The sequence below is a fragment of the Taudactylus pleione genome, unplaced genomic scaffold, assembly GCF_031769625.1.
Source record: "Taudactylus pleione unplaced genomic scaffold, aTauple2 ptg000041l, whole genome shotgun sequence".
NCBI classification, from domain to species: domain Eukaryota; kingdom Metazoa; phylum Chordata; class Amphibia; order Anura; family Myobatrachidae; genus Taudactylus; species Taudactylus pleione.
Genome location: NW_028284443.1, coordinates 8641712 through 8785890, shown reverse-complemented (window position 1 = coordinate 8785890; position 144179 = coordinate 8641712). Strand labels below are relative to the sequence as shown.

Below are 144179 nucleotides of genomic sequence, written 5' to 3'. Positions count from 1 at the left end.
CTGGAGGATTTTCGATGAACCTGGGCGTACTGTATCAGCATCATCAAACATCATGACACTGAGACAAGGGGTCCGTCCTGTCAGTCAATATGCCGTGCAATTTCAAATTTTAGCATCAGAGCTCAAATGGAATGAGGAAGTCCTCACCTCGGCCTTCTGGCATGGGTTGTCAGACCGACTAAAGGATGATCTAGTCACTCGAGAGCTTCCTACTAATCTGAACATGATTTCGTTGTGTATCAAAGTTGACCTACGCTTCAGGGAACGTCAGGCTGAAAAAAACAGAACTGACCGGCAAAGGTCATTTACCCCCTCCATTTCTACCCGTCCCATTCCTTCTCCTACTGAAGAGGAGCCTATGCAGGTGAATCATACACACCTCTCCAAAGAAGAATGTCAGAGAAGAATGCAAAAGAACCTCTGTCTGTACTGCGGAGAGTCCGGTCACCTGCTGATCTCCTGCCCCCGTAAACCGGGAAATGCCAAATCCTAACTGACCCTGGAGACATCAAGTTAGGAGTTATGAACCCGTCTCCAAAAATTAAAGATTTCACGATTACCCTAGCCTTGGATCTTAAACCCAAACCTGTTTTTGCTACTGCTCTACTCGACTCGGGAGCAGCCGGAAATTTCATAACGTCTAGTTTCATAGATAAATTTCAGATTCCTTGTTTGTCTCTCAACCATGCCATCTCTCTGACCTCTATAGACGGACGCCCTCTAACTAACGGGATAGTCACCAAAGAGACTCAACCAGTATTGGTCCGAATTGGGGCACTTCATTCTGAGTCCTTAAAATTCCTGGTGATATCAGAGGCCTCTCAAGAAATTGTTCTTGGTCTACCCTGGTTACGTCAACATAATCCCAGGATTGATTGGAGTTCTATGCAGATTCTGTCATGGGGTATGGACTGTCAGAAATCCTGTCTTCCAAAAATTCGACCTGTGAGAAAGACAGTTCCATTAGTTTCTTCTGCCATTCCCAAGGAATATCAGATGTTCGCCGACGTTTTCTCTGAACAACAAGCAAATATCTTACCCCCTCCTAGGGAATGGGACTGTCCAATTGAATTGATACCTGATAAGATACCACCTCGTGGTGGTACCTATCCGCTGTCCTTGCCTGAGACTCAAGCCATGACCGAGTACATCCGGGACAACCTGGCAAAGGGGTTCATTCACCCCTCTACTTCACCTGCCGGAGCTGGGTTTTTCTTCGTTGGCAAGAAGGACGGTGGTCTAAGACCATGTATCGATTATCGAGGCCTTAATGACATTACTGTAAAGAATCGATACCCTCTTCCCCTGATTACTGAGTTGTTTGATAGGGTCAAGGGTTCTGTAATTTTTTCTAAATTAGATCTAAGAGGGGCTTACAACCTCATTTGTATCCGAGCCGGCGATGAATGGAAGACCGCTTTTAATACCAGAGATGGACATTTCGAGTATTTAGTAATGCCTTTTGGATTGTGTAACGCCCCTGCTGTCTTTCAAAGTTTCGTTAATGAGATTTTCCGGGATCTGTTATATGTTTCGGTTGTTGTTTATCTGGATGACATACTGATTTTTTCACCCTCTGTGGCTAAACATCAAGAACATGTTAAAGAAGTTCTGACCCGTTTGAGAGAAAACCACCTTTACTGCAAGCTGGAGAAGTGCGTCTTTGGAGTGCCCAGTGTACCTTTTCTCGGCTATGTAATATCTGGCTCCAGTTTAGAAATGGACCCCAAGAAGGTACAAGCAATTCTGGATTGGATCCGACCTCAGACACTGAAGGCCATCCAGAGATTGTTGGGCTTCGCCAATTATTATAGACGCTTCAATAAGGGATTTTCTACACTGCTGGCTCCCATTACAGCCTTGACCCGCAAAGGTGCTAATCCTGCCCAATGGCCACCTGAGGCAGAGTCTGCCTTTCATCTTCTAAAACAGGCCTTTATCTCAGCACCAGTTCTTCGACAACCAGATCTGGACAGGCTTTTTTTGTTGGAAGTAGACGCATCATCTGAAGCTGTGGGAGCAGTCTTGTCTCAACGTTATGAGGACAATCGAGTCCATCCGTGTGGGTTCTTTTCTAAAAAATTCTCACCTGCCGAAAGGAACTACACCATAGGTGAGCAAGAACTACTAGCTGTAAAGTTGGCGTTGAAGGAATGGAGATATTTGCTAGAAGGCGCCAAGTTTCCATTTACTGTATTTACGGACCATAGAAATCTCCTGTTTCTCAAAAACCTCCAATGTGTGAGTCCTCGTTTGGCCCGCTGGGCAATATTCTTTGCCAGGTTTCAGTTCACCCTGACCTTCCGGTCTGGAGCATTTAATCAGAAGCTGATGCCCTATTGAGATCTCTCCTCTGTGATGATCAATCTGAAAATCAAAGCAATACCCCTGTCTTGGAATCAAGAGTTTTCGCCGCATTACAACTTCAGCCTCCTATGGGAAATTCATTTGTGGCCCCGGAATTAAGGAAGCAGCTTCTCACTTGGGCACATTCCTCTCGCTTCGCAGGGCACTCAGGCACTCGGAAGACCTTGGAGTTCCTGAAAAGACACTATTGGTGGCCTTCTATGAAGGTAGATATAATGGAGTTTATCTCTTCCTGCTCCTCCTGTGCCCAGCATAAATCATCACGACAAGCTCCAGCTGGGGAATTGCTTCCATTACCTACTCCATCACGTCCATGGACGCATCTCTCCATGGATTTCGTCACAGACCTGCCAGTCTCTCAAGGTTTCAACACTATCTGGGTTGTAATAGACCGATTTTCTAAGATAGTCCACTATATACCGTTAAAGAAGTTACCTTCTGCCCCTGACCTGGCACAGTTGTTTGTCCAACACATATTTTGTCTACATGGCCTTCCTGCTGAAATTGTCTCTGACCGTGGTGTGCAGTTTACTGCAAAATTCTGGAGGGTTTTGTGTTCTGTTCTTCAAGTGAAGTTAAACTTTTCCACGGCCTACCATCCGCAAAGCAACGGCTCCACAGAGAGAGTTAATCAAGATCTAGAGACTTTCTTAAGAATTTTTATGTCATCTTCCCAGGACAATTGGGCTGCCTTGCTGCCGTGGGCTGAGTTTGCACATAATGCTTCCTACCACTCGTCAACTAACCAAACGCCATTTCAGGTTTTATATGGCCTTCATCTTCGTGTTCCCGAATTCCTAAGCCTGCCTGTTTTCGATGTTCCGGCCGTGGAGGACAGGGTGCGGAATTTTGCTGCCATCTGGACTCAAGTACGGTCTGATTTGTTGAAGGCATCCTCTCGCTATAAGACGCAGGCCGATAAGAAGCGTAGAATAGTTCCACGCATGCAAGTTGGAAGCCAGGTCTGGTTATTCACCCGGAATCTTCGTCTGAGGGTTCCTTCTATGAAATTTGCACCACGCTTCATTGGTCCCTTCTCCATAACAGAAGTCATTAATCCAGTGGCCTATCGTCTACAGTTACCCCATACCTAAAAATCCCTAATTCCTTCCATATTTCCTTATTGAAGCCCCTGGTCCTGAATAAATTCCATAGTGCTCTACCTGCTTCTCCTCGAGTCCAGACGGAGAGAGGAGTTGAGTTTGAGGTCACCCAGATCTTGGACTCTCGTCTACGCAGAGGTCATCTACAGTATTTGCTGGACTGGAAAGGTTACGGTCCAGAGGAACGTTGCTGGACCGATGCTCGTGATGTCCACGCTCCCACGCTCATCAGGAGATTCCATTCTGCCCATCCGGAGAAGCCTGGTGAGTGTCCTGAGGCCACCCCAAAAGGGTACTGTCACGGCCAGGGTATTTCAGCATGGCGCTAGGCGAGTATTACCTGTGAGGTCATTGTGGCGCGGGCTGTCTGGTGGCGGAGCTGGTGTCTGGCGGGGGGCTTTGGCTGCGCGCATTGTTGTGCAGGCCTGTTGTCACTCTGCGCTGGTGAGGCCTGGCGGCGTCTCCATTCCGTTTGGCATGGGCGCCGCCATCTTGCCTTCTGGCCATGTGATGCGGCTGGCCAATCCTGGTGAGTCACATGTTCCCTCCGGCCAGTAACAGCACGGCATGGGGTATTTAGGAAGGGTCAGTGCCTTCCTTCTTTGCCAGTGCAATGTGTATCTCAGCCTAGCTGAGAGGGAGTTCTCTGTGCTTTCCTGTTCCTGTGAATTCGCTGTCTGCCAGTCTGCCTGTCAGCTCCTAGCTCCCACTGGACTACCCCGCTTCCTCCATCACCCTTGCCCATACCTGAGTGCCTGAGCCTGCTGACATCCTGCGCTTCAGTTCACTACCTGTATACCTGGCTTGTTTATTTTCAGTTCACTACCTGCATACCTGGTTTGATTATTTTCAGTTTCACTACCTGCACACCTGGACAGCTCTAATTGTTTCTACTTGGACATTAACCCTTTTACTCCCACCACAGAACTCTTGTGCACATTTATATATTCCTGGACTTTTATTTACTGCCATTATATGTCTACTCAAGCACTTATTAAAAATCCTAGTTTTATTTTCAAATCTGCTTCTGTGATCGCTCCTGCTACCACCCCGGGTCCACAAACAACCCAGATCATCACACAGACTCTGCAATCCGCAATGGGGGAGTAAATAGAGAAGTGGGATAACTAGCAGCAGGTTGGGCAGCAGCAGAGAGGAGCAGGGTTCCTGCAGGCTGGACAGGCAGCAGTAGAGGCAGATGGAGAAGGTCCCTGATGAAGGACAGCAGCAGCATCATCTGCATAGAAGTCCGTGGGTGATTTGGCCGCAGCAATGTTGTCGTTGGTGCCGGGACCCTCTAGCAGCCAGTACTCCTTCAGCCAGCTGAGCTCTCTGTACACAGGAGGTGGGAGGTGGACAGTGCATGGAGCAGAAGAGAGCTGCAGGAGGACAACAGTGACCTGGCCAAGGGTTCCCAGCAGAAGCAAAAGAGGCAACTGCTGCCCCAAGTTTTATCTACCCTAACCCCCTCCCCACCCCCAGCATTGCCCCCAGTATTGCCTGCCCCTAACCCCCTCCTTGCCCCCCCAGTACTGCCCTATCTGCTATCTACCCTAACCCCACACTACCCCCAGTACTGCCTGCCCCTGACCTCTTTCTTGGCCCCCGTACTGCCCCAGCTGCTATCTTCACTTGCCCCCTCCCTACCCCCAGTACTTCCCCAGCTCCTATCCTGACCCCCGCCTACCCCCAGCACTGCCCCTAACACCTTCCTTGCCCCCCAGTACTGCTCCAGCTGTTATCTAGCCATGCCCTCTCCCTACCCCGTACTGCCCCAGATGCTCTCTACACTTGTCCCCTCCCTACCTTCAGTGCTGCCCCAGCTCCTATCCTGACCCCCTCTACCCCCAGCACTGCCCCTAACACCTTCCTTGCCCCCCAGTACTGCTCCAGCTGTTATCTAGCCATGCCCTCTCCCTACCCCGTACTGCCCCAGATGCTATCTACACTTGTCCCCTCCCTACCTTCAGTGCTGCCCCAGCTCCTATCCTGACCCCCTCTACCCCCAGCACTGCCCCTAACACCCTTCTTACCCCCCAGTACTGCCCTAGCTGCTATATACCCTTACCCCCTACCTACCCCCAGTACTTGCTGCTCTTAACCCACAGTACTGTGCCAGCTGTGATCTACCCTTGTCTCCCCTCCCTACCCCCAGTTCTGCCTGCCCCTAACCCCGCCTTGCCCTCCCTGTACTACGCCAGCTGCTATCTACCCTTACCCCCTCTCTACCCCCAGCACTGCCTGCCCCTTGCCCCCCAGCTCTGTCACAACTGCTCTGTCCTCACGCCCCACAATATGTGATGGGACCCAGAAACAGTGGATTAGGACCTCAAATTTCTAAAGTGAGGGGTCCCTGGGACCCACAATTTTTTTTTCGCTCAGTGCGATCACTGATATATGGTGCTCCTTCCAATTACTTGCCTGATGACATTTCTGAAACATATGGCATAGGGCCTGACTGCAGTGCCATATATCATAGACCACAAAAGTTGACTATGATAAAACTTGTTGCTAAATGATCCCAAAATTTTACATTGTTTATTACATGCCCGCATTGTTACTGGACTATAAGGTTTTATATTGAAATTTGAAATATGATCATATTTATATATTTATACTGTGCATATTGTTCATTATATCGTATAAACATATGTCATCCAGTACTAAGGGGTCTATTTACTAAGCAGTGTTAGGAGACAGAGTGAAAAGTGATAAGGTGCCAGCCAAACAGCTCCTAACTGCCATCTCACAGGCTGTGTTTGAAAAGTGACAGTTGGGAGCTGATTGGCTGGAACCTTATCACTTTTCACTCTGTCGCCTAACACTGCTTAGTAAATAGACCCCTTAGTCACTTTCACTATACTATCTAATATACTGGGGATAACTGGATATACACAGAAGATACCCATAGCAAACAATCATTTTCTAACTGTCATTTATCTAGTACAGCCTATAAAATGACAGTTAAGCTGGGTACACACATAACAATGTTAACAAGGTACCCAGCAATGCAATGCCTGATGGGCCGACACATCGGGCAGCTGGTACACATTACACGATCCGGCACCCCACCACCCAACAGAGGCGTAACTAGGGTCTTTGGCACCCAGGGCAAGATGAAAAATGGCTCCCCCAACTGTGTGTGTGCGCCAAAGCCATGTGCACCAAAAATGGGCACTGAAAAATGAGGGGATGTCAACATTTCCATTCCAGTTTGAATCCCAGTTATGACTGTATTTTAAATTAAGGAGAATGTGAAGTAGCTTGAAATAGTTAGAATTCACAGGTTCAATGTAGTAGCAAAAGGCTCCATTGGTAAGGTGACTGCCTGCAAAGTATGAGGTGCTAAGTTCGAAACCTAGGAACGGCTGTATTTTAAATTAAGGAGAATGTGAAGTATCTTCATATAGTTAAAAAACACAATCTTCCTTGTAATAGCAGATGGCTCCATTGGTAAGCTGTCTGACTACAAAGCATGGAGTAACAGGTTTGAATCCCAACTATGTATTTTGAAATGTAAATATGACTGAAGGGGAGGAGATGTAATCAGATACAGAGAGGAGATGCCTGGACTCACAGAGCAGGAAGCTACATCGCAGAGGGATGTTTCTTCTATAACGGCAACTTCCAGATACGCTACCCTGGCCGGGGGCACATGTCCCTAGTTAAGCTACTGCCACCCAATATGTTGTGCACTGACTCCAGTCACCAGTCTGGTGTCGTTCATCACATTGACAGACTGATGAGCATGTACTGCAGATCTGTCGATGCGATGAACGACCCTGCAGGCGCATGCAAGGGCTGAGTGGGTGGGAATACACCGATGTAGACGATTTGTTGGCCCGATCCCCCGGAAGCTTTAGAAGCTGATTGGTTGCTTTGGACAACTTCTCCACTGTATGTCTCTCTAAGGCTTGATACATCCATCAAATATAATGAAAGTGACTAATATTGGATAAAAATATATGTGTGTATACAGTATACAGATATATAAATTATTTAAATGAATTAAGTACAAATGAAAAGAAATTTAGAAAAAATAAATAAACAATAATGCATCCACATGTTTTCCATTTCCCCCATAGTCTGATGATGCTCTTTGGTCTCCGACTGATGTTGATGATATAATGATTATTGCAACCAATATATGCAGACAAGTGCTCTTTTTGCAAGTGTAATTACATTAAGACTATAGGCTAATGCTGGGTACACACTAAACGATATGTACCTAGCACGATCTTGTTCGCAACGGGACCCGGCAGGGGCCCTGGCATCAGTAAGTTCCTACACACTTGCAGATGTAGGGAGCGATAGCGGGGGCCATGCTTGGCCCCCGCTGACAAAATCGCCCACCGGACCTGCATGCAGGTCTGACAGGCGGTGTTGCTAACGACGCGGGGGAGTGCGCATCATCAGAGACATAGCCGGTACACATTGGTCAATGTGGACGATATGTCGTCCGATCTGCGGGATCGGATGACATATCGTCTAGTGTGTATCCTGCTTAATAGGATATAAATTGCACAAAAGAGATCTACTATATGTAAGATTTCGAGACATGCATAGTTCAAATTCACAGCCTATTTATATTCGGAAACGGCAACAAAAATTGGAAATACACTGATTACCTCTTTTCCTGACAGAGACTGTACATGTTTCTGTACACATGCTATATTTATCCTGAGCTGCAGCAATATGGAGGAGGGGTTGATGATAGATAGCGCTGAGGATTTAACACAATGAAAGTTGTTTACTATTGCTTTTGCACCAAGGACATGTGTCTAATTCTTTCAGGAGATCGTGGGTGGTGAGCGTGTTCATCATAGTACTAAAGAAATATTGCAGAAGAATATGCTTCTCCCTGATAATGCCATTACTATACCATGTTATTTATTGTTTCCTTCCTATTTGAGCGAGCAATTACAGTAACTGCTTCCAATAAATGGTCCAAACAGTGCCTCCAATTTTGGCAGAAAGAGTCATATGCTTGTAATGGATCTAACGCAGCGTATCAGGATGCATCTGACAGTCTGTATGCCAATGCTTCTTACATTTTTTTTTTTAATACAATTTCTTTAGTCATTTTAATGGTGGGGCACATACTTTCAAAAGCACATATCAAGGATGCATGTAACATTGCAAAAGTCTGGTACGTTAAAAAAAGAATTATTCTTTCCATCAACATAATATTGCCCCACTACAAAATCCCGACACCCGGCATACCAAACAAAGGTAAGCTGGGTGACTCAGAGGTTTAGCCATGGTGGGGGGGTTAGGGACCCTGGGGGATGACGACTTGGAGCTAGGCACCCCCCCCCCCGGGACGGTTAGGTTTGGGAAAGGGGGAGTTAGGGTTAGGCACCACTAAGGGGGATTAGGGTTAGGCACCCCCTCCTGGGAGGGCTAGGTTTAGGGTGCGGGGAGGGAGGGTTAGGATTAGGCCCTCTGAGGGGAGGTTAGGGTTAGGCACCACTAAGGGAGGGTTAGGGTAGGGAGAGAAGAGGGTTAGGGTACTTACCTGCTCCAGCCAGGATTTCGATCCGTCGGGCTGCCGCTGTCCATATTTGATCCGGCAGCTAAACAGCCACCGGCATTACATACCAATTCCCCCTCAAACAATCTATAGCATTATATACAATATTTTAAAGCTTTAAACATTACAAACATTGCAAATATTAAAAAGGGACATAAAAACACAGTGCAAATATATTATAAAATATATTTTTTCAACTTTCAACACCTGATATCATACAAAAGTGCAATCAAAGTATGTAAAAATAGCCACCTTTAAAGAGCCCTGACCCATAGCTGTCCTAGTCAGTCTGCTCTTTCCAAAATAGTACAGCGTAAACCCCAAGGATTCATATTTGTATTTATCATAGAAATGGGCCAGGCTACACTATAAAGCCGGCCATACACGGTGACAGGGGATCCGACGTCCGACATATCGGGAGGTCCACACACACTGTGCGATCAGGCGGCCAACCGCCCGATATGCCGGCTCCCCCCTCCCTCACCCGCATAGCAATGCATGGGATCGCACATCGCATCCCCTGATTGCCTGATCCTGCAGTAAGATCAGGGGATGCGAAGTACGACCCCATGGGAGCGCGCTTTGTACGATATCATAGCCATACACTGTGCGATATAGCAGCCTAATCGTACCAATCCATCGGATCGCCTGCTTTATTGCACCGTGTATGGGGCGCATAAGATTCACAACTCATCAAAGCCAGGCTTCATGCAAATTGATCATTTAGTTAGATAGGGATCGTGGCCCGCCTACATTATGTTAGCATTCCACACTCGACTGCACGCCTTCCCATTACTAAACCCCTCAATCATAGACTGTATATTACTTTCCCCCTTCACTGATGGCATCATATCCCCTGCCCTCTAATTCCCACCCATCCCTTAATACTTACACCAAAGCCATTAGTGACCGCTCTATATATATATATATATATCAGTGCCCCTCTCCCCCCCTTCCTCACTGATTGTCAGAGCCGTCCCCAGGTCTACTAGCACCATGTGCAAGAAATTTTGGGGCACCCCTCTCCTCCACCCAAATCCAGCTATTTTCATAATTAGTACTTTTATTAACCCCAAAAAAATTCCATATTGTCCACCACAGGAAAAAAAAACACACACAGGGCCTGATTCAGCATGGATAGCAATTGCAACCACATGCACCGCACTACACGTGCGCTGCGTTCATTCACGTACATAGGAATCCATTGCAGAGTGCGTGACAGGCCGTAAGCGTTTGGAGGTGGTGACGGGGTAGTGGGCGTACAAATGCAGGCATGCCTTTCCATTTGAATGCTTTTGCATAGATTAGCCACTGCAACGTCATACGCATCTTGAGTACTCACTGCATGCGATGAGACTTGCTATTTCTGAGACAGGTCAGAGCTTCTGTAATTGTGCGTGAGGGGCCGATGTTACCGAGGTGTACGCAGGACTGCGAGGTATTACAGTTGTGAGAAAGCAGTATTGGGTGTGTATGCTGGCTGAGCGGTGGCTGATGTTTCCGATGTGTACGCAGGACTTCGAGGTATTACATATGTGAAAAAGCAGTATTGGGAGTCTCTATGCTGGCTAAGTGGTTACAGACATTAGCATATTTACACAGCAGCACTGCGTGCAATTACAGAGCTGCGATCACAATTCGTACTGAATCAGGCCCATTGTCCGCCATAGGAAAAAAAAACACACACACATTGTCCGCCAAAGGAAAAATTAATTGTCCCCACAGGAAAAAAAAATTAAAATAAACATACATTAATTCATTACCCCACAGGAAAAAAAAACATACATACTTAATGCCCCCACAGAAAAAAAAAACATTAATTCTTTGTCCCCAACCCCTCCCAGAAAACTGAGTGACCTCACCTGCAGGGAAAGTTGCAGGAGGAGCTCCATAGTGACCCATAGGATCAGTGACTGGTCATCCGGTCCCTCACTTGCCTTCAGCTCACCGGCACGCAGCAGCAGCCTCATAATAAGTCACTTGCTGCATCTAAACTGTGTGCGCGGGCTGGACAGGGTGTGGCAGTGTGACCTATGACAACATGCCGCCGCCTATAGATCACGGATAGCCCGCATCTGATCTACACATTAGAGCCCAGGGCTGCCCAAGCCAGGATTTTGTATAATGGGAGACTCAGCCATGATGCCTGCAATGCGGTCGCTGATTCTGGAGGAAATGGAGGCCTGGGAGTAGCAGTCTTCTACCTGATATGTCCCGGCAGCCAGAGCCGGATTTGGACCTCATGGGGCCCTAGGCAAGATGCCAGTTTTGGGGCCCCCCTCCCCCAAGCAAACTATGGCACTATACTTTCATTCCAAATTCATGCTGCTGTACAGGACCCTGGTGCGCCAAGTCCTTAAATACACTTGATTTTTGCTAAGCTTTTCAGAGTTTGGCCCCACTGATTGCCCCCTCTATAGCTCTCACTGCCAGTCCATACCACACTGACTCACTGCCCTCTCACAGCGATCACTCATTCAGCACACTGACATTCACCCCAACTCACTTGTTTCCCCCATAGCACATTGACCCCCCCAATGCACACACTGACCCAGTTACTGCCCACCTCACAGCACCACATACTACCCTCTTCACTGCCCCTCACAGAACCACGTATTGCCCCCTCACAGAACCACATACTACCCCATTCACTTCCTGTCTCACAGCACAGAGCCCCTCTCCCCTCACAGCACAAAAGCCCTGTCACCTCAGAGCACAGAACCCACTCAGCACCCCTCTCCCTTCACAGCACCCCTCTCTACTTACAGCACAGACCCCTTTTACCTCTGAGCACCCCTCTCTACTCACAGCACAGACCGCTCTCCCCTCACAGCACAGACCGCTCTCCCCTCACAGCCCAGATCGCCCCTCTAAGCACAGATCCCCACTCTACCCTTCCAGCACAGACCCCCCCCCTCTGCCCTCACAGAAAAGACCCCCCTTTGCCCTCACAGCACGGACCCCTCCTCTGCCCTCACAGCACAGACCCCACTCCCATCTCCTCACAGCACCTTTCTCCCATCCCCCCACCAAACGTATCTGCCGGGAACACTTTTCTTTGTGCCGCGGACCTGCATGGCTCCTCGAGTGGCTCATCCTCTACCTCCCAGACAGTATAATTGTGATGTGACGTGATGACATCATGTCGTATAACTGAGCAGGGCCAACCCTCCTGAATACACAGGGAGAGGGGGTCCAAGTGAGTTACTCACCGGCGCTCTACACATAATGATAGAGCTGGGCCGGCCCAGGCCTGCAACCTTGCCTCCTCCTCCCCTGTGCTACTGCTATCAGACTCATAGCTGCATTAAGACTTTGGGGGGCCTGGGGCACTTAAGGCAGGGGGGGGCCCTAAAGTATAAAATGAAAATCATAGTGTCATCAATCACTAGAGAGAGAATTACCATATGGTACAATTATTTGGTGAATATTAATATTATATATAGCATATAGGTATCCTGTAGAAAGGAAGAGGTTGCACTCCACAAACTTTTAAAATAGTTTAAAAGTATTGATAGTTTAATAGTATTAATAGTTACCGATATTTCAAGACCTCTATGGGTCTTTTCCTCAGGGTACAGATTTACACTAATTTAAAAGTATGTGGAGTGATGCTTCTTTCTATCTACAGGATACCTATATGCTTCTACTAAAGTAGGAGGGCACCCCGGCATACTGTTTCTTTTCCAGAGTGCCAAACTTCACACATTGGCCGGGATGTACTAAATGGGAAAATGCGGTAATACCCCATAAACAGGGGTATTACCACATTTTCTTTATGTACTAAGCACCTTGTCCCAGAGGGTAACGCCACCATATGCTCTTCGGCACTAACACGGTGTAGTGGCTAAAGTTGCTCAGGTGGCCTCCTCTCAGACAGTATATGTATATGCATACTGTATATATAGTGGTGGTCAAAATTGCGGACACTTTTTGAACTTTGAATGTTTTTCAACTTCGAATGCTTATAAAAACTGTTACACTTCACGCAGTGCAATGATTCATATATCAAATGAAAGGAAATTTAATGCTGAATTCAACACAATAAACAGAGGTCAAATATTTGCATTACAAGGGAAGTTATGCAGTGAAATCAACACTTAGGGTGAAAATCCCTGTGTACTTATGATGTTACTGTCCTATCAGTATTTCATTGGGTATCCTTTATTTTTCAAGACAGCAGTGCCGCACCATATATTTATATATATATATATATATATATATATATATTTTATATATATATATATATATATATATATATATATATATATAGATGGACTGGCACTCCAAATAACTAAATATGGCTTCAGCCGGTGCCTTCACAGTAAGACAATGACAGCAGACAAAAGGTGCGGCACTCGTGGCTTTAAAAATGACAAACAGCGGTGTTCGTATATCCACGTTTCAGTTTCATTCAGGAAACTTTTTTCAAGACAATACAAAATACAAAAGAACATACCTTTTATACACCACGAGTGAAGCCATTCCCCCGGAGCTGGGACTGCACACCCCCAAGGCGGCGCTGAAGGATGACGTCATCACTCTACCCGCGTGAGGTCCTTCTTGTACTGAACCACCTGCATTTTCAGTTTTTCCATCCAGTTAAATGTTCGTGCATCACTTGCCAGTATATGATTGCTGGGGATTCTTTTGCCCATCCACATACTGGAAAAAAGATCCCCATCAAATACCTTTTAAGTTGCAATTCAAGCTTTGTGGGGTATCAAATTATCTGTCCCTGCGGACTTGCCTATATAGGCAAGACCGAAAGAAAATTTAAAGAACGCATGGCGGCACATCGCTCTTCTATCCGCCAGGCTATAGAATCAGGGACTAGTGAACAACCGGTAGCACGGCACTTTGCTTTGTTTAAACATCCATTAGCCAGCACACGCTACCGCATGATTGATCATATCCCACTCTCTTTGCGAGGAGGTAACAGAGGATTAAAAACTGTTACAATGTGAGGCTCGCTGGATTTCTAGATTAAATGTGATTCATCCAAAAGGTCTTAATGAAAGCATTTCATATAGTAGCTTCATTTAAAAAATTTAAGTAAGATCTATAGGGGGTTCCTTTCCCGGGTTCATTAATATTCTGACATATGGTTCTAAGCTTTGGGTGTATATACAAAAATATATCTGTAAAGAGATCGATTATGTTGTATTAGTGCAGGCAGTAAAACTTTTGCCTACACTTTCATTCCTTAATAGGGTTGTGATGTAATATATACAGCTTAACACTTTAGTATGCATTTGTTACAGCATTATTGTTTTAATTCTAGGAGTTGTTGTTGGTTGCTATGGTGATGGTATTCACTGGATTAAACGTCCTTGTTCACGCGGGTAGCATGATGACGTCATCCTTCAGCGCCGCTGGGCGGGTGTGCAGTCCCAGCTCCGGGGGAATGGCTTCACTCGTGGTGTATAAAAGGTATGTTCTTTTGTATTTTGTATTGTCTTGAAAAAAGTTTCCTGAATGAAACTGAAACGTTGATATACGAACACCGCTGTTTGTCATTTTTAAAGCCACGAGTGCCGCACCTTTTGTCTGCTATATATATATATATATATATATATATATATATATATATATATATATTTATATATACATGTTGCCTTGACAAAAGGATCGGAGTGTCCTGAAACGTTGGCTAGATGGATTCATAGTATTGTTTTGCTAAAGACTCAATGTCGCCGTTATTTTCACCTGTGTGTATATTAATATATATATATATATAGACATATATACATATATATATATATATATATATATATATACATATATATATATATATATATACATACGCACATTATATATATATATATATATATACACACACAGTATGTATATATATATATATATGCACAAGTATGTGTGTGTGTGTGTGTGTGTGTGCATATATATATATATATATATATATATATATATACACACACATATATAAAATACATACAAAGAGTACGTACATATATATACACACACATATGTATATATATATATATATATATATACATATATATTATATGCATACACATGTACGTACATATATATATACATATATATTATATGCATACATATGTACATATATATATATATATATATGTGTGTGGGTGTGTATATATATATATATATATATATGTCCAAATCAGCGACACTCGTGACGACTTGATAAATGACACAAACCCTGTTGTATTGTCAATGTTTCAGGGTCTTTAATGGCCCTTTCGTCAGGATATTAAGAATACATACAAAACGTCCTACCTTAAATGTGCAAACCCACGAGTGAGCAGACGCCGGGAGCCCGTCGCAGACGCGGCTAACCTCTGACGTCATCCACAACATGTGACCACCCATCACCATAGTGATAGTACAAACATACAAACGGAAGCCTGGAAGGTACAAACGAGTATAGTAAATACAATATTACAGCTAACAGTATATAATGATTATCTCTCTGATGCCCATTAATGCTGCATATTTAGCCAAATAGACAAATCTACACAATTCCTAAACATTGGAAAGCTAATTCATAAATATAGAGTAATACAAAAAAAATTTTTCAATAGTTATGTATAACATTCAAAATTGGATTGAAAGTAATAAGATATTTAACAAGTCACAAGTTAATTTGTTATCAGACAAAAAACCTACTATTACTTGTTATAAGTCACAGATAGCATTGTAAACCCAGCTGTTCATTCAAGCCTTTTGGGGATAAAGGCCCTCATTCAGAGCCGTAAGCTCTGAGCAGAGCGCACGTCTGAATGAGGGCCGGCCTCCATGAAAATGGAGCGTCCTCCTGGACGCTCGTATAGCTGTGGGTGACCACCCACAGGCTATACGAGCGTGCAGTTTGATGTCCGCGATGGTCTTGACCATCGCGACCATCGAAACTGCGAGCCGGAGCCTGCGGTTGAGATTTTCAACCGCAAGCTCCGGAGTGATTTTGGCTCTATCAGAGCCAAAATCACTCCCACTGACATCACTAGTGATGTCAGTGGGCCGGCTTCTGACGGGAGGCGTTCCCATGGGAACGCCCCCCGTCAGGGAGGCACGCCTACCAAAGGGGGCGTGCTGTCAATCAACATCGACAGCACGCCCCCTTTGATCAGACACAACGAGCGAAGGACTTTCCTTTGCTCGACGCGTCTGGCGCATGCGCACGACGGAGCTCCCTCCGTCGTGCGCATGCTCAGTCCAGAACATAGACCCACTTGCGAGCGGACAGCCGCTCGTGAGTGGGTCTGAATCAGGCCCAAAGTGTCAAGTCTAAATATCCATTTAGACTCCAGTTTTAACAATTGTTTAGATCGATCTCCCCCTCTTGACATACGCGGCACATGGTCAATAATTCTATATCTTATAGATGCCAAATTGTGTTTGGCATCCAAAAAATGCTTGGCCACCGGTTGTTCACTGTGACCCCTCTCCAGGGCTAATCGGATGGCACTCCTGTGCAGTGCCATCCGCTCCTTAAACATTCTGTCGGTCTTGCCGACATAGTTTTTACTTCAAGGACGTGTAATGATATAGATGACGTATTTAGTTGTACATGTTAGAAAATGCCTAATGGAATATACTTTGCCTGTTAGAGGATGATTAAAGGTTGTACCACTGTTCATGTACCTGCATGTAATGCAACTGGCACACTTAAAGCAGCCCTGTTTTTTTATACCCAAAAAGTTGCCTGAAACACTTTGTATTACAGCTGTGACATCTGTTTTCACCAGCATATCCTTTAAGTTTTTACCTCTACTGTAACACGGCATGATTCTCTTATTGTTTAAGCTCGTGAGATTTTTATCACTCGCAATGATGGGCCAGAATCATGTAGTCTGTTTTTTGATGTTTATACTCTCAGGGTTAAAATGATTAACCCAAGTGATCCTGTCCTCATGTTTTATATTTATTCTCATATTGGGTTTAAGAAGCTGCTCGCGTGTCAACCTTAAAGCCTTTTCTTTCTGCTTCATAAGATCATTTAATTTATATCCCCTTTGTACAAACTTCCACAACATCACATCAAGTTGGGCTTCTACTTCATCCCTATTATTACTGATGATCCTACAAGCTCGTAGGAACTGGGAGTAGGGAAGCCCCTGTTTAAGACCATAAGGATGGAAACTTTTAAAATGCAAGTAATTATTTCTATCCGTTTGTTTAGTAAATAAACTGGTCTTAATTGTAGTGCCAAATCTCTGAATAGTGACATCTAGGTAATTAATTGAGTGTGTATGATACTCATAAGTGAACTTGATTGGATGATCACAATTATTATGTTCACTTATCACACTACAAAATTTTTCAAGTGGACCATTCCAAAAAATCAAGAGGTCTTCTATATAATGTAGGTATAGAAATATATGTTGACTGACATCTTGATTATCAAAAAACAAATCCTTCTCTACTGTAAACATGTAGCAATTTGCAAAGGCAGGTGCTACTGATGAACCCATTACACACCCTGCCAATTGGAGGTAATAACTCCCGTCAAAATAAAAATAATTCCGCGTGAGAGTTAATTCCAGTAGATTAATGATCGATTACATTTTTTGTATTACTCTATTTATGAATTAGCTTTCCAATGTTTAGGAATTGTGTAGATTTGTCTATGTGGCTAAATATGCAGCATTAATGGGCATCAGAGAGATAATCATTATATACTGTTAGCTGTAATATTGTATTTACTATACTCGTTTGTACCTTCCAGGCTTCCGTTTGTATGTTTGTACTATCACTATGGTGATGGGTGGTCACATGTTGTGGATGACGTCAGAGGTTAGCCGCGTCTGCGACGGGCTCCCGGCCATCACCCACCTGCTCCTGCTATAGTCTATGAGGGAGGGGGGCCATGGAGGGGAGGGGGTTCTTGTGCTGTGTGAATGTACAATCAATTAATAAGTGTGTGTAAGTGTGTGTCTGTCAGTAAGTGGTGTCATTGTCAATAAGTGGTGTCAGTAAGTTGTGTCATTGTCAGTAAGTGTGTGTCAGTCAGTGGTGTCAGTAAGTGGTGTCATTGTCAGTGTGTGTCATTGTCAGTAAGTGGTGTCATTGTCAGTAAGTGTGTGTCAGTAAGTGGTGTCATTGTCAGTAATTGGTGTCAGTGTCATTGAATGTATGTGTCAGTAAGTTGTGTCAGTAAGTGTATGTGCCAGTAAGGGTTATCAGTCAGGAAGTGGTGTCTGTAACAGTAAGTGGTATCTGTGTGTCACTGCCGAAAGCCCACTCTGCCACTGGTCAGACAATCAGACTTAATTTCTGATTGTCTGACCAGTGACAGAGTAGCAGTGACTCTGACTGGGGCGGGACGGGGAAGAAGAGCCTGAGCAGCCAGTCAGACTTATAGCAGAGCCGAAACTAGAATTTTTGGTGCCCTGTGCCAGAAAGAGCATTGCCCCCCCCCCCCCCCCCCCATTTTTCAAATAGGGACATAACGCACCCAAAAAAGGGAATGGCCTCATGGGGAAGGGCCAGGGAAGACATAGGGGAGGCCAGGAGATGCCGGGGATCAAATAAGAGGAAGCTACAAGTGAGAATGATAAACTATAAATTGACAGGAATTTTTTCCTGTGAATGGGTGGGTAGGGGCCCCAGTGCATTGCTTTGCCCAGGGCCCACACTGCTGTTAAGACAGCCCTCCTCCCGGCGTCTGCTCACTCGTGGGTTTGCACATTTAAGGTAGGACGTTTTGTATGTATTCTAAATATCCTGACGAAAGGGCCATTAAAGACCCTGAAACGTTGACAATACAACGGGGTTTGTGTCATTTATCAAGTCATCACGAGTGCCGCTGATTTGGACATATATTTGTTCCTCACCTGAATAGGCGAGGTAATACAGAGGGCACCGGGCGCAAGATATTTTTCAAGCAGTGGAGGAGTGCCGGCTATTTTCTGTATATGTATGTATATATATATATATATATATATATATATATATATATATTGTCACGGCTCAGGTAATTGGGATTGGTGAACCTGAACTGGGTTGATGAACAGAGACACCTGGACCAGTGGGTAGTTGGAATTTAGATGGTGTAATGTAATTCTTGGTCATACAGCTGAATGAGGACTTTAATATGAGATGTAGAATAATGTCCTCTATGCAGAGATGCGCAACAAAAGATACTGAATAAAACTATAACACAAAAGTCTCTGGAGTACACGAAGTAACGTGTCGACAAGAACTGTAGACTTTGAACTTTAGAATTAGACGAGGAATATTGAAGCTTGAAATAGAGTCCGGGCTGAGGTTTGCTGAATAAGAATTGGATACTCGAATGTGACTCCGGGATGGAGTATGCTGGATTGGGTGAGCACTTTGAATATGACTCCAGGATGGAGTGTGCTGGATTGGATGAGCACTTTGAATAGGACTCCGGGATGGAGTGCGCTGGATTGGGTGAGCACTTTGAATAGGACTCCGGGATGGAGTGTGCTGGATTGGATGAGCACTTTGAATTGGACTCCGGGATGGAGTGTGCTGGATTGGGTGAGCACTTTGAATAGGACTCCGGGATGGAGTGTGCTGGATTGGGTGAGCACTTTGAATAGGACTCCGGGATGGAGTGTGCTGGATTGGGTGAACACTTTGAATAGGACTCCGGGATGGAGTGTGCTGGATTGGGTAAGCACTTTGAATAGGACTCTGGGATGGAGTGTGCTGGATTGGGTGAGCACTTGAATAGGACTCCGGGATGGAATGTGCTGGACTGGAAGCAGGAGAACTCCCGACTGTAGTATACAGGAACTTGAGGCAGGCAAACTGGAAAGGAAACCAGCGGAGCTCAGGAACATAGGTCTTGCTGTAGCAAAGAGCACTATTGTACTGGCAATGAAACAAAGTCAGGGAAGGGCTTTTATACTCCTGGTCAGATGCTGATTGGCTGGAGCAACTGGAGAGTGCTGCTGACTGGATGGATCTGGACCACCTGACTTGATCCAAGATGGCCACGGCCATGATCCGGAGGTCTGACACACTGAAGTGCAGGAAGTGCATGGAAGTGTAGCTGGGACACCTAGGCAACAGCGGGGATGCAGGAAACCACCTTCAGGCATAGGCCCCACTCTGGATTCCACTGACAGGAGCGGCCGGCGACTCAGCAAGGTGCGATGACATAAGCACCAGGGATCTCAGCCGTAAGTCTCTAGCACGGTTTGTGACAGTACCCCCCCTTTTAAAAGTGGACTCCGGACACTTCCTAGGCTTGTGAGGAAACTTGACGTGGAAGGCTTTCAGAAGAGCAGGGGCATGGACGTCAGTAGCGAAAATCCAAGTTCTTTCTTCTAGGCCATAGCCCTTCCAGTCAATGAGGTATCAAAGTCGTCCATAGCGGCAGCGGGAATCCAGAATCTTTTGGTTCTCGAATTCCTGTCCACGCTGAGTGTGGATACTAGGTGTCTTAGGGAGAGCTCTTTGAATTGTATTCAAAACTAAAGGTTTCAGGAGAGACGTGTGGAACGAATTAGGGATTCGTAAGACAGGAGGTAACTTCAACTTAACAGCCACTGGGTTGATAACCTTTTTCACTGAAAATGGACCGATGAATTGAGGAGCGAACTTCATAGATGGGATGCAAAGTCTAAGATTTCGGGTAGACAACCATACTCTGTCCCCAGGTTGGAACTTTGGGGTGGCTCGTCTCTTACGGTCAGCAAACTTTTTGTAGCATATGGAGGCCTTCAACAATGAAGAATGGACCTTGTCCCAGATGGCCGTCAGATGCTGGATGGTATCTTTAACAGCTGGTACATCAATAGACGGAACCAGTGGGAACTCAGGTAGGCGAGGATGTTGACCATACACAGTATAAAAGGGTGTGTGCTCAGTGAAAGAGTGATAGCGATCATTATGAGCAAACTCAGCCCAAGGAAGTAGTTCCAACCAATCATCTTGTGAAGATGAAATGAAGAGACGCAGTAACTGTTCAAGGTCTTGGTTCACCCTCTCTGTCTGCCCATTGGTCTGAGGGTGATAGGCCATAGAGTATTTAAGTTTCACTTGCAGGGCTGAACAAAGGGACCTCCAAAACTTGGCCATGAACTGGACTCCTCTGTTGGAGATAATATCTTGAGGCAGACCGTGCAAATGGAAAATTTCCTTAATGAAGAGCTGTGCAAGCTGAGATGCTGAAGGTAAACCTGTTAGAAGCACGAAATGAGACATCTTAGAGAATCTGTCGACAATTACCCATATGGTATTGTGGCCTTGTGATGGGGGCAAGTCCGTAATAAAGTCCATGGATAAATGGGACCAGGGCTGTCGAGGAACAGTCAATGGATGTAATAGACCAGCAGATGTTCTTCTAGAGATTTTATGTTGAGCACATTTGATGCAGGAAGCAACAAAATCTTTGACATCAGTCTTCAACGTAGGCCACCAATATGAGCGCTGAATGAATTTCACAGTCTTCTCTACACCAGTATGTCCAGAAAATCGGGAAGCATGAGCCCAATGCAACAGCTTTGTACGAAGATCCGGGGCCACAAAGGTCTTCCCCTGAGGAGGATCTGACGGGAGTCTGGTAGAGGCAAAGGATGTGGGCTACAGAATTGGAGGAGGAGGTTCTTGTATATTTTTCTGTTCAGAATCCAAGGAGCGAGATAAGGCATCAGCCTTAGTATTCTGAGGACCAGGACGGTAGGAAAGTTTAAAATCGAATTGTGAGAAAAACAGCGCCCATCTGGCCTGTCTGGAATCAGGCTGTTTGTAGGTAAAGCAGATTTTTATGGTCAGTGAAGTCTGAAATAGGGTACGAGGTTCCTTCAAGCAAATAACGCCATTCCTCTAGCGCCAGCTTAATCGCCAGGAGTTCTTGGTCTCCAATGGGATAATTCCTCTCGGCAGGTAGGAATCTTCAAGAGAAGAAGCAGCAGGGGTGTAACTTGCCATCATCGTTGTGAGAGAACAACTCCCACCCCTTCCATAGAGGCATCTACTTCAAGGATGAAGTGACGGATCACGTCAGGCTGTTTCAAAACTGGTGCAGAGATGAAAGCTTGTTTCAGCTGGTGGAAAGTTGAAATAGTCTCAGGAGACCATACACCGGGGTTAGCACCTTTTCGAGTGAGAACGGTAATAGGAGCAACCAACGAGGAGAACCTCTTGATGAACTTGTGGTAGTAGTTGGCGAATCCTAAGAACCGCAGAATGGATTTCAAGGTGGTAGGCAAAGACCAGTCGAGAACGGCTTGCAACTTCTGTGGATCCATTTGTAGACCAGTTCCGGAGATAATATATCCTAGGAAGGGAATGGTTGAGGTCTCGAAGGTGCATTTCTCAAACAACAGAAAAGCAAGTTTTTCCTTAAGCAAAGCAAAACTTCCTTGACTTGGGATCGATGCGTCTGAAGGTCATGGGAGATTAAAATATCATCCAAGTAAACTACGACTGACTTGTATAAAAGGTCTCGGAAGATCTCATTAACGAAATGTTGGAACACTGCCGGGGCATTGCTAAGGCCGAAGGGCATCACTAGATATTCATAGTGCCCATCCCTGGTATTGAATGCAGTCTTTCATTCATCTCCTTCACGTATACGGATAGGGATCAGATTATACGCACTTATACTTATACTTAAGTCAAGTTTGGTAAACACAGAAGCACCTTTCACTTATCGAACAGTTCTGTAATGAGTGGAAGTGGATAACGATTCTTGATGGTAATGTCATTGAGTCCACGATAGTCGATGCAGGGACGAAGGCCACCGTCTTTTTTACGGAAAATAAACCTTCTCCAGCGGGCGAGCTGGAGGGCCAAATAAACCCTTTCTACAAGTTTTCTGCTATATACTCGGACATAGCTTGGGTCTCTGGCAACGAGAGGGGATAGACTCATCCACGTGGCGGAGTTTTCCCTGGCACCAAGTCAATAGGACAGTCCCATTCACGATGTGGAGGGAGAGTGTCAGCTCCTTGTTTACTGATGACGTCACAGAAGTCCTGATAGGTCTCAGGAAGACCTTCTAGAGATTTCACACAGGAGTTTCGTATAGGAACAATTTGAGGAAGACAGTTCTGAAAACAAAATGGACTCCAGGAGACAATTTGCAAGGACATCCAATCGATACGAGGATTATGTCTTTGAAGCCATGGGAGGCCCAGAATCATTTCATGAGAGGCTTTAGGAATGACAAGGAAGCGCCCCAACTTTGAGCTTCAAAGGTTGGGTGCGATGAGTAATTCTCCCACCGATGATTCGACTATCATCTATAGCAGTTAAAGACACTGGTTGTGGTAGCCACTCGGTGGATATGCGATGTCTGTGAACGAAATCCGAAGTGAGGAAATTCCCGGCAGCTCCTGAGTCAAGCAAAGCGAGAACAGTTAGGTAGACTTGGTTCACTTCCAACAAGGCAATGAGAGTAGGATCAGTTTCCTTGTGTGATTCCATAGATACTCCTAACCTAACCCCTAGGTTAGGAGGGAGCATTTCCTGGATGGGAAGGACAAGAATTGAGGTAGTGGTGCGAAGAAACACAGTGCAGGCAAAGATTTTCTAGGCGTCTCCTTTGACGTTCTTCAACAGAGATTCGGGAACAATTCACTTGCATAGGTTCATCAGGAGGAGTAGAGGGCGAAGCAACTCAAGGAGCAGAACGACTTTTAGGGCGGTCAAACCGACTTCTTTCCATGGCTCGCTCTCTGTGACGCAGGTCGACTTAATTACATAAAGAAATCAAGGCGTCCAATGATAAAGGCAGCTCACGGGAAGCTAGGTCATCCTTTATTCTCTCTGACAACCCGTTCCAAAAGGCTGCAAGTAAGGCTTCCTCTTTCCAGGTCAGCTCTGAGGCTATGGTGCGAAGCTGAATCACATATTGCTGACAGTCCTGCTTCCTTGACGGAGGCGTAACACATCATTTGAGGCTGAGGTCGTTCTACCTGGTTCGTCAAAGATTCTCCGGAAGGTGGTTACGAACTCGGTATAGTTGGAAAGAATTGGGTCAGCTTTCTCCCAGAAAGGAGAGACCCAGTCCAAGGCTTGACCGGTCAGTAGTGATATGACGTATGCTACTCGAGTTCTGGAAGTAGGGAAGCTTGCTGCCTGTAACTCAAAATGAATCTCGCATTGATTTAAAAATCCACGACAGAGCTTTGGATTCCCATTGAATTTATTGGGAAGAGGTAGCTGAAGATGAGGCACTGGAGCAGAGGCCACTGCGGGAGTGGTTACAGAAGTAGGATTACTTGACTGGAGATCCGCTCTAGATATTCCTGAGAGGAGAGCTTGCACATTATCCAGACGAGTAGATATATATCCTGAACATATTGCATCAACTGTACTTGAGCCGACTCCTGTCTACCCGGGCGATTCAGTAGATCCTGGACAGATCCAGGCCCAGGGCTCTGTGTACCAGACGGATCCATGTGACCAATACAAACTGTCACTGCTTGGGTAATTGGGATTGGTGAACCTGAACTGGGTTGATGAACAGAGACACCTGGACCAGTGGGTAGTTGGAATTTAGATGGTTTAACGTAATTCTTGGTCATACAGCTGAATGAGGACTTTAATATGAGATGTAGAATAATGTCCTCTATGCAGAGATGCGCAACAGAAGATACTGAATAAAACTATAACACAACAGTCTCTGGAGTACACGAAGTAACGTGTCGGCAAGAACTGTAGACTTGGAATTGTAGAATTAGACGAGGAATATTGAAGCTTGAACTAGAGGGCCTGATTCAGAGCTGGACGCTATTTGCACTCGCTCGTTCAGAAAAAGGGGCCGGCTATTTCAATTGAGCGCTCGCTCTTTGCAGTCTGTTGATGCCTCTATGTCTGAGCGAGCGAACAAAATATGCGCTCGCTATTTTGTAAAGACGCCCCCTGGCCGCTCGCATCCGACGTCATCTCCGCTATTTATTAGATTAATCGAGTACATCGAAAGGCATCTGAACTGCTCGCAGTGCTTGTGGTTGGATTTTCCTACCACAATCATGCGAACAGTTCAGGCTAAGAAACAACCAAGTGACGTGGTCGATGACGCTGCTTTGTTAATTATGCACACCCTTAAAACGCCCGTTTTGACCGTTTGGCACGCCTGCGTTCGGATCTCCACTCCCCGTTTTCAAGCACCTTCCCCTGTTACCACCCACAAACGCCTCATCCTGCCACTCAAATTAGCAGGCACTCGCTATTTTGCGAGCGCTCGATTTCCGACCGCAATGACTGGTTGGCGCATGCGCATTACGACCCATACGCATGCGCAGATGTGTGAACATCGCTCGGAGCGAACGAGCGGCCGCTTACGAGCGGCTCTGAATCAGGCCCAGAGACCGGGCTAAGGTTTGCTGAATGAGAATTGGACATGATCCGGAGATCTGACACACTGAAGTGCAGGAAGTGCATGGAAGTGTAGCTGGGGCACCTAGGCAACAGCGGGGATGCAGGAAACCACCTTCAGGCATAGGCCCCACTCTGGATTCCACTGACAGGAGTGGCCAGCGACTCAGCAAGGTGCGATGACATAAGCACCAGGGATCTCAGCCGGAGGTCTGTATATATACTGTATATATATATATATATATATATATATATATATGTATTTATATATACACACATACAATGCTATAGGACCCTGTGTCTTTAATTACAGTAATGACATTTTATTTGGTGACAAAAAAATATAAGCTCTTCAATACTGTCTTAATTTTATGATGTTAAGATGCTGACAGACTGTGTGACACACTGGCTCAGCCACATCCATCCTCACCTGCATCGCGGCATGTTCCAGCTTCCACCTTCTTTTCTGTGGCTGTGTACCCAGCGCCCGCCCCACCTTTCAATGTCACGCCCTCTTCTTCCCTGTAGCCTGCGCGCCAACCAGTCACTGGGAGCCGCAGGCTGCTACTCTGCATTTGATTGGTCCACCGCCGGCCCTGCAATTCAGCACTGTTCTGCGGCGCCGGCGGAGACTGTGTGAATGCTACTGGAGTGGCTGCAGATATCGGGATCGGATCCGATCTGTGGCGGTGGGGGGGGCCCGGGATGACTTGCCTCCAATGACCCTTTAATCCAGCCATGATCTGACTGCTTCCTCCCCGGGCCACGGCTGGTGTGCTCAAAACTCAGAGCAGCACTGCAGGTTCTCTCCAGGTAGCGGTAAATCTGGCCCTGCCGGCGGCCGCATACCGCACCTGTTCGACCGCTGCACAAGAACTGCTCTCAAGCTGGCCATGCTGATTGTAGCAGGCAGTGGCACCCACCCCTTAATACGTATTGTTACACTCAGGGCCATTAGTGATGACTTTACTGTAAATATCAGTGTGTGTGTCCCTCACAGTTTATAGCACGCAATGGTCACTAATGGCCCCTGGGTGTAAAAATAAGTATTAAGGGATGGTTACCACTGCCTGCCACCTCCCCCCATATATGAGCAGGCCCCCATCTTCTATGCAATCAGTGCCGCCCAGCCAGGGCTGGATTAGGCTTGCGGAGGCCCCGGTGCAACTAAATTCTGGGAACCCCTACCAATAAAATTTCCACGGCCCCCCTCAGACACTTCTCTGCCCCTTACCTAGGGAGAGAGAGGGAAAAGGGAGGAAGAGAGGGGGGAAAAGGTAAAAGAGAGAGAGGGGGAGAGAGACAAAGAGAGGAGCTAGAAAGAGAGACAGCAGGAGGGAGACTGAGAGGGAAACTGTGAGCACACACACTACCTGCTTGGCTTGCTTGCTTCATCATGTTCCTGACAGGGGCGGGCATGTCACGGCATTAGGCCCCGCCCCCTACCTGTACATCCGCGAATCGCGGCAATATCAGCTCAGTGGGCGGGGCTTAGGTTGTCCAGAAGTCATTCACCTTGTTGCTTATCCTCCGCTGGTCCCGGCTCCTCTCTCCATGCATATGACGTCATACGCGTGTGCGTTATGAGGTCATGTGCACAACAAAGCACAGAGACTAACTTGCACCCCAGAGTCGGCACCAAGCAGGCTGTCAGCGCAGCAGCCGAAGTCTCTCTAGCAGCCAGCGCGACACACCTGTTCACACTTTCGGCCAGAAATGCCCTGCATACAGCCCTGGCCACGGGCCCCCTGTTACCCGCCGGGCCCTAGGCAGGTGCCTATATTGCCTAGCGGGAAATCCACCTCTGATCGCAATGCAAACTCAGCACTACATGAGGACTCCCACTTTACATTGCACACGTCCGTAATACTTAGCAGAATAGCAAAACCATTGGTACAATCGAGTACCATCGCAGCCTCATGCACACTTGCACAATCTCTGACCTTACTCAGGAATTGCTAACAACCACGTACGCTATGAGAGCTCACGCTGCATATGGGATCGCAGTGGATAGTTTATACACGCCCCTGCAGCAGCATGCAAATGCACTGGCATGCCTGCGTTCAGCCAACCCCCCGTCGCCACCCACAAACGGCGCTTCCTCTCAATCACTCTGCGATGGGTCTGCATAGCCGCTACGATCGCAGTTCCCATTGCAATGGCTATTTCACGCAAACTGTGATGCATACACATGCGCAGTGCGCAACAATCGGCCGATTGTGTGCGTATTTGCAACTGAGTTCCTTGCTGAATCAGGCCCTAAGTTGGGGCTACTGTCTCGCGTGTTCAGATGTAATCACAAAATTCACAGTTTCTCTATTTGCACAAATGCCCCTACTTATCTGCCAATGTCAGTACAAGTTTTTTATTGTGACTTCCAAGTTTTATGTTGCCACTGGAAAATCAACTCAAGCATTATTTTGTATTTAAACCTGAAAATAAGCTTGCTGGAGAGAGTGGAACATCACATCAAAGTGCAAAACAGGTCTTACAGTTTAGGACCACCACCTTCATTATTTGAAACTTCTCAATTTTCTCCAAAAATACTTCTCAGAGTAGTTTTTGTCTTACGGCTCATAGACACAAATGTTGAAAACAACATAATTAAAGCATGGACAAAACTTTGTAATTTGCCTGTGCTTCAACCATGCTTTCTCTGCAGCATAGTGTGCGAGAGGGGATCCAAAATTTGTTGTCCTGACCATGAATAACAAAGAAATTTAAGATAAAATGGGATTTATTTTTGACATAGTCTAAAATTAATTACAATACACTACTCCCATTGATGCTCCAACCTCTTGATTTAAGTCAGGAAAAAGTCCAGTATTTGGTCCTCAAACCAGTGCTGTACAGCAGTCATGACATTGTCATCAGATGCAAAAGTCTTTCCACTAATGTGTTTTTTGAGCTTTGGAAAGAGGAAAAATCACTAGGGGCCAGGTCTGGTGAATAGGGGGGGTAGTCAATCAATTAGTAACCCTGCAGTGTCAATTGCAGCCATTGCAACATGACTCTTGTGAGCTGGCGCATTGTCTTGGTGGAACAGGACCCCACATTGCAGTTTCCCTCACCTCTTCACCTTGATTGCCTCGCAAACGTTTAGGATCAGATTCATATGTAGAAGTTACCAGTTATCATGGCTCCATGATCTAAATAATCAACAAATACAATTCCATCTGCTGCCCAAAAAACTAGGACTTGATTATGCCAGCTCACAGCTGAACCCAACATTTCTTTGGTGGAGGTGAGGTTGAGTGTTTTCACTGCATGGTCTGTCTTTACGACTCTGGATCGAAATGGTGATTCCACGTCTCGTCCATTGTCAAGAATGGTTCCAAAAACTTGGTTGGTTTTGCACGATAGGTGGCCAAAAGAACCTTTTCTAAATGTCGAATGGTTAGTCGATAGTCAGCCATGACAAGGTCATGGATTTTGTTGACATTTTCCGGAGTGCTCACTTCCACAGGCCTTCCATTTCTGGCACATTCTTCGCATGACTGTCTTCCACATTTGAATTCATGGCACCACTTTTTCACTGCACTATATTATGGAGCAGACTCCCCTAATGTGTTTTGCAATACAGTGTGAATTTAAGTAGGCGTCATCTTCTTCATTTGCAGATATTTAATGATGGCTCGAATTTCAGTAATCTCCATTTTTCAGTAATCTCCATTTTTCAACGTTTAGGGATATTGGCCCTCATTCAGAGCCGCTCGTTAGCGGCAGTACGCTCGTTCCGAGCGATGTTTGCACATCTGCGCATGCGTACGCTTTTTAGTACGCATGCGCGAACCAGTCAGTGCGGCCGAAAATCCTTTGTACGCTATATAGCGAGTGCCTGCTATTTTGAGTGACAGAATGAGGCGTATGTGGGTGGTAACAGGGGAAGGTGCTTGAAAATGGGGAGTGGAGATCCGAACGCAGGCGTGCTTAAAGGTCAAAGCGGGCGTTTTATGGGTGTGTATATTTAAAACAGCAGCGTCATTGACCACGTCACTGGGTTATTTTATAGCCAGAACTGCACGCAAATTTGTGGTAGCAAACACCAACCACAAGAATAGCGAGCAGTTCATACGCTGGTCGATGTACTCGATTAATCTAATAAATAGCGGACATGACGTAGGATGCGTGCGGCCAGGGGGCGTTTTTAACAAATAAACGAGCGTATGTTTTGCTCGTTCGTTCAGACTTAGAGGTGTGAACAGACTGCAATGTGCGTACGGATCATTTGAATAGCCACCCCTTGTTTTTAAACGAACGACCGCAAATAGCGTCCGGCTCTGAATGAGGGCCATTGTTCCATTTATTATCTGCAAAAATAAAAAAATTGTGCTGTCATTTTCCACAGTGTTTTACTAAGACCTCTAGTACATACATATAGAAAGTCAATATGGGACGACATCTACTCCTCCGTGGCAGTGCTGTGTCATACACCTCCTGCGGTATTTGCATAATAGAAAGGACGGAATTGCAAAACTGCCTGCGTGCAGCTTTGTATATGCGATCCTTGCTGAATCACCCCCTTTATGTACTTTATTACTTTTGTACACTAGTAGGCGTTTTCTAACTTCATTTAATCATTCATTTTTTTATGTGTTTTAACCAACACATGTTGTATTGAAGGAAGCTGCCACTCATTTATATCTATGAGGAGTGTTTCTTATATATGTTTTATACATATGGTTGATTTTCATTATTCACTATTGTGCACTTTACCTTTATACGTGTGTGTATATATACTGTATATTGGGTATACTTTTACTAGAGCGCCTTTTTCTCTCGCACTTTATATATAAATGTTAATCCACTTTGTTAGATGTATGAATATTTATCTCCCTTATTATTATTTACAATTATTTATATAGCGCACACATATTAGAAACATAGAATTTGATGGCAGATAAGAACCACTTGGCCCATCTAGTCTGCCCCTTTTCATGTATCCTTTTGGCAACTTCAACCCTATTTGCTCCATACGTCTCTCTTAAGGATATCGAATCGAACCCACAACCTCAGTGCTGTGAGACAGTAACGCTAACCATTACACCGTCTGTGCTGCCCTCGTGTTTTATATATAAGTATATGTAGGTATATGTACACGTATACACACACACACATATATATATATATAAAATACAATAAATGACAAAGGCGCCTCCTAGGGCAATAGAGTGTAAATGTCACCAATGTGAACTGAATACAACGTATAAGTGATCCCGTACCATATGGATAGAATAATTAAGCTTATCTCAAAGTTTCACATAGGTCCACATATACATATACATATACATAGTGCAAGATGGTTTTTAAAATTGACAACATAATTACGTATATAATTGCCCGTACAATAATGAGAGAAAATAACAGCTTATCTGAAGACGATTTGATGCACCGAACGCATTTCATCCGAATGGAAATATGGAACTCAGGGCCTGATTCAGAGCCGGGCGCTATTTGCGGACGGTCGTTCCAAAAAAGGGGCCGGCTATTTAAATTGAGCGCTCACTCTTTGCGGTTTGTTGACGCCTCTATGTCTGAGCGAGTGAACGAAAAATGCGCTCGCTATTTTGTAAAGACGCCCCTATGCCGTTCGCAACACACGTCATCTCCGGTATTTATTAGATTAATCGGGTACATCGAAAGGCATCTGAACTGCTCGCAGTGCTTGTGGTAGGTTTTTCTTACCGCTATCACTGCGAGCAGTTCAGGCTAAAAGACAACCAAGTGACGTGGTCGATGACGCTCCTTTACTAATTATGCACGCCCATGAAACACCCTTTTTACCGTTTGGCACGCCTGCGTTCGGATCTCCACTCCCCCGTTTTCAAGCACCTTCCCCTGTTACCACCCACAAACCACCCCTCGCTGTTTTGCGAGCGCACGATTTCCAACCGCAATGACTGGTTTGCGCATGCGCATTACGACCCATACGCATGCGCAGTTGTGTGAACATCGCTCAGAGCGAACGAGCGGCTCTGAATTGGGCCTTCATTCCCCTGTTACCACCCACAAATGGTGTCACTAAAAGTAGCGCTCAGTCTGTGTACTACGAGCGCATGACTCCCGATCGCAGTGACTGACTCACGTAGGCGCACTGCAACACATACGCATGCACAGACGGGCGACTATCGGCCATAGATTGCGATCACAGCTTAGCGAGCCGGTCTGAATTGCCCGCTATATCTCATCTCATGGACTTCTTCATGGGCAATTACCGAAATGGTGTGCTCCTGTAGACTCGTGTTCATGAAGGTATAAAATTAGAAGTATAGACAGGGACGGCGCTACCATTAGGCAGTTTTAAGGGCGCCAGCACCTGAGGGGGCGACCTGCTGAGGCTGCCTTGGAGAAGAATGAAGGACAGTGGCGGGCTGGGCCGGGGGGCAGAGTGCCATGTGCCCCCTGGGCCGCAGCATCATGCGGGCCGCGGGCAGTCTGTGTCACTGTGACCCAGACTGCACCGCGTGTAGCGCTGACCGGACGGAGTTCGGTCAGCGCTACACAGCACAAACACACAGCCGCCAGAGCCGGCAGCTGTGTGTTTGCTGTAATTAGCAGCCGCTGAGAGTCTGCTGATGCTCCCACTGCGGGAGCCATCTTCCGGCTCCCGCAGTGGGTAATGGGAGAGACGTCGTCATGACGATGTCTCTCCCATAATGCAAAGCGGCCGGAGGAGCTGGTAGAAGCGTCGGGACCAGGAGCGGGAGTTTCAGGTAAGTGTTTTTTTTTTTTTTTATTAAGTCTCTCTCTACTGGGGGGGGACTACTGGGGGCACTACCAGGGGGGGGATTACTATGGGGGCACTACCAGGGAAGGATTAAAACTGGGGGCACTACCAGGGGGGTGGATTACTACTGGGGGCACTACAAGGGGGGGACTACTACTACTGGGGGCACTACCAGGGGCTGGCTGGCAACTTTTAGCCTGGGGGGCAAATGCATGCAGGCGGCCCTGGCAGAGGAGTAGCGTGTAGCCAGGGTGCCTGAAGAACGTGCGTGCTACGGTGCCGCCCCCACTCAAGTGTTTCAGGGAGGAGGCGGGTCCATATGGGATTAATGTAAGGTAAAAATAAAGATTAGGGGCGGCCCCCTGTCGTAGTGCCCAAATGCAGTGCACCCGTGTGCCACAGGAGAGAACACCCTTATGCAGGCCTCCAGTAGTGCCCCCAGTAGTGATCCCCCCCTATGCAGTGCCCCTTGTGCCCCCAGTAGTAAGCCCTTATATAGTGCCCCCAGTAGTGGTCCCCCCTGTGCAGTGCCCCTTGTGCCCCCAGTAGTAAGCCCCTTATATAGTGCCCCCACCCCCCATGCAGTGCCCCCAATAGTGGTAACCCTTATGCAATGTCCCTTAAATAGTGTCCCCAGTTGTAGTCTCCCCCCTATGCAGTACCCCCAGTATTGCCCTTTATATAGAGCCCCCAGCAGTGGTCCCTCGTGCAGTGCCCCCAGTGGTAGTCCCCTCCCCTATGTAGTGCCCCTAGTAGTAGTCCCCTCCCCCCTATGCAGTGCCCCTAGTAGTAGTCCCCTCCCATTGTAGTGCCCCTTGTAGTAGTCCCCCCCTTGTAGTGCCCCCAGTAGTAGTACCCCTTTGTAGTGCCCCAGTAGTAGCCCCCCCTTGTAGTGCCCCCAGTAGTAGTAGTCCCCCCCTTGTAGTGCCCCCAGTAGTAGTAGTCCCCCCCTTTGTAGTGCCCCCAGTAGTAGTCCCCCCCTTGTAGTGCCCCCAGTAGTAGTAGTCCCCCCCTTTGGACTACTTCTACTGGGGGCACTACAAAGGGGGGGACTACTACTACTGGGGGCACTACAGGGGGGACTACTCCTACTGGGGGCACTACAAGGGGGGACTACTACTACTGGGGGCACTACAAGGGGGGCTACTACTGGGGGCACTACAAGGGGGTACTACTACTACTGGGGGCACTACAAGGGGGGGGACTACTACAAGGGGCACTACAAGGGGAGGGGACTACTACTAGGGGCACTGCATAGGGGGGAGGGGACTACTACTAGGGGCACTACAATGGGAGGGGACTACCACTGGGGGCACTGCATCGAGGGACCACTGCTGGGGGCTCTATATAAAGGGCAATACTGGGGGTACTGCATAGGGGGAGACTACAACTGGGGCCACTATTTAAGGGACATTGCATAAGGGTTACCACTATTGGAGGCACTGCATGGGGGGTGCTGCTACTGGGGGCACTATATAAGGGGCACTGCATAGGGGTACCACTATTGGGGGCACTATATAAGAGGCTTACTACTGGGGGCACAGGGGGGACCACTACTGGGGGCACTATATAAGGGCTTACTACTGGGGGCACAAGGGGCACTGCATAGGGGGGATCACTACTGGGGGCACTACTGGAGGCCTGCATAAGGGTGTTCTCTCCTGTGGCACACGGGGGCACTGCATATGGGCACTACGACAGGGGGCTGCCCCTAATCTTTATTTTTACCTTACATTAATCCCATATGGACCCGCTCCTCCCTGAAACACTTGAGGGGGGGCAGTGCCGTAGCACGCACGTTCTTCGGGCACCCTGGCTGCACGCTACTCCTCTGCCAGGGCCGCCTGCATGCATTTGCCCCCCAGGATAAAAGTTGCCAGCCACCCCCTGATGAAGGATGTCTCTGAAAGAGACATCCTTCCTCTAGACCAGATGTTAGGATTCTGTGGCATAAGGGTGGCACCTGGTGACGACAGAAACAGATCTCTGAGATCCATTCCATTCTTTCATTAGGTACCGCATGCACTCAGGAGTAAATTTACTAAGAATCGAGTCTAATCAAGTTTGTTTGTTTTTTAAACTCGATTTGCCTCACTGAAACTCGGATGATTTTCTCGTTTTTAAACTCGCAAATGAAGTGAGTTTAGCTGAAAGTGAGATGGGCGATGGTGAAGCAGATAGATTTCTCCCCCAAGTAGCAAGTTTAGATGAGATTACTCACCCGAGATTGCAGTGTCTTCTCTCTGCTTAACTTTCTAGAGCAAGCAGCCTGCACATATCAGTGAGATACGTGAAGGCTGCTTGTGTGTTGTACCCGTAAAGAACAGGTTAAATGTAAAAAAGAAAAATGACGTATGGCCCCCCCCCCCCCCCCAAAAGCATAACCAGCCCGGGACTGCTCAGCCAGTCATGGTTCCTATAATTACAGGGTACAAGTAGGGTTCCCTCGTAATTTAGGAACTAGCACCAGTGCTGCTTTTAAATATTGGGGGGGGGAAAATGCATAGGGGTCCCGCTATATTTAAAACCAGCACCAGACCCAAACCGACTGGGGTGTAGGCACACATACCAATACTTCACGAATGCCAGCTGACCGCCCTCCTTGGGAAATCCCACGGCCACCAGCCAATCAGAGGCCGCTTGACATATAGCGGCCGCTCATTGACTGGTTACACGCATTAAAACCAGCACTGGCCCTGCAGGCAGGTGCTGGTTCCTAAATTACGGGGGAACCCTACTCGTTTTGTTCCCGTAATTTTAGGAAACAGGACTGACTGAGCAGTCCGGGGCTGGTTAAGCTTTTGGGGGAGGACCCTACGTAATTTTTTTTAAAACAAAACACTGTAAATTAGGTACATATGCACAAACATACACAAAACACACTGATCTGCGTATGTTTCTGCAAAACTCGCAGCTCAGGACCCGAGATTGTAATCTCGATTCTTGGTAAATTCCCGAGTTGCATCTTTTTCATGAAAAGTACTTCAGAGTTTGGACGATGGTGAGTTGATTCGAGTTTGCAATCTCACCCAAGTTTTTCTGTGAAAAATGCAAACTGTCTCCCAAACTCCCAAGTTTGTCTTTTGTAAATTTACGAGATCATGCCTAAACTCACCCGAGATTGCAATCTCGACCACACTCGAATCTTAGTAAATTTCCCCCTCAGACTCAGTCTGAGACGACGAGTGCGCCCGCCCCTCTGTCTTACAATGGGGACATCTGAGTAGACATCGTGCATAGGTTAAGTTGTTCCCCCTATGTGCTCCACCCAAAGGCTCCTTCGGCCCTTCTCTGGGGACAGCTACTTCCACTGGTAACACTTGCGCCGCACAGTTCCAACCTGTACCCCGAGGCAGTCACTGAGCTACTCCATCCCCGCAGCTTCCCAGGCAGTGTCAGCACCAGCAGGAGAACCGCGAACAGGAGCGATCTATGCCATATGGACTCCGGTAAGTGTGACAGCGCCAGTGACGTCAAGCACTTGCTCCCCGGCAGCTGGAGCCTGGCCTTGTGGGGGTACTGTTGAGGCTGTGCAATCACTTTGGGGTGCTGTTTGTGGGAATTCCTGGTAGAGAGTCCTGCTGTCACTAATAGTGTCCTGCACTGCCCTCCCCTGCTGCCTTATATCCCCTCTCACACATCATGACTCTCTCATCTCCTCCCATGCCTGCATTCTCCAACATCACCCTACCTCTCACCATGGCTTCTAACTTTCCAATGCACTATTATTATTATATATCTATTCCAGGTATAACTGATAATCACATCTGTCATAGTTATCAGCTGCTCATATGTGTGTGTGTGCGGGGGGGGAGGGTAGGGAGTAGGCTGAGGTTTTGTCTAGGGTGCCAACAAAACTTGCACCGGCCCTGAGCATAGAGATGTTCTTGATAACTCTGTGCTCCCTACATTGTGGCAGTTCTACGGAAACAGAGAATGTTTTTATCAGGATGCTAATGCCATGGCGACGCTGGACTGGTATACAGAAAATTCGGTAACCAAGATGGACTGGCAGCTCAGAGTCTTAATCTTAACCCCATTGTGAACCTCTGGGACGAATTGGAGCAACGGGTACATTCTAGGCCTACTCAAACCTCTTCATTGTCACAGTTGCTCATTGTACTTAAGGCGGAATGGCAAAACATACCACCTGCTGTTCCAGGAACTTGTGGACAGTTTGTCAAGAAGGGTATCTGCATTAATCACTGCACGTGGTGAACCTACAAAGTACTGATGTCAATAAAATCTATTTGCTGTCAGTGTCCAATCACTTTTGTCTACATAGTGTATATACTGTACATATGACTTGCCACCGGCACATTCTCCACTGCGCAGGCCAATCCATATCAGCGTATTTGAGCTGGCCACTGATTCTTGTGCTACTTTTCAGTTGGCTTTACAGTTGCCACTTCAGACTGTCACATGTGAGCCTGCTTTTCGGGGTTATTGCATACGGGTGACTTTTCCTTGAATAACAACAAAAACTTGGCAATATATTGCATCAATATGATGGGATGCACTATGAAGCCTTGCACTGGGCACATAAATATCTTTATAAATAGTCCCATAAGTGAGTATACACACATAGAACTCAGTATTTACAATGCATTTTCTATTTATGCATTTAAAATATTTATATAGTGCCCACTTACCACACAGTGGGCTCAGGGCCTGATTCAGACCCGCTCGCGAGCGCTCGCAAGCGGGTCGATGGTGCCCTAGTGCGCATGCGCACGACGGAGGGAGCTCCGTCGTACGCATGCGCGAGACCCGAATAGCGACGGCTTGGGTCTCGCACCAAAGGAGGCGTGCTGTCGATGGTGAGTGATAGCACGCCCCCTTTGGTGGGCGTGCCGGGGGCGTTGCTGCCCAGACAGACCATCTTTTTTGGCCGCTCACATAAGCTGTGGGTGGTCACCCACAGTTTTGCAAGCGGCCAGGAGACCGCTCCAAAAATAGGTAGGACGGCCCTGATTCAGAGCGAGCGCTCTTGTCAGAGCGTCCGGCTCTGAATCAGGCCCTCAATTCAATTCAGGCACTTATGTAGGAGAATGCTGGTTCTCGCGACTAAACACTATGTTTAAGCCGTGCGAGAACAGGCATTCTCCGACATAACAGCGTGCTGAATTGAATAGCTCCGTGAGCTTCTTCCCGGCGCTATTCAAATTGCTTTGAATTGAATTGAGCCCAGTGCTTTACTCCAGTGGCGCTTACTATCAAGCAAGCAAGTACATTTTATCAGAGGCCAATTAACCTAGAGCTCCCACACAATCATAGCGGCGGGACACATACAAACACCACATAGATAGCCAATGCTTAGAGTTGAACCCATGACCACCAGCTCTGTAATGCTTACTACTGTACTACTAAATTAATGCTTCTGAATTTTGCAGGTAATGTCAAAATTGGAGTTTCAGATTTTTGCAGGTTGGGGGACGGGGCTTATTTTTACCCAATGTTGCGTATTTAAATATTGGGAGGTACGGATGATCTTGTGTTGGATGATTTTGTGGGAAAGGCCTGAAAATAACCATGATAGAGAGGGCATTAGACTGTCTTTATTACATGTTTCTAAGTTTGAAGGTTATTACATTTTTTTAAGTCGCTGTAAATTTGCTTTTTCCTGAAGAAGTGCCACAAAAAAATGCAAAATGCGTCTCCTTATAAGCATAGAAAGATGTGCGATCTTTGGCACCTCAGAAGTTGCTTTCCAGCCCTTTATCTCATTTCAAATATTATTTTTTATGTGGGTGCAAAAATAGAAGCACTTATGTGCCTATTCTGTACTTAGCAATGAACATCTTGACCTGACAACTTATGTACCTCTGCGTATGCTGCCATTATGGCCAGCATATATAGGTTTTATGAATAAAACTGGGTGCATTTGTGCAACAGTTGGCGTGGAGTTTCAAACTAATGGGTTGATCCTATTAGTCGCAGATCCCTCCACAACGCGACTGTGACTATATGCTGCACTTACAGTACCTACGGACTTGCTGATTTTTGTTCTCAGCCCCCAAAATTTGCCGACGGCGTTAGCCTATAGTAGCCTAAAGGCTACTTATGGCAGATTCTTTCAGGGAGGGTTCTCCGATCCCTCTCCATAGCACCGTCACTGATGCTGCACAAGTGCAATACACACTCTGGAGCTGAAGCAGGAAGCAGAGTGATAGCATAAGCCGGGAAGGGCTTTTATCGGAGCCCGTCTCCCGCCAAGAGCTTTTTAAAAAAATTTGTCTGAAAATATTAAGTTTCACATTGTGAATTTAGGTGAAAAATATTAATCACATTCGTTTTAAAAATGAAGATTGTGATAAATATGCCACCAAGGCTTGATACATCCCCCCTCGGTAGCTATGACATACATGTGGAAAACATCAGGGGCATAACTAGGTATTTCAAGACCCCACAGCAAAAGTTGGTAAGGGCCCCTATGTACCACCCAATGGTGAAAACACGTGTAACTTTGGCAAGGAAGATGGGCCCCATAGCAGCTGCACCCCTTGTACCTATTATGCCCATGGAAAACATGTAAATGGAGAGTGGTGGAGAGAAAACCTCGCTCCCAGCAAAGAGAGGGTTAAGGAGTCAGGACATGAGCCTGCCGCTGCCTGCTGCAGAGGGAAGGGAAGGGGAGGGAGAGGCAGCAGCACTACTGAGTAGTGTACACGGATCATGTGACTGGGGACAACACAAAGCTCCGGGCTGCACTTCCCGACACAGGACAGCAGCAGCGGGGACAGTCAGCCACTGCTGCTAGAGAGAGACTAGTACTATTACGGTTATTACTGCAGCAGGAAGGAGAAGAGAAAGGACTGGAGGCGCTGAGAGTGTGGGAGGAATTGAGAAGAGAGGGTGTAATTGAGTTCATAGAGAGCAGCCCACACTGAGGAGGGGGCGGCCAGTCCTTTATGGTGAGAGAGGGAGGCAGGAACAGGCTTTATGCATGGTGCAGGAGACGCATCTCTCAGGAGACTAGACTAGCTACTGAGCCAGGTGACACACTACTCATCCCCCCCGAGTCCTGCTGTCCGCGACACCAGCGATGTCTTCACCACTTCCCAAGAAAGGCTTCTATAGGCAGGACATCAGCAAGACCATATGGGAGGTCAAGGAGAGGTACAGGGACCTGGTGGCTGTTGGATCTGGAGCCTATGGCACTGTCTGGTGAGTCTTCTCCTCCTCCTCACTGCACCTGGATGTGCCCCACCTAGAGGAGTGCCCCCACCTGCTGCAGGGCATTATTACACACCTACAGTAAGGCTCACTCTGTGCAGGACCCTGACCTGTGTGTTACCATGCACAATGTGCAGGTGGAGCCGCTGGGACCTACCATGTACTTATTGAGCTTTTATTAAACATGTTTATTTGTTATATATAAATACATGTAGCAGAAGGGCCTGTAACTGATCTGGGGGGACCTTTGCTGCCAACATGATATCGGGCACTGTGTGCTGGCACCATGCTGTGGCCTCATAACAGGAACACGGTAGTTTCAGTTTGTCATGAATTGCTCCCATTTACAGTATGTCATTGTAAGGAAGTATCGTGATTTCTTCTCTTTGAGCTATACGGTATGTATTATAGTTATGTAGCATTTTACATGAATTAATAGGCGAGAGGACTTTGGTCTCATATTACTGCTACATTATTACGTGTTTCAGAATCCAGTCTCATTTAATATGGATGATTATATTCCCCTGTCTGGTTCATTAAATAATATACTAATTTGCAATTACGATTACTTCGATGAATACACTTTTTTTTTTTTTTTTTTTTTTAATTCTGATGCACTTTAACTTAATCTTTATAATTAAATATGTTATACAAGCAGTCTGGCTTTTCTTACGTGTGACAGAATGACCCTGAAAAGCACAGTATTTAATCTGAGTATTCTTGCTCTGTACCATACTTTAATGCAGTGGTTCTGCTGAAGAAAGTAATATGAAAATCATCTCTTATCTGCATGGAAGGCTTATCTATTTTAATTATATTAAAAAAATGCAGAAACGGCAAATGTTTATTTTTATGTAAGGTATTTCATGGGCCTGGTCTGGGTCTATATTGCTGCCAAATTTCAGTTTCTATGATGGCTTATAGGTATCAGATTTCCAGCCTTGGGGCAGTTTAGTCTCAGGACACCTGGCTACCAACAAGCTACAGTGGAGAACTGTAACCAAAATAAATATTTTGATTGAGTAGTGGCGTGTGCTTCCTTATCTTCTATTGAATGTCACGGTGACACAGTGGTTGGCACTGCCACCTTACCATACTATGGCTTGCAGCTTGAATTCCAACAGGACATGCTATTTGGAACTTATTTATTTGCATGGCTCCCCACCCCAATGTCCCAAATATCATAATAGTAGTTTACTTGGCTTTAGACAAATCTGACAATAGTGTTAGTGTGGTAGATAATTAATTTAGGCTGCAAGCCCCACTGGGGCAGGTACTAATGACATGTTAAACATTCTCTGTACAGCTCTGCATAATAAGTTCAGTGTTACATCAATAAATATAAATAATATTAGAACAGCTCTTTTTACGGCTTACAATCATTAGAACATTGCTCATTGACACTGCTATAGTCCTGTGAAAGACCCTTATTAATTCCCAGTCAGTGGGTCAATATGTAGTCTGACATGTTAGCTGTTTATGTTAAAGCAGATTTTTTTTATTTTACGTTTTTTTACCAGTTTAAATGACAAGCTCATTAAAAATATTCAGTGCTTTCCCATTATAATATTTTCTTGGAATGGGATTGAAATACCGGCGGCTCAACAGCTGCCGGTTCAAATCCCGACAGTGACAGTGTGACAGATCGAGATCCCGATGGGTGTTGGTAAGTACCCTAACCTCCTCCCCGCACCCTAACCTTAACCCTTCCGGAGGGGTGCCTAACCCCAACCCCTCCCTCCCTTTCTAGTGCCTAACCCTAACCTTCCCCAGGGGGGGATGCCTAACCCTAAGTCCCTTCGGGGGTTCCTAAACCTAAAACCCCCCCACGATTAACCAAGCTAAGTGTTATACTTACCCGTCAAGAGGACGATCGGGACGGCGGAGGTTGGCCTTCGGGTGTCGGGATTAAGATAGGCGTCAGCATTTCAACGTCTATCTTGAGTCCCTTGTCTGCAGGTCGTGTCGGGATCTAGACCGGCGGCATTGCGTCCACCAGTCTATTAACTACATTCCTATTTTCTTAGCTTTCAGTAATAGTCAGTACTTTCCCATTATAATTAGAGATGAGCGGTTTGGTTCTACTCTTCTTTTCGCCAAATTAGTGCAAGTTCAGATATACCTTATTGACTATCCAAAACACGAGAGCTGGGTAGCCAATAAAATATAGTTTTTCAGATCTGGCCATAACTGACTAGAACCAAACCCCTCATCTCTCAATATAATATTTTCTTAGCACAGTATAGCCAACTGAGACTAAATCATGGCAGTCCCAAGGCAACAAATTTGATGTATGTACAGATGCTTTTTACAGTTCAAATAAATATTTTATTTTTTTGGAAGTAAATGTTTGGATGCTACACTTTTCTCTATAACAAAAATCCATGGATATAAGCATCATGCACTGATTCAGTCCCTATTACATAGATAAAGCTGTGCTACAGAAACAGCATGGCTAATTATCATGTGATGTTTTGAATATTTGGTTTTGCATATTGGGATAATGCATGAAATTGGCTTATACCTGTAGATAATTGTAATTATATATAAAAATAACAAATAGTATTTGTAAGGATAGTGGCACTTGTGTAAATTAACCCTGGTAGTCTGGCGCTTGCGTGCCCTATTTGCCTGTACATAGCAGGCATTGTAATCGCCAACTTCCTGTCAAATTACTGTTCATATACTTGTATGAACGCTGTGAGGAGCATTCATAATCTAGTGTGACCAGAACGTGGCTTTAAACTGTACAGACAAACTGTGTGTGTGTGTGTGTGTGTGTGTGTGTGTGTGTTAACAGCAGGTTCAATGTGTGGGCATTAAAAGTGCCCATGTATCTCTAGTTTATGCTTCGTAGCCCCTGCATTGCTGCTCTTCTATATTTTTAAATCCTCATTGATAATATTTGCTATTTGTAATTTTCTGGAAACTTTAATTTGTAATTTTTCACCACTAAGATGAGCATTTCCACTGAATCCATATTTTTTTTCATTTCATAGCCCACTGGCACTGCCTGTTACAACAATGGTTCCTATGCTCCTTCATTTCGGTGGTAAAGTGCTCACATATATTTGGAACTTGCTATTTTAATATGACTGTAGTGGTGGGCTTGAGCTGGTTTACCAGTGAATTGCAATCTCTGTGATTGCAGTGTCTTAATGGTCCCCTTTGGCCGGATCTGTGAGCTTGATGACATAGCTCTGAATTTACTGCGTGGAGCAACCCCCTCCTCTCTAAACCATGCCCTATTTCCCAGCATTGGCATCCATGGAAAGTACAGACCATATTTGGTAGAATACAGAGAGCTAATGGTTTATGAACGTTTGCATGTTGGGACCACTTGTGAATTAAAGATTGTCCTTGGACAATTGAGAGCTCTGTTCATTGGTCATATAAAATGCCAAGATGCATATTGTGGTGTTGTCATCTTACTTGTAGTATATGGTTTTTGTCCTCCAAGAGTGTGTTGATAGTGGTTGCTGAGTGGTCCTAGATAATAAACTAGGCTGAATTACTTTTTAATGTGTACTTTTTATGAAACTTATCAAAGTTAATCTAATTCTCCTCCTCATGTAAAAATCTATTCCAGACAGATCCATGTTTACCAAAGCTGTCTCGCATTTGTCGTTGGATATAATAATACTTCATTTTCTAGCATGTGACTTTGATGTACAGGTACATACGTCAATGGAATTAGAGACTCATAGATGTGTTACAGTATTGCCCCAAAAGAAAGCAAGTACTGTCTTTTATGGACTGAGTAACACACACTTTTTTTTTTTCAAAATGAAAATACTGGCGATGGGTATAAAGGGTTAATTATTTCTGATGAAAAAGGTTTGATTGAGGATATTCTGTGGGAGACAAGAGAGTGAGCTCTAAAGACAAGGGCCAAAATTTACTAAGCGGCGGGTTTGGTGGCAGTTTAACGCGGAGTTCTATTCTGTTCTAAACCTCGGGGGTTTGGTGGCGGTTTTGCAGCGGTTTCTAAATGACAGCCCTGTTCTGTTTTATTCTAAAATGTGTTTTGACGGCAGTTTTGCAGCGGTTTTGGCCTTACTATATCTGCAGATAGCAAAACCGCAGTCAAAACACATTTTAGAATAGAATAGAATAGAACAGGGCTGTCATTTAGAAACTGCTGCACAAGCGCCACCAAACCCCCGGGGTTTAGAACAGAATGGAACCCGCCACCAAACCGCCGGGGTTTAGAACCTGCCGCTTAGTAAATTTTGCCCAAGAAGTGGAAACCTATATCTCTTTGGCTATGGCTCGACAAGCCTCAAAAGTGCATCTTCTGATTGGAAACTAATATTGAGACTACTGACCATTACTCTCAGTACCTTCATGGTTTTGCTGCTTTGTTGTTCATAAATGAGCTATTTCATATGTTCATTGCAGATGAAAACACATATGGAGAAGTATTTTTATTTTACTTAATGGTAAAGACTAATGATTATATAGTTTAATTTAGAGAATTCATATAATGAGAGGAGAAAGTGCCTGTTGGAGACCAATATTAATATGATCTAGAGAAAGCAGTTATAGGGGGTGCTCTCACCACTTCTCCAACCCTGATGGATGAGGGCTCAGTCCTAGTTAAAGGATATAGCCAATTCCATATTTAGAGGTGTACCAAAAAAGAGAAATAAACAGACAGACATAGGGGTCAATCCTATTAGGTGCGTAATTGGCAAGTTGCTGCTGCAACTTCAGAAACACCAACAATGGCACCACAACTCTCTTCCCTCGCAGTGCCATATCATTCTGGACTTGCAGATTTTTGTATAGGGCTGCAAACTAATATCAGTAGGTCTGAAGGTACCATAAGTGTGGCATATAGCCGTGAGCTAACACCCAGCTAATAGGATCAAGCCCATAGAGTACACACTGGATGAGTGGTTTTGTAAAAGGTGCTATTGCACTCTCTAATTCCTGGAGTGAAAGGGTACTCTTACACCATTACTCAATGGCAAGTGCTTCGGCAACAATGTCTTGGATGATAATGAGAACAAGTATACATGTAAATGTAAAGCTGGCCACATGTGGACTGGATCAGTGTACCTGTGTACCTATCTGTGCAAGCTCCAAAAGATAGGCAAATCAGTTTCGTAGGTGCCCGGCTCGGAGTCGGATCACCTTATTCAGAGGGGGGCTGTTACAGCCCCTGAAGTTTATTTTCAAGCCGCTTTGCTGCACAAGATGAGCTGTACAGCATAGACAGTCAACCAGACGTCTATGCTGTCGCTCCTTCACCCTGTCGGACCAGAACGCCGGTCCTGATCCGGGGATGCTGGTGGGCGTCTGGGATCGCAGCTAGCAGGTGACCCCGGAATATCCCTGACTGTGACCGGATTCAAGGGGTCAGATAAACGTCGGGGTCCCGTGGGGGATTCCCGCCGATTCACAGTCGTCTGCGCCTCAGGCCTGGGGACAGGCTGCACGTGGAGCCAGGTACTGATCCTGCGCTTTCCACTAGACCACCAGGGATAGCGGACTACAGCAGTGTGGATATGCTCCAGCGTCCCTGGGGTTAATAGCATAGCAGGAGAGCGCGCCTTCCCTGTCTCACAGCCGGCGCCTCCCCCGCTGCACAGTGCCTTTCCACAGCGGTTTGGTGAGCTGTGTCAGCGCTCCTCCCCTGTGCCCGCCTCCTCTCAGCTCCTCGGCGGCCATTTCCTACGAAGTGTGCAAATGCTGTTGGAGTTTGATATAGGTGGCATCGCGGTATGGGTCCCCCCGCATACCTCTCCTCCGATAAGGTCAGAGTGTGCAGCGCTGTTTCCTACCAGGATCTGGTCTGTGTAGTTGATTACAGTGCTTGTAGTGCAGGTTATTTAATTATTTCTGCATTGTATGTGACAATCTGCTAGCGCTGTCTGACTGTACTTTCACTTCTGTCAGCCATTTTACTATCCCTGTTCTTCCTCTGCTAAAGCCCTTGCGGTGCGGTGTTGCAGGGTGTTCATTGCCTCCACAGTAAACAAAGTGTTTGTCTGTGTGGAGAGTCACATATACGCTCCGTTTACACTCATCATGTCTGGGAGTGAACGTGAATATCCTCTTTAGCTAAAATGTACCACATGTAATGTACGGTTAGCGGAGGGAGATGTGAACGCTGAGGGTTTGTGCAGGGCATGTTATCTTATATCACGCCCGATTACTGACGCTGCGCCTATGTAGGAACAGCCCTGGGCTTGTTTTGCTAAGTCACTTGCAACCCTTGTGGGCCAGTTGGCGACGCCCCCTGCGTTTCCCCACATGGGGTTATCGCAGCAGACAGTAGTCTCATCACCCATTCAGGGGTTCCCCATACCTTGGAAGTGTCTCTGGACACTGACTCTTCCCCTAAACAGGTGGAGTTAGCGGGCAATCTCAGAGTCTCAGCCACGTACATCAATGTGGCAGCCTTGGATATAGGTCTCCTCTCTTCCAGAATCTCCTCGGCAGCAGTAGCGGCTCACCACTCCCTGTGGTTGCACTCTTGGAAAGTGGACGCAGATTCCAAGAAGGGATTGGAATGCTTGCCCTTTAATGGGCAGGTCCTGTTTGGTCATGACCTGGACAAAATTGTTGCCACACTGGCAGCAGCTAAATCTGCGTGTTTGCCATCAGGGTCTGGTACTTCGTCCTTTCGGCCTTATAGGGCCCAGGGTAAGTCCTTTCCCAGACAATCGGGTAACAGGAAATCTGTGGTCCCGAGGGCTCTCCAAGGACACATTTGAACCACTGGGCTCAGTGGATTTAAAATGGCTTACAGCTAAGACTGTTTCTTCTGGCCATTGCTTCGGCCAGAAGGGTCTCAGAATTGGGGGCTCTCTCATGTCAACCTCCCTTTCTAATTTTTCATAGGGACAGGGCAGTGCTTTGCACTCGCCCTGGTTTCCTACCTAAGATGGTATCTAGTTTCCACATTGAGGAAATCATTGTGCCGGCCTTTAATTCTCCAGACTTCTCGGCTGCTGAGGCCTCCTTTTGATGTGGTGCGTGCTCTAAGGATTTATGTTGACCGTACCAATTCAATTAGGAAGTCAGACTCCTTGTTTGTCCTCTATGGCTTCCGCAAGAATGGTTGGCCTGCCACTAAGCAAACTTTGAGGCTTACATTCAGGAAGGCCTTCCTGTTCCATCCTCTGTTAAAGCTCATTCCACTTTGTCTGTGGGTCCTTCATGGGCAGCTCACTGTGATGCCTCTGCTGTTCATCTTTGCAAGGCAGCCACGTGGTCGTCTGTCCATACCTTTTGTGAGGTATTATGCATTCAATACCTTCGCCTCTCAGGCTGCTTTCTTCCGGCGGTGGAGTCTCCTTTCAGCACAGGAGCGTCCCCCGACCTTAAAGGATACTGCTTTGGGACATCCCCAAGGTATCCTGTGGATACCCTATGAACCCTGAAGTAGAAAATATGAGATATGGTAAGAACTTACTCTTGTTATCTCTCTTTCTACGAAGTCCATAGGGTTCTACAGGACTCCCGCCCTATCGCACCTGTACTGCAGATGGGCTTTGCTCTGGTCACCGTTTTTCTCTCTCTCTCTCTCTCTCCCTCTCCCTCACTGGCCTATGGCTTGTTACGTAACTGATTTGCCTTGGCTCGGGATATAGGAGAGGGACCCCAGTGCATCCTGGGAGGCTGGAAACTTTAACTCTGAGGTGCCCGATGTCTGCCGCCATCTCCTATACCCCAAGGTATCCTGTGGAACCCTATGGATTTCGTAGAAATAGAGATAACAAGGGTAAGTTCTTACCATATCTCATATTTTTGAGCCCCTTGGCTGTGACCAGCATCATTGGAGTTTGTTAGTGAAGTTGGGAAAGGACTGCACATGCAGCCACAAGCCAATATTGTCATTGTGGGTGACTGTGGAACACATTTTACAAATGTAGCTCACAGTGACGTCCGTGGGAACATTGGTCCTCATTCAAAGATGGACACAATTCCCCTCACAACTTCCATACACAGCGACTTGCAAAAATATGCTAATGACTCAGCCAACCTTTTGTGCACTGAGACGCCCACCTCTGGTGTCTGACATCCGCCGTTCATGCACAAAAGCGGGAACATCAGAATTATTGGCCGCACATCGATCTTCTGAGAAAGTGTATGCTGTCTTGGACGGAGCGTCTCTTCTAGTATGCAGTTGCGAACCAATGCAGAGCCTCACTAGAGCACGTCCAGAAAATGGTTTCCGGCAGTTACGTCATATTGACGGAGTTCGCAACATATACGACCACAATAAGTGTACAGGAGTCATACCAGCAGATTGTGGCGATTCTGTCATCTATTGGATGATCCTCTGAGACAGAGCTTGTCTGAGAAGAGGGCATTCAATAAATTATGGCTAAATGTGTGCGCAGTAGTTTTTATGCAATGTAATCAAAACAAAAGCTGTAAGTGATGGTGCTTCATTGTAAATGTGTCCATAATACCCAATAAATATTGTTCACTAATCAAAAATACTGTGATTCTTCAGTGAGTTCTCAATTCCCATTCAGTGTTATTATGCCCTAATTTTGACACACGATCGTGACTTAGAAAGAATAACTTCAGACCTTGATTGAGGACTCGTTGAAGAAATTTGGTATATTTTGATGAACAATATTTATTGGCAAATTTATAGACCTATGTTTATGCTACACTTCCATTTGATTGTGTTGTGTGTGTATATAGGTGCAGGTGGTACCTTTTATGGTTTAGTTTGTGCAGCATCTGTGTAGAGCGCATGGGAAGTTATTTTATAGCAGTACATGTCCAAATGCATGTGTGAGAATTTGGTGTTACTTTTCAAAATAACCCCTGCAAGAGGGGAGAAACATGTCAAGGTGTTCTCTGGACTGCTTTTTCAACTCTTGACCAACTACACTGCTGTATTTCATCTGTGAAACCATTGTTTGGTGATTTGCACTACCTGCATATTAATTACCCACAAGTGTTGCTGAGACACACTGACTGACATTGCTGAGCCTGTTTGTGTGGACCACCATTTCTGCTATCGGTAGCCTCTGCTGGACGGGGGGATTCCCCAAAGAGGCACACTGTCCAGCCTTCACCCCTTGCGGCCTGATCAGGAGTTGCTGAGACACGAACAGCTCACCATCCTGCACGACATCCCTGCTTGTGAGTCATTGGAGCTACGCACAGTCCCGCAGTTAGCCGCTGGAGCGGCGCTGGTGACAGGGACCAGCATCACACCTACTTGTTTCTATTTGTCTGGGAGTCGCAGGAGCAGTTGGTTCCTAGGGAGTCTTTGGAGCTTTGAGTCCACTGGGACAGGTGAGATACTGTACTGGTGGTTTTGGTCTGGAGACCCCCCGCAATTATATTCACCATACCAAGATTTTGTTAGCTCCACGGTCCGTAATTTAGGTAGTCACTATACCCTATATCAGGTTTCAACAGAGTCATTATACCTACTTTACATATTGATATCATTCTGGTTGCCATTAGCAACATATGCTGATTACCATCAAGGCTCTACAAAGAGTTTAAAAAATCTATCTTCCTATGATATATTGGAAACAGTATGTGTTTAGATCATTCATGTAACATTCAATTTCTTTTTTCATTCAATGTGTAATGTTTATATATGTTTTTAGAGTTGAACTGCAGTTCATTTTTTCATATTTTCAGTAAAATAATATATTTATAATTTTCACAGCCTATGTTTTTCTATATAGTGATTAGCGCAGACACCTTATTTGTATATTTTTTAGCTAGTAAAAGGTAGACATAAGCTGCATACACACACGATTTAGTAAATGAACGATTTTAGTAAACTATTTTCTTTCATATTCTCAAGGGAAAAGTGAACGAAAATCGTTCATTTACTAAATGTAATGAACGATTTTTTTTTAACTACAAACGATTTTTGCATATTCCCTTATTGAAAATCGTTGAGTTGGTCAGCCTGACTAAACTACAAACGTGAACGCGCATGAACGATAATCGTTGAAAAAATCGTGTGTGTATGCACCTATAGAGGTAAGACGGCCCTGCTCACAAGCTTACTATCTATAGGGAACTAGGCACTGATACACAAGGATAATGTGCTACCTATTGCATAATGGTCAAGCCAGATTTGCAGAGGTTATTGGTGGGCTGTATGATCCAGTCATACAGGAATGATGGCCAAGGGTCAGGAGGATGTGAAAGTGAAGAAAGACAAAATATGTAAAGTTATATGTGGACTGTATAGGGTAGGATAGCTTATGGAGGTTATGTCCATGGTTCTGAATTTGAAAAGCTTGCCTGAAGAGATGAGTTATCAGGGAAAACTTGAAGGTTTGGAGACTAGAGGAAAGTCTTATTAGCGTGGGAGGGCATTCCACAGAGAATTCCTGTAACAGTGTATGGGAACAGGTGATGCATATGGATGAGAGACACAAATCTTGTGCTAACCGGAGAGGTCAATATTTTGAGATAATCGATGTAATGTGATCTGAAAACAAATTGAATGTGGGAACAAAGGACAGTTCAGAGTCCTGGATGACACCTAGGCCATGGGCTTGTGGGGTAGGGTTGATTGTCGAGTTATCAACAGTGTTTTTAGAGATATCAGTTTGGTAAATACTATTGGCTGGTAGAAATATGAATTCTTTTATGTAAAGCTTGTTTTAGGTGATGGAAATGTCTCTCAGCAAAGTCAAAATTGCCAGCCACCACCTTGAATTGAAGGCTATAAATGGTAATTGCACAGATTAGTGTGTGGATTTTACAAGTTCAGACTTAGGCCCTCATTCAGAGCCGTACGCTCTGAGCAGAGCGCACACTCTGAATGAGGGCCGGGCTCCATTTTCATGGAGCGTCCTCCTGGACGCTCATATAGCTGTGGGTCACCACCCACAGGCTATACGAGCGTGCATTGTGGTGGTCGCGATGGTCGAGACCATCGCGACCATCGAATTTGCGAGCCGGAGCCTGCGGTTGAGGTTTTCAACCGCAAGCTCCGGAGTGATTTTGGCTCTATCAGAGCTAAAATCACTCCCACTGACATCACTAGTGATGTCAGTGGGCCGGCTTCTGACGGGAGGCGTTCCCGTGGGAACGCCCCCGTCAGGGAGGCACGCCCCCGGCACGCCCACCAAAGGGGGCGTGCTGTCAATCAACATTGACAGCACGCCCCCTTTGATCAGACACAACGAGCGAAGGACTTTCCTTCGCTCGTCGCGTCTGGCGCATGCGCACGACGGAGCTCCCTCCGTCGTGCGCATGCTCAGTCCATAACATCGACCCACTTGCGAGCAGACAGCCGCTCGCGAGTGGGTCTGAATCAGGCCCTTAATCACTAAGTTGAGGCAGAGCTCTGCTGTGATGAATTAACTGAAAGGGACTACTGCTTCATGGTTTCCTAACTGTAAGGCAGGGCAAAGCGGTACACATCTAGAGATGCAATTGGTCTGCACCATCTGCAGTGGAGTAAAGACCAATTCATATCCAAAAAATTGTTTTCAATTGTTTATTTTGTCCTATCGATGTCCACTGATAATGTTAAGTCATGTTATGTAAAAAAAACATTATACTACACCTGTTCCAAACCTTTGCCGGATAGAAATAGCTGGGAACTTAGATTCACAAAGATGTATATTACTTCTGAACTTGCAATAGTGTTTTGGTCACTAATTGTTCTTTTGGAATGATCAAAGATCCATTTGTATACTGCCCTTAAAACCAGTCGCCTACACACAATGGAGGCAGCCAATTTGTAGGTTGAATAATTATTAGTGGAAATATAGTCTATCTATTTCCTAGGAGCCCATGACTATTAGTCAGTGAGGCCATTGGTTCATAACCTACTAATCCGCTACGTAATAGGTGCATGGCAATAAAGGGTAAGAGGTAAAATGTTCAGTTTATGATAAAAATTTAGGCTTAGATTATGTCCATAATAAATATGCATTTTGTGTAATATTCTATTTAAGATTACTGTGACTGTGCCTATTCTGTAAAATTAGTATATTTTGTAGGGTTGGGTATGGGAGACTGTCAGCTGGGTGGTCCTCCTCGTCCGTCCGTCCGTCCATCCGCCATCTTGTTTCAGTTTTAAAAGTTCTCATATCCAATAAGATTTCTCCTGCAAATTGTAAAATTGGTGACCGCAAAAAGATGTCAAATATTGGGAAGAAAACATTAAAGTTAAGGCCCCCATACACGGTAAGATTTCATGCACGATCTTGATCGATCACAATGATCAATCGTGCATATCGTGTGTGTTTTGGCATGCTGTACAACGGCGATGCACGTCCCCGCCATCGTACATCGGCATTGTAGATCTTATGGAAAAACCATAAGATCTGCGATCCGTCATGCTGTTAAATAGGTAAACTAAACATCTTGTAAGATGCATCGTTTACCATTCACAGCAGCATGCGATGCATCGGGCTGAATTTGAAAACGTACTGAGGTGTTGTACGTTTTCAAATCGCCCCGTGTATGGCCGGCATAAATGTTTTCTTAACGATACTTGCCATCTCTTTGCTTTAAACTTTATAGTTGGCTTTTCTTGATAATAAACCTTTCAAAATTGCATATAAGACTTTTTAGTTTTTTTATTTCTTGCAGCCCACACAGTCTTAGACCTTGAATATTCGTCCCGGTTGCAATTTTGAGTTTAACATGCCTGCACTAGGGAGTGCAGCCTGTGCTGACCAGCAGTGGCGGGCTGGGCCGGGGGGCAGGGTGCCATGTGCCCCCCGGGCCGCAGCGTCATGCGGGCCGCGGGCCGGTGCAGTCTGTGTCACTGTGACACAGACTGCACCGCGTGTGTAGCGCTGACCGGACGGAGTTCGGCAGCTGTGTGTTTGTTGTAAGCAGCTGCCAATGAGAGTCTGTCAGACTCTCAATAGCTGCTGCTGCTGCGCCCACTGCGGGAGCCACTCCATCTTCCAGCTCCCGCAGTGGGCAATGGGAGAGACGTCATGATGTCATATGACGTCTCTCCCATAATGCAGAGCGGCCCGGACCGGGAGGACAGACGGAGGAGCAGATGGCGGCGGCGGGAGCGGGGATTCAGGTAAGTGAGTTTTTCTACTTCAGGGTCCATAGGGTATCCACAGGATACCTTGGGGTATAGGTGTGACGTCAGTCGCATGGCACCATAGTTAAGCTTTTCAGCCTCCCAGGATGCACTAGGGTCCCCCTCCTATACCCCGCCCCCGAGCCAAGGCACTTCAGTTTAGTTTGGTGCCCGGCCGGAGTCGGGTGCACCTGTCGGAGTGGGGGCTAGAAGAGCCCCTGAAGCTTTCTCCTATGCAGCTGTGGCTGCACATCTGGATGTACAGCATGGACAGTCAGTCCTGACGTCCATGTTGTCTTCCCTATACCCCCGCCGGTACCAGAACGCCGGTACCGATCCGGGGATGCTGGTGAGCGTCTGGGGTCACAGCTGGCGGTGACCCCAGATGTTCCGGACCATGGCCGGATTCAAGGGGGCCAAAGGTAAGCAGCGGGGTCCCGCGGTGGGTCCCCGCTGGTCACATGGTCCTAAGTCCCCAGGCAGGGGGCTCCCTGGGGACTGGCTGCAGCGTGGAGCCAGGCGACCAACCTGCACTTCCACTACCCCCTGGGACAGCGGACCGCAGCAGAGCGGTAGCGCTGCGGCGTCCCAGGGGTTAAATGCATGCCAGGGGAGCGCGCCTTCACTGTCTCACAGCCGGCGCCTCCCCCGCTGCACACAGCCCTCTCTGCACGCTGCCGACTGGTCCTGTGGCAGCGCTCCTCCCCCAGGCCAGCCTCCTCTCTGCTCCTCGGCGGCCATCTTCTTCTGGACGCATGGTGAACGCTGCTGGAAGCGCTGGACGGAAGCATCGTGGTCTGGGTCCCCGCATACCTCTCCTCCGCTGTGGTCAGGTCTGTGTATGCAGCGCTGTGTCCTACCAGGCCCTGTGTCTGCGTAGTTGAGTGATCAGCGCTGTTAGTGCAGGAATTGATTTTCTTTGCATTGTATGTGACTGTGCTAGCGCTGCTGCCTGTAACTTTTCTTCTAAACTGTCAGCTTTATTCTGTCCCTGTTCTTTCTGCTAAGCCCTTGCGGTGCGGTGCTGCAGGGTGGTCTCTCGCCTATTTACTATATAATTGGTGAGAGGGGTCACATACTTGGTGCCATCATGTCTGAAAGTGATTTTCCTCTCCGGCTACAGTGTACTACGTGTAAAGTACCGTTAGCGGAGGGGGAGGGTAGCGCGGAGGGCCTTTGCCGGCAGTGTTTGTCCATGGCGCGGCCGCTTATGTTTACCGCACCGGTACAGGAGCCGCCCTGGGCTTGTTTCGCTCAGGCGCTTACAGCCTTAGTGGGCCAGTTAGCTCCGCAGCCCGCGTTTACACCGATGGGTTTGTCCCAGCAGTCAGTGGTGTCGTCCCCCATGCAGGGTTTCCCACGACAATTGGTGGTACCCCACAGTCTCCCTATTTCCCCGCTCCCGGTTTCTCAGGAGCCAGCGTGGGTTAACTCCCTGACGAGTTCTGTACAGCACTTGTCGGATGTGTTGCAAGGGGAGTCTGTGATGCGGCCGCATAAACGGCCGGTGGCGTCTCTGTCGGCTCCTTATGAGGATGACGAGGGGACGTCTGATGATGGGGAGATTCTGGATCCTTACGATCAGGAACCTCTCCGCAGTAAGGACGCTGATGCTAAGTCCAAGGTATATATTCCTGGACTTATTCGGGTGGTCCGCACAACCTTGGTGATTGAGGACGAAGTTCCCCCAGCGGCTAAATCTAAGTATGCCTTTTTCAAAGATGTGAAGGGCGATGCCACAGTCTTTCCTCTTTCAGGTCAGTTAGTGGACCATTTAGAGGAGGCGTGGAAACAGCCTGGCAAAAGATACCAGCCGCAGAGACGCCTGGCGGTGGCTTATCCGTTCGCGGATAATTATTTTGCAAAGTGGGAATCCCCTCCACAGGTGGATTCTCACGTGACCCGTCTTGTCCGTAGTGCCACATTGCCGATGCCATCCATGTCCTCCCTTAAGGATGCTACGGACCGCAAGGTGGAGATCTGCCTGAAGTCCGCTTATTCCCTTGCGGGGGGGGCAGCACGGCCGGCTATGGTCATTTGCTGGGTTGCCAGAGCGATGGAGCGCTGGGCGGATTCATTAGAGGCTTCTTTTGATTCCGACTGTCCGGCCGAACAGGCGGAGTTGATTGGTAATCTCCGTGATTCGGCCACTTATATCAACGAGGCGGCCCTAGACATTAGTACTCTGGTGTCTAGAATTTCTTCAGCAGCGGTGGCTGCTCGTCGCACCTTGTGGCTGCGATCCTGGAAGGCGGACGCAGATTCCAAAAAGGGTCTGGAGGCGTTGCCGTTTACCGGAGAAGTTCTCTTCGATAAGATTGTGGCCACGCTGGCTGGTTCTGGGCCATCGTCCTTTCGGTCATCTAGGGCCCAGGGCAGGCCCAAACCACAGTCGTTTCCTCGACAGGCTGGCCCTAAGAAATCGGCCAAGCCCCGGAAGCAGGCATGGAGTACCAGACGTCCGGCCCCCAAGCCAGATGACAAGCCTGCGGCGTGACGGTCCGGGCCTCCCTTTGGGGGATCACAGGGTGGGAGGCCGCCTGCTGCAGTTCGCCCAGTGTTGGTCGGCCACTACGACAGACACTTGGGTTCTCGAGGTGGTCTCCCACGGGTACGCCCTCTCCTTCCGGCACAGACCCCCGGCGCGATTCTTCACCACGGGTCTACCATCAGACCGGAACAAGGCTACGGAGCTGCGGAAGGTATTGCACACTATGCTCCAGGCTGGAGTTATAGTGCCTGTTCCATTCTCCCAGAGGGGCCAGGGTTTCTATTCAAATCTTTTTTTGGTACAGAAACCCAATGGGTCGTATCGTCCGATTCTCAACCTCAAAGCACTCAACAAGTCTTTGCGGGTTCCGAATTTTCGGATGGAGACCCTACGGTCCATCATTCTGGCGCTGGAACCTGGGGACTACATGGTGTCATTTGACATACAGGACGTTTACCTGCATGTCCCTATTCTTTTGCGCCATCAACAGTTCCTCAGGTTTGCAATCCGCAGCGACCACTTCCAGTTTCGGGCGTTAACTTTTGGCCTGGCGGCAGCACGACGTGTTTTCACCAAGGTGATGGCGGTCATGGCGGCTTCTCTGCGGCTGCAGGGAGTCTGCATGTTGCCGTACTTGGACGACCTGTTATTGGTGGCAGGATCTCCAGAGCTCCTGTTACGCCACTTGGATCTGACCATTGCACTGCTGCAACGGCAATTCTGGCTAATCAACTGGCAGAAGTCCACTCTAATCCCGTCTCGGAGGATTCTGCATCTTGGAGCCTTCTTGGACTCGGGACAGCAAAGGATCTTCATGACGGAGGACAAGATCTCTGCTTTACAGTCAAGGGTGTGCAGTTGTCTGCATAGCCGCCGGGTGTCCCTACACTCGGCGATGAGGTTACTGGGCTCCATGGTGTCGGTGTTCGACATGGTGGAATTCGCCCAGTTTCACTCCAGACCTCTGCAGCACCTGATCCTGTCCAAGTGGAACGGGCTGCCTCAGTCTCTGAAGTCCCAGACGATTGTGATCACCCCGGAGGTTCGCCTGTCCCTTGCTTGGTGGTTACAGACGACCCACCTCAACAAGGGACGTCCGTTCTGGGTTCCAAATTGGGTCCTGTTGACAACGGACGCCAGTCTTCGGGGCTGGGGAGCAGTTTCGGGTCCACACTTGTTCCAGGGCAGGTGGACGCCGACAGAAGCGGAGCTTCCAATAAATATCTTGGAACTCCGTGCGGTCTTCAATGCTCTCCAGCAGGCACATCGGTTTCTCCAGGGTCACCCGGTGCAGGTCCAGTCAGACAACGCTACCACCGTGGCCTACATAAACAGGCAAGGAGGAACTCGCAGTCGGGCGGCTCTCGTAGAGGTCTCTAGGATCCTGGTTTGGGCGGAGCGCAATCTTCCGGCCATATCAGCGGTCTTCATCCTGGGAGTGCTAAATTGGGAGGCGGACTTTCTAAGTCGCCAGGACGTTCATCCGGGGGAATGGTCTCTGCACCCGGACGTTTTTCAACTGCTGGTGGACAGGTGGGGTCTTCCAGAGATCGACCTCATGGCGTCCCGGCACAACAACAAGTTGCCGGTGTACGGGTCTCGCACAAGAGACGAAGGGGCGTCTCTGGTGGATGCTCTGTCCGTCCGGTGGACGTTCCGGTTCGCATACCTGTTCCCTCCGGTCTCCCTTCTTCCACGGGTAATCCGGAAATTCAAACAGGAAGGAGGGACGCTCCTGTTGATAGCTCCCGCGTGGCCCAGATGGCACTGGTTCTCAGACCTTCAGGGTCTGTCCGTGGACAGTCCTCTGCGGTTGCCTCTACGACCGGACCTTCTGTCTCAGGGTCCTTGTCTTCACCCGGACCTGACTCGGCTGTCTTTGACGGCGTGGCTGTTGAGACGGCCATGCTGAGGTCCCGGGGGTTTTCCAGCTCTGTGGTGCGTACCATGTTGCGAGCTCGGAAACCGTCTTCCGCGAGGATATACCATCGCGTGTGGCATACGTTCTTCCAGTGGTGTCGACCGAGAGGTTATGCACCGCTGGAGTTTCGTCTGTCTCGGATTCTCGCCTTCCTGCAAGCGGGACTAGATCATGGGCTTCGCCTTGCTTCTTTGAAGGTACAGGTTTCGGCCCTATCTGTCTTGTTTCACCGTAGGATTGCTACAATCCCGGATGTGCGCACCTTTATGCAAGGTGTTCTCCGCATTCAGCCACCCTTTGTTCCACCTGTGGCGCCTTGGGATTTGGCTGTGGTCCTGAGGGCTCTCCAAGGACCGCCGTTTGAACCACTGGGCTCAGTGGATCTTAAATGGCTAACAGCTAACACTGTTTTCCTTCTGGCTATTGCTTCGGTCAGACGTGTTTCTGATTTAGGGGCTCTTTCTTGTAAACCCCCTTTCTTGGTTTTTCATGGGAACAGGGCAGTGCTCCGCACTCGGCCCGAGTTTCTTCCCAAAGTTGTTTCCCAGTTTCATGTTAACGAGGAAATCGTTGTTCCGGCCTTTAACTCACCGGGTCTTTCCGTGGGTGAGTCCTCTTTGGATGTTGTGCGGGCCTTAAGGACTTATGTTGACCGCACTTCTTCGTTTAGGAAGTCGGACGCTTTGTTTGTCCTCTATGGCTTCCGTAAAAAGGGTTGGCCTGCTTCAAAGCAAACTTTGGCAGCCTGGATCCGTATGGCTATTTCTGAAGCTTATCTTCATGAAGGCCTACCGGTTCCTCCTTCTCTGAAGGCTCATTCCACTAGGTCTGTGGGTCCTTCGTGGGCAGCTCGACGTGGTGCCTCTGCAGTCCAGATCTGCAAGGCTGCTACGTGGTCCTCTGTCCATACCTTCGTGAGGTATTACAGGTTTGACACCTTCGCCTCTCAGGATGCTTCCTTCGGGCGGCGGATTCTCCTTTCTGCACAGGAGCGTCCCCACCCTTAAAGGATACTGCTTTGGGACATCCCCAAGGTATCCTGTGGATACCCTATGGACCCTGAAGTAGAATATGAGATATGGTAAGAGCTCACCCATGTTATCTCTATTTCTACGAAGTCCATAGGGTTCCACAGGACTCCCGCCCTGTCGCACCTGTGCTGCAGATGGGCTTTGCTCTGGTCACCGGTTTTCCGTCTCCCTCTGGTGAGAATGTGATTCTTGTATGTGTCCACATCTTTTTTTCTCTCTCTTCCTTCTCCTCCTCCGGCCTATGGCTTGATAGCTAACTGAGGTGCCTTGGTTCGGGGGCGGGGTATAGGAGGGGGACCCTAGTGCATCCTGGGAGGCTGAAAAGCTTAACTCTATGGTGCTCGGCGACTGACGTCACACCTATACCCCACGGTATCCTGTGGAACCCTATGGACTTCGTAGAAATAGAGATAACAAGGGTAAGTTCTTACCATATCTCATATTTTTTTATTTTGTTTTTTATATTATGTGTGTCTACTGGGGGGGGGGTCTGGCACTACTGGGGGCACTACAAAGGGGGGGACTACTACTACTGGGGGCATTACAAGGGGGTGGGGGACTACTACTGGGGGCACTACAAAGGGGGGACTACTACTACTGGGGGCATTACAGGGGGGGTGGGGGACTACTACTGGGGGCACTACAAGGGGGGGAACTACTACTACTGGGGGCACTACAAGGGGGAGGGGACTACTACTACTGGGGGCACTACAAGGGGGAGGGGACTACTACTACTGGGGGCACTATAAGGGGACTACTACTACTGGGGGTACGACAAGGGGGGTGGGGGACTACTACTACTGGGGGCACTACAAGGGGGAGGGGACTACTACTGGGGGCACTACAAGGGGGAGGGGACTACTACTGGGGGCACTACAAGGGGGAGGGGACTACTACTACTACTGGGGACTACTACTGGGGGCACTATAAGGGGCCTACTACTACTGGGGGCACTACAAGGGGGGTGGGGGACTACTACTGGGGACACTACAAGGGGGGGGACTACTACTGGGGGCACTACAGGGGAGGGACTACTACTAATGGGGGCACTACAAGGGGGGGACTACTACTACTGGGGGGACTACTACTACTGGGGGCACTGCAAAGGGGGGGGACTACTACTACTGGGGGCACTACAAAGGGGGGGGACTACTACTACTGGGGGCACCACAAGGGGGGGGACTACTACTGGGGGCACTACTGGAGGCCTGCATAAGGGTGTTCTCTCCTGTGGCACTGCATATGGGCACTACGACAGGGGCTGCCCTAATCTTTATTTTTACCTTACATTAATCCCATATGGACCCGCCTCCTCCCTGGAACACTTGAGGGGGGGGGGGGCCGTAGCACGCATATTCTTCGGACACCCTGGCTACACGCTACTCCTCTGCCAGGGCCGCCTGCATGCATTTGCCCCCAAGGCTAAAAGTTGCCAGCCAGCCAGCCCCTGCTGACCAGCACTAGTTATTTATTTATTTTATTTATTAACAGTTTGTTATATAGCGCAGCATACTCCATTGCACTTTACAATTTGAAACAACATTAATAGAACAAGACTGGGTTGTAAGAGACAGACATAAAGGTAAGAGGGCCCTGCTCGCAAGCTTACAATCTATAGGATGCTATAGCATTGGACCGCATGGGACTAGAACAGATTTCCTTTGTATAATATCAGTGTCTGGCATAGCTTTAGTGCTGGTGGCAGCAATTTCAGGGTGGCCCCACGCTTTTTGCCCTCCCGATTTTTGCTGGTGCAAGTCTAGGCTATGAGCACTAGAGCTGGTGTTATTTTCAAAGGCAAGGTCCAATACTGTTTTAGTGTTCATTCTGGCACCCTGCACCTGTCACACCCTTTCCTGTCTTGGCTGGCACTCTGCTCTGGTGCTTCTAGCACACTTTGGTCTGTATCTCTGCGGTTTGTTGCATTAGCTGAGTGTGCAAGAAGCACCAGAGCAGAGAGCGACACTTTCAACTAGTTTTATGGTTTACCTGTCTATACTATGTACACAGACATTGAGTTCTATTTGTTTTGATTGGGGCAGGGGGATTTTGTGTGCTGCCGCCACAGTTATTTCTTTTTAAAACTATGTTGTTGTGTGTTTTGTTCTCTTCCAGTTGTTCTCCCCTTTCATTTGTCTGATCGTAGAATTTTGGACCTATCCTTAAAGAAACATTTTTGAACATTTATTGAATAACGGCTGACCTTTGTTCAGACCTGTGTAAAAATGAATAATTTATATGATCTAAAAAAGAGTGGACTGCTCACCGGCATGCTGCCTGTGCTTTAATGCATTGTCCTGAAGCAATTGGAATGGTTCCTGGTATTTTGCGCTCACAGACATGGTGTTCATTGCTTTTGACAGAGCCACTCCCACAAATCCAGTGATCTCACAACTGTGGTTTCTGTGTAGTAGTGCAGATCTGCCTGGAGTAATAATACACTGTGGCTTGAGGGTGCATTGTGTGCTGGGAGTGACAGTCTGGAGCGAGACTGTAGTGTAGTGTTTCCTAACCTCTGTCCTCAAGGCACACTACCGGTCCAGGTTTTAAGGATGTCCATGCTTGAGCACAGATGGTTAAAACTAATTTGTCACCTGTGCTCAAGTATGGTTATCCTTAAAACCTGGACTGATCGTGTGCCTTGAGGATTGAGGTTGGGACAAAAGTAAGTATGATCTGCTATTTTTAAGTATGGTGTGCAATAAATACCCAACGTTAATTTACACAGTCACATGCCAATTTTTCATATTCATATTTTAAACTGCTCTCAGACGTCACATTACAATACTACTGTCGCCTAACATATAGTCATGACTGAAATTTTGGAGACACATGAGCGGTCTGAAGACTCAGTAATGTACATTACAAATGCAAATTCAATTTAATAGTGATTTTACAATGTTAGAGCACATTTAAATTTGTGGTCGTTAGTAGAAAAGAAAATTGGACTATATGTCTCTATAGATTAGACTAAATATGTTCCATATTTTGCATGTTTAATGTGCCTCTCCCACACATGTGCACATGTGCTAAGTTTGGCAGTATTGGTTCAAGCAGATCTGCCTATCTTGATAGGACTGGCACTCAGTCTACCGAATTATACAGTGTCCAGGTGCCTTCCTCCTATGAGTAGTGTAATCTAAATAATAGGTGGCACTCCCAAGTGTTTGCAAAAAAAATCAGATACATTGAATCATGTTGCATCAATACACCGTAGCCTTTACATGTTACATCAGTACACACTAGTCTTAACGCGTTTCAACACACACCTCGGCTTTTTGAGAAAGCCGCAGTGTTCGGTGAAACACATTAAGGCTACAGAATTGGTCCACTATTCTACATCTGAGCAATAGGAACAGCTGACGGCAAATTCGAACTCACTGGCAGGAGCAGCATTCGCACTGCCCTGTCAGTATCTGCCCCGTTGTAGCTCAGTAACAGGATCTGTCACATCCACAAACACTGTTGCTATTACTATTCTGCAACAGTATTCTGCAAGGTGTATGCTGCATTTTGCTCTGGAAGCACAACAACCTCAAGACTTGTGAGCTAACATAAGAGAGACTCTGCTATATATAAAAAGGGATATACTTTCTTATAGTAACATTTTATCCACAAATATGGGTTGTTCTCTACACCTGATTGAGTACTGACCACTCCTTGGATTGAATTATACAATTGAAATGGAGGTGATACTAAGGTGTGGAGCTACATGATTGGTAGAGTGACAGATGGAAACTATAGAGCAGAGGTATTCAACATGTGACCCTCCAGCTGGTGTGGAACTACACATTCCAGCATACCCTGCCACAGTTTAAGGATGCCCTAACACACAGGTTCCCAAACTCTGTCCATAGGACCCCAAACAGCGCATGTTTTACAGGTCTCCTCACAGAATCGCAAGTGAAATAATAATCTCCATCTTTGGATCTTTCAAAATGTGTCAGTGAGTAATGAATACACCTGTGCACCTTGTGGGTGACCTGGAAAACGGGAATTGTGTGGGGTCCTGAGGACCGAGTTTGAGAACCAATGCCCTAATATCACAGCTGACGCAGGGCATACTGGGATGTGTAGTTCCACAGCAGCTGGAGAACCGGATGTTGAATACCCCTGCTGTAGAGCTTTTAGAGTGTTATCATTAAGAGCTAATTATTAACAAAACAATTTAATTTCCTTAATGGCACCCTTGCCAACCTGACCTCTTTCTGTATGCTATTAACAGTGCCTTCATCTGTTGATATTTCCTGCCAGTCATACCGTATCCAATTGCAAAATGCATGCACAATGATTATTGGTTTAATGGTTTTGCTCTATAGTAACCAGGAAATGTAGTGAGATGTGTAATATACAGAGTACATAGTGGCAGTATCAGAAGAGCCAGTGCAGTAACTGAATGAGCAAAACAGTCTACCAGAATACCAGGCTCTGAGAAAGCTGTTCAGTTAGACACATTACAGTTCCTTCTGGGTTTACAGCTCATATACTATGCAACCATAGCAATAGATACATAGGGCAGTAAGAAGCTTTGCCCTTCCTGCCTAGAAAACCTGTAGACACCTAGGGGTATATTTTACTAAAGTGTGGGTTTTTAGAAGTGGAGATGTTGCCCATAGCAACCAATCAGATTCTAGCTATTATCTTCTAGAGGGTGCTAGATATATGTTAAGTAGAATCTGATGCTATGGGCAACATCACTTCGAAAACCCAGCACCTTAGTAAATATACCCCCTATTGAGTATGCCACAGACAAATATCCTGCTGCCAATGGATCCAATAGAGCATGTTCTTTATGTCCTTTTATTTATGGAACAGGTGAGCTTAATGAAAATGTCAGTAAATTGGATGGTCTATAGCTAACTAGCTTTCCTCCATGTGATTGACTTGGTGGTGCATTTAAGAAGGAAAATGCAGAAACGTAGTTCACAGAATTAGCACAAAGGATTGGTCAAAATACTTTAATCCTACTTTTGAGCTGTAAGTCATATTCATATGGATCTCAGAAGTGGTGATTGAGATATACCAATGCTCAGCATAACACTGGAGGGGTGAATAAATGAATAATCTGCAAATTGATACCAAAGGCATTTAGACCAAAAAGGAATTCTGTCTATCTACATTGTCTGTGACTGTGAGAACAGATACATGGCAAGGTTTGCAGCTCTGGTGGTTGGGATCCGGTCTAAAGATCTAGAGTAAAAAGGTAGACAATGTCTAGATAGACAACAGGGGCCAAATGTAATAGGGTGAGAGTTTAGAAAACTCTCACATTTTTAAACTCAGCCAATGTAATAAAGTCACAGAACATGCAAACTTTCATGTTGTTCAGACTCAAAAACTCTCAATATTTAAACTCTCATCCAGGTGTTTCCTGTTTTGAAAATACAACTCGTTCAATGTATAAAGCTGCATACAGACACAACGATTTTTTGACCGATAATCACTAAACGATATCGTTTAAAAAAATCGTTCACTTTCTGAGTCAAATGATGAACGATTATCGTTCATGCGCGTTCACGTTTGTAGTTTGTAGTTCAGTCAGACTTGTCAACTGAACGATTTTCATTAAGGGAATATGCAAAAATCGTTTGTAGTTCATAAAAATCGTTCATTACACTTTAAAAAAATCTGACAGATAATCTGACAGAAAATCATTCATAAAAATCGTTCATAAAATCGTTGGTAACAAAATCGTTGTGTGTGTATGCAGCTTTAGTGTGAGAGTTTTACTGCTAAACTCTCACATTTTCTAAACTCTCACCCCATTACATTTGGCCCCAGATGTTAGACAGGGTCGACACACTAAAGGTCGACATGTACAAATGGTCGACCGGGTCAAAAGGTCGACATGAAAATGGTTGACACGTGATTTTTTTGTTGTTGTTTTTTTAGGGTTAGGCACTTAATGGAGGGTTAGGGTTAGGCACTAGAAGGGACGGTTAAGGTCAGGCACCTACCCCGACGGTTAGGGTTAGGCACCTGGAGGGAGGGTTAGGGTTAGAAAAAACAAAACGTGTCGACAATTTTCACGTTGACCATTTTCACGTCACCATATGCATGTTGACCATTTGACCCTGTCGACCATTTATACTTGCCGACCTTCTTACATGTCTATATTTAGTGTGTCGACCTTTTGTCCCTGTCGACCTATTGCCTGTCTAACACCTGGTGTCTATCTAGACATTGTTTACCTTTTTACTGTAGATCTTTCAATCCACATCCCTGGTGGTTGTATATTTCCAGGGTCTCTTTTCTGCTGCATGAGGCACACCGGTTGTGTGGGATAGAGATGAGGAACTGTGGGAGGTTTGTATGTACCGAGTTACAAACAAACTTTTTTCTTTTTTTCACTTAAAACTACTGAACAAATTAATCGTGCAAATCCTACAGGGTTTAGTATGATGTGTATAACAGAAACTAGACTACACTGGTGTTTGTCTGTATTTCTGCTTTTTCAGCCTTTCCAGTGGTTACATAATCTGACATGTAATTGCATGTTTATGTATTACAGCTCTTCTATTGACAATAGAACTGGAATAAAAGTAGCCATCAAGAAGCTGTACCGTCCTTTTCAGTCTGATCTCTTTGCAAAACGAGCATATAGGGAGCTGAGGCTTCTGAAGCATATGCAACATGAGAATGTAAGTATCTAATTAGCAGTTCCTGCTGTAGATTCTTATGCTATGTGACATTATACACTGACAACAATAATACAGTGCTCCTGATTTTGTTGCGTATGAGAGTAATTATTTTCAGGGGGGAACTCTTAAAGCTGCTTTTAACCAGCTCACATATAAATAACATTTCCCTTTTGCTCAAATGTCATCCTTGTTAGTACCAGATGGTCACTCATGGGCTGATTATGACAATTGGTCTCTGTGGGGAGTGACTTATACCCCTTTTACACCAGAGCAAAAACCTGGGTTTTTGCTGGGTCTACCCGGGTCGCAGCTCAGTGTAAAAGGGTCCCTGAAAAATAACCTGGGTCAAGTGACCCTGCAATCCAACCCAGGTAGCTACCAGGGTTGGACCCAGGATGGACCCAGGTAATGGTGCAGTGTAAACGGTGCAACCCGGGTTATCTGACCTGGATCATGCCTAAAATGAGCGGATTGGTGGTTGTGGAGCATTCACCTCCCACTTTTTATGACCTCACAGGTTTAGCAGGGCAGACCTGAGTTCAGTGTGAACAGGGCTGATCTGGGAGTAACCCAGATCAAAGGTGCAGTGTAATACCCCTTTTCCACCTAAATTCCGGGTCTGACCCGGAGTTGGAACAAAGTTCCTATCCGGATCAGACCCGGAATTTTGCCGGCTCACACCGCAGTCGGGTCTGCATAGACCCGGCTTTTGCGGAGTGAAAGTGGACGCTTGGAGATGACGTCATCTCCAAGCGCCACTGAAGCCGGACCAATCGGCCGGCTAGCAGTGCACTCCAGGTCTTCGTGACCCGGAGTGCGCTGTTCCCATAGCAGGTTTTCACGGGCTACGCCCGTGTTAAACCCTGCTAGTTACCTGGGTTGGATTGCCGGGTCACTCGACCCGGCGATCCAACCCTCTGCCCTTTTACACCAGGGAGCTGCCCGGGTTAACCCTTCAAAAACCCGGGTTTTAGCTCCGGTGTAAAAGGGGTATAAATGGGTCTGACCTGGGTTGGAACCATGTCCAAAAACCCAGGTCGGACCTGGGTTTTTGGTGGAAAAGAGGTATTAATCACTTTACAATTTGGCTATTCACATGGGTAGTAAACTTATACCACTTTCAGACAGAAAATGGCAAAAAACCCGGCTTTTACCCGACATTTGCATGCCAGGTTTTTTTACCATTTTCTGTCTGATACCCTTTTCACACTGAAAGTGAAATTACCGGGTAATTCACTTTTATCTGGTACTTTGCTAAACAACCCGGGAGACCCGGGAATTCAGTCCCGGGATGACCCTTTCACACAGGGCAAAATCCCGGGTCGTTTAGCAAATTACCGGATGAAAGTGAATTACCCGGTAATTTAATGTTCAGTGTGAAAGGGGTATTAGACTTATCAGGCCGTTTGTTGCCAAGGTCTTTATCACTCAGTGTCCTATTTAACTTCTATCAGATCATAATGCAACCCCTTTCTTGTCCGATTCCATTTTTGTGCATCTGACACAGATTTGTTTGATTTAATTACAATTATTTTGGGGCGTAACACTTGTCTTGGAGCAGGACCCAGTGCAGTACAAGGCAGGGACGTGCAGTCAGGGTAGGCAGAGGAGACAGAGCCTCCCCTGTCATACTCCTGAGATTTGATATAAAAATTATTAGAATAATGCAAAGAAGATATTTATAACTTATAAACATTTTCTTTGTTTATTGTAATCATTTTTATAGTAAACACTCACCAGCTTTGTGGAGCTCCCTGGGACTGCAGGGAGATGATAGATTAGGCAGCAACAGCTCAAGATACCGACATCGGCATCCCGAAGGTAAGTATGCAGGTTAGGTTTAGGCCGGGGATGGGGAGGTTATTTTTAGGGACTTGCCTAGGTGGGTTAGGGTTAGGCACCAACAGGGAGGGTTAGGTTTAGGGTGCGGGAAGAGTGGGTTAGGGTTAGGCACCACTGGGGGAGGGTTAGGCTACTTACTGGCACCTTTTGGGATATTCACCATCGGGATGGTGCTGTCGGCATTCTGACCGCCGGAATCCCTTCCACTGGTAAATCTTACAGATTCCATTGCAGACAGCTGCACACATGTAGCCACTTAGTATCTCCTTGTGAAGTCAGATATTGGTATATTTTTATTCTGCCAAACATTCAGCTACTTAAAGCTAGCTGGGTACACACTGACAGATACATTGGGCGATCAATTAATCGGCCAATGTATCTGCTGCCCGTCGACCAGTGCGTACTCGCGATATGTCTGTGAACGTCGGCGTTCACCAACATCGCATTGGCTGTGCTGCACAGCCGATGGACAGATATATCTGCAGACATATCTATCCATCGGCAAGTTTGTACAGGCGGTCTGCAGACCACTTGTACACGCACAGCAGCAGCCGCGAGGAGGGGGGCGGGACACGCCCCGAAATGGCCACCGGGTTCCCCCCCGGACCCGAGGGCACAAGCAGATGATGGCCGTTCATTGTGTATGAACGACCATCATCTGCAGATATATCTACAGATCACTCAATCTGCAGACACAACACTTAATATTTTTTTTTGTTTTTTTTAACATCAATAATATTTATTGAAAATTTTTTAGGGATACAGAAAAAAAAATCTGATGGGGGAAAAAACAAGAAGGGGGTACATAGCACACAAAAATCAGTATACATAATGTGAGACTATTAAATAACATTGAATTCAATAAATCAATTGAAAAAAACACCTAAGTATGACCTTTTTTGAACAAAAGTCAATTAGAAGTTGGAGATTCATTCAAACAGAGGCCCTGATTCAGAGCCAGTCGCTCTGAATCAGGGCATCTTTTTTTTTTTTTTTTTATTGAGCGCTGTGTTGCCACCCACAGCTAATGCGAGCGGCCAGGATGATGGTCGCGATGGTCAAGACCATCGCGACCATCGGGCTTACGACGAGACCCTTGTGGTAGGGTCTCGTGGCCACAAGCCCCAGAGAGCTTTCGGCTCCAACAGAGCCGAAAGCTCTCCCACTGACATGACTTGTGATGTCAGTGGGGCTGCCCCCAAACGGTAGGCATTCTCATGGGAACGCCTCCGTCTGGGCAGCCAACCCCACGGCCCGCCCACCAAAGGGGGTATGCTGTCACTCAACATCGACAGCACGCACCTTTTGGTGCGAGATCCGGAGCGATAGATTGCTCCTCGCTATCCGGGTCTCGCGCATGCGCACAACGACGAAGCCGGCTCCGTCGTGCGCATGCGCTCTGGGCCACCATCGACCCGCTTGCGACCGGGTCTGAATCAGGCCCAGAATTCCATCTGCTGCATAGTCATTCCAAGCTCTCCACTGCACCAATGGGGAGGAGGTGGAAGTAGAGTAGGGCATAGATTTTGTTCCATCAGAAAATTAAAATTAATTTTGTGAAACACTTTAACGAACGGAGGGGGAAGAGGCTGCTTCCAATATTGAGCTAGCGCAGCACAAGCCACGATACAGATGTGTCCAAGTACATAATGTTGATGTGACGGTATTGAGGCAACACTTTAATAATTTGAATTTGGCAATAAGTATAACCAGTCATGCATGCACATCGAGTAACTTCACTGGATGTCTGTTACAGAGTAATGTATCATATTCACCAAATGAAAGCTTTAATATATATATTTACCCTGGTTGGAAAGTTTAGTTCTTTTGAAATGATTATTTATTCGGTTTAGCAATAATGAAATACCTTGGCTCCTTGTTACACAATTGAAGGACATTTCTTTTCTGTGAAATATGTTTTTAATATTTTTACATCATGTTACCATGGAGACAGTGACACCACATAAGACAGCATAATGATTATATTCTGTAGCATCCACTAACCTTGAAATAGAATACAGTACAAAGAGAATGATCTTTACAGAAACCCTATTCCATCTTCTATATATATTTCTCTGGGAGCAACATGTGTCATGTGTTACCATTGTTTTGAAGTCCTACAGATAAGGTCTATAACAGTACTGTTAGTTTATTTTTTTTAGAAAAGGCAAACCTCCAACGTACTTTACCTCGATACTCCTAAGAGGTTATAGACCATTAGTCACATATGTAGCATGATTTGACAGATTTAAAAGTTCAGAACATAAATATAACCTCCTCTCAAATGGAGAATGTTACTATGAATATTGAACCATGAAGGTAAAATACATTAAGGGGCCTATGTATTAAGCGCGGAACTGTCACCATTATTAAGGTTTCATGTCGCGGAGGATGCTTTCATGAAAATATCACCTCAATGTACAAAGGGGAACTTGCAGGGACAGCGGTTGCGGTATTCGCTGTCCCTCCGAGTTATGTACCCGGCACTGCGAGTTATATCGTTGGCTGCGGGAGAGAGATTGAAAGTTCTCTCTCCTGCTCGTAAACCACCACAGGCTTAAAGAAGTTTACACCATCTAAAGATGGTGTAAACTACCCGTGCTAAAATCCGAAAGCTTAGCTTTTTGGAGTTTAGTACATAGGGCTGAGATCCTACTCCCCATTGATAATAATGGAGACTGTGATCTGCAGTGCTAATTAGCACTCTGCCGGACATTTCTGTAAAATCTCCTGTATTGTGCTATTACTGCAAAGCAGCAATTCATACAATTATGCAGAAACTGCAACAAGCTTCATACTTAGGCCCCTTAGTCTCAACCAGACTTTCACTGCAAATATGTAATGAATAGTAAAGTATAACATTACCCCACCACCACAGAGACCTTAGGGCCGAATTCATTTAGAGGCGAAGAGCGGCAATCGGCGAGACGTTTTCGCCAATTTGCGCTTTTCACCTGTTTTCAAAGTATCTCCGTATTCAATTCCCAGGAGTTTCTGCCTAGGCGAAAACTCCATAGGCAAAAACAGGAGAAGAAGTTTCTCCAGAAAAAGGCAGGTCACACCCCCCTAATGACTAATTAGTAAAAAAAAAAAATGATCTTAATTCACCCCAAAAAAGACATGTCATTTTTGGGGTGAAAATGTAAAAAGTGTTGGAAAATGGGTAAAAAGTAGGGGCCAGGTATTTTGGGGTTTTTAAGATTGCAGGAAGCTGCAGCAGGTATATTTTTGAGATTTTTTAATCTTCACTTTAGAGACACCAAAATATACTAGTACCCATTTACATGTACCCCAAATCTAACTGCTGTACTTTTTTTTTTTCTCAAAAAACATTGCATTATATAATTTTTTCACACTTATGCAAACATGCATAACAACAATTTGACTCATTTTAAGATCACTAAATAATTTTATTAGGGCTATTAATACTCTTCTATATTGATTTCGAGGGTCAGTGAGGCTTTTTTGGGGTACAGACTGATTTTCCCAAAATATGCTGTCCTTTTCGCTAGTTTCGTTATTAAATACATTCGCCTACCTGCGTTTTCGCCTGTTTTGGATTTGAATACGGAGTTAGGTGGGGACACGCATGTCGAAAACATCACGTCCAAACAGGCTAATGAGGCAAAATCATCACGCTTTTCGCCAATCTTGGCTTTTCATGGCTAATTGAATTCTCCCCTTTAAAACCCTTCCAAATTTTTGGTTAAAAACTAGGATTGCAATAAATTGGATTGCTGTAATCTTATTGTCTCTGCCACTGTGCATTAATATGCCCCCTGGACATCCCTTGTTGGCAGTCTCCATGTAAATAAGTTTTTGTTAAATTTTTTTGGTGCTGTCTCCTGGGTGAAAGGAGTATAGAAAGATGCATTGTTGTTTGTACATTTAGTGTGGTAGGTACTATGGAAAAAAAAAAAAAAATAGAAATATATGTAAAGATACGTATGTGTGTATATAGATGTAAAATTGATTTGCTTAATTCTCCCATTAATAACCTTTTGCTAATTCCCTGTACCATCGTGTTTGCAGGTAATCGGCCTTCTGGATGTATTTACACCTGACATGTCACTGGAGAAGTTCAATGACTTGTAAGTTTTCACCTATCTAGTACCAAGTGTTCGATCTGGTTTCTGAAATAATGGTGACTGGATGTACTTCTGTAGTAGTGGTATTTGGATGTGAATGTGTATGCTGTGGTGAAATTCTCCCAGATATAAACATGTGATGATGCAATGTGCTGGACTGTGTTAACGCCTCTCTCCAATGTGTTACTATTGGCTATGAAATTACAACATTTGCAATCCTTTCTGGTTACATACTTAACATATTTTCAGTTAGGCCCTACAGTGATCCTCCTTTGCAGAAGCAAGTTGTGACAGGGTTTAAGATCTACTGAGACACTGGAGACTGGTAAATAGCCCTGTCTTTTCCAACTTATATTGCATTACACACCTTTTTAAAATGACTGTGATTGCTGTGTGTTTTACACTAAGGAGGTGGTAGTTTTGTGGCAAGAATTATCACCTCTTGTTGTTATGTTACGAAAATAAACAATATAAAACCTATATATCATATATCTATACCTACACACTCTATCCACAGAAGCAAGCAGCACACTACAATATGGGTACTAGTAAAAACACTTTTTTTTTTAAAATTTAACCCTAACCTTCCCTCCTGTACCTAACCCTAAACGTTCCCTCCGGCAGCCTAACTCTAACATGTCGTCCATTTGCCCTTTGTCGACCACTTGGTGTCGACCTATTGACTGTCAACCTTTTTTATTGTCAAACTTCTGTCCAAATACCATCAATTAGCCATAATATTAAAACCACTAATAGGTGAAATGAATAACATGATTATTTTGTTGCAGTGGAACCTGTCAAGAGGTGGTAAATACTAGGCTGGGAGCGAAGGCTAGCCCGTCTGGTCCTTTCCCGCAAAAGAGCCACTGTAGCACAAATTGCTGAAGAAGTTAATGCTGATTATGATAGAAAGGTGTGTAGATAAGTGTATAGAGCACACAGGAGATGGGTATAAGAGGTGGTAATAAGTAAACCTATAGTAGTTTGATAGAATTCCTTCTAACTAACTATAGGTCACTTGAATAGATAATGAGTTATATCTGGTCAACGCTTCCCCTAAAAAGTAAGGGGATTGTAATTGTAAGGGTACTATGGTTGGTTGGTTTGTCAGTCAGTGGTGCTCTCCTTAGCCAAACGAGATAAATTTTAATTCAAGAAGAAAAGGAAAAGCACTTGCTGTACTGTGAACAAGCAGAGGCGAAACGCGCGTCGGACAGACCTATTGGCACACGTGACCCACTGCCAGCAGTCCTGATCCAGCGACAATTAACTGCACACTGCACCAGTTCCCTGATCTGAATTCTTTGTCTAGCGGCATGGCTGGAATGGGAGAATAAGCCTCAAAGTATACACAAAACATGACTAAAATAATACAGAGGAAGAACCCTAAGTGTAATGTTAAACTGTTGTAACACTGGGAGTTGAAATGAGGACTCCAGACAGGCAGGTACTTGGTAAAGCAGTGGCTTTTAATGGCAGCAAATACTGCACCTTAGCATATGTCAGCAAAGGCCTGGGCACACACAGGCACATAACAGAAAATAAGAAAACAAACTTAAAAGGTTCCAGCACTACTTGTGCTTAGCAGTCAGCAGTGGCTTGCAGACACAATTGACCATGCTCTCCCAGCATAGCCCTTGGACCCTGGCACTACAACACTGTAGCTACTACCTGGCTGCTCATCAGCATCAGGGCAATGAGCAACAAGTGTGTGAGGGTTTTAAACCCTTCCTGTGCTGCTCAGTGATGAGTTGCAGCTGGGCCTGTGCAACAGTGAAACATGGAGTTCCACACCTCCCTTGCTGCAAACTGGACAGGGTTCATTTCAGGATCCCTTGGAGGGAGCTGAACCCACCAGAATGTGGGCAATTCACGTGAGAGACAACTCGGGGGCGCGACTCGGGATTCTATTGTCCCAGAGTGAGCTAAATCTATGGCAGACACTATTGCCGACTTGGCCAGAAGGGTGGATCGCCAGTCTGAAATTAATGATTCCTTCCAGGGGATCAGGGGGATCCATTAGCATCCTCTGGACTGGAATCTTTATATAACAATGGTTGAATACTGCACTCTGGTTGGAGCGGGGAAGGGGGGGGGGTTTGCAGGAAGGAGGGTGTGGGGTTGATGGTGGCTGAGGGGAGCGGGGAGGTAGTCTGTGCGCAGCTTCCCTAAGAGGTGTCCGGTCTCTAAATGGGTATCTGAAGGTCTGGAAGGGTAGCGCTGCACAGGTATAGGTTGGGGACGGTGGTGACTGGGGGAAAAGTGGACGGGGGTGAGGGTGTACGGGGGGAAGGGGGGGGGGCGAGCGGATCGGAAGACTGGGGAAGCCCGTGAGGTGAGGTGGGGTGGCTGTGTGTGGCAATCTATACTGGTGTGGGGTGGTGTGTGATGCTGGCGTGAATAAATACTGGACAGTGAATACAGGGCGAACAGGTGTTTATTGCAGTGTACAAATAAGAGACACAGTGCTCGAAGTACTTGTGCAAGTCCCTCCTGGGCTCGGAACCATATGATGCTCGTTACAGTCCAAGGTGAAAAGTCCATACCCTGTTGGTGGGGGGGGGGGGGAATTGAATAGTTCCAAGGTGGGGGCAGCCTGGCTGGCTCCGTGGATGCACAGTCCAGGGTGTTCTAGTGCTAGAGCGGCGTCCCGCTTAGACTTTATAACTTACCGGTAACTGTGGTGGGTGGGGCAGGGGTCCAGCTGGAGCCTCGTGTCCTTGTCGCTTAGGTGCGCTGGTGTTGGCCCGGGGGCATTGTGCTGTGGTGCCCGTTCGGTCCTGGCTTCTCAAAGTAGGATCATGAGTGTGGGTATTTTCACTGGTGGTTCATCTCGCTCGTACTGGTGCGCGGCGGCACCTTGCCGGTGGTGTTGGCGGGGTGGTAATGTTGGCAGGGTGGTGGTTACCGTAGCAGTTAACTTTCGATGTCTTGGCGTTGATGTGTGACAGCTGTATGTAGCTTGGTCCTGGTAGGTCTAACGCGTTTCAGCACAGCATGCCTTTGTCAAAGATTTCCAGGCGTGGGTATGTACTGTTTAAATCACTTCCTGATTTGCCGTCATTGGATGGTGGAGGTGTGACTTCCTAATGGCTCGTGCTGTGATTAGCTGAGGTAATCATTAACGTGTGTGTGTGTGTGTGTGTGTTGATGATGATGAGATACTCCGATCAGCTGAGTGGATGGGGTAATCATGATGAAGTAGGTGTGTGTGTTGATGATATCTATTGCTAAATATCTTGGTGAGTGCGGAAATAGAGATGGAGGATCAAATTGGAAATTTGCAGGTATTGCAATCGTAGTGGATAAGAATTCTAGGTTGCAGTGTAGCTGGTGGATTTGTGGATGTGGTTGGGACAGGTTCCTAGATCACGTGAGAGGCTATTGGCAGGTAAGGGTAGAAAGGCTGCAAACCTGTTGTAGGGTCTCTAGGTAAATGTTGTCCGGACACTGATATAGTAACTATAATAATGATCCTGTGTGGGAATGGGTACTGAGGATCAATTGTTCGCACATGAGTGTGTTGGAATTTGGGGGTGGGTGACTGTGGCTACAATGGTCGGGCATGGTGGTGTTGTTGGGGTGATTGGGGTTTTATGTTTGTGTTGATAGTGAGGGGTGGGGGGAATAGGGGGTAATTGGGGATTGTAGGGGTGTAAGTTATATTAGTGTGGGGACCGGTGTTTGTATGTGTTAAATGATGGATAGAAAAGCAGCTTTGCAGTTCCGTCTTTGCTAATATGCAAATGCAGCAAGAGGTGTATGACACCCCTTGCTGTATTTGCGAACCTAACACTGCAACCAAGGTCGCAGCCTAGGATCACTGGCGTCGGGCCGCCGGCCAGCTGAGTAAGCCGCAGCTTACTCAGGCTGGATGGCTTGCGAGACCAGGAAACTGCCCCACTGCCCCTTAAATGCCTCTGCCTGGCAATAAGGAGGAGGCATAGAAGGAGCTGCGAGCAATCACGCAGGACCAGTTCTGCACATTCGCAGAATGGATATGGCGCATGCGCAGATTCCGATAATCTGGAATCTACAATCAGCATTGTGCATACGTCAATGAGCCCCTAAGTCTGTTTTGTCCATTTTTAGATGAGGACATTACCTGGTGGGAAGTGACTCCCTGTGTAGATGCACCTATCGATAGCTACAGATCTTCCTACTATGCAGGCAGTGTCTTTAAAGGATCAGTCTGATAGAAAGAATGAAGCATTACTTAAATCTATTTTTTCTTTAACAGGAGCCTCTTTACTTCCGGCATTGGCAATTACATGGGTAAACAAAGCTCTGGAATCTTGGACTAAGCAATTGGCTTCGGGCATGCAGTCTGATTCTGATGAACTTTTACCCTTGGTATGGTCTACCAAAGGTAAAAGTTCGGCAGAATCAGAATCTGAGACCTCACTATTTATAGATGACACAACTTTGGATGTAGCCTCATTGTTGCCAAAGATTTCAGCTCTGGCAGTATCGACCAGACGCTAGCTTTGTCCGATCTTGGCAGGCGGACCCGGAATCCAAGCACACCCTGGAAGCTGTCCCGTTTGAGGGTGATACACTGTTTGCCACTACTTACTAAATTATCTTTCAGGCAACTGGGAGGAAAAGCCCGTATTTGCCAGTTTTACCTTGAAGATCTAAGGGCCTGATTCAGGCACATGACCCTTTCTGCGCATGATCAGAATGGGTGTGCGATCCCGCTCACAGACTCAGTGATTGACAGTCTGCTGCTGTTCGTGGGCGGGGAGGGAGCAGCGATGCCCTCTGTTTCCTGAAACAGAGTCATGTTGCCGGGGGGGGAAGGAAAAGAGGCCAGGATCTCCGTCGCCTGATGGAGATATCCTGGCCTCTTCCTCTGCAGGACCCCATGGGTCACCTTAGCTGGCTGATGTTACGCAGACTATCCGATGCTGCGTTCAACAACGCAGCTCGGATGATAATGCACAGTAGGTGTGATGCCTTCTGCTGCATTACCATATCAGCAAGGACACAATTTCAAAGCTGCCTGCGTGCACTACACACTACAGTATATGCCTGCGTGCAACTTTGCAATTGCGATCCTTGCTGAATCAAGCCCTAAGTCTCCTCGGGTCTGTCCTTTTCGCATGGGACTTTTATTTCTCTTGCTACCTGTTAAAGACTCATAATATCCGGACTATTGTGCTGATCTTATCCATATTTCAGCTGGATCCTGGGTAGGAGAGTTCTTGATTCCCATCCTTGGTAATTGGAGAAAGAGTTGATTACATGCCTGTATTTATTGTTTCTATTGTGAGTGCTTTGATTTTATATTAAATATTTACCCTTGTCAAAAGGTCTCTGCACTAGCACTTTTTATATGTATCGACCCAAACTTCTTTCCATATGACATGGGAAGTGGGAGATACGATTTTATATTTTTCAGATTGATTATCCAATTGTTGGGATTCAAGTAAGGATCACCTGGAACTGTGGTATTCTATTTTATGGAACAGCAAATCTAGAAAAAGCCAGACAGGACTATACATCATTAACAGGGTGATTACTTTCCAATAAACAATTTACTTGGACATGTTTATGGTGAACAGCGCTTTTGGTGGCATTATAATTATTTTATATGCTGTCCTTTTCGCATGGCAGGGAGTGGTGAATGTACTACATTAGAGGGATTTTTTTCTCTTTTCCCTGAGCTTCCTTTCGAGGCAGGGGAATCGCTGTCACTCGACGTCCTGACAGAAAGCCTGGTGATAGGCAGGCTAACCTGTTGTTCTGACATCAAGTGGATATTACTGTTGTCGCACACTAACAATTAACCACTAACCTGGTGTGGTTCACATCAGATGGGCTTTAACTGATATGGTCGCATCTGATGCGACCAGTCAAAAACGCCCACTAGTTGGCTACTGAAAGATAATCTGTCAGCAGCCGGCTGTAACGGAGAGACCTGCTAGTTCCCCTGCTCCCGTGGGTCCACCTCCAAGATGTTCCAATCACTGCCGGCCATATTGATCAGGACCCGGCGGCACACCCCTCCCAGCACGGCTGCAAGGGCAGCCGTGACTTCCATAGATGCAGCAGCCATGGCTCCTGGTAGCCGTGGCTAGTGCTGTGTCCTGATCACCTTGGCCAGCGGTGATCGGGAAGCCAGCAGCACCCCCTGTCTGGCGCGACTGCAGTGCAGCCGTGACCTTCAAGGAAGCAGCTGCCGGCCGCGGTTACTGCAGTATCCAGCCGGCGTCACCCCCCACCACCTCCTTTCAGCTATTGCTGTGTCCTGCAGCCGGCTGCTCTCCCCATATCCTAAATTCTGTGTTACTGTCCAATGACTGCTGGCGTGGGAGTGGCTTTGCAGCCATTTTCAGCGGCTACTTGTCCTCTACAGCACCGGACACCGCCAGACACCCCGCGCTCTGCCTCGGATACCGCTGGAACCCCCGTGGGCGACACCGGACCCACAGGAATTCCAAATATCGAAAAATCCAAAATCCTCTTTGTCTTGAGCATTTTCGATATGAGCGACCTGTGTGTGTATATACACACCTTCCACTCGCTCCGTCTATCCCCAGATTTTTTTGATTTTTTTTTTTTAAACTAGAAAGTCATTATTTTCAAAGACGTAATTTTTCTATTTGCAAATTATGCCGTTAATTGCTAATGAAACTTGATTGACACTTTTGGGAATGCTTTTTGAAAAATATTAGCCAGTTAAGTGGTTAATACTGCGGTTGCATTATTTGTTACAGCATTAGTGTGATGCCTATCTATATGTAGGCATACTACACCATATATGTGAACTTGTTTTCTCCACAATACGTGGATGCTTCTATTGTCATACACTAGTATGTATCACTAGGAAGTTCTCTACTAACCAGCAAAATAGATGACAACATTGTGTATAAGGATTATCAAAGATGAACATACCTTTATGATAGAAAGGTATACGAACACACAGTGCATTGCAGATTGCTGCATATGGGGCTGCCTAGCCGCACACCGGTCAGACCTCTGTTCACCACCAAATTCACCTAGAATGGGAAGAAATGGAGCAGTGGAAAAAGGCAGCCTGGTCTGATAAACACACCTGGCAAATAAAATGTGAGTTATCGTTTACCTGAGAAAGAGATGGCACCATGTTACACTCTGGGAAGAAGGCATGCTGGTGGAGGCAGTGTGATGCTCTGAGCATTGTTCTGCTGGAAAACCATGGCTCCTGGCATTCATGTGAATGTTACGTTGACATGTACCACCTCCTAAAAATTGTTGCAGACCACGTACGCTTCTTCATGGTAACGGTATTCCCTGACGGTAGTGGCCTCTTTCAACAGGATTATGCAGCCTGAAATGCTGCAAACATTGTCCAGCAACGGTTTGTGGAAAATGATAGAGTTCAAGGTGTTGACTTGGTATGCAGTCTGGAAGCCGGCGGACCTAATCACGACAGCCGGCTTCCCGACTGTCATATCCCGGCAAGGGTCTAAAGACAGACGTCGATATGCCGACGCCTGTCATTAGACATACGCCGGGAGCCCGACGCCCGGCATCCCGCTCGAAGGGACGCCGAGTGCGAATTGCAATGGGGGGTGGAGGGTTAGGTTTAGGGTTCCCGGGGGGGACTTAGGGTTAGGCTAAGGGAAGGGGAGGTTAGCGTTAGGCACTGGGGGGGAAGGTTAGCGTTAGGCACTGGGGGGGAAGGTTAGGGTTAGGCACCCCTAAGGGAGGGTTAGGGGGTAGAAATAGGTTAGTATATAATTACCTTTGAAGATCGGGATTTCCTCCTCTGCCGGAATGCCGCTGTCGGGATTCCAACCGCCGGGCATGGGTCCGGCGGTAAATCATACCGATTTCCGTTCACTTGGCCTCCAAATTCCCTCACTCTCCTTCCAATTGAGCATCTGTGGGATGTGCTGGGAAAATAAGTCCGAGCCATGGAGGCCCCACCTTGCAACTTAAAGGTTTTAAAAGTTGGGGGAAAAAACAGGTTTAAAAAACAACAAAAAATAATAATTTGTTTTACACCTTTTTTTGCTTATTATATTAATACTGCGAAACATTGCTATGCATTAGAAACCCTGATCAATCATGTTTTAATACTTTCTAACATTAACAATCCAAAGTTATTAGGATTTTTATCTCATCAAAAGAGAGCCAGACTAAGGGCCTGATTCACTACCGAATGCAATAGCAATTACGCATGCAGTTCAACTGCGATAGTATGCTAATTCATTGTGATCGCTATGCCGCCGCAGCATAACATAAGGACACTCACTTTATCTTACACACATCCGTAATGTGTGTAAAGTAAAACTGCGAAACCATCGGTGCAATCGAGTACCATCGCAGCCTCACACACACTTGTACAAGCTCTGGCCTTACTCAGAAATTGCTAAATTCATCGCACGCTATGAGGCCTCAGGCTGCGTAGGGCATTGCAGTGGCTAAGTTATGCACACCCCTGCAACGGCGTTCAAATGCACTGGCACGTCTGCGTTTCGCCAACCACACACAAACGTCACTCTCTGTCAATCACTCTGCAATGCTTTCTGCGTAGTCACTGAGATTACAGTCCCAATCACAGTGGCGGGCTCGCACACTGCGATGCATACGCAGAAAGCATTAATCGCCTAATTGCGTGCGTATTAGCAAATGCGATCCAAGCTGAATCAGACCCTAAGTTTTCCTTCCTTCCACTCATCTCAGTAGGACTGAAGGTTTTGAATTGAAAAGTGTTTCTCTGTGTATTGCCTTTTTAATGTGTTGGAGTTGTTTACCATTTAAGATGGAGAATGTTAGTTGTGGTTTTTGCCTGTCCTGTAGGATTGTTAGTGGAGGAGTTTGTGGAGTCTTGGCTGATGCTAGACAGATTTAGTACCTCTGATCTGGTTCACCCTCCCTATTTCTCGTGTGTGTATGTGTGTGTGTGTTTACTGTATTGGTTCAGCCCACTTAAATGAAGACCGCAAGAATGCGGAATAATAGGCTTTTTTTTTTAAGAAGTCAAGTTACCATGCTGCAATCACAGCATAATAAAAAAAACTGAGTGTTTTAAAGAAAAAAAAAAGGGTTTAAACAAGCCAACCCTGGTTCTGCTGCTAACATCTTGGTGCTAGAGAGGGGGACCTACCTATACAATATTAGGCAGTTGGTTTTAATGTTATGGCTGATCGGCATATATTTAGGTTTGTATGTGTATATATATTTAAGTACATGTGTTATGACGTATCACTTAATCCTATGCAAAACAGCATGGTGCAGGTTTTATACATAATCCATAGAAGCACTCGCCCAATCCAAATATATAAGGCATCCCCAGCACTCACTTGAATCAATGCAGAAGCTGTATTCACATATATGCATCACAGGTCCATTTCAACTGTTTGCAGTTTTTCTCAGGGGCATCAGAGGATACCACCTCTGTATGTAGTGTGTGTGTGTGTATCTATCTCCCTACTCACCTTGACAAGGGCGTGTGTGCCCTGAAACATTGGTAAGTTATGTGAACTGTCACCATAAACTTCAGAGGGCACTGGAGCACCAAGTCCAGCGTGCTGTCTTCCAGGATCTCTCTCTCTCTCTTCTCTCATTCCTGTACATGCATGTAGGCCTAAATTCATATTTCTCAGGATTCTTATGATTTGCAGATGAAAATGAGAAAATATTCCATTTTAAAATATAACGAGCTATAACTTATTTGAAGAGATATATATGTCCTGTGAATTTTACAACAAATACCAGTCCTGCTATGGTGCTGCATTTTGTATATTATGAAGTCTGCTCCCCATATTCTTACAACTAGGCCAACCTGAAAAACTACCCTTAATATGGATCAAATAATCTTTTATTACTCTCCTTAATCATATGACTGGTGGATTTTATAGAATAAATATTGACCTTGAAACATTCTATCCAATAGGTTAATAGCATATACAAATAAAATTGTCATTGACACAAGACGTAATTGTTAAATATTTAAGATCTAAATAAGTGTCACAGCACCTGCACAAATGTTAGGATAGTCATTGTTTTTATAGTAGATCACTCATTCCCAGGGTCTATTCCACATGTAGGAACACAGTATAGTAGGCAGACTTGAGTTTGCAGGGCCCACCACAAAACCCATATGTCATGTCTCTTAATTGTTGAGTTTATTACATCTGTGTTCAATAGGAAAAGTTGTATATAAGGAATAATGATGCATATTAAATAATAATGAATGGTAGGATACAGTAAGACAAATGTTTAATAGGTCAGTAGATGAACATAGACTAACATAAAGTACAATTTGTGTAATGAGCACAAATATACAGATAACCTCCAGTATTTTATTATATAGGCTATCCCTCCATTGTAAACTCTAAGGAGAGAATTCAATTATACATTATTTATTGCATCTTCCATCTAGTGTGCAGCTCAAATGATGGGACGATGTGATGAACGACCCTTGTGATTGCGCAATCGGGCGTACACACAATACGATCCTTATCATATATTGTTCTGATCTGTGCCGGAATGATATATTGTGCAATATATCTCATAATGTGTATCCAGCTTAAGCCTAGGTAAAGGGAAATTACATACCTTTGTCTTGGAGAGGACATTATATCCATGTTGCAGGATAGGACAGCTTCCTGCTGAGAAACCATTAAATACCATCCGCCATAAAAATGCTTAAAAGAAGGGGGCTAGATGTGCTGCACCCCTGTGCAGATGTGACCTATATCTTCATCCCTGATACTTAATATACAAATTATAACAGAGGTTCTTATCTTCCACCTCTTCATGTCTTGTATATTTGTATCCATTTGTACACATTGTTTTAGTGCAGTCAAAATATCCTTGTGTCTATATGATGTGTGTACTAAGCGACGGAATGACGCAATGTAACGATACATTGCACGCTCCATAAATTATATCTTCTAGTGTACACACTTAGCCGACCCATCTGCTGACGGGCCGCCCTGTCGACTGAGCGACCGATTTGGTCAGCTATAAACACTTGCCAATCAGCCACTTGATATGTCCGGCCAGGCATCATTTAAATGTGCCCGCCCAGTTGTGATGTCAGTTTGGGTGGTTCCTGCGACCAATGTATGGTTTGCCGTACATACACGCAGATGTAACGATCTACTACGTCGTTCACAGACACATCGTCTGTACACACCCACAAATACACTTAGAGATATATTGTTTGGCAGCTGTATGAACGACATATCGTAATAGTGTTTACACTACACATTATTAATGATTTTGAAATATATACGCAAGTTTACCTCTATGGAAGACTAAAGGACCTCCATTCATCAGCGATGAACATGTTGGTGTTCCCGATCCTGATCCAGATATGATCGGAATCAGCAAATTGGGGATTTTTAACATGAAGAATTTCACTTTCCCTGACAGATCAGCGATTCCTAATGGCCGCAGTTTAGTATTTCCATCCAGAAGCAAAAGGGTAGGTGCGCTCTCTACACCAGATGGATTATAAAGATGGGAGCTGCTTACTGGTGAGGTCACCACTAACCTGAACAATTTATCTGGTCAGAGCAACAGACGATGGTGCTTACCCAGTGAGGCTCAATCATGTGTGTTACGACTATATAAAAAATAATGGATGACTAGCATAAATGCACATATATCCTATGGCTGTCACCGCAAATGAACTAATGATAAGGTATTTCTTATATATGGTATAATAATCAATGAGCCCCAACACTAAATTATAAAGGTAAATAATTTATTGGTTAGCTAATAAAAACAATTAAAAAGGCTAGCGTTATAGTTGATGGACATAGTGTTTAGAATATAGAACTCGTTATCAGTTTTTCTGTCTATTCACGGCTTTGTTCAAGTAAATTAGGACACAAAGATAATAGACACTGGCAAAATAGGGTAGGTGAGTTAGTGGGGGTAAGAGCAAAAATAAATCTGATAAAAATGAAAAATAAAAAAATATGAGCAATATGTGATAATATGCAGCATTTCCATCCGGTGGATCGCCGGTTCCGGTCTGATCGGGATTGGTGAAACGGCTGCCTGATGCATGCGGCCCTTTAGCCTGTATTCACCCTTACAGTTCACCCAGGTGCACAAATCCTACTGCAGCAAATAAAACGTGTTCACACTAACACGCACTTTTCTGGCAATAACGTATATTGTGATCTTTCAAAATCATTTTACAATTTGTGTATGATTTATGATGAGTCAAACTCGCATGTCAGTCTGTAATGTGGAAACATCGCCCTGTGCTCTGATTTGCTGAATGTGCGCACAGCAGATGTGTGCAGCACGACAAGGGGTAGTTACTTCACAAATGCTTGGCTGAATGAGTCATTTTTTTTTTCTTTCGATCGCCTACATTCTCTACATGTGTTATAAAAGTAATATCTGCAGTGGTTAATATGATTATGAAGGCTGGGGATTTGGGGCTGAGGTGAACAGAAAAGAGACTAAGAAAATATTAAGACTAAGATAGAGGTAAACAATTGAAGACTGGAAATTGGTAATTATATTAGGGTTGGTTTACTGCATATATAATTCAGCTGTTTCCAAAACCAGATCCAGACAAACACACTGAAATTGTCTGCCAATAAAGGACCACTAACTGCAATATGAATTGCTTTATGTAAAAGATCTGCTAGTAACAGTCAGTGTATGTGTGTACATATGCGAGTCTGTAAAGGGTCCCGTACCTTTATTTATATATATATATATATATATATATATATATATATAATCTCTATATCACTCTAACGTTCTATCTATGTATGTATGTATATATGTATGCTTGCTGTGCAGTGGAGTATAAGATAAGATTTTATTCTGTTGTTATAATAGTTTATTTATATAGTGCACACACATTCTGCGGCACTTTACGGAGAATATTCAGTCATTTACATCCATTCCTTCCCAGTGGAGCTTACAATCTATATTTCCTACCACCTGGACAAACATACACACACACTAGGGTTAATTTCTTTGTCAGAAGTCATTTAACTTAGCAGTATGTCTTTTGGATTGTGAGGAGAACATATAAACTTCACAAAGATAGGGGCCTGGTTGGAATCTCTCCAAGCTGTGAGGCAGCAATGCTAATTTTTGTACCACCGTGCTGCTTCATGTTCTGCCAAAGGAGCCTAACTACAATGTCTCTCAGTGTGATCACAAAAAAGTAGGTATGCAGTGTGTAGGAAGAACAATCTGCCCTCTTCATATCTTCATCACTGATAAAGCCCTGGAAGGCCTAGGTGTAGGCTTCAGTAATATTAGTGACCACCTTGTATTTTACATTCACTTGTCCACATTGTTGTCTTTTTGAGTCTTTGTGCCACTGCATACTCAGTCTCTGTCTCTCTTCTTTTTCAGTTACCTGGTTATGCCATTCATGGGCACAGACTTGGGCAAAATAATGAAGCATGAAAAACTGTCAGAAGATCGAATACAATTTCTTGTATATCAGATTTTGCGAGGGCTAAAGGTTGGTAGTTTTTAGATCTGTTTGGTGTGATAGAGTACATAAGAAAAAATACTTTTCCAAAGATGAGCAGAAAATACACATCCTGGGTGTCATGGCATCGTGACATACATATGATATATTCCCTATATGTTAAAAAAAAAAATGTAAGTAACTGTTGTGGCAGACCATGAATGATAGGGTTTGCGGTTACTGTTCTCTAGCTTTATTTAGCTGTAGTTACATTTGCTGCTGCAACAACATATAGAGTAGGTGGTTAATCACTGAGGTTGACACCAGTGTCCTCACTGGCTAAATGCAACATGTAATATGTAAACCACATATACACTTGGGGGATTGTCAAAAGAGCAATCTGTGTCCAATAAGCTTTGCACTGCCATGCCTGTCCCAGCTACAAGCACCTGCAGAATCCGGATCCTACAGCCATGCCTAGTGTTAAATAGCTAGCATTTCTTTTTTTCAGCTCCTTTGCCATTGGTTACCTGAGCTTGGGCTTTCAGTGATCACTTTCCTTCATAGGCTCCATCTACACACTGTGTAAGGAGATATGAAGCAGTTGTCCATTCACGCTGTCTCGTACCTGATTATCCTCGCACATTATCTGCAGAAAGGCATCAGTATAATTCTTCCATTCGCCCTCAAATGCTGGGAGAGCAGCAAATGTGAACTTACTGACACTATGCCCCCTCAACCAGTCAGTATCCACTTCTCTGTGTCAGGTCCTCAGCGCGCCACCCACCAGAATTTTGTTTGTGTTGCGTTTTCAAGAGGATTACATAATTGCTCAACTTTAGTATGTGCTGCTAACAGCAATGTACTGCGCAATGTATGTTTAGGTAGTCGTGCAAAACGACATTAACGCATTACTGCCAGACTAGCCTCTGCGTTGGTTAGTACTTAGGACATTATCTTTCCTTCTGCTACGTAATGCGTAATTCCTCCATAGGAAGTCCATCACCTTACCATTTCTCCCCTGTTCGGAGCCCTGCAGGCTGCTCCATGCAGCTGATTTTTATATGAGATATTGTAATTATATTATAAAGCCTGACGGACAGCTGAGGCTGTGTGCATCTGGGAACAGTGGTCTGAATGCATGGGGAAATAAGAAGCTGCAGTCATGGGCTTTGCAGATTTCTATTGATCCACTGCCCACACCCATCTCAGCGAAAACACTAATGTGGTGAGTTATAAACATTTGCAGGTGCTTTACTACAGAAAGAGGAGCCCATGATATGCTAAGAAGAAACCGTGCTGACTGACAGATCTTTTATTTGTGAGAAAACAGTAACCTTGTTTATCTGCGCCTATAGTTAAACAATATGCAGTCAGTATGTTACCATATGTAGCTGCCATCATAAATTATGACACCTGGAAATTGTTGACATAGACATACTTTAAAAGCACAGTGTTGACATTCTGACATAGTCTTCATTTCATTAGAGGCTACATGATAAATGTTGACATAATATACCGAACCCCAGTTAAAACTGTTGTAAGAAATGGACGTATCTATACAGCCAAAGCCAAATTGTATGCAAGTGTAATATATTGTATTAGCATCTTATTCTGGTAAACTAACCACAGGTTAAAAAAGAAAGTGTCTACAGTTATGTACGTCACAGTGATGTTTATGGTTATTGTGTAATGTATTAAAGATGCTGATGATTAAGAAGAAAAAAGTGTAAAACCTCATTGTTATTGCTTTTCATTTAAAACAAATGCTCACACTATGGCATATGAATACAAATGTCATGTTTATGGAGGCGTTCCTACTTTGTGTCATTGTTTGAATTTTGCATTGAATATCTATACTTCGTACATAATGTATTACTAATGTATTGATTCAACCATTGTAGGGTGCATTATCTTGCCATAAAGTATCTATGCATAGACACAGTATTCAGTAGGAGAGTTTTGTCATTGCCTTCTAGGGTCATAATATGCAAAAACCACCAACACACGAGATTATTGCTTGAAATGACCAGGATGTTCTACCTATCTGGAAGCAGCTGTCAAATGTACATTATGGAAACACTGCAATAAGTGTGTTCATTTAAACTATTCCAATGTGTCGAGCCATGGACTGTTACTTGAGAGTCCGCAGGAATTGAGGACATGGAACCCATGTCTGCCCCATGGAAGGAGTCTGGTTTAATCCATTTAACTATATAGCTGGATTTTTCATTTATTAAATGCCCATGGGCTCCAATGCAACATACTAGTTCACTTTCTCTAGTATTATGCTGGGTGCAGTCATTTGCTTTAATACTATTCTTTATCTCCTTTATATTCATATAACTATTCTACAAATGTCTTAATATTTCCTGAGTAATCCTCCTCATGCTATGTGAAGATTTATCTGAAATGTTTCCATCTCCACCCTCTGTCCTAATGTAGGTAGTGGGAATCTGGAAGCCGAGGACAAAATGTTTGTAACTGCTGTGGAGCTGGTTACCTAGGAAACATTGATAATACAGACCTTACTGCACTAAACCCTACATTGTGTTTATCATAGCACATGCTACAGTACACACGGATAATCAGAGATTGTTGGAGAAATCGGATGACACCACTGCAACCTGCATCTGAAAAAAAAATATTATTATTATTATGATAACCTCAAATTACTATGAAATTACATTTTAATTAGGTATTATACCATTATACTTTTTCAAAAGGGCAAGTGCTTGGGCTGCCATTTCATCATGTGCAGTGATTCTAAAAGTGTCCGCAAAGCACACTAACAGTCCAGGTTTTAAGTATATCCAGGTGTCTTCATTTATACCTCAGCCATTTTGATTTAGCCATAAGTGTACAAGCATGGATATTCTTAAGACTGTTTGCATGCCTTGCAGACCGAATTTGTGAAGCACTAATGCCCTTGTTGCCTCCAATGGAGGATAATGTGGAGGTTTCATTAAAAATTTCTGTGTTGGATCCTCAAAAGGCACATACAGCAGAGACACAAGTGCACATACAGCAGAGACACAAGTGCACATACAGCAGAGACACCAGTGCATGTGTTTTATTGGTACCTATTGCTGGACATAATGTCACTCACTGAATCATAATTGTTTTTTTGGAACCTTCAGTAGATATATTTGCTGTGACATCTACTTTGTTTTTGCAGTTCCTACATTACAACCATCTATAAGTATTGACTGTAAAATAATGGAAAATTAAGTTTTTGGGGGCCGGGAGTTGTGATGGTACCTAGGTAGTAGGCGGAGGAAGATTTTGCTACTACAGCATTATATAATTTTAAGAAAATGTTTTTTATCCTATACTGTAAACTTATCAGATCATACTTGCACATGAAATCATCCAATGGTAGGGCTGTCTTTTGAGAGTCTTCATATTAAATTGCCAAACAGTCTTAATGGGATCATACATGAAATCGATACATTTTGACAAATGTTTTTATATTCATTCTGTAGCTGACCTACAATGACATGTTAAATAATGATTAATGTTTTTGTCAAGCTAAGTTCTATATAAATAAAGCAATTAAAATTTGGTTTGCTTTCCGTGTATTCTCAGTAGGTCCATTGTCACCTAAGTGTTCTATCGCTCTCTGTAGAAATGAAGTTAATGCTTTGTGTCGTAGCTATGTTTTTCAGTTCTTGCTTCTCTTTTGTCCTGTGATGGTAGACTCACGGTCATGTGAACTGCACAGGTTGATGGTTGCTATAGCAATACATAAAGGTTTGCTGCCACTATATCATAGAATGTTACGTATGTTGAGTCCCAGTTTTAATTTTATACTTCAAATTCTAGTTTCCTATCAATTTATAATATACAGTATATAGAAGCATTTTTTATCTTTTCAGAGGCCCAATACAACACAGTGACTCCGCTCTGTGACCTATTGTTCATTTTCTAACTATGTGCTTCTGTTAAGTATTATGTCTTTGTTATTAAATATGATGAATAGAAAATTGGGGATTTGTACAATTAAAAATAATTTGGAAGTAATTTCTTAGTTGCTAGTTCACTACAGAGAAAAACGAATCATAGGTACTCACGCTAAATAGCATAATGATCCATAGGTTAGAAAAATCTTGTATGCAGCTATGTTCTCTTTGTTTAGTCTTATTATTTTTGTGTATTTTTTTTCAGCCAGTGACCTGTTGCTGTTGATTTGTCTAAAATATAGAGATCTCCAGGCTGTGAAATAGTTTTGTTATATCTCCCAATAGGATTGGGGGGGGTGTGTGTGTGTGTGTGTGTGTGTGTGTGTGTGTGTGTGTGTGTGGCTCAGTGGTGAAAATTGTTTCCTTACAGCGCTAGGCCATGGGTTACTCAGGGTGCTGTCTGTACTCCAACTTCTTCCCAAAGTCCAGAAACCTACTGGTAGCTTATTTGGCTATTGGCAAAATAATGTGTGTGTAATAGAGATTTAAGATTGTAAGCTCTAATTGGACAATACCTGAATGATTCAATACTCCCATGAAATAGCTATATGGATGTGATGGGCTATACAAATTAAAAAAAGATTCTTTAAGTTTCTGTTATTTGTAATCTTTATTGTACACCCTACAGTAAATATTTTAAATAAAGTATAGTAATATAGGTCAGAACCCTTTGCCTTATATTAGCTCACCCTAACTCCATTTTGTAACAACAATGGCCAGATACTATACGTACGAATTGTTGAGGCTTGTCTGGTATACTAATTTATTGAGTGTTCAAAGAATTTCAAAGTCCTGTTCCCACTTGCTCAATTCTACAGGAAATCTACTGGGGAACTGCAGACCTCAGTTTGTCTTGTCTGTTTGTTAGTTTATTACACTTTATGCTTGTATTCTTTGTAAATAGGATAGCAAAGAATATAGAAAATGTATTAAGTTGTAGAGTAGCCCTTCTTCCACCATACAAAGTGTGAGGCTGGAAATATCACAGTCACTATAATATATCATTCAAAAAGTTGTATTTATTTTCTTGATTACTTCTTAATAGATATTTTAGGAGGATTTGGGGCATCCCAATCCTCCTCATCCTGTGATTCTTCCCACGGTATGCAGTCGGGAAGCCGGCGGACGTAATCCCGACGGCCGACTCCCCGACTGCTTTATCCCGGCGAGGGTTAAATGACAGGCGTCTAAATCTAGACGCCTGTCATTTTACCGAAGCCGGGAGACCGGCGCCCAGCATCCCGATCGAAGTGATGCCGGGCGCCACTGCGGACAGCCGTGAGGGGGGGTGGGGAGGGTTAGGTTTAGGGCTCCCAAGGGGGAACAGGGTTAGGAACCCCCCCGGGAGGTTAGGGCTAGGCTAGGGGAAGGGAGGGTTAGGCACCCCCGGGGGGGGACTTAGGGTTAGGCACCCCCCTGGGGGACTTGGGTTTAGGTGGCGGGGAAGGAGGAGTTAGGTTTAGGCATTAGAGGGGGGGAATACGGTTAGGCACCCTTAAGGAGGGTTAGGGGGGTTAGGTTAGTTAATACTTACCTTGGGATGACCGGGATTTTCAGCCATGTCGACCAGCCGCTGCCGGGATTTGAACCGCCAGATTTGTGTCCGGCGGTAATCCCACAATATATAATGTTTTGTATGGGAGAGTAATTGCTCAGTGGTCTTCAAATTTGCCCATTTTCTTGTGCTGTTGAAATTAGTTATATTAATGTAACCTGATATACAGCATCTTTACCCATCCATACACTGTGTAAAGCACTGAAACGCCCAATACCCTGGATAGTGATTATAATGATCTAGGAGGCAGGTGACTAGATAGAATTCAGTGCTCTAAGCCAAAAAATTATAGAAAAAATAGTTGTTCAAGTGGAATAATTTCAGTAGTACATATGTTGGGAAGTGTCATACTTTGTCCAAATCCCCTGCCTTTTAATTCACCCATACATTTCTCTTAATATTTCCCTTTTCTTGTCTCCGTAAAATTAATTTACAATGGTCTTATTAGCTAAACCATTTTAACTGATGTTAATATGTTTATTGCACTTTGTTGCATATTATCTTTGACCTTATAATTACATATTTACAAATAATATAAATATTGTTAGAATAGACATTTTTATATATTTTAGCATTGGGATTTTTTCTTATTTATTATTTACCCTTTTTGTCTTTCAACATGTGTGTTTTGTCATCTATCTGCAATTGTAATCTGTCTTGGAAGCCTCACAGTGTCTTTTAGGAAGATTGTGAAAGCTCGTCATTGTAACGCACCCAGAATTTCACAATAAACCATCTGTACATAGCATAAGGTCACAGTTAGTGACATAAGCACGACACAGCATGCATATCTAAGTCCTGGTTAATATCCACAGGCCTGCATGTTTCAGTGTGTGTACTTTTTCTATTGTATAATATATTTGTGTATAAAACACACACACATCAACCATAGCATTAAAGCCAATTGCAGGTGAAGTGAGTAACATTGATTATCTTATTACAGTGGAACCTGTCTCGTGGTGGGATTAGGCAACAGATGCACACTCAGTTCTCAGTTCATGTGTTTGAAGCAGAAAAAATGGGCAAGCGTAAGTGACTTTGACAAGGGCCAAATTGTGATGGCTAGACAACTGGTTCAGAGCATCTCCCAAACAGCTGGTCTTGTGGGGTGTTCCCGGTGTGTAGTAGTTGGTACCTACCAAAAGTGGTCCAAGGACCACAGGTGAACTGGCGCCTGGGTCATGAGTATCCAGTGCTCATTGATGCACGTGAAGAGCAAAGGGTAGCCCATCTGGTCCGATCCCACAAAAAAGCTAGTGTAGCACAAATTGCTGAAATTTAATACTGGCTAAGATAGAAATGCGTCAGAACACACAGTGCATTACAGCTTGCAGAGTAGCCGCAGACGGGTCAAAGTGCCCATGCTGACCCCTGTCTTCCCCCGAAAGCTCCTACAAAGGGCAAGTAAGTGTTAGAACTAGACCATGGAGCAATGAAAGAAGATTGCCTGGTCTGATGACTGTTTTCTTTTACATCATGTTAATGGCCGTGTGCATGTGCATCGTTTATTGGGGGAAGGGATGGCACCGGGATGCACTATGGGAAGGAGGCACACAGGCGGAGGCAGTGTGATGCCCTAGGCAATGTTCTGCTGGGAAACCTTGGGTCCTGGCATTCATGTGGATATTACATCCATATGTGTGCAACTTAGTCTTGGAAATACACTATATGGACAAAAGTATTCGGATGCCTGACCATGACTGTACTAACATTGTATTCACATACGTATACTTTAACATGGACTTGGTCCCCCTTTTGCAGCTATATCAGCTTCCACTCTTCTTGGAAGGTTTTCCACAAGATTTTGGGGTGTTTCTGTGGGAATTTGTGCCCATTCATTCTGTAGAGCATTATGAGGTCAGTCACTGATGTTGGACGAGAAGACCTGGCTCGTAATCTCCGTTCCAGTTCATCCCTAAGGTGCTCGATGGGGTTGAGATCAGGGCTCTGTTCGGGCCAGTCAAGTTTTTTCCACACTGAACTCCTCAAACCATGTCTTTTATAGTCCTTGCTTTATGCAATGGGGCACAATCATGTTGGAATAGAAAAAGGGCCTTCCCCAAACTGTTGCCACAAAGTTGGAAGCATAGCATTGTCCAAAATGTCTTGGTATGCTGAAGCATTAAGATTGCCCTTCACCTGAGATAAGGGGCCTAGTCCAAACCCTGAAAAACAGCCTCATACCATTTATCCCTCCTCCACCAAACGTCACAGTTGGCACAACGCAGTCAGCCATCTGACTGCCAAACAGAGAAGCATGATTTGTCACTCCACAGACCATGTTTCACTGCTCCACAGTCCAGTGTCAGTGTGCTTTACACCACTCCATCCGATGTTTGGCATTGGACTTGGTGATGTGAGCCTTGCATATAGCTGCTCTGCCATGGAAACCCATTGGATTAAGCTCACGCCACACAGTTTTTGTGCTCTCATTAATGCCAGTGGAAGTTTGGAACTCTTCAGCTATGAAATCAGCAGAGCGTTGGCGACTTTTACACACCATGCGCCTTAGCAGTCGTTGACCCCACTCTGTGAATATACGTGGTCTTCTGCTTCCGAGTTGCTGTTAAACTTCAACTTTCTAATAATCACTTACAGGTGATGTGGAATATCCAGCAGGGATGAAATTTCACGAACAGTCTTCTTGCAAAGGTGGCATCCTATCACTGTACCACGCTTTAAGTCACTGAGCTCTTCAGAACGACCCATTTTATATCACAAATGTTTGCAAATGGAGGCTGCATGGCTAGGTGCTTGATTTTATACACCTGTGGCAACGAGTCTGAATAAAACACCTGAATTCAATAATTAACAGGTGTGGCCAAATACTTTTGTCCATATAGTGTATGGATCGCCATGTTTGAGAGCAAAATTAGAAATTGTTGTATTAATTTCATCGTTAGTTAAGCCTAGAACACACATTTTAAAATAAAAGGAATATTTGTACCCATAAAACTACTAATAAATATTTTCAGAATCAGGAAATTATGTTGGTAGTCAAAATTATATCCTAAAAGTTTTGTTAGAGCATCTCGGTCCTTGCACAGTCCTATTCACGGATGTACACCAGAGAAGGACTTTTTGTAGCAGCATTTGCATAAAGTTGCAGACGGGCGAGCGCCAAAAGATACAGCCTCAGTCGCGTCTGCGTCCAACTCTGAATCAGTCCCCAAAATGAGATTAGCAAGGCCATTGTTCTTACAACACACAGGGGGCAGAACATATACAGTGTAGCTTTGTATGCGTAGTGGTTAGTATTACTGCCTCAGAGCACTGATGTCTTAAGTTCAATTTCCACAAAGGGCCTAACTGTGTGGAGTTTGTATGCTCTCCTTGTGTTTGCATGTGTTTCCTCCCACACTCCAAAGACTTACAGGTATCTTAATTGGATTCTGACCAAAAAACAAATCTAACCCTAGTGCGTATAGGTGTGTGTATGTGAAATGGAATATTGATTGTAAGCTCCATTGGGGCAGAGACTGATGAGTGACTAAATATTCTCTGGAAAGTGCTCTGGAATATGTGTGTGATGTTTAAATAACTAAATATTTCAGGGAGACTCTGACAGAAATACTTAGGGCATTCCAGTGATCCATATTGCTGACACAGATACAATGAGCTCAACTGGAGCAGGGACTGTTGTGAATGATTAAATATCCTCTATTCAGCAATGTGTGATGTGATTGGTGCTGTATAAATGACGATACAATACTGTACTTTTAGTCTTGTTGCCTACGCTTCTAAAACTTTAGTAACATTTATAGCCACAAGGTGGTGCAGTTATACGTTTTTTGAGTTTGGCTTATGATGGGTTGTAACTTGACCAACTATAGGTTACAATATAGTAGTGTCTGTAGTTACCACCAACTCCTGAAATAAAAACTCTACATTTTTCTTCCAAGAAGAGATACAGTGTTAAGCCCAAGGTGGATGTATATACTCCTATTGCTACTGTGCTCTTACTCCTCTGGGCATACAATGGCAGAAAAAATGCCTGTCAGACTGAGAGACATTTTATGTAACACAATGAGAGATGTCACCTTCTCTGGGAAGAAGACATTTCCCTGTTCCTCCCATGTGAAGGTACAGGGGAAATGTCCGTCGGATGGCCGCAGCAGTGCATACATTGCCCAATGTGCCCGACTTGTAACTTCAAAAATATTGCATCAGACGACATACTGGATGATTCGGCATCCCCGATGGATCATTATTTTGCAAACGCTCACACAAATACACAGTACAGTTATCAGGTCTGTCTGCTGATATTCGGTGGATTGCCCAGATAAATGTATAATATATGCCCAGCATATCTAATGATTGTAAGGCAGTATTACACTATGTATCCTGCATTTTCTACCATACAGCAACATATTATGACCTCTTGTCCCCTCTTAGACGTGTATCTGTGTCTTATAACATCATTTGCTACATAAGGCTCATTATATACATTCTCAGGTTTAACGCACTGACATCCCATTGATTTTTCTGTTTTCTTTGCAGTACATCCATTCAGCTGGTATAATCCACAGGGTAAGTAATAAAATATTTTAATACCTGACCTTTACCTGTTACAGTGCTATCTTATGGCATAATGAGATATTGTTTGTGCCTGTGGGTGTAAGTATTGTAGGATAGTCTGTCATTTTATCATCCTTTCATGTTTGTGTCTTTCTCCCCAATAGGACATGGTTTGTCTCTAATTGCCCCTTATTAATCTCTCTGTGCATCTTAAGGGAAAAATGCCTAATATAAACTGGGTTTAATTCCCTATCTAGTAATGTTTCTGCAAGCATCGTACTACCTATTGTGGAAGCTAGCCATCTGAAGTGGTTGTGTCATTCGGTATTGATGTTTAATTTTCTATATTCAAACGAACTGAATTAAATGCACATTTCTCCTGACATTTCTTGCAGTGGGTTTCCACATAGGTACAGCTGTTCTAGAGCAATCACTATTAAAATGACCCTTAACAAGTTACAAGATAACCTACATTCAGGTGGTAAATGATTGTTCAGGGGATGTATGACTTTGCTTATTATACAACATGGCAGATTGCATCTAATTTAATAATTGGCTACGAGGATGCATAGACTACTCTTTGAAGATACTGTATTTGCTGGTAAAATGCATGTATGCTAAGCCCATACATGTATGCTAAACCAAAATTAAAATGGTACATTTGCAGAATTCTGACTTCTCTGTGTTATTAGTTGCTGCTAGTGGTCTAAAGGTGCACATCCACTACACGAGCGTGGAACGACTGTACGATTACAACACTGTAATGTTCAATCGCTCACCATGCTGTGCAGTGGATAATGTGCCCACACTGAACGATATGTCGTTCAGTGCAGGCATTCTCCCTCATCCCCGAACATTCACAACCTGAAGATCTCGGGCGATGACAAATTTCGGCAACGACCAGCGGGAACGCGCATCGCTGGTCCTTGCCGGCATTTTACTGCACGATTAATGAATGATTGAACGATAACTATGTTGTAATCGTTCAATCGCTCATTTTTCTCATGTAGTGGATACGTGCCTTAAAGCAGAGCAGCCAGAATCTTTTACCAATGTATAATTTTCATTCAGGTGGTGGTCGTATAAACTTGTGTAACTTGTGGAGACAAATTGTACTTTAAAATGGCACCCCCTAGCTGATCAATAGCAGGCAGGCAGTTCTAAAACCATTACTATGCTTACAAATAGTGCTTATTATTCCTTATTTTGGTGCACTGCTATAACTGTCTCTCTCTTGTGGTGTTTATAATTATCATGTACAGTACTGGTGTCCGTCTTTTCTCCTATACATGGTAGGTATTAGTATTGCTGATGTTCAGGGCTTTGGATCAATTAAGGTTGAAATGGCCCCTGCTTGACAACCCAGGTGGGTGATGGGTGTCACAGGTAGTTTCATTTCTCAGTTTGAAAGGGCTGTTTCATTACACCTGCTGGCACCAACGCAAATAGGCAAACAAGTTGTATGCTAGTTGGTTTGAGATTGGGGAATGGGCAATACTCTTCCCAAAGAGCTTGTCTAATATTAATTTCTAAGTATCCCCCTCCCTGTTGTGTTTTGGAACACAAGCAGAGAGGACAATACTTTAAAAGTCTCAGAAAGAGAATACTATTTACAAATTTTATTGTTTTTCTTATTGCATAAACAAATTCAAGTTATTAAGTTACTAGTACTAAAAATAATTTCCATATTTTTTATATATATTTATATTTTTCACCTCAGGACCTAAAGCCTGGAAACCTTGCCGTGAATGAAGACTGTGAGCTAAAGGTATGGTAAAATGGGCCTGATATCCTAGTCAGTATGGTCTAAAAATGGCCACATTCCTGGAAAATAATGTAGTCAAATTTGTTTAAAACTATTTTGGTCAAGTTTTAAATGGTTGCCTGAAAATTGCCACAAATGGCTCCTAACAAGCCCCAGTAATGGTGGGAGTAATTTGGTCACCCAGCTCCTTGTTCAGCCTGGCTACTTATGTATGTGGCCAAAGTCCACTAAACATTTTATTCTATGTCTGCTTGTATTGTCATTTCCTTCCCATCTATATCACATCTATGGTTTGCCAAAATTCAGTCCTACTTTTGCTGAAATAGTGTCTCTCCTTCTATTCATATCTATGTTAAATGTGCATTATGTTCACTACTGGTTTGAACTCTGATTTCTGCTATCTCTGGTGAATTTATCTAATATTTGAAGAATGTCAGGAAATTATGGTCCGTATTCAATCAGAGGCGAAAAGTGCCGTTTGGCGATAATTTTCCACGGATTCGGACTTTCAGCCAGTTTTCAAAGTATCTCCATATTCAATTCATGGACAATTTCGCCTATGCGAAAACTCAGTGCAATGTAGTAGGCGGAAAAGTATCTCCTATGAAAAATTCGTTATTTTCGGGTGTAAACATGGGGAAACGACCCAGAACCCTTGGGACAGCCCCCCAGAGGACAAATCAACCATAAAATAAAATATTACCTCAGAACACCCCAAAAAAGTACTTTTGTTTTGGGGCTGAAAAAGTGTGGGGGGGAGGGGCAACAAAAACATTTGCGAAATAGACTTCTTGGGGTGCTGTAAGGATGGGCCAAGTGTTTTTGGGATTGCAGGTGCATGTATGAGGGTGGTTTTTGACTTTTTTAAAAGTTCACTTTAGAGACCTAAATCTATGCTTACACCCATTTTCAAGTACCCCAAATTTGACAGGACTACTTATTTTCACCAAAAAATTGTGCTTTATGCCATTCTACTCTAATAAGAAGTAATTTAAACTACTTAAGTACCCAAAATTGTTTTATTAGGGCTATTAGTACACATCTACAGTGATTCCCCTATGTTGGTGCATCTTTTTCTGGGGTACAGACTGATTTTCCCACTACTGACAGTACTTACCGCCTGCTCCGCATTCGCCGCTTTCCGTTTTTCACGTGACTTGGAATTGAATAGAGAGAAAAGCGGGGACGTGCACGAAAAGTTTTCGCTTCTGAAACGGGCGAAGGAGGTGGAAAGTCGGACAGGCGAAACCTTTCCGACTTTTCGCCTCTAATTGAATACGGGCCTATGATTGGAAAATATATATAATTAGCTCACAGAATGGTGAGTGTGTGTAATCCAGTCTACAAATTGGTACATGCACTATAAAATATAATATTAGGTTATTGTTTGTGGATATATTTACAAATTCAAAATAAAATAGGATAAATAATACAGGTACAGTCAATATTTCATGTAATTTCAGTTGCCGCAGCTCATGATATCAACCGTTTTAGTCATGATATAGGCACATGGTGAACAATGTGCTTGGGGTCAATCCTATTAAATGCAAGGGGGTACCGCAGCAACGGCACCGCAACTCACAGCCCGATCTCCCCCCACACTGGCATATTTTTGTACACGACACTTCGGGCGCACTGCGGGTCCAGCGATACCGTAAGTGTGGTTTACAGCGGCACTTTCTCGTGCCGCAATCTGACTCGTGGTTACTAGGATTGAACCTGTATTTTTTTTGTTTTTATAAGTGAAACTAATCCTTTATTATGAATAATAAAAATAACCTTCCTTGACATCATGTTACCTCACTTGGCTGCATGCCTTTAATTTTTTTTTTTTTTTTGTGTGTACATCATTTTAGCTGATAAGCTTTTATGGATTATTTTATGGAATTTTTTTTTATTCTTAAGGTGTCCTCAGGACCGTACGAGGTATCACTATAATATAATGTAAAGTAACATAACTTAGGAATCCGACACAGCAATAAACGACAGATTAGTTAGGAAAAGTAAAAAGGGCAAGTATAGGGTAACACTGTATATTGTAAGGCAAGCAGTGATGGGTTGCAGGGAGAGCTAAGCAGTTTGACATTTGATGAGCCTGTACCTAGTACAGAGCATGCAGAAGTAGGGTCACTAAAAGGCACCTGGAAACAAAAGTCAAGGAGCACTGATGACATGGATAGTGCTAATGGGAGAACAAAAAAAAGAGAGGGTTCTTCCTGCAAGAGTTTTACTAATGGGAGTCGAGGATCCAAGTAAGATCCAAATTATTGTATAGGGCAGTGACAGGCTAATAAACAAGCATTATAAGTTATAACAAACAATTATGACAACAATGTAGGAAGGAGCTTGGAGGCTGCTAGTGCGGGCATGGATGGCCACTTACATCCCCAGGACCGCCTGTTGCCCAACACTGGTATAGAGGGTTTATTTCTAGTTGGTAGAGAGGACAATAACATTATGGCTGTACACTGAAGGCAAGAGGCTCATATTTAATCATCTGTGATGTTGGGACGTGATATGCATTGATGCCGAGATGGCAGCCCAATAGGTTTTACTGCGCACCCCTATGCAAGGTAAAGTAAGATTAGCAATTATGAAGTTGCAATGTATCACCGTTCCAATGGCACATTGCAAATAATTGAATTGTTTCCAATGATTTTTTGGAAGTTCGGAAGGGGCAGTTAAAACAGTAAATTTTTTCAAGCCTGAAAACATACCTGGAAATACCAGTAACAATATCAACATTATTTATAAAGTCAGTGATCCAAAACTGCGAATTTCATTTGCAGTCCAAATCCAAACTCGCACGAACTCTTCAGTGAATATTCTGGGGGTTTTTTTGTGCGCACCCCCTGAGCAGGAGCAGAGGTAGGGAAAATCTTTATTTTAAGGTAAAACATGTCTGGAGAACCTCTGGTACTTTCCTCCTAATGAATATTCATACACTTGGAGGAGTTTAAATAGCATAATTTGCCTAATAAAGACATGTCATTTTTCAAGGGAATTTCTCTGAAAAGCTCAATAATGGGTTAAATTATGTGGGACAGGTATGTGGAGGTGTAAATGATGTGGGACAGGTATGTGGAGGTGTAAATTATGTGGGACAGGTATGTGGAGGTGTAAATGATGGGGGGACAGGTATGTGGAGGTGTAAATGATGGGGGACAGGTATGTGGAGGTGTAAATGATGTGGGGCGGGTATGTGGAGGTGTAAATGATGTGGGACGGGTATGTGGAGGTGTAAATGATGGGTGGACAGGTATGTGGAGGTGTAAATGATGTAAGAGGTATGTGGAGGTGTAAATGATGTGGGGCGGGTATGTGGAGGTGTAAATGATGTGGGACGGGTATGTGGAGGTGTAAATTATGGGGGGACGGGTATGTGGAGGTGTAAATGATGGGGGGACAGGTATGTGGAGGTGTAAATGATGGGTGGACAGGTATGTGGAGGTGTAAATGATGGGTGGACCGGTATGTGGAGGTGTAAATGATGGGTGGACAGGTATGTGGAGGTGTAAATGATGGGTGGACAGGTATGTGGAGGTGTAAATGATGGGTGGACAGGTATGTGGAGGTGTAAATGATGGGTGGACAGGTATGTGGAGGTGTAAATGATGGGTGGACAGGTATGTGGAGGTGTAAATGATGTGGGACAGGTATGTGGAGGTATAAATGATGTGGGACAGGTATGTGGAGGTGTAAATGATGAGGGGACAGGTATGTGGAGGTGTAAATGATGTGGGACAGGTATGTGGAGGTATAAATGATGTGGGACAGGTATGTGGAGGTGTAAATGATGTGGGACAGGTATGTGGAGGTGTAAATGATGTGGGACAGGTATGTGGAGGTATAAATGATGTAGGACAGGTATGTGGAGGTGTAAATGATGGGGGGACAGGTATGTGGAGGTATAAATGATGTGGGACAGGTACGTGGAGGTGTTGTATTGATGGAAGAGAGGTTTTAGAACATGTATAAAAAAGACCTGAAAAACTACTATACAGACATGTGTCTGCGCCCCAAAATGCTGGAAAGACTTTAATTTGATGAACACTTGCTTGCAGTCATTTTTCTACCATTAATAAAAAGTGTAAAAATTACACACTTGGCACTTTTAAAAACCTCCAGTACTTTCCTCCATGGCCTCTACTAGCCTTCGATATGATCCTGCTATCTCAATTGTCAATTTTTGGGGGTCCAGGGTGGGCTCCTCACTTTTTCATGCAATTCTCACAGTAGAAAAGTTGCGCACCCTTGCAGCCACTATTGCGAATTGGGATATCTAATAGAGTCTCGCATTTCTTGGGTGTGCACATTCATTTGATGTATGCAAGTTTCATGACACAAACTCGCAGTTAAATGGATTGGCCCCTAAGAGTAAAGCCTATAAAACACAATAAAGCCTGTCGCTCAATCACTTTGAATCTCCTGTATATTACCTGGCTGCACACTGACAGCACAATGCTTCAAATGGGGCCAGTCTCCATGTTAAAAATAACTCCTATGTCTCCCAACTTAGGGCCTGATTCATTATGAATCGCTATAGCTATCGCAGATGTGATTACGCACACAGGTCTGCTGCGAAAATATGCTAATGACTGCAATCGCAAAGCCAGTACAGAGACTCCCACTACCGCTTTGGCTCATCCGTAATACCTTGCAATCCTGCATATACATCGGGAACATTTAGTAACATCGGCCCCCCACACACAATTACAACAGGTCTGACCTTACTCAGAAATTGCTAACCTCGTTGCACACAGTGACTACACAAGCTGTGTATACCATCGCAGTGGCTAATTTATGCATGCCCATGCAACGACGTTCAAACGGAAAGGCACACCTGTGTTTCTCTGACCACTCCCCCGTCACCACCCCCCAAATGCTGACGTCCCGTCCATCCATCTGCGATGGCTTTCTTTCTGCGTGAGTGATCGCCATGCGATCGCAATGCGAGTTCGCGCACTGCAGTGCATACACATGCGCAGTCCGCAACAATCAGCCGTCTGAGTACGCTATCACCATAGCGATCCATGCTCAATCAGTCTCTTAGTATATTTGTGTTACCAAGGCATGATATACAACTCTGTGACAATGCTTGAGCAGTATATTGGGATACAGATATCTCTTATTCTGCTTATCCAATGTCTGTGAACTGTGGAATTGCTGTCCTGTGATTATAAGCTGAGATTTTATGTAATTTAACAAAATAATTTAACAGTGCTTTGATGCACACTTGGGTTACAGTAACTAAATAACTCAGTCAACATGCTTAAAAAGTAAACATTGATTATAGAATTGCAAAATGTCTTTAACTGGGATAAAATAAATATACAGTATATTGGGATATAAAGAAATGCTATATTGCTTGGGGGTATCCTCCCTTTTTATAATGGCGGTAGAACACATAAAGGAGCTTGACAGCCTGATAACATACTGTATGTCTAATGAGTTCCCATTATAGCCTCTTACTTTAATGTAACACTGTTCTGTTCCCCTTCCCACACATCACTGCTGGCTGGTGTCCTGATAATTATTATTCACATATGTTCACAGATCCTGGATTTTGGACTGGCGAGGCATACAGACAGTGAAATGACAGGTTATGTGGTGACCAGATGGTACCGAGCCCCAGAAGTTATTCTCAATTGGATGCATTATACACAGACCGGTATGGAGGTTTGACTTGTTTCAAATTAGAATATTTGACATATTGGTTGTGTTGTTCTTTGAAATGTGCCTTTCTCTTGTTTAAACAGAGGTAAGTAAATAATGTAAATGCTATTCTTCCTTCTAACTTAAGACAGGGCACAAAGCATGAACTGTACTTGTGCTCATGGTATCTTGTATCTAGGACCACTGAAGCAGTTGCTTAAACATTATTACGACCACACATAAATGCAATGGTTCATGCAAACCCTTAACAGCCTGTATTATACACACAAGACTATATATATGGGTCTTTAAATATTTGTCTCTAAAATAGTTGACTTGTTAATATGAGAAATTAATTTTAGAAATCCACTTTGATTTTTGTAACTTTTACCCTTGCTTACGACAAGATTGTTTATTTATTTTAAGAAGATTACAAGGAAAATCTGCAGATATCTGTCAGGTCTGTTCCCACCTTAAAGCTAGCTAGGTTTTACTGTTGTTGATTAAGCAAACCAGATAGTTTAATTATATCCAATTTTATGACCTGAAATGTAGCGCACCCCCCTTCAGGGGCTGGCTGGCAACTTTCAGCCTGGGGGGCAAACACAAGTAAGTGGCCCCAGCTTTTCTATCAGCACACTGTGAAGCATTCCGGAACTTGGCCCTGATAGGGTAATGCCATCTACATATGGCATTACCCTATAGTAGCCTATGGGGTACAATTTAGCAAATTCTTCTACAGCGAGGTGCTCCGGATCTGATAGCCGCGCATGTACAGTGTTGTGCACCATGGACCCGAACCAGGAAGCAGCGTGATAGTATTACACTATGACACTGCTTCCAGCTCTTTAACAGGACAGGCTCTTATTGGAGCCCATCTCCTGGCAAGAGACGTTTAGTAAATGTATGTGAAAATATTAACATTACAAATTTGCCAAAAAATATTTATCACATCCAATTTAAAAATGTGGATTGTGATAAATATGCCCCTTAGTAACAGAAAATTGTGCTTACCTGCTCTCCTTAGGTTCAGTTTTGTGGCGTTGAACGCGATTGATCCTCCATCCATTCACACTAAGGGCCATAAACAATTAGCTGCGAAAAAAGCAAAAACTTAACGTCGGAGAAGTTTTTGCAAAATTTGCGTGTTTTGGTGCGATATTTTAGTGTATTTTTTTCTATGCGCGCTCCCATTTTTCGCACTACAAAGACGTAAAAATGCATTTGCACGACAAACTAGCGAAAAGTACAGGTGAATTTGGGGAAATCGGTCTGTACCCCACAAAAAGCCTAAATGACATGGTAAATCAATATATGTGTATTAGTGACCCTAAGAAAAGTTTTTTGGGCCAAAATAAATACTGCACTTAAATTAGGTATATATGAAAACGGGTGCAAGTATATTTTGTGTCCTAAAGGTGCGTGGAAAAATACACTTGGTACAGCCATTTACAATGTTTAAAATACATGTCCCATCTATAGAACCCCCCAAAATATCTCACCTTTTACTTGAATTCCATTTTCCAACACTTTTAATATTTCACCCCAAAATTATGTCATTGTTGGCCAAATGAAAAAATTATTTTTGCCTAAGTTGCCATTAGGGACATAGGGGTCCCCACATTTGTTAACCAAAAATAGGGATTTTGCAATTTTTTCACCTGCCCTGAGAGGGTGAAAACAGTTAGCAATTTTTTGTCTATGGAGTTTTTGCACATGAAAAAACTTCGGCAATAGTATTGCACAATACGCAGTTTTGTGCGAAAACTTTGCACCTGTGAACACTTATAGCCAAAACACGGCTTTTCGTGGCTAATTGGATATGGACTTAATTCTGATTACAGCCACCAGCCATGCTGTAAGGGGAAAAGGGCACACATGTGGGGAGGGAGCATAGGCACATGTGTGTAAAGAGGCCAGAAGCACAGATGGGAAGGGTTGTGTAGCAGAAATTTATCAGACAATAATGAGAGACTGAAGGGGAAAAGTTGACAGTGGGAGAGACGGCAGAGGGAGAGCGGACAGTGATTGACACTGCAGGGGAGAATGGGACAGTGAGAGAGACGGCAAGGGAAAAAGGTACAGTGAGAGATGGCAGGGGATAAGGGGACAGGGGGAGATACTGCAGGGGAGAAAGGGACAGTGAGGGAGACTGCAGGGGAGAAAGGGACAGTGAGGGAGACTGCAGGTTTAGAAAGGGACAGTGAGGGAGACTGCAGGGGAGAAAGGGACAGTGAGGGAGACTGCAGGAGAGAAAGGGACAGTGAGGGAGACTGCAGGAGAGAAAGGGACAGTGAGGGAGACTGCAGGAGAGAAAGGGACAGTGAGGGAGACTGCAGGAGAGAAAGGGACAGTGAGGGAGACTGCAGGAGAGAAAGGGACAGTGAGGGAGACTGCAGGAGAGAAAGGGACAGTGAAAGAGACTGCAGGGGAAAAAGGGACAGTGAGAGAGACTGCAGGGAAGAAGAGGACAGTGAGAGTGACTGCAGGGGAGAGAGGTACAGTGAGGGAGACTGCAGGGGAGAAAGGGACAGTGAAAGAGACTGCAGGGGAGAAAGGGACAGTGAGGGAGACTGCAGGAGAGAAAGGGACAGTGAAAGAGACTGCAGGGGGAAAAGGGACAGTGAGAGAGACTGCAGGGAAGAAAGGGACAGTGAGGGAGACTGCAGGGGAGAGAGGGACAGTGAGGGAGACTGCAGGGGAGAAAGGGACAGTGAAAGAGACTGCAGGGGAGAAAGGGACAGTGAGGGAGACTGCAGGAGAGAAAGGGACAGTGAAAGAGACTGCAGGGGAGAAAGGGACAGTGAGGGAGACTGCAGGAGAGAAAGGGACAGTGAAAGAGACTGCAGGGGAAAAAGGGACAGTGAGAGAGACTGCAGGGAAGAAGGGGACAGTGAGGGAGACTGCAGGGGAGAGAGGGACAGTGAGAGAGACTGCAGGGGAGGAGACTGTGAGAGAGACTGCAGGGGAGAAGGGGACAGTGAGAAAGACTGCAGTGAGAGAGATTGCAGAGGAGAAGGTGACAGTGAATCAGATTGCAGGGGAGAAAGAAACAGAGAGACTACAAAAGAAAGGGACAGTGAAACAGATTGCAGAGGAGAAAGGGACAGAGAGAGACTACAAAGGAAAGGGAGTACCTCTGTGGTATGGTGTGCTCCGCAGCTACAGTGCCAGCCTTCTTCTGTGCCTTGCCAATGAAAGCAGGGACTTGGAGGAAGAAAGAGAAGAGAGGAAGAGAGCTGGGGGCGGGGATACTGCAGAGCCGAGGAAGTGGTGCTGATCTGGTGGGGGGGCTGAGGGAAACATGTCTGTGACAGGGGTTTCCTCCCAGGGCTGGCCCCTTCTCAGCCTAACTTCACTGTTCCACAGCCGACACTGACAGCCAAGAGGCAGATGGGGGGAACTTTCCCGGCTGTCAGGCATAGTACACAGACAGCGCTGCTGCGGCCCTAGTTCTGCACAATTGTACTGGCCTGGGGGGCAGATGGCACCCTGCCCCCCGGCCCAGCCCGCCACTGCCCCCCTTCCCCATCCAGGACCCTGGCAGATGGTACATGCAACTGAGCTGGGAGTGCAGCTTGTAATTGATATTCCCATACAATCGCACCATCATTTTAAAATGAATTTGCCAGTCCTGCATACAGTGCAGCTCCACAAAATCTTATATACAGCAACTCATTAGAATGTAAGCTCTCACGAGCAGGGCCCTCTACCCACTTGTGCTTCTCCTTACTTGTACCTTCATCTACTCCTTACGCCCCACTAGGGCACCTATCACTTGGTTGCTTACGCCCTGTTTTTTTATTATTTTTAATTAATCAGTCTTGCACTAAGACACTTTAAGGATAATTCAGTTCTGTAAAATTTTTCGCAAATAATCTTCATTTACATTGCAAGTTTTGCTCTGCACCCCATGGAGGCGTGCAAGAAAATGCTGGCCGTTACGTGCGCATCCAGGTTTCACAGCGATGCCCTGCAGCCAGTGGCGTAACAAGGGTTGGGGCATGTGCGCTAGGCATAGGGCATGTGGAGGCGCATGGACTACCTTAGGGACACATTGTATTGCTACCTGTCCCACCAGTATCTGCGGTAATGCTTAAGGCATTTCCGTCTGGCCCTGGAAACTGACAGTGTGTGCATGCGCAGTGTCAGATTCTCAGGAGCAGTCTTTTGAAAAAGTGAGATACTCCTCCGGTGCACAGAGGATGTAAACTGCGGGGACATCGGTTCTGACAACCGCTTTCCCTGCAATTGACATTTGCTTAATGAAAAGAAAAATTGTAAATAAGTCCATTGCGATACAGGCGGTTACACTGCTGCGAAGTCCCCAAAATCTGTTGTTGTTGTTGTTATCGATCCCATCTGACAATTTTATATCTGTATATACATTATCTGCATTGCTTTTAATGTTTCATATGTGTTAATTTTCCTAATGTTTATGATTTTCAATGGGAGACCTGCAAGTCCCAGTTTTATATTTGCTAATAAATTGCTTTGAGTTTTGTGTGTGTGATATGGGATGGGTACGAGATGCCGGCATTCAGGATCCTGGCGTTCAAAATCCCAAAGCTGGCATCCCGACAGGCTTATGATGCGGACACCTGTTGGTTGCTATCTCAACCTTCCCCCTCTCCCTACCCTAACTGTCCCTAAACCTAACCCTCCCCCTAACCCCGCTACTCACCTTCGGGATTCTGGCAGTCAGGGTACTGGTGCTGGGATTCTGACAGGTGTCGGGAATCCAGCACAGGCATGCTGACTGCCAGAATCCCATCTGCTGGGATATTGAACGTGTCCCGTGTGATAAACTGTTTACTAGATTGTAACCCTAAAATTAACAAATTTTATTTTTTTATTTGGGTTCACTTTATCTCCACCATATTTCTCTTACTTTTATGCCATTTGAGATCAACATCACGTTGTACTGTACAAACATTACGTTGGATACAAATAATATATCAACTCGCACATATGTCATCCTAATTCTCCATCAGGATCTGTAAGTGATTTACACATCCTACTTTTGAAGAGAAATAAATAAATAAATCTAATAGATTTATCTGTCAGGAGGATTGAGCAGTAAATAAGTTTTTGAGATTGTCCTTCAAAGAAAGTGACAGACTAATACAAGCACATAACTATTTTTTCTTTTTATGTTGTCTAACAACTGGATTGTTAAAGAAGGATCTATAATTAATTTGACACTATTAAAATCCCTACAGCATCTGGGGTCCTAGGCGGCCCCCAGCCATTCGCTACATATTTCCATTCCACATAGTGTGCGTCTTTAGACAGTTACTGGTGTTGTATGTAGGTTTTGCCTTGATCTTGCACTTCCCTAATTAGCGTTTCCAGTGTGTATTTCGGAGTACGAATATAACAATTTAGCAAGAATTTTAAAGAACTGTGTTCAAATGGCGCCATATTTTTATTTTCGCTGGGTGCCCTCACCCATAATTAAGTCTCTGCCTGCAGCACGTCGTGCTGATCTGAATTTTCTCCTTTGTGTTTAATGATTTGTCTGACACCTCTAAACATTTCTGAAATATGTGCCTCTCTGGATTTATTGTTCCTTTGTAACAAACTATTGAATAAAATCTTTTTAATGATGAGTATCTAATGCCATATAAAAATTTACTTTTTTAGGCTACTGTAATGTAGCTCTAAATGCATATGGCATTTTGTGTTGTGCTGCAGTGTACTCTTGTTTCATTCTACAGTGCTTGTTCCAATTAATTTAGTGCGTCAATGCAGTTAAAAACTTGCATTCCTCTCCACGCAATGAGAAGCAGTTACTAAGTATTCACATAAGCGTTTCCATGTGCGTTTGACTTGGAAAAGATAACTTCCTGATTTATCGCAAACTGAATGCATATATAAAGCCACATTAAACAAATACATAAATGCATATGCTGTCTGAGCTTTTATTTAAAAATTTTTTACTGGACTAATGTTTTAGAAATAATATATGTTTTATAAATAATATATTGTTCCTTCATTTGGCACTGATACAAAGATCCACGATCATTTGTAAAGCAATGTTTTGAAAGAAATGTCTTCTAACATTTACAAGTATTTATATACCATTTTAAAATATCATGAAAAATGTAAGACATTTGAAATGACTTAATTAGCCGCTTATGGGCAATTTTCTTTTGTACTGTGGAAACATATTTGTTCTGATACTCTTGACTTGTTCATGTAAAACAATGATGCTTTTGACACGAATGACTCTACACTAAACTAGCAATTAACGTGCCTGTATCTAAAGTTTTTATTTTGAAATACAGTTTTCAATTGAGTTAAATAACATTTGCTGAATAGAATGTGTCATGTGTAAAGACAATATAAGGGTATAGTGTCATAATAATAACTTAATGCATTTTTAAAATATATTTAAATGACTAAGGTGGAAATGCTTGAAACTTACATAAGCAGATCAAGTGACTATAGATATTGCCTGTTTTGAGCATAATATACATGAACTGTACCTAGGCCTATTATATAACATTTAATACATAAACAACAGGTGGCCTGCCTCTTAAAAGCAATATTCTGTTGTTTAATGTGAGTTTCTGTATAAATATGCATCAGAGTGAGGATTCTTGGTGCCCGCAGTGAATTACACAATATGTTTATTGCTGCAGTAACCTTGTTCTATGCACTCAGCACAACTTCTGCTACGTTATTATCTCTAGAATACAAAGAAACACAATAACACTATCGCTGAGGAACAAGCATACAAACACTTCTAATTTCACTCCCACAGCAAGAGGTTCTATATTATTAAACTGCAGCAAAATGGGGCTTTATCTTGTGTGCAGAAAAAAGACGCATGAAACCAGAGCTCCATGTTGCGTATACAGAAATCGTCAGGATACAGAGCACAATAGCAAAATAACTTACTGTTACATATGTTATTTGGATGACATGTTTAATATTTGTGACAACATACTTTACAAGCTTTTGATAATAGAAATGTCCTTGCCATATACCATGTCAACAATCTATAAGGTCCACCTACAGATGTGCCTTCCTACATCTAGGCTCAATACGCCATGCAGCGCAACTTGCCTGGTGTGAGTGAGCCCCCAGGTCCCGTGCTACTCTGTTGGCATTGGATGTCTTTTTTACGCCGAAAATGCGTCTAATTATAATTACCAATGTGATGCGACTAGATAGCATCAGCAGTTTGCGCAGATTTGCTATGCACGCCAAGAGGGGTTTTTATCGCAACTGCAGAAAAGATGTATAAGGACATCTCCTCTGTATTGCTGTGTACCACTGATTGAGCCATACTCCTACTCTTTTATTACATGTAATACTTTATTCTGATGGAGGGGATGGAGTTAGAAGAGGGAGTGCCGGTTATATGTCTTCTATGCTTTCTTCCTTATTTGAATACAGGGATAAATAAAATGAAATCCCAAACTGGATATCCTTGTGTATAAAAGAATATTAAAGCACAGGGTGCTATTTACCAAGTTGGAAGGGTACCAGTTTGTTTTTTAAACTGGAAGTTTTAAGACTGATACAGGAAATATGTTCTTCATGAATATCTTGGATAGAAAGCACTTTCATACATGCTTACTGTTCCACCAAATGATCGTAGAAAAGTCATTAATAATAATTTGACTTCTTGTCAACTGGAATTAAATAAAAAAATAAAAAGCGGAATTGGATTTGCAGGTATTGGTACTATAGCTGAGATATGGCCTCTAGATATAAAGTGGGAATAGTTTTAAGGCAAACCAAACTGGTTTTGCCCAAATTACAGGCTATTACATTTTGGCCAATATGTCTGACCCAGGTTATATAAGGCCTGAGAAATCTGAGAAAACTCTGAGAAAACCTTTTTAATTTAGGATCATATATAGATCTGCCTGAAGGATCTTTAATTGAGTAAATAGTTTGAGCTGCTTTTTTAGCATGGAGCTTGTTGCTCAATAGGGTTTGGGCCTTATTGCCCTTTATCATAAAATTTTTGGTTGGCCCAACGCAGTGATCGTTCACTTTTCTCAGCATGAAGAGACTGCAGCTCAGTTCTGGCTATTGAGAGTTGGGCAAGAATCTTTTTAGAATGGGTAACTTTATGTTCCCTGTCCAGATCAGCGATGGATTTGGTCAGAGAAGCGATCTGTTGGTCTTGATCTGTCTTCCTGCATGAGACATATTGGATAATTAAGCCCTGTTTAACTGCTTGTGTGCCCCCCATATCGTTGACATGCTACATTCTCCAGGTACATTATGCGCAAAATAATCTTGAATTTTAGATTTAACCAGCTCCTGGAACTGGGTAATTTTTAATAAAGTTTCATTAAGTCTCCAAGGAGACCTACCACAGTTGAACTCCAGTAGTTCAAATGTCACTGATAAACTGAGTAGTCTGACCAGGTGTTGGGAGTTATTTCAGAGTGTATTGCAGTTTGGGAAAGGGAAGCACAACACAGAAACAGATTTATGTGGGAGTACAAATCATGAGGCGTAAAATAGAAGTTATAGTCTTGGGTGGTAGAAAGCGCCTAACCTCAAATAACCCATTTTTGGCTATACATTTTTGTAACGTGGCTGATTAGGGGGATACTGTTTTACGGGGGGGAAGAGCCTGATTTATCCAGGTAGGGGGCAAGAATCATATTAAATTGCCTCCTACCAGGGTTTTACCTGTGTGATACAGATTTAGCTTGTGGAAAAATTTGCAGACTAACCTGGACTGACCAATGTTGGGGGCATATAGGTTGGCCAAGGTAATCTCCTCGTGACCGATTCTACCTCATAGCATAATATATCTGCCCTCAGTATTATATTTGGAATCTAAACATTGGAAGGGAAGGGAACATCTAAGGAGGATAGCCACTCCGTTGCTGTGGTTGGAATACCACGCCAAAGGAAGTTTTTGAGGAAAGCGATGGGTGGGAGCCTTATTTCAAATGGGTCTCCTGCAAAAATATTACATCACCTTGTAATCTACGTATAGTCGTGTGAAGATGTGAACTTTTTTGTGGAATGTTAAGGCCCTTCATGTTGATGGATAAGACAGGTTAAAGGCATTCCGGAGAAGTATAAAGATTTTGTCCAGGCAGTTATGAATAATCCTAGACTTTGTTGATAAGGGAAGTTGGTAGAGAGAGAGAGACAAGGGAGAATAGGACACAAGGGGTATGGAAACAAAAATAACTAAATGAATAGAAATAAACAAAAATTATATCAGCAACTACTGAAAAAAAAATAGAGAAATTATGAAAACAAAAATAAAGTATGAATGAATTAGTGGCCAGTGATACCCCAAGAGACCGGGTATTCGACCACAAAGGTAGAGCTCCACAGGAGTGGGAGCTCACAAGTGGGATTTAATAGAACTTGCAATGAGGGGCTTACTAAGAAGCCCAACCAATATATTAATACTACAATCCCTCGGAATGGGGGGTGGAGTTACAGTTGGGAGAACAACCGCTCCCCCAAGGATTATCAAAAAGCATACTAGTACATCCTAGCGCACAGCCAGAGTTTTGTACCTAACTCCACCAAATATGGCATGGAGGAGCGTGGCCTGGCCGACAGCCGGAGCAGACATGTCCTTGCTGCCCTCCGTCAAAAGAGCCCTTTAGTGGCAGATTCGGGACCCCGCTACAGTACCACCTGACATCCCAGCGCTGGTGGAGTCCTCCGGTTCCTGTTGTGGCACGATCAGCTGCATTGTGGTGTTCCCGGCAGGTCCTGGAACTAGTGGCCTGGTGCGCCGCCTGATGCTGCGTGTGCGTCACTGAGCACCGTGACTCCCGTTCCTGGCAATGCACTGACCTGCCCAGACTCCCCAGCCTGCCTCTCTTGTTTGCAGAGACCCAGAGACAAAGCTCACCTACCCCTGGAGCTTCAACAATAAGCGCAACAGCGCTGTGCCCATTGGAGGCTTTAAAGCTAAGTAGGAGCTGGCGGCCATCTTTGCTCCGATCTCTCTGTACACTGGGATCCACTACACAGCCCCTGCATTCTATATAAGCAGCTTCAAACTCCTAATTTGCCACTCACCTCCCTAAGAGTGCCTATAGTGCCTACAGTTATGTATCTCTAACTTCAGAATTTTTTCTGTTTTATTAAAGATTTAAGGCATACCTGTAAGTGTTCCTGGGTTGGAGCCCCATCTTCTGGCCACTCCATGAACTGTCACCCCTGAAAAATCATTTGACAGCTGGTGGTGCTCTTGAACACCCCACACACTTTTCGTCCCTAGTGCAGTACCTGTCAGCGATGCTCGGCCTGTTACAAGACCAAGACAAGCCTTTCATGGAAAACTCCTGCGGCGACCACTAGCCTGGAGCAGCGCCTCTTGTCCCCCACGCCCTCCTGTCGTCCACCTAATTATGGCTGCTATGTTCTGATTACACTAAAGAGGGCAGCCTTGTGACTTTACCGGTACAAATGACCTGCAGCATCCTGATGTTTCATTAATGTCAGGCCACCAGGAGTTGCCGTTTGATGGGCCCTAATGCTGCGATGTGTGTGTGACCTGATGATACCGTCCTTGACCCCTGCCATCCTCTGCTGATTTCTTCTTGTCTGCTACATTATGGTCAAGACTAAAAAATCTTCTCAAAAAGACAACACACCCCTTCCAAAGGAGTCCCTAACCCAGATAGATTTGCGACCATTCCTGCACTATACCCCAGTCAAGCCTATTGAAGATCTCTCAGCTTCTAGTCCTTCCTCCTCTCCTCCAGTCTCCCCGATGTCTTCGTCTGCTGATGACCCAGCTCATTCCTCCTCTAAGAGAGACAGAGATCTTCAGGAAATGTTTTCCTATATGAAAGCTCTACCCACGAAACAGGACTTACAAGATACTATCCGCCAAGAACTGGCCACTGTCTGCCGTGATATCTCGCAATGGTCTGACCGTACGTCCTCCCTAGAAGAACACCAGGACTTGACAGATATATTTATGGCCTCTTTATAGGACATTATTTCAGCCCAAACAAAAGAAATGTGCTCACTGCAACTGAGGATGGCTGATCTCGAAAACTGGAAGGAGAAACAATATCCGGATCAGGAGTTTACCTGAAGACATACCCCAAACAGGCCTGGTAGACGCCCTCACCAAAATATTTAACAACATCTTGGGAAATGATCCTTGCGACCTCATCCCTTTTTGACAGAGCTCATTGTGCTCTTAAACCGAAAGGGCTTCCTGCTGACCGCCCACGTGATGTAATTTGCCGCCTTCACTATTTTTCACAAAAAGAGACTGACTATCATGCGGAAAGTTCGACAGCTAGACGGGCTTGACTTTGACGGGATAGAGATTCACATCTTTCAGGACTTATCCTGGCATATCCTCCAGCAACGGAAATCCCTCAAACCTGTAACAGATGAACTCCGCAAACGACAACTGAAGTACAGGTGGGGCTTTCCCTTTTAGCCTGCAAGTCTCCTCAGCCGCGAAGGTACACATCTTGACCTCACACTCTGAACTTCCTTTATTCTGCTCTGGCCTCGGCCTCCCAAAGATTGATATTCCTAATTGCCATTTTGTCCTCCCTGAGCTTCACCTCCCCCAACGAGCCGAGTGCAACCCTCCCTGGCAGGAAGTCCGTAACGCTAAGAGGATATCCCGTGCTTCCCCTATCTCCCCAAATGTGGACGTTGCCTGATTAACTCTCTTCCTTTTGATTTTCCTTTTCCTTTTGAGGTTTGATTTATCTTATGTCATCTGTTGATGAGATCTTCCTATTTTCTCCCTTATTGCTCATATATTGATTTGGTGGTGTTTACAGTTTTGCCTTTTTTTATATAGTACCTTGACGGAAATGTTTACCATTTATTTTGTTGCCTTTTACGAAATTGTAATCTTAGGTACTTCTGGGTCGCATTACATGTCACACATCCTTTTCTCCTTAAATGTTACTTGTTTATTTTTTCAATATGTGCCCTTTCCACAATGACTCCCTCACCCCACACCTGCAATCGGCTATCATGCCTATTGGGTCTCTGGTTCTCCAGATTGCCAGTTTCCCCACAGCGGGCTTTATACTATTGTTACAGTTTTCCCCTTCAATTGTCTGTTTTTCCATGATCCGCTTCTCATTTTTGTTTTTCTCCTCAATTTTTTCCTTTTTTTTTTTTTTTTTTTATTTTCTTCCCACCAGGACCGTTATGGGAGTTGAAACTCACTCATCTATTTTTTTGTCACTATAACTCTCTCTGGCCATCTCAAAATCCATTCGATTAATGCAAGAGGACTTAACGTCCCAGAGAAAAGGTCCACACTATTTAGATCCCTCTGGGCCGATATAGCATTACTTCAGGAAACGCACTATAAAATATATTCACATAGTCCGTCCCTAACTAATAGACGATATCCCCTAGTCTTCTACTGTAATACCGCAGAAGTAAATCTAAAGGTGTAGCGATCTTGTTCTCTAAAAACGTACAGATTATGGACCCTTCGGTACATAGAATTGTTCCAGGTAGGATACTTCTCAAAAAATGCAAACTCCATAACCAGAATTTCACCTTTGTAGTGATATACGCCCCCAACCAAGATCAGGCTTCTTTTTTCCACTCCCATATTATACACTTTGAATCTCTCCTTACGGGAATTGTTAGTTTGGGAGGAGACCTTAATTGGACTCTAAACCCTTCTCTTGACACCTCCGCTTATACACCCAAGTTCTCTAAGGGTAAATATAGTGAGGTCTCGAAGCTTTTCCAGGATCTCCAGCTGGCTGACTCCTGGAGAGTCCTTAACCTGACAGGACGTGACTACACGATCTACTCCCACCCTCACCAAGTTTACACACGAATTGACTATTTGCTTATAAGCCATAGACACCCCCTAGACGCATCTGTCGGTTCGAACACTTGGTCGGACCATGCCGCGGTGTCGATGGCTGTGTCGGTTCTGCCTCGTTCCCCCGGTCAGTGGACGTGGCGATTAAATGAGTCTTTGTCGCAAGATACAGGTTGTAGGGAAGAGATCATTAAGACTCTTTCCAACTATTTTGCTATAAATGACACAGATTACTTTTCCAAGATAACCTTGTGGGAGGCTCATAAATGCGTCCTACAAGGAAAACTTACACAGCTTGGCTCTCGTATAAAAACACAAAAGACGTTGTGTATAACTAATTTACTACAACTAATCCACTCATTAAAGACTTTGCACAAGTCCTCGCTATCCGGAGAGACGTATGTAGAGTTGTTGGAGGCTCGCACACAACTGTAAAAGTTGCTTTCCGACAGTGTCCAACTTTCTATTCGCAGATGCGGCCGTAAATATTACTAGTGGGGCAACAAGCCGGGTCGTTTGCTGGCACAAGCTCTTAAAACTCAGAGAGCGACCTCTTTTGTCAGTGCCATGAAAGATGAAAAAGACTCCCTTCGCTTTAAAACCCCTGAAATCGCCTCCTGTTTTAATAGGTACTACTCAACCCTGTATAATCTAGACAAAGTCCCAACTGACGTACATCCCTCTTTGCACTTATCACAGATTAAGGGCTCTTTGGCGACTGTTGCGCATACTTCACTTCCTGACTGTGAGGCTTTGGAAAGACCTTTCACTTTACAGGAGCTGGAAATAGCTATCTCCTCCATGCCTTCTGGCAAAAGCCCAGGTCCAGATGGCTTCACTACGGTTTATTATAAAACATTTCAAGACATACTGGCTCGGATTCAGTACGATTGACCGCATGGCCGGCAGTTCAAATCCCGACAGCGGCATCCCGGCAGCAGTGAAAATCCCAATTGTCCCACGGTAAGTATTTCCTACCCTATTCTACCCCCTAACCCTCCCTTAGGGGTGCCTAAACCTAACCCTCCCCCCCCCTGCAGCTGTCCGCACCCAGCTTACCTTCGATTGCTGAGCTGGGTGTCGGGCTCCCGGCGTAGGTAAAATGACAGGCGTCGGGATTTCGACGCCTGTCATTTAACCCCTTGCTGGGATTAGACAGTCGGGAAGCCGTCCATCGGCTTCCCGACTGCTTCCCCCTGGCTCCTAGGCTTCTCCAGGCCTTTAATTCCATCTCAGCATACACTCTCTTTTCTTCCCAATCCCTAGAGGTCCATGTAACAATGATCCCTAAACACTGTAAAGACCCCTCGATGTGCTCTAGTTACAGACATATTTCCCTGTTGAACGTTGACCTCAAACTATTTGCAAAATTGATGACGAACAGGTTGAACGAGCTGCTGCCCTCCCTGATACATAATGACCAGGTGGGGTTTGTCCCTGGCCGATAGGCTAGATACAACACCACTAAGGTTCTAAGTCTGATCCATTTAGCATCCAGGGGTCAAATCCCCACTATTTTGCTCTCTACAGGCGCCGAGAAAGCATTCGACAGGGTTAGTTGGAGCTTCATGAGGGCGGTACTAGAGCACGTCGGACTAGGCCCTCAAGCACTCCATAGGATCATGGCCCTCTATAGGTCGCCTACTGCCAGAGTTTGAGTGAATGGCTTTCTTTCCGACCCTTTTTCTATAGGTAATGGGACAAGACAGAGCTGCCCACTGTCCCCGCTAATTTTTGTACTATGTATTGAAGCCTTAGCTAGATCAATTAGGGCAAATAACTCTATTCATGGTTTAACTGTGGGTAAAGAGGAATATAAATTAGCCATGTTTGCTGATGATATCCTGGCCATAGTCTTGCAGCCTGATACCTCTCTCCCTCATTTTATGCATGAGTTGGACACATTTGGAAATCTTTCTAACTACAAGATTAACATGTCCAAATCATGTGCCCTCACTATCTCGACCCCTCCCTCAATCATGGCCAGTTTGAAATGCTCTTTTTGTTTTGCATGGCAAAACTCATATATAACCTACTTGGGAGTCAAACTGCCCCGAGCCCCCTTGAACTTCCAACCACTCCTTAAAATACTGCGTGCAGACTATGGTAGGTGGCATTTAAAACAACTTTCCTGGCTGGGTAGAATGAACGTCATTAAGATGAATACTCTCCCCAAACTACTTTTATATTCTTCAAGCTTTACCGATGTTCCAGACTCCTGGTTCCATTCAGTTAAACTCTTAACCCAGCAATTTATATGGTTTCGCAAGAAACCTAGAATCAAGCGCTCCATTCTGACCAGATCTGTCCGTTAGTGTGGATTCCAACTACCTGATATTAAAAATTACTACTATGTGGTTTTATTAAACAGGGTGCTGGACTGGACCAGGAGTCGATCATTTAGTCGAGTCGAGGCATTTAGCAGTGGGTGGAGTTGGAGGGTGAATGTCCCCAACAATACCCTGAGATATTCCCTTGGCTCCCCTCTCTGCCCAGGCCCCTTCTCACTCACCCGACTGTTTTCTCTTACTTTCTCCTCTTGGAGATCCGTACAACGTTTACCCCATATTTCCTCTGTCTTTGGCCATTTAACATCTTTCTTAGCCAACCCTGAATTTTCTCGTGGTTTAATTTTATCCCATTTCTCTGGATGGGCAAATGAAGGGCTCTTCAGGGTCGGTCAGCTGGTGACTTCCAGAACAGTGAAGCAATTCTTGGACATCAGTGGGATATCCCTCAGAGAGACTTTTGGAAGTTTCTACAAGTTAGGCACTTCCTGCACTCTGGCTCTAGACTCCCACAAGCATCTCGGGAGCTAGCTCCCTTTGAGAGACTCTGTATTTCCCCTTGTAATCCAACATCAGGACTCCCAGACTCCTCTCCCCTTTGCCTCCCTCTCTGAAAAAGATAGGGAAAATATTTTTCTCAGAGCTCACAATAGTAATGCAGCACGTGCTGTGGTGCCTACCCTTTGGAGATTGTCCTCACCACCCACACTCAAAATTTGGTTCACAAGAATTTACCACTATATGAGTATCACAATAAATATACAAAGAAAATTCTCCTTGTGCTCCACACTCTATACTGCTGCCTACAAGACAAAAAAAAGTGGAGGCTTCACACTCCACAAAAACACAATTATATTACGTCAAATATTGTCCCGTACTGGCGCAAATATAGTTTCCTACAGTACTTTCCTTTTAGAATTGGTTTCCCAATTTTTAATGTAATAATTCCGATGTGTGCTGTGTTTCCTCCTTAATCAGTGACTTCAACTGCCGATATTGATGCACTCAAAAAAAGAAGAAATACCACAATAGTGTAATATTGCCAGAAAAAGTATACACTATTTATTTAACAAATTGCACTCACATCAACTCTGACCATTTGGTGGTGATATGCTTTTAATGTCTTTTTTTGATGTGAGTGCAATTTGTTAAATAAATAGTGTATACTTTTTCTGGCAATATTACACTATTGTGGTATTTATTTTTTTGAGTGCATCAATATCGGGAGTTGAAGTCACTGATTAAGGAGGAAACACAGCACACATCGGAATTATTGCATTAAAAATTGGGAAACCAATTCTAAAGGAAAGCACTGTGGGAAACTATATTTGCGCCAGTACGGGACAATATTTGATGTAATATCACTATATGAGTATGGAAGACCTACTCCTAGCATCAGTAGATAGATTTTCTGAGTTCACGGCCACTTGGTTCTCTTGGTTTGAATACAAGACCACGAATGAATATAAAAACTATTTCTTCCTCGAATACTAAGAACTGAACCACTACAAACGAAACGATCTGGATTAGTCCTTTTTTCTTTCCCATTACGGTAACTCCCTCACATACGGTCCCCTACCCTTTCCCCTCTTTTCCCTATTATTTTCATTTATATTATTTCTATAAAGTAGATAATATACACTGTATTTTTCTTTTCTCTTGGTATTGTCTTAGACATAAAGATATTGATATGATTGTTGATTACTTTGATCTTTCCCTATCAATTTGTATTTAGTTATATTATTATATCTCGCTGCGCCGAGATTTGGGAGATTTGCAATTTTCTTCATACATTTTGCAAAGTGTATACCCTGGGTTTCTTTTTTTCAATAAAAACAGAATATATAACAAAATATGGCATGGAGGTGTAGTTTGACCAGGATTAGGTTTTTGCCTAGGTTTGAACTTCGTCAGGGCCACACACTGTCACACAATCCCATAAAACTGGGACACTCTTAAATTATGCATGTTCTGGGGCTGGCCTCATACACACACTGTCATAGTGCCTGGCAGGCTCATGAGCAGCTCCGCACTCTATACGTTCAGACTGCAGAAGACGACATAATTATTCCACAATCTTTGATCATGGCAAAGTTTAGCATACAGAGATTACAAACAGCAGGGGAGATTGATCGCAGCCACACAGTGCCACTGCGGGCAGGCCCCCTTCTGTCTGGGAATGGGACTCCAGTCCCGACATTCCCCCCTGATGGCAGCCCTGCTACCATGGTCTTCAATGATGGTCTGCAGCCTGATTTCAGGGGATGATTCAGCTGCGGATGCAATGACAGGAATCGCGCAGATTCCCGATTATCAGGAATCTGCATACGCACCTGACCCGTACTTACTGCGCATGTGCAGTATGGTTCTGCCACCATTGGGGGGGGAGTGGAGAGGCCAGGATCTCTGTCTGCTGATGGAGATTTCCTGGCCTCTTTTACTCATCTGCAGTGGCCAGCTTTCGTGATGCCATGGTCACCCAGCTGGCCGAAAGCAATCGCAGATGATCTGATGCTGCGTTCTTGAACACTGTTCGGATTAGTAATGCATGCAGGAGACGTGATGTCTCCTGCTGCACGACCATATTACAGCTATCGCAGCTGCTAGCATGTTAGCAGCTGCGATAGCATATCCGTCCGCAGCTGAATCACCCCTCTGTTCTGCAGTGTTTTCACTCAAGTGATTTTGGAAGCTGTACTGATTTCTGTTCTGTAAGTCAGTCTGCTCCTGATCTACCCCATTCCATACGGTATGAGAGTACGCCTACCTGCACCGTCATTTACTCATAATTCACATAGTTATCTAGGTGTACTTAAGAGTCCAGTCTTCAACCTGGGCAACACCGGGCATCCCAGCTAGTAATAAATATTGGCAAGTTTGGGCACCCTATAGTCAAACTTTTGGTACTGAGATTGGAAGTAAATTAAAATGTCTGTGCAGTTGCATTTTACAGTTGATATTATAGGACAATTTGGGGATAAAATTTCCCCCAAGTGAAGCATCGCCATTGCAACCATTGAAGGAGGATCCTTGCTAAATTATACATACCTATTGAATTTGCTTAGTGGAACGCATGCAAGTTTACTAATGCCCAACTGTGCCTTTAGAGTTGGAATGGGGAAGGGAAGGAGTGTTCTAACCTAGGCAGAGTACATTAATGTGTGTTTACCCAAATTTGACTCATGAAGACCAGCAGAAACACCATATATGCATGATAGGGTACATATCTTTTGTACTTGCTATTGGGCAGGTGCAAGTATATGCTGAGTCATTTATGCCCATTTTGCCAACAAATCTGCATCAGTCCCTCAATCTTTAGCTGCAGTGATAACTCTTCACTTCTGATTATGGACCCATGCAATTCTAGAAATTAATCAACTGATGTTCCTCTTCAAGCACAATTATAGTTCTGTTTTGCTGTTTTGCCTTGCATGAATTGTATGTGCGTCTTTATTTAACATTTTTTTTATTAAACAATAAAAATTGACTAATCTGATCTAACCATTCCCTTTTTTTTTAGTGGACATCTGGTCTGTTGGCTGTATAATGGCAGAGATGTACACTGGGCGACCACTTTTCAAGGGTAATGACCGTATCCTTTTTTTTTTCTTGTGCACAGTACAGTGAGTTGCTTCCAGTAACAGGTAATATGTTGATCAGTATACTAACATTGAAACATTAATAAACTCCTTCCTGTTGAATATAGTTATATTACTCCCTTGCTGCATCTTGTGGTATATAAACTATTAGAGGGGCTCATAGCAACCTGATTAGCTCCCCATTGCCATAAGGCATCTGTTACTCCAGCAGGGTTTTTACTGCACTGGTGAACAGACATTAGCCAAGAGAAGTCTGTATTCTCTACAACATTAACTCTGGGGTTGTGTGCAGAGTATCAGTGGTGGTGAATTTTCTCCGTTTGTGTACACTCTGTCTGACAGTGAATTAGTGAAGGCTGAATTCTTTAGAAATGGTTATGTAAACTTTTCCAACCTGATGAGCATCAATAACACTTTTTCTGAGATCATTGATCAAGGCATTGCATATGTTCAGACACCTGTGTGGTGAAGACCAGACTTTAGTCATGAAGATTGCAGTTTTATGCTTTTAAATAGATCAGGGCCACCCAAACTCGCACCTGATTGCCATCAAGTTGTCTGACTCTCTTTACTCTTAAGATGGCCAAACACCTAAAGATTATCATTCCAACCTGGTTGGAATGATAATGTGGCAATGTATGGGAGCAAACGACAATTGGCTTTTACTCTCAAATATGGGAAAAAGTCTGAAAAAGGTCAAATGAATTTAACCAACTTGTCTGAATGAGTTGCATTTGGGGAGCTGAACACAATTATGCAGAAATAAAAATATTCTAAACGGTTCACAAACTTTCTAGCCCTATCTATATATAAATCCAAAGGTGCAGCACTCAGAGCATATTCCAAAGTAGAATACAGGCACTCAGGTTTCCTTCAATGTTTCAGTCATTATGATTTTTGTCAGGAAGTATAACAAATATAAAAACACATCCCACCTTATACCCTACCAGACAGAGTAAATGGTCACCAGGACCGAGAAGGCGTGCCATGATGACATCATCACGTATAGACATGACGCACGGCAGAGAGACAGATACAATCAACATGGAAACAACAACACAATTAGGTGCACTGCAAAGACCTATATAAAACTGCATTCAATATATAGAAAACATACAAGCATGGGTGCTACCGAAGATCCCATAGCACACCCCTTGGTTTGTAGAAAAAACTCACCATCCTATAAAAAAAAATTTTTACAGCGAGTCCGTTCTAACAGATGTAACAATACCTCAATATATGCAATATCCAAAGAACCTTGCCTCAACAAAAGCTTCTTAACAGATAATAAGCCCACAAAATGAGGAATCACAGTATAAAAAGACTTGTGACATCAGCCATCACAAGCCACACATCCCCTGGTACTTCATCCAATTGTTGGAGATTATTAAGTTACATCGTAGTGTCCAGGAGGAAATGAGGGTGGTTATGGATCATTGGTTGTAACATGAGTTTGTTTAGCTAGTATAATAACCCCCTTGGATTTTGAGTTATATGGGGCAGAAGAGTAATCTTCCATCCCAATATATTGAGTTTATCTACCTCTGATTGAATTAAGTGTGTTTCCTGTACAGGGGCGTTTCTAGAGAGGAGGGGGTCCGTGTGAAGTCTCCGACATGATCCCCCTCCTCTCTGTCTGGCAGCGCACTGAGCTGTGATCGGCCAGCGCCCGAGTTATAGACTCTGGGCACTAGAATGCGCCCAGAGTCTATAGAGTATGCGCAGGTCACCGGGAAAATGGCTGTGGTGGCCATTTTCTCTGTACTGCACATGCGCAAACGATGGGAAAATGGCCGCGGCACCCATTTTCCAGTCGTTTTTACAGTGCCGGACCCCAACGCCGATGTGGGACTCCGGAGAGGCAAGTAATACTATGGGTGCAGGGTGGGAGGTGCGGGGCCCCCCTGGACCCCGCACACCCTACACCCATTATAGATATGCCCCTGTTCCTGTAAGATAACCAGATCTAGGCACAGTCTTTTCAAATATATTAAGATCTTGTGCTTTTATAGGTGAATTAAACCCGCCAATGTTCCAGGTTCTCATTTTCACTTGTGACACAAAATACAGCAATAAACAACAAGAAGTGTCGGAGCAGGCAAAATTCACATAATAAGAAGATCTTAAATGTGCGACACAACATAAGGAGAACTTAATGAGAGACAATGTTAATACCAAAATATAAGAGGATGGGGGTAGGGAGTTGGCAAACACAGGGAAAGAAACAAGGGGATGACACAAAAACAACAGTATCAGAAACTGTAAAACCCAAAAAGGTTTAGTAAAAGCAAGTATAAACTGCGACACAATCACAACAAGGACTTCCGGTGGGTACAGTTAATGTGTACCAATCAAGGAGCCTCCTCACCGGACCTGGCACAAGTGACTAGCATTAAACAGGTAGACTCCAAGGGCCATTTGAAGACCAAGCAAAGCATCCTTTATCCAAGCTGCACAGTGGCGGAGAAAGTTTCAGAGCAGATGGACATAGGGAGTCAATTTATAATAGAGGGAGAGGTAGAGGGATCGGCTGGACTTTCGGAATCACATAACTCTTTCAAGTCAGCTGTAGCATTTACTGCGTTCGTAAAGTCCGTGTAGGAATCGCAATCATATAATCTCAAACGGGCAGGAAATAAAAGGTCAAATTTACGACCTTGTTGAATTAAATTCTGACACACAGGGGAGAACTCTTTACAAGCCTTAGTAACCTCTGCAGAGTCCTGAAATATGAACAACTTCTGGCTGTTCCAGGACGAATTGCGGTGTTTACGGGATGCAGACCAAAACATGTCCTTGTGAATATAATTAAGACAGCGAAATATGGGTCAGGAGCAGAGCTGTGGCCAGGTGCAGCTCACCTCATAGTGGCCGGATGTTTTCTATATATTGACTGCAGTTTTATATATGTCTTTACATTGCGGTTTCCATGGTGATCGTATCTGTCTCTCTGACGTACGTTGCGTTTATACGCGATGACCTAATTACGGCGCGCTGGTCCTGAAGCCCAGTGGGTCATTGGCCATTCACGCTGTCTGGTGGGGTATAAGGTAGGATGTGGTTTTTATATTTGTTATACTTCCTGACGAAAATCATAAAGACTGAAACGTTGAAGCAGACCTGAGTGCCTGTATTTTACTTTGGAATATGCTCTGAGTGCCGCACCTTTTGGATTTATGTTTTGCTATGCAGCACAGTGGAGGCACCGAGTGCAGTTTCTATGGTTATGTGAGTGCTAGATCATGTTTTGACTACTATATATGTGTAAAGATACAATCCCTCCCTCACAACTGTAGTAACACATTGCCCTCACCCCTGTAGTAACGTATGCCCCTCCCTTACATCTGGAGTAACACATTACCCCCGCTTACCCCTGTTATAACACATTCCCCCCCTCACCTGTGTTGGAACACATTCCCTCCCTCAACTCTATAGTAACACATTCCTCTCTCACTGCTGTTGTAACACACTTTCCTCTCTCACACATTCCCATCCCTCACTATTCAAATAGGGGAGCCACATCAACTATATGTGTGTATATATATATTAGGGATGTGCAGGCTCGGATAGGTTCGAGTTTGCACGTGGAGTTCGGATATTTCCCTCCAAAAAAACGGAACTCAGAAAGAGGCAAAACGTCATCTTACATGGACGAACATCATCATTCCTGGACAAAAGTCCAGGAATAATGATGTTCGTCCATGTAAGATGACGTTTTGCCTCTTTCTGAGTTCCGTTTTTTTTGAGGGAAAAATCCGAACTCCACGTGCAAACTCGAACCTATCCGAGCCTCCCCTTATTTCAATATTTGACTGCGCGGCATCCTCGCCACTGCTAAGGATTAAACACTATTTTTCTTCTTCGGGGTCCATGGGGTCCACAGCCATTACGTTGGGGTATGAATCCCGGTCACCAAACAGTTAATGCAAACGAGTTCTCTGCTCCCAGGATGCATCGGGGTTCTTCCTCATATACCCCACCCCCTGCCTCAGGTAGCCAGTTCTTCCTGTTTGGTGTGTTTCACCACATAGACGGTGGGACTGCTGGAGCAGTCCTGCAGACGAGTAAAAAAGAGAGTTTACTCTCTATCTCAGCGGGTGGTCTGAGCTGTCCTGGTAGCAGCCCCGTGCCTGATTGGAGGCGCACCGGCCACGCGCTGCAACTACCTCCTCCGACGCCGCACCGCTAGCCTTGGCAGGTCCATGGCAGGGGATTCGGCAGGGGCTCTCAGGCCCTGGGCCACAACCGGATCAAGGGGATGGCAGGTAAGCAGGTGGTTGCGGCGGCCGCTGACGCCGGGAGCACCTGGCGGTCCGGCCTCCGGCGGTGAGACTGGCCGGGCCGGAGGCGCGCTGCAGTCTAGAGGCATACGGCTTGTCTCCTAGCCTAGACCGCCGGGATTTGATGTTCCTGACCAACTGGGGCTTGTGGCGGCGGCCAGGTCAGTTTACCGGGCAGGTCCAAGGAGCATAGGGGAGGTACGCTTCCCCGGCGGCCCCTCCCCCAATCCACACGCTAGTTCAGTCCTCTGGCACAGTGATTGTGGATTGCTCCTCTCAGCCTCCATATAGGGCAGCCAGAGTGTATGTCAGTTGCTCTCTGAACACTGCTCCTAACAGGACGCTGGGCAGTCTCCCTGTATACCTTGCCTACTGCTGGTTTTGGTATTTTACAGGGCTCTATCCTACCTAAGCTTAGGCTGATTGTTGTAGTGAGAGCTTATATGCATATGGCTCGCGGAGTATTTATGCATGACATGTGATTGTTGTTTATGGATACTGTTTCTTCTGTAAAAGAACTGTAATTCCTGTATACTGTCACTGTCTCTCCCCTTCCCTCGCTACAGGTGTGTGGGTTGAGAGTAGAAAGCAGCACATAGACACTAGGAACCAGTGGCATAGTGTTATGTCTAAGGAGTCTGAGGGTCAGGTGGCGGGAGCCCCGTTGCTGATATCCTGTATAGCCTGCAAGGCAGGATTGTCCCCACAGGACTTTCTACAAAATGGGCTTTGTGGGAACGGTTTCAGACAGCCTCCACACCAATTAAGTTTGCCTGTTTCAGGCCCTGAGCCCCCTTGGGCATCCTTTTCTCAGGTTATGGCTCAGGTGGCGGAACGGCTGGCTGCCCCGGTACCACCGGTTTGGGGTTTGCCTCAGCAGATGCATCCTATGCCCATGATGTGGCCGCCTTGGATGGACCCTGGTGCTGGTAAGGTCATGGCATCATCCTCGGGGGTTTTTCAGCCTCAGGCTGTCAAGCCAAAGCAGCCTAAATCTAGGCACCATGTATCGCCTCATATGGCTGAGTACTCCAATGCCTCCTCCGAGGAGGAACAGGCACAGGACTTTTCACAGGAATCTAGCTCCGAGGAGGGTGATGATCATTTCCCAGTAGCCGATGTTCCCTTTCTGATAAGGGCGGTAAAATCGGTGTTAAATATCGAGGAGGGGGATCTTCTGCCTAGGAAAATCCCCCTGTTTAAGCGCCAGAAAGTGGTTAAGGCAGAATTCCCAAAGTCTGAACATTTATCAGAACTTATGGAGGAAGCCTGGGTCCATTCGGATAAGATAAGCCATTCTTCTAAAAGAATGGCGCTTCTATATTCTTTTCCAGCAGAGGACTTTGCCAAGTGGGAGAATCCACCGTCAGTTGATGCGCATGTGGCACAGCTGATTAATCGTACCACTCTGCTAATCCCAGCAGTTTCGCTGAAGGAAACCACGGATAGGAGACTGGAGATTTGTCTAAAATCAATTTTTTGCTGGCAGGAACGGCACCCGCCCAGCTATGGCCACCGCCTTGGTAGCAAGAGCTATTGAGGAGTGGGCCAAAACTCTAACAGAGTCTTTACCAGATGCCTCTAAGGAGCAACTGGATATGATCTCCTTTATTAGAGAAGGGGCCTCTTATTTGGGAGACGCCGCCTTGGATGCAGGGATCCTTTCCTCTAAGGTTTCAGCAGAATCTGTGGTGGCACGTAGGATCCTCTGGTTGAAGGATTGGAAGGCAGATGCAGGGTCTAAAAAGGCCCTAGAATTCCTTCCATTCACAGGAGCTGTTCTCTTTGGTCCAGAATTGGACAAAATTGTAGCCTCCATGGCAGCCTCAAAGACGGCAGGTTTGCCATCAACAACCTCGTCTAAATTGAGGAGGGCGTCCTTTCGGGGGTTTCGGTCACAGGGCAAGGCCAAAGGTCAACCCTCAGCGAGACTTCCACCAAAAAAGGCAGGACCCAGGAAGCCCTGGCAAAACAAACGTCCAGGATCTAGGGTCCAGGATAAACCAGTGGCCTGATGGGACGGGCCTCCCCCTGGGGAATCCCAGGGTAGGGGGCCGACTACTTCGGTTCTCAGAGCCCTGGCACCTCACAACGGAGGATGCCTGGGTTCGAGGAGTTGTTTACCGGGCATACGCCCTGACGTTTTGGAGGACTCCTCCGCAAAGGTTCTTTGTGTAAACCCGCAGGTGGGTTCAGAAAAAGCTTTGGCCCTTCAGAAGGCTATTCTTACCTTGCTAGCATCAGAAGTAGTGTTCGAGACCCCAGGTTCAGGATGGAAACATTGCGATCGATTGTGTTGGCGATGGAACAGGGGGACTATATGGTATCCCTAGATATACAGGATGCCTACTTTCACATCCCAATCACACAGGCTCATCAAAAATGTCTTCGTTTTGTGGTAGGGGAGGAACACTTTCAGTTCCAACCCCTGCCGTTTGGCCTGTCCACAGCCCCTCGGGTATTCACCAAGGTGATGGCGGTGATGATGGCATGCCTCAGACGCCAAGGCATCAGGATTTTGCCTTACTTGGACGACCTCCTATTGCTGGGGCAGTCCCCACAGCAGGTACAGGATCATTTGACAGTATCTGTTTGTATAGTCACGGCTGGATCATAAACTCGCAAAAGTCGTCACCCTGTCCAGTGCAACAGATGTGTCATTTGGGAGCGAGATTGGACTCCGTGGTGCAGAAAATATATCTGCCGGAGGAGAAGATCCTGGCCCTACAATCACGAATACGCAGTTTGCTTCGCAAAAGGCAGATATCCGTTCTAGTTGCCATGCAGGTCCTGGGGTCGATGGTGGCCACCTTCAGGTTGGTGGAATACGCTCAATTCCACTCCAGACCACTGCAACAAGTAGTTCTGTCTCATTGGAACAAGGATCATCGCACGATCAGGTCTCAGCTGCTGCGTCTCTCTCCAGAGGTACGGTTGTCCCTGACCTGGTGGTTGCAGACAAAGCATCTCAGGCAGGGTCGCCCCTTTTGGGTGCCGGATTGGACATTAGTCAAAACCAACGCCAGTCTTCAAGGTTGGGGGCGATGACGGGGTCACACACTTTCCAGGGAAAGTGGTCAGTGGCGGAAAGCCGGCTACCAATAAACATCCTGGAACTAAAAGCTATATTCAAAGCTTTAGTGCAGGCTCAGGAAATCCTAAAGGGCAGGTCGGTGCAGATACAGTCGGACAATCGCACCGCGGTCGCCTACCTAAATCATCAAGGGGGCACAAGGAGTCGGGCTGCCTTGGCAGAGGTATCAAGAATCCTGGTATGGGCAGAGACTCATCTGCCCACGATATCTGCCGTGTTCATTCCAGGAATCCTGAATTGGGAAGCCGATTTTCTCAGTCGGCAAGAGATAAATGCTGGGGAGTGGGCCCTACATCCACAGGTTTTCGGAACCTTGTGGACAGGTGGGGCCTACCAGAAATAGATCTGATGGCATCAAGAAGGAACAACAAGATTCCCAGGTAAGGATCCTGGACAAGAGATCCGAGAGCCGAGTTTGTAGACGCACTGACAGTAAAGTGGCGTAACAAGCTGGTATATCTGTTTCCCCCGTTTGCTCTTCTACCCAGAGTTGTCAGAAAGATCAAACAAGAGGGCAGCACCGTCACATTAATAGCTTCGGCATGGCCGAGACGGCACTGGTTCACAGATCTACAGTCTCTCTCCATAGACACTCCATGGCCTCTGCCATTGAGACCGGATCTGTTGCTACAAGGTCCCTGCTGGTAGCCGGATCTTCATCGGCTATCGCTGACTGCATGGCTCTTGAGGCCTCAGTCTTGAGGAAGAAGGGGTTTTCCGGGTCTGTTATACGGACGATGTTGAAGGCACGGAAACCATCCTCAGCCCATATATACTATAGGGTTTGGCATACTTTCTTTCAGTGGTGTGAACTGAAAGGGTATGATCCACAGAAGTTCCTGATATCCAGAGTGCATGATTTTCTTCAAAGCTGTCTGGAAAAAGGGCTCCGCCTGGCCTCTTTAAAGGTAGAGGTGTCAGCTCTTTCAGTCTGGTTTCAACATAAAATTGCTCTGAGACCGGATATAAAGACCTTTTTTCAGGGGATGTTGAGGATTCAGCCTCCCTTCGTTTCCCCGGTTGTTCCGTGGGACTTGACTCTAGTTCTGAAGGTTTTACAGGCTCCTCCGTTCGAGCCTTTGAATTCAATAGACATCAAGTGGCTAACAGCAAAGACTGTATTCCTCCTTGCTATGGCATCTGCACGTAGAGTGTCGGATTTAGCTGCGCTTTCCTTCCGGGAGCCGTTCTTGGTATTTCATCAAGATAGAGCAGTGCTACGTACTAGGGAGGGTTACCTTTCGAAAGTGGTGTCTAGATTTCATATTAATGAAGAAATAGTAGTTCCAGCATTTCAGGGCACAAGTCTCTCACAAGGTGATGCTTGCCTGGATGTGGTCCGTGTGTTAAGATTTTACGTTAAACGCACGAGCAAATGGAGGAAATTCGATTTTACTTTTTGTGCCTTATGGTTGTCATAAGCATGGCTGGCCAGCCAGTAAAAAGACACTGGCCAGATGGATTTGCATGGCAATTTCATTGGCTTATACAAAGGCTGGTATGCGGGTGCCGGATTCAGTGACGGCACATTCTACTAGGGCGGTGGGTCCATCATGGGCGGCCCGCCGGGGTGCTTCTGCTGAACAATTATGTAAAGCAGCCACATGGTCTTCCATCCATACCTTTTTGTCAAATTTTATTCCTTTGACACCTTTGCCTCTCAGTTTGCCTCCTTCGGGTGTAGGATTCTCCTCTCTTCCGAGAGTCAGGAGCGTCCCCGCCCGTAGGGTTAGTGCTTTGGGATATCTCCAACGTAATGGCTGTGGACCCCATGGACCCCGAAGAAGAAAATAAGAGTTATGGTATAACATACCTTTGTTAACTCTTTTTCTTCGATGTCCATGGGGTCCACAGGACACCCACCCAGACGCACCTGTAGTTCTAGGGGAGCTTTTTCCGTAGTTCTCCTCTTGAGAGTCTGAACTTGTGAGTATGGGTCCTTTTCTTTCTTACCCTTTGTTTGTCTCTGCCTGCTTGAGCTTGGTAACAAACTGACTACCTGAGGCAGGGGGTGGGGTATATGAGGAGGAACCCCGGTGCATCCTGGGAGCAGAGAACTCGTTTGCATTAACTGTTTGGTGACCGGGATTCATACCCCAACATAATGGCTGTGGACCCCATGGACCTCGAAGAAAAAGACTTAACAAAGGTATGTTATACCATAAGTTTTATTTTCTCTATTTGGATACGTCACTTGCTTTGGTTGAGATTGAGCGTCTGAGGGAGAGGGTAGAAGGCAGGACAGGTGGAGGAGAGGAGGAATCTGTGAGGGGATGTAGGAGAAGACAGAGGGAGAGGCTCCCCAATAAAGCAAGAAAATCTTAAATTACTTAATCTTGATAATAGAACACTCCTTTAACCCAGAGGCATAAATGTAACTAAAAATATAAGTTAAGTTAAGATGGAATGAAGGAAATTAAAATATCTAAGGTCCACCCTGGTGAAAACGGTTAACAGTTGCCCAGCCGCTATCAGTTTGCATAAGCCACCTTAGGTAAAGGGTTGGGACATGTCAAGAAGGTTTTCAGTGGAGCTGGTATAGTTGTCCCCCTTGCTGTTGTGGGACCTGATAGAGAACTCCCAGTTGTCCACCATGTACCTCACAATTAGTTCACACACCTCACTAGCCATTAGCTGAGTGTCATACATAAGATAGAGGGACCAGAATAGACAGGCTCCATATCCTGTGATGGAGCCAATGGTTTGAGGCACCATCTTCCCTTTAACATTCAAAAAAAAAATTGACCTGTTCGAGAAAATGAAAAATACAAAGCAAGTGAAGTAGCCAAACGGAAAAAAACTTGTCAAAGTGTTAAGTCCTTAGCAGTGGCGACTCCTTAGGTGGGGCAAATAGGGGAGCCTCATCAACTGTCACCCCAACTGCTGCCAAACATCACTGGCAATTGGTGTGGCTCCCCTATTTGACTACGCGGCTGCCCCACCTCTGAAGGCGCCACTTGACTAAAACAATGAGCTTACAGTCCCACAGCACTTGGGACGTTTTGCTTTATCACCCAATCACTTTGGTCGAGAAGAAACCTTTGACCACTTTTCACCTCCTTTAAGGGGTTGAATTTTGAAAAAATCCCGTCTTAGTGGGTGCTTATGCCATGTAAGGAATATACCTCCCGAATTTCATGTTTCTAGGTCCAGGGGTTTGGGCTGGGCGTTGATCAATCAGTTAGGGCATTGAACAGGGGGAGGAAACATTTTAGCTATTTTCACCCTCTTAGGAGTCTAATGTTCAAAAATCCCTGCTCAATGGGCACCTACTTCATGGAAGGCATATACTCCCCGAATTACATGTTTTTAGGGCGTTGGAGTCAGTGAGATATATTTACTAGAGTGCAGGTTTTTAGAAGTGGAGATGTTGCCCATAGCAATCAATCAGATTTTACCTATCATTTATCTAGCACCTACTAGATGATTGTAGCCAGAATCTGATTGGTTGCTATGGGCAACAACTCCACTTCTAAAAACCCCTAATGAGTCAGTCAGCCAGGACATTTGTTTAGATATAGATATATAAAGATATCGATAGACATAGATAATATTATACAGTAGATAGATATAGAATGGTTTAAAGGAAGTATTAGATTATATAACTTTTTCTAAATGTGTATTTTAGGGAAAAGTCATACATACCTAATGTGCATTGCGTGACAAGTCAGCTTGGTAAACACAAGAAATGTGTTATTGCTTATTGGAGGATGATCAATATTATTGCAGGTCAATAAAGGTAGCAGTAATGGACTGCGATTAAGAGGTTAGTGCACCTTGGCTGTTGCTATGAAAATCTGGTTTCTTATTGCATGCACTAGAAACAGACTATTGTAAGTTGTTTCTGGAGAGCTTGCAGTAAGCAAGTCTGCCATAAGAAGTACACAGCTGGAGACTCGCAATGTGATTGTTAATGGATCTAAAGGCCCCCATACATCAGAGATTGATTGCAGCAATCGTGCAATTTGACATCGATTTGTGTATAAAAATTAGGGATGTGCAGGCTCGGATAGGTTCGAGTTTGCACGTGGAGTTCGGATTTTTCCCTCCAAAAAAACGGAACTCACAACGAGGCAAAACGTCATCTTACATGGACGAACATCATCATTCCTGGTCTTTTGTCCAGGAATGATGATGTTCGTCCATGTAAGATGACGTTTTGCCTCGTTCTGAGTTCCGTTTTTTTGGAGGGAAAAATCCGAACTCCACGTGCAAACTCGAACCTATCCGAGCCTGCACATCCCTAATAAAAATCTTTCCCTTTTTCAGTCAATTGTGGCAATTCTGCAATCAATTGAAAAAGGGAAAGATTTTTATACACAATCGATTGCAAACTGCACGATTGCTGCAATCAATCTCTGATGTTTAGGGGCCTTATCTTGCAGTGTGTGTACCTTTTTAAAATGAGGCAAGGAATTTGTACTTTGGAAAGATAATTAAAAAATCTCTTGCAGCTAAAAATAAATGTACTTTCCCTTTTGCTGCAAGTTACTCAGCGTCACTTAGGGAATCAGTGTTCCTGTAAGAGAAACTATAATTAGTATTTACATGTGATTTGCAGTATACTGAAACAACTCCATTTGTTGCCTGTGGTGGGATGTCAAAGTAGAGACTCATTTAGGGGCAAATTGCTTGAAGCTATACAAGGTATTTCTATGGTTGTTACTTTAAAGAGAACAGTTGTACTACCACCCTATCTTTAACGATCACATTAATATTTATTCTTTCTATTAAATAGCAGTATTCTTTAAAATATAAAGTCATTACCTTACAACACCTAAAATAGCTGCAAAACATGGGTTTTAATAAATAGCTTTTATGTGACAGTTGATAACCAGTGTACTCATGTGCTTGGCGTTCAAGCCTTTATATATTTCCATTACTGTAACAGTTAAGACAAAGCGAAACATGTCTGTGTACTGTAAAATAAAAGTCACTTGGTATAATGAGTGAGGTAATGTTGCTTTAGTTGTGTGGAGAATTTTCAAGCTTCTCATTTGCACGTTTTTATTTTGCTCTATAAGAAAGGATCTTTTGGTGAATCCCCTTGAGATGTAAAAATTGTTTATAATTTATAATCATGATAAATGAGAAAATACTTTGAAGCGTTATGATTTTAAACACATGCTTTAGATCTGGATCAGCTTACTGAAATCATGAAAATTACAGGAACACCAACACAAGACTTCGTGCAGAAGCTTCAGAGTCCTGATGTAAGTAGTTCATTGTGAAACAGTTTATACATCTCACCTGCTGCATCAGTGGCATTTAGAAATTGTGTATGCTGATTTTATATATTCTTATTACAATTTTCATCAATGCCTTGGCCATGAGATTACATAATATGAAAAATTAGTACAGTTACAAACCAAAAACTGTCTCTTAAGCAACAAATAATTTAATATTTAAATGCTTATTATATTCTAGGCAAAAAATTATATCAAGAGTCTCCCAAAGGTGCAGAAGAAAGACTTTGGACTATTACTGAGATACGCAAACCCTCTTGGTAATAATGTTTTGTTATGTATCTTGTTGTTTTTGTGTTTTTTTATTGTATGCATTAGAAATAATATTGGATGTATGACAATTGCTTATGCTGGCCATACACGCTACAATTATCGGGGCGATCCGCCTGATATCGGCGGATCGCCTCGATAATTGTAGCGTGGGGGGGGGGCGACCGAGGGTTAAATATTGCTCGGTCAGGCATGCCGGCTTGTCCATCATGCCCGTCCGATGCGAAATTTCCCGTTAAACTGTCGGCCGCATCGGGCAGTGTATGCCCAGCCGCGGCCGACAGACAGACATTTCCTGTGTTCCTTCCTACGGAAGGAACAGGGAATGTCTCCTCCCCCGGGGGCGGAGCGCGGATGTCGGGCTGATACACTGAGAGAGAAATCTCACAGTGTATGCCGGCGACATCTGCGGCTGGCAGCCGTCCAGATAATATGTATGTCGGTCTGACATGCATTTTATCTGGCCGTGTATGCCCAGCATTAGTAAGACAATTATACAGGAGCTGATTTCTGGTAAATACTATTGTGCAAGTCTAATATAAAAACATATTTATTTTTTTTTATAAAAATGTGTTTGTGTGTGTATAATATATATACAGTCAGGTGCATAAATATTGGGACATTGACAGATTTTTCATATTTTGGCCTCTATTCACCATCAGAATGGCTTTGAAATGAAACAAACAAGATGTGCTTTAACTGCAGACTTTCAGATTTCATTTGAGGTTAATTACATCCAAATCAGGTGAACGGTGTAGGAATTACAACTGTTTCTATATGTGCCTCCCACTTTTTAAGGGGCCAAAAGTAATGGGACAAACTAAACAATCCTAAATCTAACTTTCACTTTTTTTTTCACTTTTTTTAATACTTTGTTGCAAATCCTTTGCAGACAATTACAGCCTGAAGTCTGGAACGCATAGACATCACCAGACGCTGGGCTTCATCCCTGGTGATGCTCTGCCAGACCTCTACTGCAAATGTCTTCAGTTCTTGCTTGTTCTTGGGGCATTTTCCCTTCAGTTTTGTCTTCATCAAGTGAAATGCATGCTCAATCGGATTCAGGTCAGGGGATTGACTTGGCAATTGCATAACATTCCACTTTTTAACCTTAAAAAACTCTTTGGTTGCTTTTGCAGTATGCTTCGGGTCAATGTCCATCGGCACTGTGAAAGGCGCTGTCCAATGAGTTCTGAAGCATTTGACTGAATATGAGCATATAATATTGCCTGAAACACTTCAGAATTCATTCTACTGTTTTTGTCAGCAGTCACATCATCAATAAATACAAGGGAACCAGTTCCATTGGCAGCCATACATGCCCACGCCATGACACTACCACTACCATGCTTCACTGATGAGGTCGTATGTTTTGGATTATGAGCAGCTACTTTCCCTCTCTATATTCTTCTCTTCCCATCACATCATTTCAAAGCCATTGTGGTGGTGAATAGAGGCCAATATATATATATATATATATATATATATGTATATATATATATATATATATATATATGTATATATATATATATATATATGTATATATATGTATATATATATGTATATATATATATATATGTATATATATGTATATGTATATATATATATATATATGTATATATATGTATATATATATATATATGTATGTATGTGTATATATATATATATATATATATATATATATATATTCGCACATAAGCATTTATTTATGTGAAATTGATCAAATGTATATTTTAATCTGGCTCAGAAGATCTACAATTCTTTTACTATCTAGTGAAATCTCCTAAAGTGTATTTATATTGTATTTATAATAAACAGAAATCTGTATATTACAATGAGATGTGGTTTGAACTGGTCGCCTTTGCATGGAAGCAGGCTAGGGAGGTTACAATGTCAGTGTAGTGTGCAGTGCAGGGCTGTTCATTTGTTCATAGTCATTTGCTATGAATGAGTAATGTACTTTCAGAAAATTGTCAGCTTCCTTTTATGTGGTTTTATTGGTACTTTCCAAGTACAGACATTATTATATAATTTACCTGCACTGAAATAATATTTATCCGCTGTCTTTAAATATCCCAATAGATCTTGTTTTGAGGATTGATATCTGTTAGAATGGATGGGTAAATTTAACAAAATGTAAATTAGATTAATCAGTGCTGATCAATTAAATCTTCAAAACATGAGCCGTTGGGTGCCTGGGAGCTGAAGATTAGCAACCCTGCTCTAAAAATATACAAACAAATTCAAAATCCAGATTAATTACCTTTTTAAGACACATTTGGTAATAATTGCTTTGGCCTGCTAAAGGTAAAATGGTCAGCAAAATGTTATAGATGATGCTACAGGTATGTTTAGCACTAAAGTAGCTTTCATGTGCTTTAATACAAAGCTAAATCATGAGTATTAATTTCTGGGTGTGTGTTTTTCCTCAGCTGTCAGCCTCCTGGAAAAGATGCTGGTGCTGGATGCAGAAAAGAGAATAACAGCAACTGATGCTTTATGTCATCCTTACTTTGAGCAGTTCCATGATTCTGACGATGAGATGGAAGCTGATCCTTACGATGATTCATGTGACAATCTAGACCTTCCCCTTGAAGAATGGAGATGTAAGTGTGATGGGGGTAAATTAGCTCTGACCGTTTCCATAGCATATTTCGGGTGCACTTATTGCATTGACATTTTAGTTCTATTGCAGTTATTTTGTATCATTTTGGTTCTGCTTACACACAAAATCTGATTTCTATGTAAATGTCTGTCATGTGCCAATCCGGTCCGTGTAAGAGCACTTATGATTGACACGTTAAAGCAGCCCAATGGCCATCTGTACTCAGCCAATAATGTTTTCTTTTATGATGGACATGAAATCTGTATAGTATATCTATACTCTTGGTATGTCATGAGAATACCAGGAAATGGATGAGCTTAACTAAGATTGTATTACATGTATTTACTAAAATAACCATCTGTCAGGTTGCGGCCTAGGATCGGCCGTTACTCACCCCAATGCCGGCTTCCCGTGACCTCTCAAGTGGTCAGACGTCAGGTGACACGCTGAGGATTATGCCTAGGGACCACGTAGACATCCATGAGCTGCTCCGTGTCTTAGATGCTGCGGTGCCATCATGGACGCAGCCATGACAGTCTTCATCACCTGATTACCCTTTACCCAATGGTAGTGTGGTGGTTGTCAGCTGACGCTATCCTCCAATGAACTGCTACCTTAAGGTACATAACTTTGCTCCGGACAGCAGGAAGTTGCCTGTACAATGTTGTTACTGCTAGTGTTTGCTTGCCATCACTTCATTCCAGGTTCCCTTGCCGTTTACTCACTAGTCATCTCTAGTTGCACTCCTGTGCCAGCGGTGCCACTGGATACCTTGCCTGCATACTCAGTGCGTCCTCCACGTATAACCACAGTGTCACTCCCCTGTGCCAGCGGTGCGACTGGACACCATGCCTGCGTGCTCTGTACATCCTCCAAGTACAACCACAGTGTCACTCTCCTGTGCCAGCGGTGTGTCCGATACCTTGCCCGCGTACTCAGTACAAAATCCAAATACAAAATCCTCGCTAGTGCCTCTTTCAGAGGTACATTCTCCTGGCCTCATCGGTGTTATCTCCCTCCATTTCCCACCTGTATCAGATACCTGACCAAAGAGCCGCGACCTGCTTGTTGGGTGCAGCTTAAACCCATATCCCGCTTGGAGGGGTCATTGGTGAACACCCCCCAGCAGGTTAGACTCCGTGCCTTTGGTCAGGTCTCGCCAACATCTGATACTTGTGGATGAGGAGGACGTACATCCTGGCCCCTCGCCTGGATTCCTTCCACAACCCGGGACCTCAGCTTTCAGCTCGTCAGTAGGAGATTCTCCTGAGTCTTTGTATACAATTGCTTTCTTTCCCATCGGCTGACCATGAGCTGAAGTGTAACACTGGTATTTGAGAAGTGGTACTAGGCATCACATAATAGTTCTGTAGGTTACAGTGCAATTTAACCGCCCAACCATGATTGCAATGCGGTTATTCTAAACTGTTTTGGTGATTGATGTAGCATACACTTGTTGTTTTTTTTATTTAAGATAAAGCAATCCATAGGTAATAGACTATATGACATATTTGATTATTCTACTCCTTCTAGGTCTTACTTTCAAGGAGCTGACAACATTCCTCCCGCACCCGGTGACTGAGTCAAAGGAAACTTCTGTATAGCCTGTTATAACGCTGCAACACAAAAATAGAATATAAATTATGAGAACTGAACTATGAAACCTGGATAACTGGATGTACTGTGCTATGAATCATTTGTGTCATTGTGTTTCATTCCATTGGGGAGCTAGTGCCTTTTTGTACTTCCTTTTAAGTGGGGGTTTCTGTGTTGCCTGTTTTTCTGCAGAGTGTACTGTATAAAAGAGAAGCATTGTGAGCACACTAGTAGCATTGCATCTACTCTGCCAGCCTCCTGTGTTAATAAGCAATGTGGCCTGTTTTTGTAGCAGTGAGATATTGCTGGTATACTGTACTTCTATAGATGTAGATTCAGGGGAGCCCTGGAACATTCCAATACACTCTGCAGTATTAAGTAAAATAAACCTTTTAAGAAAATGTTTGCATTTTGTCTACTGGACAGCTTTTTCATAGTAATTGTAACTATGTAGTATGTAGTCATATTTCCAGTAGGAAGCATGTTTAATGCCCACATGGATAAAAATACACACACAGAAATGTACAGGAAATATGCCATGGTGTGACTCCCTGTTAGCCTGTCATTTTAAGTGGATAATCAGAATCTGTTTAATTTCCATCTACCCACTTGACACACCCCATGGAGCTTCCTTCCTTTATTGAGCCCAGCACTAAATACACAGCAGCAGGTGCAGAGGAGTAATCCCAGGTCAGTACAGTAATCATTTAATCACCAGAGAACTAACATTGCACTGTTCCAAAAAGACCAATTACTGTTCTGTTCCTCCCTCTCTGAGAACATTGTAACTCTGGACTATTAAGAGAAAGCTGCTCATTGATAATACGGGCTATTTATGGATAACAGAAAATATGGCATTAGCCGAAAGTGGTTTAGTAACAATATAATGCTGTATTTGTTATCAAGATGAACACAATATTACTTTGTATGATATGTGGTGATAATTTCATTATTAGATATTGCTGGTGATGGTATTGTACTTTACTGCTATCAGATCATTGTGCAAATTAGTGTGTATGTTAAAATCAGATTTGCATTTTGTTTTTTTTTAAATGAAATATCTACCAAGGCCACTGCAATCCCAGCAGTCTTTGCAGCTCTGGTCTCTGTGTAAGGAAGGTTTTTGGTCTGTGAAATATATTGCCAAACCTGGAACTTTATTATGTTAGGAAGAAAGGGCTAAATTTACCAGACACTGACTTCTCATTATGCAGTTAAATAGAACTTCCCTAACAGACTATACTTGGAATATGGTTAGGTTATGCCGATTGTTTTTTTTGTTTTTTCTGCTACTGCTCAATGCGAAAATCCCTAGAAACTGGTACAGCGCATGCATTACACAGAGTGCGCTCACAAACGTGCTGCAGTCGTGATGTCTTGGAAACTTATTGGGCATTTCTGGGCGGTGACTGGGAGTTGGTTTAGGTCACGCATGGGGGATGGTTCATCTTATGGGAGTGTTGCTGAAAGTGGTTGCGTACACATACGTTCAACCGCTCATACACGGACAGAGAAACTGCACCTGCCACAGGGACGGTGCGTCCGATGATGTGTCTAAAGACATAGCAAGTGGTATCTCAGTACCTGCGGATGCTGACAGTGATCGGTTCAGTCACAATGGGACACACAGATGTACACCATGGAAGGCATTTGCATAAAGTAGCAAATGGGCGACAGCTAATAGATGCAGACACGAATGCAGCTGCATCTGACTCGGGTCATTGGTGTCAATATTTCATAAGTATGCTAGATAATTCTTACTTTGCTATACTGTGTATACTGATACTGATTCTTTTTGTTTGCAAAGACAATATTGCTGATTTAGAGTTGGGAGAAATACAAAAATAAATACTGGCTGCTGTTGCTTGTAGCCCATAAGTACGGGACAGCTATGTTTTCATGTCAATGTATAGCTCAGCTAGGACATTCCTCACCCAAATCTAAATCTCTCTGCACATTTTAAATCTAAAACCGGTAAGTGAAATTGTGTATAGGTATATTATAGAAAGAGTGACTTGTTACATTCTTCCTCTTTCCCGTATTATACGTACCAGTAGTGCAAATAAGGTGGAACGGGCCTTAGTAGTCTGTTCGCCGTACCACCTTACCACTGGCACCATTAGCTGTGCCGCCAAGTGAGTCACAGTGCTCAGCAGCGAGACAGACCCTGGGTCGTGAGTCTACATGGGCAGCCCAGGAACTCCTGGGTGCTGGGCATGCCCCAGAGTGACCAGAAGAGGGGGGGGGGTGACGTACGGACACACCCCATGATGCGTTGCCATGCCCATCGTGATGCACGGCCTATTTTCATGTGTGCGCCTAAGGCACACGCACATAGTACTGGGATAAAATAAACCCCAATTGCATCACTGATGTGTATTCATAGTTTGCAGCAGTAGTGATAATTTGTATAACATAGAAGTCCCTTAGCTGATACCCATTAGAAAGAATGTCTGTTGTGAGCTCATTATATTATAGAAAGGAGTTAAACAATTTACAAGGTCTTTTATATATTTATAGAGCATTGCACAATTTACAAGTTAAGTCTAGTGTGATCTGACAGGCTGATTGTGTTTTAATTACAAGTTCTTTGAAACCAGTAAGATGCGCAAGACTTTTAAATTGTTCTTTTAAAAAAATGTCCTCGGTTTACTTAGACTATTTTAGGTTCTTATTGTGAGAGGGAAAAACTATTTGATTAAAAGCCAAAATGGAAACGTTTTAGATATCAAGTCTATTATGCCTATTTTCCCAAGAGCTTCAGTGGCTACATGTCCAGAGGATAAGAGCTATAATTAAGACGGTAAAAAGTTAAAACATTTGACTGAAATTGATGTAATGTAAAAGCAGTGTTGCCAAAATTTGATTTTTCTGGTTAGGGCTATATTGCATTATCCTGAAAAACAAAATGTGTGTACCTATCAAAATGAATGAATATTTACCAAAGACTCATGTTACACAGTGCATCCAGAAAGTATTCACAGTGCGTCACTTTTTCCACATTTTGTTATGTTACAGCCTTATTTCAAAATGGAAGAAATTCAATTTTGTCCTCAAAATTCTACACACAGTACCCCATAATGACAACATTTTAAAAAGTTTTTTCGAGATTATTGCAAATTTAATAAAAAAAAAAAAAACACTAAGAAATCACATGTACATAAGTATTCACAGCCTTTGCAATGAAGCTCAAAATTGAGCTCAGGTGCATCCTCTTTCCACTGATCATCCTTGAGATGTTACTACAGCTTAATTGGAGTCCACCTGCGGTAAATTCAGTTGATTGGACATGATTTTGAAAGGCATACACCTGTCTATAGAAGGTCCCACACTTGACAGTGCATGTCAGAGCACAAAACAAGCATGAAGTCCAAGGAATTGTCTGTAGATCTCCGAGACTTGATTGTCTCAAGGCACAAATCTGGGGAAGGGTACAGAAAAATATCTGCTGCTTTGAAGGTCCCAATGAGCACAGTGGCCTCCATCATCCGTAAATGGAAGAAGTTCGGAACCACCAGGACTCTTCCTAGAGTTGGCTGGCCATCTAAACTGAGCGATCAGGGGAGAAGGGCCCTAGTCCGGGAGGTGACCAAGAACCCGATGGTCACTCTGTCAGAGCTACAGCATTCCTCTGTGGACAGAGGAGAACCATCTCTGCAGTAATCCACCAATCAAGCCTTTATGGTAGAGTGGCCAGACGGAAACCACTCCTTAGTAAAAAGCACATGGCAGCCCATCTGGAGTTTGCCAAAATGCACTTGAAGGACTCTCAAGACCATGAGAGCTAAAGATTTAACTTTTTGGCGTGAATGTCAGGCATTATGTTTGGAGGAAACCAGGCACCACTCATCACCAGGCCAATACCATCCATACAGTGAAGCATGGCGGTGGCAGCATCATGATATGGGGATGTTTTTCAGCGGCAGGAACTGGGAGACTAGTCAGGATAGAGGGAAAGATGAATGCAGCAATATACAGAGACATCCTGGATGAAAACCTGCTCCAGAGCAGTCTTGACCTCAGACTGGGGCGACTGTTAATCTTTCAGCAGGACAACGATCCTAAGCACACAGCCAAGATATCAAAGGAGTGGCTACAGGACAACTCTGTGAATGTCCTTGAGTGGCCCAGCCAGAGCCCAGACTTGAATCCAATTGACCATCTCTGGAGAGATCTTAAAATAGCTGTGCATCGACGCTTCTCATCCAACCTGATGGAGCTTGAGAGGTGCTGCAAAGAGGAATAGGCGAAACTGGCCAAAGATAGGTGTGCCAAGCTTGTGGCATCATATTCAAAAAGACTTGAGGCTCTAATTGCTGCCAAAAGTGCATCAACAAAGTATTGAGTAAAGCCTGTGAATACTTATGTACATTGATTTCTTATTTATTTTTATTTTTTCTCTTTATTAAATTTGCAAAATCTCAAAAAACTTTATCATTATGGGGGCTATTGTGTGTAGAATTTTGAGGAGAAAAATGAATTTATTCTATTTTGGAGTAAGACTGTAACGTAACAAAATGTGGAAAAAGTGACGCGCTGTGAATAATTTTTGGATGCACTGTAACTGATCATCGTTAAAGAATATTCTTATACAGTTCCTTTAAATCTGAATCGTACTTTGAGGCAAGACAGAGGAGAGCTCCCTGTTCCCCACAGCTTTTGATCTAAATATATAGACTACTTAAAAGTGGAATATTTCCAAATCGATATCTGTTTTCTATAGGTGTCCATATGGGAGGCAGGATGTGTATGACAATATACTTGTGGCCTTATTGGACAGGTCTGGCCACTTAATTCTCATGCAGAATGGGGTGATCCTATGTGGCACAACTAATGAGATGGCTGTACATACAGTGCAAAGGCGGCCCTCATCCAACCGCATTTTCCAGATGTCCCTATTGACATTCGATCACTCATCAGGTGGTTGACATTCCTTTCCTGTCTCCACATGAAAATTACGTCTAAAACATATTAAGTTGCTTTCAGTATAGCAGCACGTTGGGCACCTTTAGAGGCAACTTTAACAATTTCTACTGTTGTTCTGTGCACTAGTGAAACATGTTGAAATGCAGCATCATTTCCCACTGTGTCTTCTCTGGTCTCTTTGTTACAAAGGTGGGAGTTCATTATATCAGTGCATATGGATTATCTAGGAAATAACATACCTCCTACTGTACACTATAACAACATCAAAAGACACTAAGGAGTTTTAGATCCATTTAAAAGGAAAAAGGACATAGCCCAAGTAATTTTACATAGCTCATGGAACTCACGGAGTAGATGATACAGTATTGGTTATAATCTATAAGTTTCCCTCATATTTCCAGAAGCGAATATCTGCTAAATATTATATACTTATGTTAATATAAGGTGTGTATTCTGTTCATACTTCTGCCTGTTAAGCATGGCCAAAGTATGTCAATGTGACACATACATAAGACTGTTTTGTGCAATGTATATACCTAAATGTTACCATTTCTTGACCAAATAGAAGATATTTGAATCTTTATGTCATGTGTTGAAATAGTAAAGATGAATGCATTACAGCATAAACCTATGAAGTGTCTATAAAACACACTATTTATTGTATACTGTATTGTATTCATCTACTTTGTATGATAAAGATTGTAATCCTGAGTGAGGAATTGAATCCGATCTTGATGAATTCTGTTACACAGTCGCAAAGATAGCATCCATTGCTCTAGCACTGATCTTAATGCACTGAAAACATGGAAGAGAATCCAAAGTAATATTAATATCCAATTTACATGGGAAAAGCAATTGCCAGCTGGCAGCCAATATGCCATCTGTACTATTTGAAACCTTAATTGTGAATTCCAGTTTTCATAAAACCTCCATAGAATCATTTATTTTTGTTGAATATGTGAACTTTGTTTCACATAGAATTGCATTTGAAACCAAAATCTTGCTGCATCAGTTTGATAGGTGCCTCGCATCACAACTCTGTGCTGCTAGTAGTAGTAGGCGTAAAGTTGGGTACACACTGACAGATACATTGGCCGATCAATTGCCTGCAGACATATCTGTCCATCGGCAGGTGTGTACGGGCGGTCTGCAGACACAGCAGCAGCCGTGAGGAGTGGGGTGGGACACGCCCCCGACCAGGCCGCCGGGTCTCACCGCCGGGACCCGAGGGCACCAGCAGATGATGGCCATTCACTGTGTATGAATGACCATCATCTGCAGATATATCGGTCAGGTGTGTACCCACCTTTACTCTTTCCTCTGTTATAGGAAAATTCAATTAGCCATGAGGTTCTGGTATAGCCTTGTGCATTGTTTTTTTGTGCACAAAACAGCAAATACAGTAATGAAAACATAATAATGAACAAACTTTATTCTCTGCAAAATATAACCTTCCTTCTACTACTGCGCTTTGCTGCTATCTGATTTTCCTCCTTAGTCTGTGCCTTCCCATATTTGCCTTTCTACACTCATGATACTGGCCCTATCACATGCCGTGAAACCCTCACATAATCATTTCAGTTATTACTTTCCTCACGATAAGCATCCTGTAATACTCTGTGCTGTTGGGAAAATGTGGTGTTTCATCTGCACCTACTTCAAAACTGGGGCCAATTGTATATGAAGGAGATGACCGTTAGTAACAAAAGGATGCTCTGAATGTAGTACAATGCATGTTAAAAATTGTGCAGAGAAGTTCCTGTGATTTTGATGGTCACCTAGGCTGCTTTAGACTGAATTACACACAAAGTGTCTGATTCAGAGCCACAAGCATTGCTGCTGATCATGTAGATGAATGACTTTATTTGCAACTGCATGCGCAGAGATTCCTAAAAACTCCTACAGTCTATGTGTTGCACAGAGTGTCAGCACAAAGGTGCTGGTGCAAACGGTACCGGCAATATTGTAGAAAAGTGGGTGTTCCTAGGAGGTGGCTAGAAATGCACACAGAAATGGTCTATTCCACAGGTTCTCAAACTCTGTTCCCAAACGGTGCATGTTTTGCATGTCTCCACACTGAATCAAGTGAAATAATTAGCTTCACCTGTGGACCTTTTAAAATGTGTCAGTGAGTAATGAATACACCTGTGCACCTGCTGGGTGACCTGCAAAACGTGACCTGTGTGGGGTCCTGAGGACCGAGTTTGAGAACCACTGGTCTATTCAGTGGGTGGAAAACAGACCGTCAAAAACTGTCGTTCAGACAAATTGGTTAAATCCATTTGGTTTGTCTAACCAGGATCTGGTCAAAATCCTGACAGTCGGGATGCCGGCGCTTAGAATACCTGCACCGGTATTCCGACCTCTGGCATCCCGATGGTAAGTACTGGGGTTAGGGGTAGGGTTGGGGTTAGG

General features: G+C 44.5%; 1 protein-coding gene across 1 annotated transcript; it reads left to right on the top strand.

Moving 5' to 3' along the window:
* Positions 1 to 38660: 38660 nt before the first annotated feature.
* MAPK12 (mitogen-activated protein kinase 12) lies at positions 38661 to 137812 on the top strand. The gene is made up of 12 exons (XM_088457627.1): positions 38661 to 39187; positions 64163 to 64292; positions 70167 to 70225; positions 83561 to 83672; positions 93639 to 93668; positions 95377 to 95424; positions 100978 to 101092; positions 119669 to 119740; positions 132255 to 132334; positions 132549 to 132627; positions 135070 to 135243; positions 136776 to 137812. Exons 1-12 carry the CDS (start codon positions 39066 to 39068, stop codon positions 136844 to 136846), a joined length of 1092 nt encoding a protein of 363 aa, XP_088313753.1. The 5' UTR covers positions 38661 to 39065; the 3' UTR covers positions 136847 to 137812.
* Positions 137813 to 144179: the final 6367 nt, after the last annotated feature.

Coding starts and splice junctions, on each gene's coding strand:
- MAPK12 (XM_088457627.1), top strand. CDS start 39,066: ATGTCTTCACCACTTCCCAAGAAAGGCTTCTATAGGCAGGACATCAGC. Junction 39,188..64,162: donor GGAGCCTATGGCACTGTCTG/GTGAGTCTTCTC, acceptor TATGTATTACAG/CTCTTCTATTGACAATAGAA. Junction 93,669..95,376: donor CAGCTGGTATAATCCACAGG/GTAAGTAATAAA, acceptor TTTTCACCTCAG/GACCTAAAGCCTGGAAACCT.